At 48.6% G+C, this 121,251-nt stretch overlaps 12 protein-coding genes across 18 annotated transcripts in view; 6 read left to right on the top strand and 6 right to left on the bottom strand.

Annotated features, from left to right (window-relative positions):
* The first annotated feature begins 10,485 nt into the window (after positions 1 to 10,485).
* Pltp (phospholipid transfer protein) lies at positions 10,486 to 27,035 on the top strand. Its single transcript, XM_090352439.1, has 16 exons — positions 10,486 to 10,569; positions 11,079 to 11,192; positions 11,276 to 11,375; positions 14,243 to 14,371; positions 15,980 to 16,135; positions 16,987 to 17,050; positions 17,153 to 17,216; positions 18,172 to 18,263; positions 19,321 to 19,497; positions 19,584 to 19,643; positions 22,792 to 22,956; positions 23,044 to 23,111; positions 25,543 to 25,585; positions 25,677 to 25,740; positions 25,817 to 25,893; positions 26,589 to 27,035. Exons 2-16 carry the CDS (start codon positions 11,090 to 11,092, stop codon positions 26,718 to 26,720), a joined length of 1,494 nt encoding a protein of 497 aa, XP_090208565.1. The 5' UTR covers positions 10,486 to 10,569; positions 11,079 to 11,089; the 3' UTR covers positions 26,721 to 27,035.
* Positions 26,840 to 34,738, bottom strand: Ctsa (cathepsin A). Its single transcript, XM_090352438.1, has 15 exons — positions 34,584 to 34,738; positions 34,232 to 34,425; positions 34,022 to 34,133; positions 33,148 to 33,198; positions 32,972 to 33,058; positions 32,598 to 32,753; positions 32,208 to 32,299; positions 30,294 to 30,378; positions 29,860 to 29,951; positions 29,702 to 29,780; positions 29,464 to 29,606; positions 28,743 to 28,818; positions 27,736 to 27,825; positions 27,446 to 27,550; positions 26,840 to 27,265 (listed from the first exon to the last, which is right to left on the bottom strand). Exons 1-15 carry the CDS (start codon positions 34,635 to 34,637, stop codon positions 27,182 to 27,184), a joined length of 1,500 nt encoding a protein of 499 aa, XP_090208564.1. The 5' UTR covers positions 34,638 to 34,738; the 3' UTR covers positions 26,840 to 27,181.
* A 124-nt stretch (positions 34,739 to 34,862) lies between these two features.
* On the top strand, positions 34,863 to 37,035 carry Neurl2 (neuralized E3 ubiquitin protein ligase 2). The gene is made up of 2 exons (XM_090352440.1): positions 34,863 to 35,679; positions 36,283 to 37,035. The coding sequence occupies exons 1-2, from the start codon at positions 34,941 to 34,943 to the stop codon at positions 36,396 to 36,398; spliced, it is 855 nt and encodes a 284-aa protein (XP_090208566.1). The 5' UTR covers positions 34,863 to 34,940; the 3' UTR covers positions 36,399 to 37,035.
* Positions 37,036 to 38,176: 1,141 nt separating this feature from the next.
* Positions 38,177 to 39,720, top strand: Spata25 (spermatogenesis associated 25). Its single transcript, XM_090352437.1, has 2 exons — positions 38,177 to 38,295; positions 39,063 to 39,720. Exons 1-2 carry the CDS (start codon positions 38,241 to 38,243, stop codon positions 39,692 to 39,694), a joined length of 687 nt encoding a protein of 228 aa, XP_090208563.1. The 5' UTR covers positions 38,177 to 38,240; the 3' UTR covers positions 39,695 to 39,720.
* Positions 39,721 to 41,635: 1,915 nt separating this feature from the next.
* Positions 41,636 to 43,398, bottom strand: Zswim1 (zinc finger SWIM-type containing 1). The gene has a single exon (XM_090352436.1). The coding sequence runs from the start codon at positions 43,310 to 43,312 to the stop codon at positions 41,957 to 41,959; it is 1,356 nt and encodes a 451-aa protein (XP_090208562.1). The 5' UTR covers positions 43,313 to 43,398; the 3' UTR covers positions 41,636 to 41,956.
* A 4,645-nt stretch (positions 43,399 to 48,043) lies between these two features.
* Positions 48,044 to 58,073, bottom strand: Zswim3 (zinc finger SWIM-type containing 3). The gene is made up of 2 exons (XM_090352435.1): positions 57,817 to 58,073; positions 48,044 to 50,371 (listed from the first exon to the last, which is right to left on the bottom strand). Exons 1-2 carry the CDS (start codon positions 57,969 to 57,971, stop codon positions 48,469 to 48,471), a joined length of 2,058 nt encoding a protein of 685 aa, XP_090208561.1. The 5' UTR covers positions 57,972 to 58,073; the 3' UTR covers positions 48,044 to 48,468.
* A 302-nt stretch (positions 58,074 to 58,375) lies between these two features.
* Positions 58,376 to 72,938, top strand: Acot8 (acyl-CoA thioesterase 8). The gene is made up of 6 exons (XM_090352431.1): positions 58,376 to 58,603; positions 59,787 to 59,923; positions 64,552 to 64,777; positions 69,059 to 69,216; positions 70,500 to 70,694; positions 72,729 to 72,938. Exons 1-6 carry the CDS (start codon positions 58,479 to 58,481, stop codon positions 72,845 to 72,847), a joined length of 960 nt encoding a protein of 319 aa, XP_090208557.1. The 5' UTR covers positions 58,376 to 58,478; the 3' UTR covers positions 72,848 to 72,938.
* A 252-nt stretch (positions 72,939 to 73,190) lies between these two features.
* Positions 73,191 to 80,074, bottom strand: Snx21 (sorting nexin family member 21). Of its 3 annotated transcripts, none has more exons than XM_090352433.1 (3): positions 79,583 to 80,062; positions 79,013 to 79,170; positions 73,191 to 74,011 (listed from the first exon to the last, which is right to left on the bottom strand). In XM_090352433.1, exons 1-3 carry the CDS (start codon positions 79,863 to 79,865, stop codon positions 73,337 to 73,339), a joined length of 1,116 nt encoding a protein of 371 aa, XP_090208559.1. In that variant the 5' UTR covers positions 79,866 to 80,062; the 3' UTR covers positions 73,191 to 73,336. The 3 variants fall into 3 exon arrangements, with proteins under 3 accessions (XP_090208559.1, XP_090208558.1, XP_090208560.1); XM_090352434.1 differs by having other exon boundaries at positions 73,900 to 74,011; positions 79,020 to 79,170; positions 79,583 to 80,074; XM_090352432.1 differs by lacking the exon at positions 79,583 to 80,062 and having other exon boundaries at positions 79,020 to 79,104.
* A 4,272-nt stretch (positions 80,075 to 84,346) lies between these two features.
* Positions 84,347 to 87,816, top strand: Tnnc2 (troponin C2, fast skeletal type). The gene is made up of 6 exons (XM_090352869.1): positions 84,347 to 84,378; positions 86,594 to 86,645; positions 86,777 to 86,920; positions 87,041 to 87,155; positions 87,316 to 87,452; positions 87,699 to 87,816. Exons 1-6 carry the CDS (start codon positions 84,376 to 84,378, stop codon positions 87,728 to 87,730), a joined length of 483 nt encoding a protein of 160 aa, XP_090208995.1. The 5' UTR covers positions 84,347 to 84,375; the 3' UTR covers positions 87,731 to 87,816.
* Positions 87,817 to 89,599: 1,783 nt separating this feature from the next.
* Ube2c (ubiquitin conjugating enzyme E2 C) lies at positions 89,600 to 93,053 on the bottom strand. Its single transcript, XM_090352868.1, has 6 exons — positions 92,897 to 93,053; positions 92,510 to 92,537; positions 91,842 to 91,928; positions 90,312 to 90,516; positions 90,160 to 90,219; positions 89,600 to 89,854 (listed from the first exon to the last, which is right to left on the bottom strand). The coding sequence occupies exons 1-6, from the start codon at positions 92,995 to 92,997 to the stop codon at positions 89,796 to 89,798; spliced, it is 540 nt and encodes a 179-aa protein (XP_090208994.1). The 5' UTR covers positions 92,998 to 93,053; the 3' UTR covers positions 89,600 to 89,795.
* A 1,180-nt stretch (positions 93,054 to 94,233) lies between these two features.
* Positions 94,234 to 112,508, bottom strand: Dnttip1 (deoxynucleotidyltransferase terminal interacting protein 1). 3 transcript variants are annotated; one of them, XM_090352425.1, is made up of 13 exons: positions 112,347 to 112,508; positions 111,713 to 111,783; positions 109,728 to 109,824; positions 106,720 to 106,818; positions 101,305 to 101,373; positions 101,011 to 101,067; positions 100,691 to 100,749; positions 99,566 to 99,614; positions 97,123 to 97,181; positions 96,980 to 97,040; positions 96,356 to 96,427; positions 94,686 to 94,741; positions 94,234 to 94,576 (listed from the first exon to the last, which is right to left on the bottom strand). In XM_090352425.1, exons 1-13 carry the CDS (start codon positions 112,449 to 112,451, stop codon positions 94,438 to 94,440), a joined length of 993 nt encoding a protein of 330 aa, XP_090208551.1. In that variant the 5' UTR covers positions 112,452 to 112,508; the 3' UTR covers positions 94,234 to 94,437. The 3 variants fall into 3 exon arrangements, with proteins under 3 accessions (XP_090208551.1, XP_090208552.1, XP_090208553.1); XM_090352426.1 differs by having other exon boundaries at positions 99,566 to 99,611; XM_090352427.1 differs by lacking the exon at positions 112,347 to 112,508 and adding an exon at positions 111,864 to 112,182.
* Positions 112,509 to 112,606: 98 nt separating this feature from the next.
* The window catches only part of Wfdc3 (WAP four-disulfide core domain 3), a 13,621-nt gene continuing 4,976 nt past the window's right edge, over positions 112,607 to 121,251 (top strand). Inside the window, exons 1-4 of one of the 3 annotated variants that reach the window (XM_090352428.1) lie at positions 112,607 to 112,864; positions 115,675 to 115,816; positions 117,064 to 117,195; positions 118,190 to 118,336. In XM_090352428.1, coding sequence (XP_090208554.1) covers positions 115,741 to 115,816; positions 117,064 to 117,195; positions 118,190 to 118,336 — 355 coding nt within the window. In that variant the 5' untranslated portion in view covers positions 112,607 to 112,864; positions 115,675 to 115,740. Of the gene's footprint in view, positions 112,865 to 113,856; positions 113,945 to 115,674; positions 115,817 to 117,063; positions 117,196 to 118,189; positions 118,337 to 121,251 lie in introns of those variants that run through there. The other 2 variants (XM_090352429.1, XM_090352430.1) reach the window with 2 other exon arrangements.

Raw genomic sequence — 121,251 nt, 5'->3', positions numbered from 1 at the left:
GAAAACTGACCCAAAGAAGAGGGAGAGGACCTATTTAAGACTGGGTCCCAAGACTTCTAACACAGAGAGTTTAACCTTAGTTCAGAAGAATTTTTAGAAACTTTAATATATAACTTACCTACTGAAATCTACCTGTTTCAGATGTATCATCTTTTTTATATTTTACAGAGATGTGCAACCACAATCATCACAATTCAGCTGTTTTTGTTTTTCCCATTCCATTTATTTATTCCTTTTTCTGAGACAAGTTTTGAAGCTTGCTTCAAATTACTAGTCATCCTGCTTCCGCTACTTGAGTGCTGGGATTATAGGTTTGTACCAGCCACCATGACCAAATCCATAATGCTCCTGGAATTCATCTGTTGAAGCAAGCCTCAGTAATTATTTTTTATTGCTGAACATTACTTCATTGTTCAGATATCTTATTTTCTTTGTTATCCAATTTTTTGACTTGTGATTAATGCCATTATGGATATTCATATGCAAGTGCCTGTTGAACATATTTTGTTAGAGGTGAAACTGACTGATGCATGGTAAATATGTTTAAAATTTTTTTTTCTCTTTATCTTGATAGTACTGTAATTTAACTTTAGGCACTCACAATTGTGCTTGCTGATCAGACGTCCCACTCCCTAGTCCTTTTTTTTTTTTTTGGCCAGTCCTGGGCTTGAGCTCAGGGCCTGAGCACTGTCCATGGACTTTCTCAAGGCTAGAGCTCTACCACTTGAGCCTCAGCACCACTTCCAGCTTTTTTGTATGTATGTGGTACCAAGGAATCGAACCCGGGCCTTTGTGCATGCTAGGCAAGCACTCTACCACTAGGCCAAACTCCTGCCCCCCCCCCCCCAGTCCTTTTTTATTTTCCTTCAGCTCTCTCATGGATTATTCATTTATTTATTTTTATTTTATTAATTTTTTTGTTGTAGGGATTGAACTCTGGGCCTGACCATTGTCCCTAAGCTCTTCAGCTCAAGACTACCACTCTATCCCTTGAGCCACAGCACCACTTCCAATTTTCTAGTGGTTAATTAGAGGTAAGAGTCTCATGGTCTTTAGTGCCCAGGCTGGCTTTGAACTGTGATCTTCAGATCTCAGGATTATAGGTGTGAGCTACCAGGTCTAGCTAATTCAGAAGGTTTTGTTTGTTTATTTTGCCAGGCCTGGGGCTTGAACTCAGTGCCTGAGCACTGTCCTTGGGCACTTTTTACTCAAGGCTAGAACTCTGCCACTTGAACCACAGCACTACTTCTGGATTTTTCTGTGTGTGGTACCAAGGAATCAAACCCAGGCTTTGTGCATGCTAGGCAAGCACTCTACCACTAGGTTACACTCCCAGCCCTATGTTTAATGTTTTAAGAGCCTAGTGGTACAGTGCTTGCTTCACATGCATGAAGACCCAGGTTCAATCCCTCTGTACCACATGCACAGAAAAAGCCAGAAGTGGTACTGTGACTTAAGTGGTAGAGCTCTAGCCTTGAGAAAGCCCAAGGACAGTGCTCAGACCCTGAGTTTAAGCCCCAAGACTGGGAAAAAACAAAAACAAAAAACCTCCCGAGAGGCTGGGAATATGGCTGAGTGGTAGAGTGCTTGCCTGGCATGCATGATTCTTCAGTACCGTATCAACAGAGAAAGCCAGAAGTGGTGCTATGGCTCAAATGATAGAGGGCTAGAGCAAAAGAAGCTCAAGGACAGTGCCCAGGCCTGAGTTGAAGTCCCAGGACTGGAAGAAAGAAAGAAAGAGAGGGAGGGAGGGAGGGAGGGAAGGAGGGAGGAAAAGAAAGAATCCCAAAATGGCCATACCATACCATTTTACATTCCTATTAACAGTGAGTGAGGGTTCTAGTTTTCTCTGTGTCCTTTTCAATATTTTCGTCATGTTATCACTATTGTAATTTATTTATTTATTTTATCCTTCTGCCAAATGAATTATTTTTTTGGCCTGGGCATTGCCACTGAGCTCTTCAGCTCAAGGCTATCACTCTACCCCTTTAGCCACAGTGCCATTTCTGGTTTTCTGGTGATTAAATGGAGATTAGAGTCTCTTAGACTTCAGTGCCCAGGCTGGCTTTGAACCCCAGTTCTCAGATCTCAGCCTCCTGAGTAGCTAGGATTATAGGCATGAGCCACCATGCCTGGCTCAAACTAATTTTTTTTTTTTTTTTTTTTTGCCAGTCCTGGGCTTGAGCTCAGAGCAGGAACCCTGTCCTTGGACTTTCTCAAGGCTAGAGCTCTACCACTTGAGCCTCAGCACCACTTCCGGCTTTTTTCTATATATGGTACCGAGGAATCGAACCCGGGTCTTCATGCATGCTAGGCAAGCACTTTAACCACTAGGCCAAACTCCCGGCCCCTCAAACTAATTTTTTTTTAAATGATCAGTAACTGGGTTCTATCCCAAACTAATTGAACAGAATTTTTTTTTCCAGATTTGAGGACCAAACTCAGGGCTTTGCACTTGCCAGGCAAGGGCTCTTCCCCTGCAAAATTTTGTTTTGACATCCAGGCAGAAAAATTCAACTCAAAAGCCTACTTACATTTCACAGCTACGAGTATATCAAGGGATTTAGAATACCCCTTCATAAGGCAGTGAGGCAGTGAGAAGTGGAGCTCATGATAAGGAACAATCCCTCTCATCCAGAAAATATGTGGCCTTGGGGATAGGAGACAAATACCCATAGCTGGTCCCAGGCAATGCTAGAATATTGGAAGGGGAGGCAAAAGAGCCTGAGAGTGGATTGGATCAAGAAATCCTGATTTCTGCACAGCTAGCTGAGATCTCAAGGATACCTCCCACAACCTTAGGGATAGTTTGGGCCTCTAAAGAGATTAGAGAAATTATGACATTCTTGGTTACAGGCCAGCTCCAGATAATCTCAGAGGAATACAAGATGGATGGTGCGAGCAGGAGAAGAAAAAGTTTACAGGCTTAGGAATTAGTCCAGGGTCACATAGCCTACTATAAAAACCTCCTCCTTTGAGGTCTAATGATGATAACAGTCACTGTGGGTGAATCCATCAAGTGCTTAAGGAGCATTGTCTAGCTGCCAGACCCAGTCATGTGCACTGGACATCCTGCCGGGAATAAGTGTCAGGCTCTTGAGCCTGCCCCTGTGGCGCTTCAGTCTGCTGAAAAACTCGGGTAATAAAGAAGACAGATGACAGAATAACAGGTAATGATGGGCGGAGGCCTCTCTGGGGGGTGGGTAACACTGGCACAGAGATCTGAGTGCACACAGGAAACTAGACAAAACTGTGTTCCTAAGAGTAGTGGAAGATAGAGTCACAGAAAGAGGTTAGGTCACTTGGCGTGTATTGGAGGTTATAGGGGGTTTTGTATGAGGTGGGGAGCCAATGGCGAGCTTAGGAAAATGCTTTGGTTTCCACTTTTTTTTTTTTTTTTTGCCAGTTGTGGGGCTTGAACTCAAGGCCTGAGCATTGTCCTGGAACTTTTTTTTTTTCTCAAGATTAGGGCTCTACCCTTGAGCCACAGTACCACTTCCAGCTTTTTTTTTTTTTTCCTAGTATTTGGTGCCAAGGAACTGAACCTGGGTCTTTGTGCATGCTAGGCAAGCACTCTACCACTAGGCCACACTCCGGGCCCCTGGTTTCCACTTTTTAAAAGATGGCATTGGTTGATGCAAAGAGACTAGTACTGTAGGGGAGATGGTGAGACAGTGAAGCAAGGACCTGGCACTGGGGCTCACACCTGTAATCCTAGCTAGTTGGGAGGATGAGATCTGAGGATCATGATTTGAAGCCAGCCTGGGCAGAAAGGTCCCCATGGGACTTTTAACTCCAATTAACCACTCAAAACCAGAAGTGACACTGGCTCAAGTGGTAGAGTACTATTCTTGAGCCCAAAGAGGCTCAGGGACAGCACCCAGGCCCAGAGTTCAAACCGTACAAACGACCCCCCACGCAAAAATAAATTTAAAAAAAAAAAAAGAATGAGGTAGATCTGGGAATGTGGCTTGGTGGTAGAATGCTTGCCTAGCATGCATGAAGGCCGGGTCAATTCCTCAGTACCACATAAACAGGAAAGGCTGGAAGTGGAGCTAGGGCTCAAGTGGGAGGGCTAGCCATGAGCAAAAGCAGCCCAGGACCTGAGTTCAAGCCCTAGGACTGGCTAAATAAATAAATAAAGCAGCCAGGTACTGGTAGCTCACACCTGTAATCCTAGATCTGAGGATCATTGTTCAAAGCCAGCCTGGGCACTAAAGTCCATGAGACCCTTATCTCCAGTTAACCACCAGAAAACCAGAAGTGGTACTGTAGCTCAAGTGGTAGAGGCCTAGCTGAAGAGCTCAAGGACAGCCCCTGAGACCAGAGTTCAAGCTCCATGACAGGGGTGGGGGGGGGAGGAGTGAAATAAGTTGTTCAAGTACACAAGTAAAATACGAAGGTGGCTTAATTTTTTTTAATTGTAATTAGTAAAAGGGTTACATGATATTTGCCAGATAGAAGGTGCATTAATTCACATACATTGATACCCTTTCACATGTCTTGGTACCCATTTCCCTCCCCCCCCACACACCCCCCACCCGTCTTGGTTTTCTCCCCTTCCCTATCAGGATATTGAAACAAAAGGCATATAATGAATGATTGTTGTCCTTAATGTACTATGTTGTCTCTCATCTCCTTTGCTGTCCCTTGGTTATCTCATATTGGTATAGTATCTCACTTTGTTATCTGATATATTGAATTTATTTGTATTTGGATATTTGAAATTTGATTGGAAGGTGGCTTAATTTGCCAGTGCTACATATCAATGCTGGGTGAAGGATGCTGCTGTGATCTGAGACAAAAGACTGAAAGGAGTTGGGTACTGGCAGGAGGTGGGGGGGGGAGTAGGAGAGGAGCTACTAATCCTTTCTTCCTGCTAAGTAGAGAAGAGAGGAGGAGGGGTAGAGGCTGCGATGTCCTTGTTATTCCCAGGAGATGGTAGAATTAGGACGTTTTGGAAATATTAAGTGACTGGAATGAATTGATTGCTTTCTGTAGTCTTTAGGAAGGCCCTGAAAAAAGACAAGCTAGGGCTGAACTTGTTTGTCCACTTTTATTTAAAAAAAGATACAGGTGCCTGCCCTGGCTCATGCCTTTAATCCTAGCTACTCAGGTAGCTGAGACCTGAGGATCAAGGTTCAAAGACAGACCGATCAGGAAAGTTTATGAGACTCTTATCTCCAATTAACAGCAAAAAGCCAGAAATGGCACTGTGGCTCAAAGTGGTAGAAAGCTAGCCTTGAGCACAAAAACCTAGGGATAGTGTCCAGGCCTTGAGTTCAAGTCCCAGGACTGGCACACACACATACTAGAAAAGATAAAAAGTCCTTACTTTTTGTTGCTCCCCTTCCTTCAGTTATTAAGAAATATTATTAGTAGTTTATGAAATCTAAACATTTAGACAGCATCACTTTCTCCAAACAGTTTGAGACTGAAAAAGCTGTGCATAGCATGATGAAACTGGACAATTTGAAAGGTTCTAGACCCACCGAAAAAGGGAGGCTTTATGATTCATCATCAACAAGGCACCAAGAGAAGCCTGGAATAGAAAAGAGGGACACAGAAGAAGAAGGAAGTCAGAAAAGAAGGAACTGCTCACCATCAACATCTAAACCAAGACCAAGGGCCAGCCAGGAACGATGGAAATGACATCCTGGGGAGGCAGCAAGACCGAGCACAAACCATCTGAACGCTCCAGCTTCAAACTTGAAAAGGCTTCTAGTGTCTCTTTCCACAGAGAAGAAAACTAGTTTTCAAAGAGGAAGTGGCAAAGAAAGAGAAGATAGCAGGTCAGGTCACTTGAGGCTTCAGAAGCCACAGAAAATCCGTCTAATAGCTCTACCGAGGTTGGGCTCTGAAAGCCCCAGTCCTGTGTTTGCCTCTTCCCTATTTGGTCATTTTCCAAGCCCTATGGGGAAATGGTTTGTCCAGCTGTATTCGGGAAAGAGATGTTATCAAACTCTTCTCCCACCCATGGTCCTCCGCTCCTTCCAACTGGGTCCCCTGTCACGTGTTCCCACAATGACCAAAGTGGGCACATAAGGTGCACTGCAAGGCTCAGGCAGAGCGAGAAGCAGGGAAGGCAGTTCTTTCTTTGTGAGCACTACGGGTGAGGGTGGTCAAGAGGGAAGCTGGGGTAGGCAGGAGGGAAGGTGGGCTGATGCAGCTTAACCACGCTAGGCAGGAGTCCAAACAAAACACAGCTGGAGAGACAGGGACTAGAGGGACTCAGGCAAAGTGTGCTGACATCTTGGGCAGAAATCCAGCTTTGCCTCTGTGCTCAGTGAAGCTTGTGTTCACTTATTTGGATCAGATACTTACCCCTACTGCAACTTGGTTTCTCAATCTGAAAAACATGGAAAAATAAGCTTGGTCTGATGGTTCAATCCTATAGTCCTAGCTGCTTGGGAGATTGAGGGAGGAGAATGCTGAATTAGAGACCAACCTGATGAGATTATCTTTAAAAAAAAAAAAAAAAAGCCAGGCACTGGTGTCTCATGCCCATAACCCTGGCTACTAAGGAGACCAAGATCTGAGGATCAAGAGCCAGCTGGGGCAGCAACTAATCTGTGAGACCCTTATCTCTAATCAGTAAAAATCCAGAGAGAGAGCTGCAGCTCAAGTGGTAGAGCACCAGCCATGAGTATGATGACATACATAGGACCTTGAGTTCAAGCCCTAGGACTGGCACAAAAACAAAAAACCCTCACACCAAAGCAGGGAAAAGAATAACTATGTCAAAGGATTGTTATGAGGATTAACTAGAATAATAATAATAATAAATAATAGCTGAGATGGGGTTATTACTCAGAGAAGAACACTTGTCTAATATGCACAATGTCCTAGATTCTATCCCTCACACCTCAGAAAAAGGGAAAATAATAAAGTTCTGCTCTGGAGCTAATTAGTAAACCTTTCTGGCTTAGTTGCCTCATCTATAAATTGAGGATGAAGCTCCCTGCCTGACAAGAAGGCATGAGGTTTACATGAACTAACATTTGCAAAGCACTTTCTGTTTGTTAAGCAATGTGCTAATAAGTAGCTACTAGAACCATTTTTGGGAGCACTTTGGTTCTCCATGTACTACATTTAGCTGTGCGTGTACGTCGATTAATTAAATCCTTATGGCCAGGGAGGGAGGCAGCAACTAGATCATCCCATTTGACAGATGAGGAAACTGAGTTTAGAAACAGAGTGGAGTTTTTACTTTTCTCTAGGTCAGGAATTGACAAACCATAGTCCATGCACTAAATCTAGCAGGCAGCCTGTCTGTCTATATGTGTTCTCATGCTGAGCAGAGTCTAAAATCTGTGCTATGTGGCCCTTTCCCTGAATGATTTCCTGGTATCTGTTGTAGAAAAAGGCAGAAGCAGGACTTGAACTAGAACTGTCTGGATCCATAGCCCTAGACTGCTTTTATTGACCTTACTTTTGTGATGGCGCTGGGCTGTTGCACTAGAAAAAGCATTTCTTTGTTCCTTTGAGCACTAGAAACCCTCCCTTTCCAATTCAAAGCCAGGAGTAAAAGTGGAATTGATTTGAGGTTGCTCATCTCTCCATCCCTAAAGCTAGGTAGTGAGGAAGACTGTCAAAGTGTGCCTGTGCCTGCACTGTGCCCTGCTGCTGTCATTCTAAGGTATGAGGGTACAACATGTTTTGACAGGAAGGGGAAATTCATGTAATGGAGAAGGGAGGGAGAGTGGGCAAGTCCCGGAATTAAGGCCAGTGACTGTGATTCTCCGGGGCCAGGTCAGGGCTGTGTTTAGTCATGTGAGCTGGGCCAACAAAGTGAAGGAGTAAATTCAATATAGATAGAAAGGTAGTTTATATGTATATGAACTCCCTCACTGTCCCTTTCTGTCTGTTTCTCTTTCCAGGCACCAGTGGTAGCTATAGCTACGCAGGAGGCTGAGATCTAAGGACTGTGGTTCAAAGCCAGCCTAGACAGGAAAATACACAACTTTTTTTTTTTTTTTTTTTTTTTTTTTGTCGGTCAAGCCTGGGCTCTGTCCCTCAATGCTTCAACTTAAGGCTACTGCCTTAGCCCTTGATCGACAGTGCCACTTCCACTTTTCTGGTAATTAATTGGAGATAAAGAGTCTCTCCGTCCTTAGTGCCTGGGCTGACTTTGAACCGTGATCCTCAGGTCTCAGCCTCCTGAGTAGCTAGGATTACAGGCATGAGCCACCCTACCCGGCACACAAGATTCTTACCTTCAATTAACCACCAGAAAACCAGAAGTGACATTGTGGCACAAAGTGGTAGAGCAGCAGAAGAGCTCAGGATTTCACCCAGGCCCTGAATCCAAGCTCATGACCAAAAAAAAAGAGGAAGTGGAGCAGTGGCTCAAATAGACAGCACCCAGCACCCAGTCCCTTGAGTTCAATCCTCATGACCCACCAAAAAATTAAAATTAAAAATCCTCAGATGAAAGCTGGGTGCCAGTGTCTCACCTAGAATCCTAGCTACTTAGGAGGCTGAGATCCGATAATCTTGGTTTGGAGCCATTCTGGGCAGACAAATCTTGAGATTCTAATCTTCAATTGGCCAGCAAAAACAAAAACAAAAAAAAACCTGAAAGTGGAGGTACCGCTCAAGTTCCAAAGCACCAGCCAAAAAGCCAAGTGTGAGGCATCAAGTTCAAGTCCCCATACCAGCAAGGGGGGAGGGAGCAATCTTGAAGTGCTATAGAAACCACCTACTCCTCAGAGACATCTGAGGATTTTAAACTAGTTCTATCACCAAAAAAAGTATTCTGGGTGCCAAGCACTTGCCTAGGCACTAAGAATACAATGCTAAACAAAATTCACATCCTCATGGAGATAGACAGTTGAAAAATAAATAGGCAAGAAAATATCAAGTAGTAAAGTCAGTTCCAAAAACTCAAGCAAGCTGTGATCTACAGGACGTGATCAAAACAGTGGGAAGGCCCTCCTAAAGTGATGCCATTTGAGCTGAAACCACAGTGGCAAAGACAGATAAAGTATGTACTCCATCACTGAGCTGAACCCCCAGCCTGCAGCTTTGCTCCCTGAGTCAGACTCCAGGAAGGTTACTTGAGTTCACAGGAATATGCCCATGCCTCCCCTGCACATTCTCTCTCCCTCACACACACATCCCACTGGTGTACTTGTGGTGTGGGCCTCTAATAATAACCGCCAGCATTTCTTCGGTGTTAAAGGTGTGCCATATACCATGCCAAGCCCACTCAATTTATTATTTCAGTAACCTTAAATGTTGATTTGTGTGTGTGTGTGTGTGTGTGTGTGTGTGTGTGTGTGTCTGTACATGCTGGTACTGGAGCTTGAACTCAGGGCCAGAACACTGTTAATAAACTTACTTTTTTGGTGGTTAACTGGAAATCAGTATCTTCTGGTTTTTCTTGCCTAGGCTAACTTTGAATCCTAATCCTCAGATCTCAGCCTCCTAAGTAGCTAAAATTACAGATGTGAGCACAGATATTAATCAGGCTAATCATGTTTTTTCTGTTTTCGATTAGGGAAGGCAGCTAATAATAATAATAATAAATAATTTGCGGGTTGAGAGTGTGGCCTAGTGGTAGCATACTTGCCTAACACGCACGAAGCTCTGGGTTCAATTCCCCAGAACCACATACACAGAAAAAGCCAGAAGTGGCGTTGTGTGGCTCAAGTGGCAGAGTGCTATCCTTAAGCAAAAAAGTGTACAAGGACAGTGCCTGGGCCCTGAGTTCAAGCCCCAGAACTAGCAAAAAAAAAAAAATTAATGCCAGGGCGTTTTAGGCTGTGAGCTGTGGTCCCTCAGAAGAGTCTGTACTGGGCTGTAAAGCCCACTTTCCACTGCAGGGTCCCCAGTCTCTTCAACCCTCAGTTTCCTGCAAAAGAAGGTTAAGAGTGCCAACCACACAGGCCATTAAGTAAGCTGACCTAGATCTAGGGTGCTCTGCCATCCTGGTTTGCATGCATTGACGGGATTCCCAGGAACTTTAAACGTCAGGAAAGTCCTGGGAAAGTCAGAACGCGTTGGTCATCCTAGCTAGCGGAGTGCTTCGTGCTAAGTACAAGCTCGGTGGACACCATTATTGCTTCCTCTTGGACAGCAAAACGATAGCAGCTACTCTGTCCCTGTCCTAGGTACCTGGAACCCTGACGACCTCAAGGCCCCTCTTAGGCACATTTGCTGGACAAGGAACCGACCGGATGGCTGAGGGGAACTGACTTGCCCACGGTCGGTCCGGAAGAGATGGGTGGCTAGGCCGTGATGGTGGGGCGGAGGGGCAGGGGCAGGCTGGATCCTGCACTTCCCCCTCTCTGGAAAGGCCCAGTCCCCCACTTGCCCCGACAGAAGCCAGACTTGTCACGGGGCTCGGTTCAGCCCTCGCTGCCTGCCAGCGTCCCGCCCCGTCCCCTCCCAGGCCCTAGGGAGGAGGGGAGAGCGCGGAGCGAGGAGGGGGGTCCGGGAGGCTCGGCTTTATAAAGGCGGCCGGAGCCCCGCCGCGCGCCAGACCCTGCGGCCCGGATCCCCAGCTCTGCCCGCCGCGCTGCCGCCGCCGCCGCCCCCATCCCAGCCTCGGTCCACTGAACCCGGGTGAGGAGAGGAGCCGATGCCGGGGTGGGGAGGGACGCTGAGATGGGGGGTGCCGAGAAGAACCCCCACGTGGGGAGATGTAGGGCCCGGGAAGCCCCGGGCGCCCGGGGTCCGGCCGGCCGCCCCAGCGTGGAGCGCGCGCGCGCGGGGGCCCCGGAGACCGCTAGCTGCCCCTAGGAATGCGCGTGCCTTCGTTGCTATGGCAACGTGCAAGCCCGGGCCTCCAAAGGGAAGGTTATGGGGGGAGGGGGGCTCGATCCCGGGAGGTCCACGCTTGTCACGTGGCCATGGCATGAGGGGGCCGAGGATGTCCCCTCCCCGTGCCCTAAATCCTTCGGAGGCGCCGCGCAAGTGGCGTCGCCTTCCTGGGCCTCAGTCTCTGCGTCTGTCGAATGGAAGCAGGCGCCCCTGGGCGGGGGACAGCCCGGCCCGTCCGCTCGTCCCGCGGGGCGTCCGGCACGTGGGTCTCGGCGGTGCCGGTGACTCCTGCGCCGCCTCCTCACCCCCAGGCCGGCTGGCCATGGCGCTCTTCGGGGCCCTCTTCCTAGCGCTGCTGCTGGCAGGTGCCCACGCGGAGCTCCCGGGGTGCAAGATCCGCGTCACGTCCAAGGCGCTGGAGCTGGGTAAGGGGCGGGCGCGGGCGGAGGGGCTGGGATGGGGTCGCCCAGGCTCCGGCGCCCAGCTAAGGGTCTCCTCGCTGCTTCAGTGAAGCAGGAAGGGCTGCGCTTTCTGGAGCAGGAACTGGAGACCATCACTATCCCGGACCTGCGAGGAAGAGAGGGCCAGTTCTACTACAACATCTCGGAGTAAGCGGGGTTCAGGAGGAGCCTCGGGGCGGGCACGCCTTCCCGAGGGGCGTCCCGGGCTCCAGGAAGCCAGGTGGAAGGCCGGGGTACGTGAGGGGGGCGGGGAGGATGGAGCGGCCGGGGCGTGGCCAAGCCGCTGGGGCGGGGCTTAGGGAGCAGGGCAGGAGGGGTAAAAGCCAAGGTCACAGGATGACAGAGCTGGGGGAACTGGGTACTGGGAGCGAGGCCTGAGCAAGGCTAGCAAAGACTCTGAGGAAATTCAAGCGCATGGTGCACCACTGTAATTTCAGCATCAGGAGTCAGAGGATAGTCCAGGCTACATCCTGTTTTTCTTCTTCTTCTTCTTCTTCTTCTTCTTCTTCTTCTTCTTCTTCTTCTTCTTCTTCTTCTTCTTCTTCTTCTTCTTCTCCTTCTCCTTCTCCTTCTCCTTCTCCTCCTCCTTCTCCTCCTCCTCCTCCTCTTCCTCCTCCCTCTCCTCCTCCTCCTCCACTTCCTCCTCCTCCTTCTTCTTCCCAAGTGAGTAATCCTGTGTGTAAGAGAAGCAGGGTAACAAGACTTTCATAAGATTGATTACTGGATGTGGTATTGGCACATCATAATCCTAGCTACTTGTGAGGCTCAAGTAGCTCGATGCTGGGGCTCAAAAGTTTAAGATTACACTGGGCACTGGTGGTTTATGCCTGTAATCCTAGCTGCTCAGGAGGTTGAGAGCTGAGGATCACAACTCAAAGCCAGTCTGGGCAGATAAATCTCTTCCCCCACCCCCTCCATTGTGGGGCTTGAACTCTGGATCTGGGCACTGTCCCTCAGCTCCTCAGCTCAAGGCTACTGCTCTACCATAGAGCCACTTCCAGTTTTCTGATGGTTAATTGGAGATAAGAGTCTCTCGGACTTTATTGCCTGGGCTGGCTTTGAATGGTGAGCCTCAGATCTCAGCCTCCTGAGTAGCTAGGATTACAGGTATGAACCACCAGTGCGGCTTGGGCAGATAAATCTTGAAAGACTTATTTTCAGTTGGCCAGCAAAAATCTGGAAGTAGAGATATAGCTCAAGTGGTATAGCACCAACCTTAAGCAGAAAAGGCCAAGCAAGAGTACCAGTATCAGCATACGCACACACACACACACACACACACAGAGATAGGTGAAGCTCACTTTTAGTAACTGGCTCAGGAGAAGCTTAGTTTCTTTTTGTTCTTTTTTTCTTTTCTTTTTTTTGCCAGTCCTGGGCTTGCGCTCAGGGCCTGAGCACTGTCCTTGGACTTTCTCAAGGCTAGAGCTCTACCACTTGAGCCTCAGCAGCACTTCCAGCTTTTTTTTCTATGTATGTGGTACCGAGGAATCGAACCCGGGTCTTCATGCATGCTAGGCAAGCACTTTAACCACTAGGCCAAACTCCCGGCCCCCTTCTTCTTCTTCTTCTTGTTCTCCTTCTCCTTCTCCTTCTCCTTCTCCTTCTCCTTCTCCTCCTCCTCCTCCTCCTCCTCTTCCTCCTCCCTCTCCTCCTCCTCCTCCTCCACTTCCTCCTCCTCCTTCTTCTTCCCAAGTGAGTAATCCTGTGTGTAAGAGAAGCAGGGTAACAAGACTTTCATAAGATTGATTACTGGATGTGGTATTGGCACATCATAATCCTAGCTACTTGTGAGGCTCAAGTAGCTCGATGCTGGGGCTCAAAAGTTTAAGATTACACTGGGCACTGGTGGTTTATGCCTGTAATCCTAGCTGCTCAGGAGGTTGAGAGCTGAGGATCACAACTCAAAGCCAGTCTGGGCAGATAAATCTCTTCCCCCACCCCCTCCATTGTGGGGCTTGAACTCTGGATCTGGGCACTGTCCCTCAGCTCCTCAGCTCAAGGCTACTGCTCTACCATAGAGCCACTTCCAGTTTTCTGATGGTTAATTGGAGATAAGAGTCTCTCGGACTTTATTGCCTGGGCTGGCTTTGAATGGTGAGCCTCAGATCTCAGCCTCCTGAGTAGCTAGGATTACAGGTATGAACCACCAGTGCGGCTTGGGCAGATAAATCTTGAAAGACTTATTTTCAGTTGGCCAGCAAAAATCTGGAAGTAGAGATATAGCTCAAGTGGTATAGCACCAACCTTAAGCAGAAAAGGCCAAGCAAGAGTACCAGTATCAGCATACACACACACACACACACACACACACACACAGAGATAGGTGAAGCTCACTTTTAGTAACTGGCTCAGGAGAAGCTTAGTTTCTTTTTGTTCTTTTTTTCTTTTCTTTTTTTTGCCAGTCCTGGGCTTGCGCTCAGGGCCTGAGCACTGTCCTTGGACTTTCTCAAGGCTAAAGCTCTACCACTTGAGCCTCAGCAGCACTTCCAGCCTTTTTTTTCTGTGTATGTGGTACCAAGGAATCAGATCTAGATCTTCGTGCATGCTAGTCAAGCACTCTACCACTAGGCCAAACTCCCAGCCCCAGAAGCTGTTTCTTTTGTTGTTGTTGTTGGTCATGGGGCTTGAACTCATGGCCTGGGTGCTGTCCCTGACCTTTTTCACTCAAGGCTAGTACTCTACCACTTTGTGCCTCAGTGCCACTTCAAGTTTTCTGTGGCTAATTGGAGATGAGAGTCTCATGAACTTACCTGTCAGGGCTGGTTTTGAACCGTGTTCTTAGATCTCCTCAGCCTCCTTAGTAGCTTGGATTAGAGGTGAGGCACTGACGCCCAGCAGAAACTTAGTTTCTAAGCCATCCAAGTCTAAGTTGAGCACTGGAGAGCACTGGAAGAATCCATTCCACCCACCCCAGCTTCCTTGGCCTGGTCTGGAAGAGAAGGGAATGAGTTTCCTGTGGGTGGGGTGGGGCCCCCTCCTCTTGATCCTGGATCTGACCCAGAGGTTTTTCACAGGGTAAAAGTCACAGAGCTGCAACTGACATCCTCTGAGCTGCACTTCCAGCCTGAGCAGGAACTGATGCTACAAATCTCCAATGCAGCCTTGGGATTACGCTTCCGGAGACAGCTTCTCTACTGGTTCTTGTGAGGATGGGGCTTGGCAGGGGAGAGTAGGGTGGGACAAGGCGGAGCTGTGGGCAATTTTTTGCTTTTCTTCTTCTCTCTCTTTTTCTTTCTTTCCTTCCTTCTTGCTTGCTTGCTTGCTTTCCTTTTTTCTTTTTTGCCAGTCATGGAACTTGAACTTAGGGCCTGAGCACTGTCCACGGACTTTTCTCAAGGCCACAGCACCAATTCCAGCTTTTTTCTATATATGTGGTACCAAGGAATCGACCTCAGGTCTTCGTGCATGCTAGGCAGTCACTTTACCACTAGGTTAAACTCCCGGCTCGACTGTCTTTCTTTCTTTCTTTCTTTCTTTCTTTCTTTCTTTCTTTCTTTCTTTCTTCTTTCTTTCTTTCTTTCTTCTTTCTTTCTTTCGCCAGTCCTGGGCTTAGCTCAAGGCCTGAGCACTGTCTTTGGACTTTCTCAAAGCCAGAGCTCTACCACCACCTCAGCACCACTTCTGGATTTTTTTCTATGTATGTGGTACTGAGGAATCGAACCCAGGTCTTTATACATGCTAGGCAAGCACTCTACCACTAGGCCAAACTCCAGGCCCCTCTTTCTTTCTTTCTTTCTTTTGTGGTTGGTCATGGGACTTGAACTCTGTACCTGGGCATTGTCCTTTAGCTCAAGGCTACAGCCCTACCCCTTGAGGAACAGAACAGCACCACTTGCAGTTTTCTGGTCGTTAATTGGAGATAAGTGTCTCATGGACTTTTTTTTTTTTTTGCCAATCCTAGGCTTGAGCTCAGGGCCTGAGCACTGTCCTTGGACTTTCTCAAGGCTAGAGCTCTACCACTTGAGCCTCAGCACCACTTCCAGCTTTTTTCTATGTATGTGGTACCGAGGAATCGAACCCGGGTCTTCATGCATGCTAGGCATGCACTTTAACCACTAGGCCAAACTCCCAGCCCCTCTCATGGACTTTTTAGTGCCCGAGCTGGCTTTGAACTGCCATCCTTAGATCTCAGCCTCCTAAGTGATTATAGGCACTGTGCCTGGCTTCTCTTTGTTTTTCTGAGTTCAGTTTTCTTCATCCTTACACTAGGATCAATCATACCCACATTTTAAGGATTAGGAGTGTTTGGTATATATCCAGTAAACTTCAGAAAGGTAGCCTATTAAGAGGAATAACCTTTATCCTGATGTGCTGAAACATGCCCATCATCCCCACATTCTAGACGTGGAAACACAAGTAGCTCGTGTTCCAGGCCAGCTTGAGCTATATTGTGAGACTCTGTCTCTAAAATCAACAAGCCAGGTGCCAGTAATTCACTCCTATAATCCTAGCTTTGGAAGAGGCTGAGATCTGAGGATCACAGTTTGAAGCCGGCCCAGGCAGGAAAGTCCCTGAGATTCTTATCTCCAGTTAACCACTCAGAAGGGGAGCTGTTGCGCAAGAGACAGAATGCTAGCCTTGAGCACCAAAGCTCAGGAATAGTACCCAGGCCCTGACTTCAAGCCCCAGGACCAATACACACACACCCTCCACCACAACAAAGAGGTATGACGAAGTATCTGGAGAGAGGTGGTGAAGACTCAGCTCACTTCCTGGCTGGAATGGATTAGAGCAGTAACCTCCTTTGGCAGATATGATGGGGGTTACATCAATGCCTCAGCAGAGGGCGTGTCCATTCGCACTGGACTGGAGCTCTCCCAGGACCCCAGTGGCCGGATGAAAGTGTCCAATGTCTCCTGCCAGGCCTCCGTCTCCAAAATGCATGTGGCCTTCGGGGGAACGTTCAAGTAAGTCCTAGCCTCAATGCACCCTTTGAGCCCCACAGCACAACTACCTTGTATAACACAAAGTGCAAGGCTTGGGAGCTCAAGCAAGTCCGTTTCCTCCTTGGTAAAATGGGGAGGGGGATAGAACCTATTTTATATAAAGTTGTGAGAAAAGTAAAGACAAAATTTAAAAAAAACCCCTCAATATGAGGAGTGTGTTCATAAAACATTGACAATAGTACTGTATATGATAAATGCCTGTCTACATTATAGAATAAACTAGAGTAGCTGAGGATCAATGTACGTAGTAGGCCATGCGCCAGGAAAACTGCCTGCAAGATGAGGCATCTGAACCTAGCTGGGAGGACATAGGACAGAGGCGTTGATAGTGGCAGGGAGGGCATCAGTAAGGGTATGGATTGAAGCTGGGCATGGTGGTTCACACCTGTAATCCTAGCTACTCGGGAGGCTAAAATCTGAGCATCGTGGTTCGAAGCCAGCTCAGGCAAGAGAGTCCATAAACTACCAAAAATCTGGAAGTGGAGCTGTGGCTCAAATGGTAGAGTGCTAGACTGGAGCACGAAAGTTTTCAAGCTCCAGGACTGGTGTGTGTGTGTAAGCACACACACACACACACACACACACACACACACACACACACACACACGCAAGGAGTGAGGGTGGATTAATTTGGCTGAAGCAGGTGTGAGAGTGTTGAAAGTCAGGCCAGTGGAGGAGAAAGGAAGAGCTGGGAATTCAGGCTGGAGCTGGGAAGTCCTGGGACCATAGTTTCTCTGGTCACTGTCATTGCTTCTGGTACAGGGTGGGTTGGATGATAAGCTGGACTCATCCAGCCTCTCCTCTCCTCCCAGGAAAGTGTATGAGTTTCTCTCCACATTCATCACATCTGGGATGCGCTTTCTCCTGAACCAGCAGGTACAGAGTGTGTAGGGAGGAGGGGAGGGGAAGGGAGGGAGGAACGGTGGGGATGGCCCTTCCTGGCTTTGAGAAGGCCCTGATTCTAGCCTTACCTCTCAGATCTGCCCGGTGCTCTACCACTCAGGAATGGTTCTGCTCAACTCCCTCCTGGACACTGTGCCTGGTGAGTTGATGCTGGCTGGGCCAGGCTGGATTGGGGGTAGGGGTAAGAGGAGAGGCTGGGTTTGCAGCTGTCACAGCGTCCCAGAGTCAGGCCCTTCCTAATCCCAGCTGTGGGATGGTCCTGGATTCACATGTTGCTGACTTGCTGCGTGATCTCAGGTAAGTTCTCACTCATCTCTGATTTCCTTACTGGCTCTCAGTGCTTCACCCTAGAGGCAGTTAGGGTCCCATATATACCCAGCGATCGCTGGGCACATCCATTAGCACAGACTCATTTTTCCTAAGCTATCATCTCTGTCACTTGGGGGCAGAAATCTTGTCCCTTCAAAGACGTCAAGCATACAGGGCATTGGAAGGGAATAAAGAGCAAAGAAAGACCAAGAAGGGAAGGGATTCCGATTCTGTTGCTATCTTGTTTGATGATTCGATCAAACTCCGTAGAAGTAATACTACTACTAAAACAAAATAATACTGAAATAATGATAGCTTCTTTGTTGAATGCTTTCTGCATCCCAAGCATTGAGTGGTTTTTGTTTTTTGGTTTTTTTTGTGTGGGTCATGGGGCTTGAACTAGGCCGGGCATTGTCCCTGAGCAATTCAGCTCAAGGTCACCACCTTACCCCTGGGACTGGGTATTGTCCCTGAGCTCCTCAGCTCTAGGATACAGCCCTACCCTTGAGCCAAGCCCCACTTCCCGTTTTCTAGAGTTTATTTGGAGACAAGTGTTTCAGGTCCTTTTGTACCCCAGTTGGCTTTGAACCTTGATCCTCTGATCTCAGCCTCCTGAGTAGCTAGGATTATAGGTGTGAGCCACTGCACCCAGCTCACATTGAGTGTTTTTGACATAAAACCATTAATCCTCATAAGAACCCTCATTTTATGAATGAGAGACCCAGAGTGGCTAAGCAGCTTGCCTACACCACACAGCTTTGAGTGACCAGAGCCCCTCTCTGCAGTGCGCAGTTCTGTGGATGAGCTTGTTGGCATCGACTACTTTCTCCTGAAGGATCCTGTGGTTTCCACCAGTAACCTAGACATGGAATTCCGGGTGAGCTGCTGGGGTTGGGGTTTGACCTTCTAAACAGACTCACTAAATCTGTGTGATTGTTTCTTCTCTTTAGGACAGCTCTTACTGTTGGAATGCCATGGCTTTCCATTGCCACAGTCTGAGATTCAACCTCCTTGCTCATGGCTTATGGTTCTACCTTTTTTATTTATTTATTTATTTTTGGTCAGTCAATAGGGCTTGAACTCGGGGCCTGGGCACTATCCTTGAGCTCCTTTGCTTAAGGCTAGTCCTCTACCACTTTGAGCCACAACATTTCTTCCAGTTTACTGGTGGTTAATTGGAGATTAAAGTCTTATAGACTTCCCTGACCAGATTGGTTTTACATTGAGGTCTTCAGATCTCAGCCTCTCAAGTAGCTAGGATTACAGGTGAGCTCCTGCGCCCAACTACAAGTTACTTTTTTTTTTTTTTAAGATAATAGAAAAGTTCGACTCCTCAGTACCACATACACAGAAAAAGGTGGAAGTGGTGCTCTGGCTCGAGTGGTAGAGCTCTAGCCTTGAGAAAGCCCAAGGACAGTGATCAGGCCCTGAGTTCAGTCCCCAGGACTGGTTATTAAAAAAAAAAAAAAAAGAATAGCTGAGAATTTCAAAGCATGGACTCGAGAGCAGGAATGTCTGGTTCAAATCCAGCCAGCCCTGTCACCAATGCAATCATGCCCACCACCGTTCCATGCCATCTCTTGGTGAGGAGGCACTGTGTTCACTGGGCCCTCGGATAGACTAGAAGAGTTGGCCCAATCAATGACCTGAAAGTGCCTGTCCCAGGAAACTGCTAGCCCACATCAGCAGGCGCTGCCATTCCTGCCGTCCAGCCCCCAGGCCTGTTCAAACGCCCCATCACCTGCCTGCAACACCTTTCCTGGTCCTCTCTTTTCTAGGTGGACTCCCTACAACATCCCTGTCTCCTTGCAGAGCCTCCTCCCAGCCCCCAGAAACCACAGGCATCTGATTCCCCATAGTTCCCTATCATGCCTGGCTTAGCACAGGGAGACATGTCAGTCTGCTTTGACTCTAACCCTGCTCCCCGATCCCAGGGGTCATTCTTTCCCCTGGCTGAAGACAACTGGAGCAGCCCCAACCGGGCGGTGGAACCCCAGCTTCAGGAGACGGAGCGGATGGTGTATGTGGCCTTCTCGGAGTTCTTTTTTGACTCTGCCATGGAAAGCTACTTCCGGGCGGGAGCCCTGAAGCTCACGCTGGAAGGAGACAAGGTATGCCAGAGCCTGGTGTATGGAGGGCGCAGAGGGGGTGTGGCAGGGCTCTCAGTGATCCTGCTTTATTCTGGATCTCCCTCCAGGTGCCCCATGACCTGGACATTCTGCTGAGGGCCTCGTACTTCGGAAGCATTGTACTCCAGGTGAGCACTGGCCAGAGGTAGGGGTGTGGCTGGGGTTGGAGAAGGTCAAGCTACCTGTACATCAGGGAGGAAACATGTGGAGGGGCCCAGTGGCAGCCATGGAAGAGACAAAGACCCAGCTTCCTTGCCTGTGGTCAGGTCTCCTCACCTTGCCAAGCCTGGGAGAACACAAGCCTTGCAAGGATAGGAGACAGAGATAACTATATATTGTTTTATTTCTTCTTTGTTTGATGGGGAGGGGAGAGGTAGTTAAAAATTCTAAAAGCAGCCAGGCGCGGTGGCTCACACCTGTAATCCTAGCTATTCAGGAGGCTGAGATCTGAGGACCAAGAGTCAAAGCCAGTCCCGGCACAAGGACAGTGCCCAGGCCAAGTTCAAGCCCCATGACCACAAAAAAAAAATTCAAGGGGCCAGGAGTTTGGCCTAGTGGTAGAGTGCTTGCCTAGCATGTACAAAAACCTGGTTTCAATTCCTCGGTACCACAAACATAGAAAAAAGCCAGAAGTGGTGCTGAGGCTCAAGTGGTAGAGCTCTAGCCTTGAGAAAAGTCCAAGGTCAGTGCTCAGGCCCTGAGCTCAAGCCCCACAACTAGCAAAAAAAAAATTCTGAAAGCAGGGCCGGGAGTGTGTGTGGCCTAGCAGTACAGTGCTTGTCTAGTATGCATGAAGCTCTGGGTTCAATTCCTTGGTACCACATACACAGGAAAAAAAAAAAAAGGCCAGAAGTTGTGCTGTGGCTCAAGTGGTAGAGTGCTAGCCCTGAGAAAGTTCAAGGACAGTGCCCAGGCCTTGAGTTCAAGCCCCAGGACTGGCACATGCACAAAAAAACAAAACAACAACCACATTCTAAAGCAGATTGGGAATATATGCTACAGGTAGAAAGCTTGCCTAGCCCTCGCCAAGCGCATGCGTGGGTTCCAGCCTCATAAGCAATGTAAAGAAACGCTTGAAGCATAGCACTAGTAGCTCAATCCTAGCTACTCAAGAGGTTCAAATCCCAAGGATCATGGTTTGAAGCCAGCCTAGTTAGGAAGAATAACCAACAAAAAGCTGGGCTAGAGACATGGTTCAAGTCATAAGCGCCAGTTAAGCAAGCAAGCCAAGCAATTGTGAGACCCTAAGTTCAAGTCCCAGTTCGGGAATAGGATGGCAGGCATGGAGGGGAAAGAAAGAAAAATAAATTATTTGAGTTATCATTAACATACTCACCCTTGTTTCACTTTGGTGATGATAAAGCTGGGACTTGAACCTGTATTGGCATCTGTATGATTCCAGGTCACACTGGCCTTTACTATGTCACAAGGCTGTCATGAGGATTAAATGAATGAATAGGTGTAATTAGTGTGGCACCTGTTATGGAATAAGTGCTCAATAAACATTACAACTGTTATTACTGTCACGATCATCACCCAGCTTGTGGTCAAGCAGTTAAGAGTGTGATTTCTGCGACATAATACCTGGCTGCAACTCTCAGTCCTGCAACTGACTACATGGCCTGTCTTTGCCTCAACTTACCTACCTTCAAAATGAGGAAAATAACTGGGTACCAGTGGCGTATGCTTGTAATCCTAACTATTCATGGGGCTGAGATCTGAGAATTAGGATTCAAAGCCAATGCAGATGGGAAAATCCTAGACTCATATCTCCAATTAACCACTAGAAAACTGGAAAGATGCTGTGGCTAAAAGTGGTAGAACTCTAGCCTTGAGTGAAAAAAGTTCAGGGAATGTGCCGAAAGAGAGAGAGAAAGAGAGAGAGAAAGAGAGACAGACAGAGAGAGACAGACAGACAGAGACAGACAGAGACAGAAGAGAGAAGAGAGGGAAAGAGAGAGACAGACAGAGACAGAGACAGAGAGACAGAGACAGACAGAGAGAAAGAGGATAATAAATAGTGGTGGTAGTAACCATAACGATGGCTCACATGATTGTTGTGAGATTTCAATGAGCTAATACATAGGTAGTGTTGAGAATACTGTTTGGTGCTGAGTTAGCATTTAAATGCAATAGGATTCTACCTGGCTCTTAGAGGAAACCATCCTAGGGAAGAGAGGAGGTGGCAGGGAGCTGGGATATTTTTTTTTTCACATTATAAATCTCAAGCTTTATTTACCATCAGGATGTACTTGTTTGTGGGCACAAGAATGTCTTCAAATACAGCCTCAGTGTGTAAACAATGACAGAGAAACAGGGATTAAGTCTGGGTAAAGAGAGGCAAAGGCTAGCAGGGGGAAGGGATGGCAAGGACACTAAGCCACAGAACTCATCTGTTTTTTTCTGCCTGGCTTCTTTCCCTTCATATACAGCTCAATATGGCAGCAGTGGAAGCTGGGATATTAACATAGCAAAGTGTTGTGGCTGTGGAGGAGGGAGGAGGAACTATCAGGAAGGCAGGGAGGGACGGGGGCAGGAGAGGTTCTCTCTGCCTGCAGTCCCCGCACTTGGGAGACTTAGGTGAACAATCCTTTGAATCCAAGGATTCAAGACCAGCCTGGGCAACGTGGCCCGCCATCAGTCATTCTAGCTCCTCAGGAGGCTGAGATCTGAGAGCTGTGAGTTCAAGCCAGTCTGGGCAGAAATGTCTGGATTTTTTTGTTTTTGTTGATTGTGGGGCTTGAACTCTGGGCCTGGGCTCTGTCCCTGAGCTCTTCAGCTCAAGGCTAGCACCTTACCACTTTGAGGCACAGTGCCACTTCTGGTTTTCTGGTGGTTAATTGGAGATAAGAGTCTCAGGGGCAGGCTGGTAGTTTGGCCTAGTGGTTGAGTGCTTGCCTAGCATGCATGAAGACCCGGGTTCGATTCCTCGGTACCACATACATAGAAAAAGGCCGGAAGTGGTGCTGAGGCTCAAGTGGTAGAGCTCTAGCCTTGAGAGAAAGTCCAAGGACGGTGCTCAGGCCCTGAGCTCAAGCCCAGGACTGGCAAAAAAAAAAAAAAAAAGTCTCAGGGCCAGGTGGTGGCTCACACCTGTAATCCTAGCTAGGATCTGAGGATTGCAGTTCAAAGCCAGCCTGGGCACTAAAGTCAGTGAGACTCAAGCCCCATGACCACCACCACCACCAAGTCTGGATAGTTATAATCCATAGTCGTCCCGGGTGGCCCCAGGGGAGAGATTCTAGTTGTGACTCCTCCTTCTTGCTCTGTCCCCAGAGCCCTGCAGTGATAGACTCCCCACTGAAGTTGGAGCTGTGGGCCACGGTCCCCCCACGCTGCACCATCAAGCCCTCGGGCACCACCATCTCCGTCACTGCCAGTGTCACCATCGCCTTGGTTCCACCCAACCTGCCCGAAGTCCAGCTGTCCAGCATGATCATGGTGCCGTCCGGAATGATGGCAGCTGGGGGGGAGGGGCACTGAGAAGTGGTCGTGGGCCACAATGTTCCCCTCTTCACTTCCCTGCAGGAAGCCCGACTCAGCGCCAAGATGGCACTCCGGGGCAAAGCACTGCGCACGAAGCTGGACTTGCGCAAGTATGCAGAGGGGCTAGGCCCTGACCAGGCCCTTAGCTGCCCTTTGCCTTAAAGTGCTTAGATAATGAGCATACCTGCCCAACAGACTCGTGGAGTTCAATTTGAGGCAGACCTGCAAGTCCTAGGGAGCTAGGGTCTGTCTTCTTTGTGAACACATAGAAAAGCTTTTTTCTTCATGTGGAAGTACTGGGATTTGAGCTCAGGATCTTGTAATTGCTCTATCACTTGAGCCATGCCCCAAACCTCTTTGATTTAGAGATTTTGTGTGTGTGCCAGTCCTGAGGACTGAACTGTCCCAGAACATTTATGCTAAAGGCTGGCTCTGTCATTTGAGCCACGTCTGGCTTTTTGAATCTCGATCCTCAGATCTTAGTCTCCTGAGTAGCTAGGACTACAGGAGTGAGTTACTGGCTTCTGGCTTTGTTTTAGGGGAGTGTGTGTGTGTGCCAGGACAAGGCCTGGGCACTGCCAATTGGCTGGTGCTGTACCACTTGAGCCTGAGCCACAGCTCCACTTCCAGAATTTTGGTGATTAATTCAAGATAATTTGAGTCTCATACTTTCCTGCCTGGGCTGGCTTTTTTTTTTTTTTCTTCTATGTATGTGGAACCGAGGAATCGAACCCAGGCCTTCGTGCATGCTAGGCAAGCACTCTACCACTAGGCCAAACTCCCGGCCCCCTGGGCTAGCTTTTAACTTTGACCCTTAGCCTCCTGAGTAGTTAGGATTACAGGCTACTAGTGCCTGCCAAATATGTTCCTCATGTTTATTTCCAGACTCAGCTATTAGTCTTCTATTTATGCTTCCCCTAAAGCCGGGAGGGGAGGCCAGTCCCTTCATGTCAGCTTTTATTGGTTGAGATAGGATCTTGTGGATTTTTTTTTCTTTCTGTTTTTTTTAAGGGGGGAGGAGTTAGCCTTGAACCTTGACCCTTGGCTTCTACTGAGTAGATAGGATTAGAAGCTTGAGCCATAAAAAAAGGTGTTTTCTTAAAATAACTCCCTGACTGGGATGTGGCTCAAGGGAAGAGTAAGTCCCTGAGGTCAACCCCAGTGCTTTCAAAAACCAAAAAAGCAGGCTGGCCAAGTGGCTTAGTGGCAGAGTGCTTACCTAGCATGCATAAAACCCTGGATTTGATTCTTTGGTGCCACATACACAGAAAAAAAGCCAGAAGTGGCTCTGAGTTCTAGCCCAGGACTGCCCCCCCCCCAAAAAAAAAATGAAGAGAGAGAGAGAGAGAGAGAGAGAGAGAGAGAGAGTGTGTGCACTCATGGGCAGGGAGTTTGGCCTAGTGATAGAGTGCTTACCTAGCATACACGAAGATCAGGGTTTGCTTCCTCAATACCACATACAAAGAAAAGGCTGGTAGTGGTGCTGTGGCTCAAGTGGAAGAGTGCTAGCCTTGAGTTGAAGAGCACAGGGACAGTGCCCAGGCCCAGCTTTTTGCCAGTTATTTTGGAGTCCCTGAGCTGGCTCTGAATTGCAGTCCTGAAGATCTCAGTCTCCTGAGTTGGTAGGATTACAGGTTAGGCACTGATGCTTTTTAACTTTTTTTTTTTAAACCTGGAAGTCCATGTATATTGCTTTTACACAATAGCTAAGACATGGAATGATCGTGGATCAAGATTTAACTTTATGAATGACCTTGGACTCTGACAGAAGTGTTGTGAATTGTGTTAAATACACACTGTCAGAGCTAGCAGCTGAAAGCTCGGCATATAAAATTGTCTGGTGGGAGTGGCTCACAGCTATAATCCTAGCTACTCAGTCAGCCTGGGCGGGAAAGTCAATGAGACTTTCATCTCCAATTAACCACCAGAAAACTGGAAGTGATGCTGTGGCTCAAAGTGGTAAGAGTAGTAGCCTTGAGCTGAAGTGCTCAGGGACAGTGCCCAGTCCTAGAGTTCAAGTCCCACAAGTGCCAAAAACAAAAACAAAATAAACAAAAATACAGGGCACCATGGTTCCCGCCTGTTATCCTAGCTACTCAGGAGGCTGAGATCTGAGGATCGGAGTTCAAAGCCAGCCCGGGCACTAAGGCACTAAAGAAGTGAGGTTCTGATCTTGAATTAATCACTAGAAAATGGGAAGTGGGGCTTGGCTCAAGGGGTAGGGTGGTAGCCTTGAACTGAAGAGCTCAGGGACAGTGCCCAGGCCGAGTTCAAAACAACAAACACAAAAAAAGAATTTGGCCAGCACAGCCGTGGAGGAAGCGACTGGCTCAGGGCTGTGCACACTGGGGAGGTAGGAGGGGCCGCTTCCAGCACAGCCGTGGAGGAAGCGACTGGCTCAGGGCTGTGCACACTGGGGAGGTAGGAGGGGCCGCTTCCAGCACAGCCGTGGAGGAAGCGACTGGCTCAGGGCTGTGCACACTGGGGAGGTAGGAGGGGCCGCTTCCAGGCCTCCAGCCACGGGCTGTTTCTCTTCCACAGGTTCCAAATCTACTCGAACCAGTCTGCGCTGGAGTCACTGGCTGTGAGTTGAGTGGGGCGGGCCAGTCTGTGTGGGGGGATCACCTAAGCAAGCCCTGCCCACGAGTGCCCCGCGTGTCCATCTTCCCTTGCAGCTGATCCCCCTGCAGACGCCCCTGAAGACCCTGCTGCAGATCGGGGTGATGCCCATGATCAATGGTAGGGCTGCGAGGGTGAGCGGGAGGGGCAGGGGTGAGCCCGGGGCCCAGGCTGAGCCAGCGCCTCCCACCCGCAGAGCGGACGTGGCATGGGGTACAGATTCCTCTCCCAGATGGCATTGATTTCGTGCAGGAGGTGGTGACAAATCACGCGGTGAGTGGAACTGAGGATGGAAGTGGGGGGAGGGCAGGGGCTCCCCCTCCCAAAAGCTCTCCACAAGTTGCTCATGTGTGTGACACACACCTGGGGTTAGATAGGCTGGCCCTCTACCTCTTGAACCACAGCTCCACTTCTGGGTGTTTTGCTGGTTGATTGGAGGAGGTGAGTCTCAGGTACTCTTCGGCTGGAACTGGATTCAAAGCCTCCTATGACCCTCAAATGTCAGCTTCCTCAGTAGCTAGGGTTACAGGCCTGAGCCACCGGCGTCCTGTTCTGCCTTCTGAGACGCTCAGCTCGGATCCACTCACCAATTGTCCCTTCTGGCTTTTTTTTTTCTTTTTCTTCTTCTTTCCGGTGATACTGAGGACTGAACCCCAGGCTTTGCACGTGCAGCACGACTCTACCACTTTAACCGTGCTCCCTCAGTGTTTAATATTACACCAGCCTCCCCAGGCCTGTTCCTAGGGGAGCCTTCTAGAAACACTTCTCCATCTTCACTGCCAGGTCTGCCTCTCACTCCTGAGCACTCCTTGAAGCCCCGTTGGCTTCTGCAGCCTCCACATAATATCCTTTCCACGAAGCCATGGAAACTGCCTTTTCTGCTTTCTCTTGCACTAAGCACCCGAGGCCAAGGGCTCTGTCTTAATAAGAAATGGAGTGAGCAAGGCTACATCTGTTCCTTTATACAGGGCTTCATCACCATTGGGGCTGACCTCCACTTTGCCAAAGGACTGCGGGAAGTGATCAACAAGAACCGGCCTGCTAGCACCTGGGACTCTGGAGCCTCCAGGGCCCCTCTGCCTTCCACAGCGGCTGCCTGAGCCCTTGATCCCCACCCTGACAGCTGGCCTTAGAGGCTCCACTCCTTCCAGCCCTTCCACCTCCCCCTCTAGAGCCTGAAGTGCCCTCTCCATCCCCTAGTGCCACAGAGAAGATGAGGTTTGAAGCTGTACCCAATTTAATTCCATAATCAGTCAATCAATCCATCATTCAGAGTCCCTCCACCCCTCCCCTTGGGCTCTCTTGACAGCTCGGATGGGGTCCTGGGATGTGGTCAATATATTCAGAAGGGCATTCTGTAAGCAGGACAGGAGCTAGGCAGCAGCGCCTGGGAATAAAGTGCTAACTTGCCCCTAGTAGGCTATCTGAATGAAGTGGGGGGAGTTCTAGAGGAGCGCTCTGCCCACAGGGGCATTTTGCATAAGGAGGATCGCCATCCTGACAGGAGAGGCTGGGAGGGGTGGATCAGGCATCGCAGGGGCTTCCACTGGTCCCCTGACTCTCAGAATGGCTCCTTGTTCAGGAATCGGGAGAACATGGTGAAGGCAGCCCGGGGCTTGTCGGTGGGGACCATGTGTCCAGCACCCTGGGGAGCAAAGCTTGTGAGAAGCTGGTCCCCACCAGTCCCTTCCTCCATGGCCCAGGGAACCCCCGGGCCCTTCCCCAGGAATCTTGCCCTTAAGCCAGCATAAAAAGAGGGTAAGGATGGGTAGATCCTGTCCCCGCCCCTTCCCTTCCAACCCTTTTACCCCTCACCCTCTCCTACCTTGATGGTGAGAAAGACAATGTGAGAGAATTCCTTCACGAAGCCAGCAATCTGCTCCCCACTCTCCCCATAGTCCACTAGCCAGGGCCGGCGCTGCACCTCCATCTACCCCACCAAGAAAGATGTCAGCTCACAGCATGACCATCCCAGCTCACAACCACCCACAGGACCTCGCCTCAGGGACTGGGAACTCCTGCTCAGGTTTGTCCTTTGGACCAGAGTCACTCCCAAGGACAGCTACCCACATCTCTGCACCCAGTCCTCTCCCAGGGAACACAGCCCCGCCTTACCTTCTGGTTAAGGGAATCCACAAACCACTCATCCCCCAAGAAATTGCAGGCCATGTCCACATCTCCATTGTATAAGAGGATTTGGTATTTCTAGAGCAGGGTAAGGGAAAAGTGGCATGTCTGAAAGGACACCTAGGCCCCAGTTTTCAGAGAATTTAAGGGGCCCAGCTAAATAGCACAAACCAGGAAATTCTCCAAATTTCTTTCTTTCTTTTTCTTTTTCTTTTTGCCAGTCCTAGGCTTGAACTCAGGGCCTGAGCACTGTCCTTGGATTTTCTCAAGGCTAGAGCTCTACCACTTGAGCCTCAGCACCATTTCTGGCTTTTTTCTATGTATGTGGTACCAAGGAATCGAACCCGGGTCTTTGTGCATTCTAGGCAAGCACTTTTAACCACTAGGCCAAACTCCTGGCCCTCCAAATTTCTTTTTAATTCTTCTATTTTCCAACTGCTTATTACATATCCAGTGAACACTAAAAGATTTCCCCATTATCCCTACTTTTTTTTCTTTTTCCTTTTTCTTTTTTAATATTTGTGAGAGTCTGACTCTGTAAAGCCCAAGCTGCCCTGGAACTCTTAATCCTTCAGTGTCAGCCCTCTTGTGTACGATCACAGCCACACACTCTAGCTTAACATGCCCACTTTACACACAGGAAAACAGCAGCTGAAGCCATGTGACAAGTAGAGTAGAGGGACTTGTTCTAGGTCCTCCGTCACCTTGAACAATGCCTTTTCCAACCCTAGATTAGCTAATCTCATTCTAAAGGCCCTTGGCTGTGTGGGATCCCAGGACCTCTAATAGCAGAGTAGCATGTACTAGAGACAAATCCACGCTCTAATCTCCATCCTGCCAACCACAAACCGTAGGCAAAGAATTTGACCTCTAGAAGGTTCAGCATCACTGCTTTTTTTTGGGGGGGGGGTTAAAAGCTGTCATTTCCCTCTTCCCCACCCCCCTCATTGCTGCCATGGCTCTCTAGGTACTGGTGTATCCTGCTTCTCACACACCTGTGAGCTGAGCAGCTTCAGGTACTGGGAGTTCATGCTTTGGTAGAGTCGGCGGTACTGTAAATTCACCAGCAAGCTGCCAGGAACATGTGCACAGACCCAAGAAAAGGAGGAAAAAGAGTGAAGAGCTCAGACCCCTCTCTTCTCCCCAGTCCCCATCTCACCACAGAATGTAAATCTCCCTCTTTGGGCTATATCATCTCTCTAGGACTTACCTGTATCTCTGGCATTCAGATTCTCATTTAGAAACTTACAGAAACACATTTTGGTTGCTGTAATGACTAGGGTTGTAAGTGGGCATTTAGAGTCTAGGGTCAGTGGGTATCAAAATGACAGCATGTGGCATGGACATAGATGGGGGAGGGGGGCCCATGGGAGGAGGGCGGGGGAGAAAGAGTCTGCCTTAAAGCCAAGCTGGGGCAGAGAAGTCTATGAAACTCTTAGCTCTCATTAACCAGTAAAAAGCAAGAAGTAGAGCTATGGCTCCGATGGTAGAGGGCCAGCCGTGAGCAAAAAAGCTAAGGGATAGTTCCCAATCCTTGAGTTCAAGCACCAATACTAGAGCTTCCCCTCCCTCCACAAAAGGAGAAGGTCCTGTCTCATAACTAATTTTCATATTTTAACTACCCATATCACCCGTCCCTGACCTTAAGAGCCCCCTGGGATACCATGGCCCCAAGGGCCTGCCACGCCCTGAGCCCCGCGTGGCCTCGGAGCTCACTTGCACATGTCCCAGCGAGGCAGTTGCTCGGGGATGTGGAGGGCCTTGCGCACATACGGGTTGTTAAGGTAGGTGGAGGTGGCTGTGGTGTTGGTGCAGGGGGGATCCATGCGTGCCCGGGACCCTGACCGCTTCAGCAATGTCTGTAGACACAGAAAGACACGAGGTTGGGGTTCTGGCTTGCCTCCCTCCCCAACTCTTACCCCAGGGAAGAGGAAGTCCACACCATGGCACACACCTGATGCCAGATTCGCCTGAATGGCATGCGAGTGAAGAGGTTGCCCAAATCCTGGACCACGAGGGTGTTGTCCTCATACCTACAAGTGAAATGAGGGGACAGGAAGTGGGTTTCCACCCAGCTGGGGTTGGATTCGAGGGAAGCACAGAAACACCTACCTAAAAGAGCCAGGCACCCCCCCAGCACACGGGGCATAGAGGTTGTAGATGTTGAGGCCGGAGTTGCTCACGATGCGAGACACTTCCTGCAGCTGTGACAACACACCAACGTGCTTTACACACACACATCCCTGTGCACCTCACCCCGCAGCCAGTCTCCTTTCTCTCACACCCTTCTCCCGTTCGTTCACAGGTAAGGCGCTTGGGCTCAGTGGAATCCTAGCCCAGTCCTAGCACCACTGTCTACTATTATGGAGACTTATTAAACATTCATGGCCTCAGTTTCCTCATAGAGTGTTTCCACAGAACACTGCCTCACTGTTTTGGGACAGGACCGAAGGATAATGGAGTTGATGAAGGGGGGACCCCTCAAAGAGGCTCTTCCTCTTCAGGATTAGGGTGCAGGACTGACAGAGCAGGGGGAAGAAACTTACACTAGTTACACATTCTGGGTCTTTGTTGTCGTAGAAGTTACACTTCTTCTGAGAGCAGCAGTGGGTCTGCAGGGAAGACCAGAGCCTGCGAGAGATCAGAGCAGGCACTTACACATCTGTGGGCAGATGTGGAAAGCATCCTTCCTCTACCCACCCGCCCACTCGCCCTCCAGGGCCTAACCCCAGGGGCCTAGGAAAGCTTTTACAATTGTAGTTAACCAAATTTCTTACTTAAAAACTTTTGTGTTGGTCATGGAGAACTCAGGGCCTGCACTGTTGCAGTGCTTTTTTTTAACCCCCTCAAGGCTAGTGCTTAGTACCACTTTCTGTTTTCTGATGGATGGTTAATTGGATTTAAGAGTCTCACACAGAGGGGCCGGGAGTTTGGCCTAGTGGTTAAAGTGCTTGCCTAGCATGCACAAAGACCCGGGTTTGATTCCTCGGTACCACAAACATAGAAAAAAGCTGGAAGTGGTGCTGAGGCTCAAGTGGTAGAGCTCTAGCCTTGAGAAAGTCCAAGGACAGTGCTCAGGCCCTGAGCTCAAGCCCAGGACTGGCAAAAAAAAGAAAAGAAAGAAAGCGTCTCACAGACTTTCCTGGCTGGGCTGGCTCTGAGCTGCTGTCCTGAGATCTCAGCCTCCTGAGTAGCTAGGATTATAGGTATGGGCCACTGGCACCCAGCTTAAATGTAAACCTCTGAAGCACCTCTCCCACTTTCCCAGGCCACTCAGCTTACTCTCCTTAGCTCTCCCTGCCTCCTTTTCTCTTGCAGTCCTGGGGCTTGAACTCAGGGCCTGAGCACTGTCCTTGAGCTTCTTTTGCTCAAGGCTAGCACTCTACCACTTGAGCCACAGCACCATTTCTGGATTTTTTGTGTATGTGGGACCGAAGAATTGAACCCAGGACCTCATGCATGCTAGGTAAGCACTCTACCACTAACTCACATTCACAGCCCCTTTTCTTAGTCTTATTTCTTTTCTTTTTTTGGGGGGAGGGGGGGTGGAGGGGGGTTGTGGAGCTGGAATTCTGGGCCTGGGTGCTGTCCCTGAGTTCTTCAGCTCCAGACTACCACCCTACCCCTTGAGCCACAGCCCCACTTCTAGTTTTCTAGTGGTTAATAGGAGATAAGAGTCTCACAGACTTTAGTGCCCAGGCTGGCCTTGAACCTCGATCCTCAGATTTTAGCATCGTGAGTAGGTAGGATTACAGGCGTGAGACACCGCATCCAGCTGTTAGTCTCTCTCTCTCTCTCTCTCTCTCTCTCTCTCTCTCTTTTTTTTTTTGGCCAGTCCTGAGGCTTGAACTCAGGACCTAAGCATTGTCCTTGGGCTTTTTCTTCAAGGTTAGCACTGTACCACTTGAGCCACAGCACTGCTTCCGGCTTTTCTATGTATGTGGTACCGAGGAATGGAACCCGGATCTTTGTGCATGCTAGGCAAGCACTCAACCACTAGGCCAAACTCCCGGCTGTTAGTCTCATTTTTTTTTTTTTTTTGCCAGTCCTGGGCTTGAGCTCAGGGCCTGAGCACTGTCCTTGGACTTTCTCAAGGCTAGAGCTCTACCACTTGAGCCTCAGCACCACTTCCGGCTTTTTTTCTATGTATGTGGTACCGAGGAATTGAACCCGGGTCTTCATGCATGCTAGGCAAGCACTTTAACCACTAGGCCAAACTCCCGGCCCTGTTAGTCTCATTTTTATGTAGCATTCTACCACTAGAGCTACATTCCTGGTCCTCTAGCCTCTTTAAGGCTTGATTCTTTTCCTTGGCCTTTTAGCACCAAACTCCTGGCAACCTTAGTCCTTACCTGTTATTAACCAGGAGAGGATCTGGGATAGCATGAGCCTGGAGGATGAATGTAAGATCTTAAGACCTGACCCACCCTAGAGATTGCCCAACAGTCCCACTCCCATACCTGTTCCCCAGAAGGCCATGGTAGTAGGCAAAATAAACCAGCGAGTTGTCATTCTGCTCATAGGAGGAGAGTCCGTTGCCCACAGCCAGCCCCTGTGAAACACCCAGGGCCATCAGTTCAGCTGGAGAGTGGATAAGAAGGAACCACCCTTGACCTACATGTAGACCTTCTGCAATCTGGTGGCTGAAAGCCAGGGTAGTTTGTGGGGGTGGGTAAGCCTATTCCATGTGAAGAACCAAGCTGGTAGCTCCACAGGTGAGCCTCCTGTGGCTGGAGGCATGCAAACAAGAGACGGGGCAGCCATGAAGAAGGCTGGCTGATGAGGATGCGGACCACGTGACCTTGCTAAGCACAAAGCTACATCACAGGGTCCTCCCTTCCCTTCTGCACCTGAAGGTTCATGCTGGGGTCCTGCGAAACCAACTCAGCCAGCGTGGGAATGTAGATACCAGCATAACTCTCGCCAGTCAAGAAAAGTTTATTGTCCTTGTACTCTGGAAACAGGCGGAAGAAGTCTTTAAGGGCCTCGAAATTGCTCTGTGCCACCTGGGGATACCAAAAGGAGAGAATCAGGTTTAGTATTTGACCTCAGGTCCTCATAGATAATGAGACTAACACACCTAGTTTGTGCAAGAGGAAGTAGTTGGCTATGACCATACCATACAGCTTGGAATGGAGCCAAAGTAGACTCCAAGGCCCTGCTGTCTGCCCCCTCATCATGCCACTTTGGAGAACCAGGAAACTTGGACAGGCTTTGGACTTACCTCAGTGTCATTGGTGGAATAAACCTTGTCATCGGAGTAGGAGAAGCCCACCCCGGCGGGGGATTCAATGTATAACACATTGGCAATCTAGAGGGGAAGGAGAAATGCACTGAAGAGGGTTCCCCATTCCATGTGAGTGCCTAGACACCCCCCAGGCCCCACCACTCCCGCTATACCAGGTTCCAAGAATAGGGGTTGTACTGGAGAGTGACACCATCTGGCTGGATCTGAGGAAGAAAGATATGGCTGAGTGAGTCCAAAGGGCCAAAGAGATGAAGGGAAGGGGTATGCTAGGCCTCTTACAATGGGCGAAACCCTAAGAGGTAGGGATGAAAACAACACTAAGGCTTGCCAGGCACTGGTGGCTTACACTTGTACTCCTAGCTTCTCCAGAGGCTGAGATCTGAGGATGGGGTTCAAAGCCAGCCTCGGCAGGAAAGTCATGAGACTCTTACCTCTGATCAAAGACCAAAAAGCTGGAAGTGGAGCTGAGGCTCAAGTGGTAGAATGCTGGCCTTGAACCTTATAAAAACCTCAAGGAGCCCGAAGTGTGAGGCCAGGAGTTTGGCCTAGTGGTAGAGTGCTTGCCTAGCATGCACGAAGACCGGGGTTCAGTTCCTCAGTACCACATACATAGAAAAAAAGCTGGAAGTGGTACTGTGGATCAAGTGGTAGAGCAGTAGCCTTAAGCTGAAGACCTCAGGGACATTGCCAAGGCCCAGAGTTCAAGCCAAAAGACTTCATGGATGCAAGGCACGGGTGGCTCACATTTGAAATCCTAGCTACTCAGGAAGCTGAGATCTGAGGGTCAGGGTTCCACGCCAGCCTCGGCGGGAACGTCCCTGGGACTCAAATTTTCAGTACGCTACTCAGAAAAAGCCGGGAGTCGTGCTGCGAATCAAGCGGTAAAGAAGCTCGGAATAGCGTCCAGGCCATGAGTTCAAGCCCAAGAATTGGTGCACGCGCGCAGCGCACGCACACAGCTGTACGAGCTGTCCCTGCCTTCCTGGGCTGCAGGGCGCGGGAGCGGAGGCAGCAGCATCCACTCACCAGGAAAGGGCCGTGTTCGGTGAGAAGCCCGTCCAGGGAGCTGCAGCCGGGACCCCCGTTGAGCCAGAGGACCAGCGGGCTGCTCTTCGGATCTTTCTGGGACTCCACAAACCTGAGAAGGGTCAGGGCGGGGTTGGCGCAGCCGGCGGAGGACGCCCCTCCAGCCCGCCCAGCGCCCGCCCGCCCGGCCCCGGAGCCAGGGCCGCAGACCAGTAGTGGAAGTGCTTGGAGCCGGAGGCTTTGAGGTAGCCGGAGTACTGGCGGAAGGACGGCTGCTTGGCCAGCCCGGGGAGGCAGTCGATCTCGTCCTCCTTGGGGGCTGCCTGGCCTCGGGACGCCCAGGACAGCAGCAGCAGCAGCAGCAGCGGCGGCAGGCACGGCGGCGGCGGCGCGGCTCGGCTCATCTGCGGAGCAGAGCCGGCTGTTTACCGGTTCCCCGGCACTTCCGCGCCCGCCGCCGTCCCGGGGAGCCGCCCCCGGCGCCCGCTGGCCGGCTGGGCCTCCTGCGCCGACGCCCCCCGACCGCAGCACCCGGGACCCCCGCCAGCCCCGGGACCTTCACCTCTGCTCCCCTGCGTCCTTGCTGTGCGAGAGGCGCCGAGAGACTAGAAGTCATGTGCGCCGGGGTCACGTGGGTGTCGAGTCACATGACCGCCTCCTCGGCCTCCACCCCCCTTTTCTTTCTTTTTTTTTTTTCTTTGCTTCGGTAGACTTAGTCGCACGTAGGTGGTCATTGCCCGGTCAAGGTCCTCAGGCCTCGCGAGTCCCCAGAGTGGCAATCAATCAGGTGACCTGGGCGTGGCTAGCCAGGTGCCCGCCCCGCGTGATTGTGAGTGGCGGGAGGGCGGGGCCGAGCCCGGCGCTAGGACCCCCGGGCGGCGCGTCCGGGGCGCCCGCTGGCCCCTCTCGGGGAGGGGCGATGGCGGCGGCCTGGGACCCCGCGCCGCGGGGCGTCCCCGGGGACGCGCGTCCTGAGCCCCCTCCCACCCGTTTCCATCGGGTCCACGGAGCCAACATCCGCGTGGACCCCTCGGGGACGCGGGCCACGCGCGTGGAGAGCTTCGCCCACGGCCTGTGCTTCAGTCGCGAGCCGCTGGCCCCGGGCCAGGTGTTCCTGGTGGAGATCGAGGAGAAAGAGCGGGGCTGGTGCGGCCACCTGCGCCTCGGCCTGACCGCGCTGGACCCCGCCGGCCTGCCCACCGTGCCCGAGTTCTCTCTGCCCGACCTGGTCAGCCTGGGCCACACGTGGGTCTTCGCCATCACGCGCCACCATAACCGGGTGCCCCGGGACGGCCAGCCCGAGGCGGAGGTGGCGGCCCCGAGCCGGGCCCCCGCCCTCCCGGTGGAACCCTATCTGCGCGTCGGGCAGTTCCGGCTCCCCCGGGACCGCCTGGTGGGCCGCAGCCGGCCGGGCCGCTACAGCCACCTGCTGGACCAGCTCTACGAGCTGAACGTGCTGCCTCCCACCGCGCGCCGGAGCCGCCTGGGCGTTCTCTTCCGCCCGTGCGGGGACGGCACCGCCGACATGCACCTCATCCTCAATGGCGAGGACATGGGCCCCAGCGCCCGGGGCCTGCCAGCTTCCCGGCCCCTCTACGCGGTGGTGGACGTGTTTGCCTCCACCAAAAGTGTGCGCCTGGTCCAGCTTGAGTATGGATGTAGGTACCAACCACCCCCCATCCAGAGGGAGGAGACTCCCAGCAAGTTGTTAGCCTTGGTCTTGTCCAGCTCTCCCTAGGCTGGGAGGTCGCATAGGGCTCACGCCTCTAATGGTAGCTATCCAGGAGTCTGAGATGTGAGCATCACGGTTCACAAAGCCAACCCCAGGCAGAAAAGCCTGGAGAGACTCATCTCCAATAGACTACTCAGGAAAAGAAAGATGGGAAGTGGTGCCGTGGCTCAAGTGCCAGCCTTGTGCAGAAGCAGCTCAGGGTCAGCTGAGTTCAAGCTGGGGGGTGGGGGGAGGAAGAGACGCAGTGAACTGGAACTTGTTCTATGTTAAGGCTGTGGTTACATAGGCAAATCAGACACTGGCCTGAAGCTGCCAAGTGAAGGAGGCAAAGAATTATAGCAGAAACACAGCTGCAGGCTGGCAAAACTTCTCAAGAAGTGTTAAGTTTCCACCGCAGAAGTAGGCGGAACGGCACAGGAGAGAATTCCCACATTCATGGCAAAGTAGTAGAGACCCAAACCTAGATTTTTCTCAGCTCCAGGCAGTCAATCTCCGGTCCAACTTGCATTTGACATCCTTCTCTCCACAGTGCCATCTCTGCAGACTCTGTGCCGTCTGGCCATCCAGAGGAGTGTGGTTCACAGGCTGGCCATTGATGGGCTCCACCTACCCAACGGACTCAAAGACTTCTGCAAATATGAATGAAAGTATGTAGCTACCAGAGCAGCGCCTGGCCCCAGAGCTGTGGCTGATCTGAAGTGGACTGACTACACTGCTGCCAACCTGAACCAGAAATAAACACAGCCCATGCTGACATTCTAAGCACGGGAGGCCTCCTTGTCCCTGCAGCCTGTGAGAGGTCTTTCTAGAATACCCAGAGTCAGCAAGTCAGAGAAAGAGAAAACCTGAGACAACACCTAGATCAGGGACCCTCAGCCTGGCTACTCATTAAGGTTATCTCAGATACTGAGGTAATCAGTCTTGATATAGAGTCTGATATCTCAGATTTTCTCTCTAGAAATTGTCCTTTCTTGTAGAAGCATTAGGTCTAGATTTTTTTTTTTTTTTGGTGGGTCTTGGGGCTTGAACTCAGCCTGGGCGCTATCCCTGAGCTCCAATTAACCTCTAGAAAATGGGAAGTGGGGCTTAGCTCAAGGGCAGGGTGGTAGCCTTGAGCTGAAGAGCTCAAGGACAGCACCCATGACTGCGTCTCCCCCCCCCCCACAAAAGAATCAGTGCTTGAGAACAAATATTTAATTTTTGCAGGGGGGAAACTGAGGCTCCAGTGTCCAATAATGATTAAATGAAGTATGTTCTGTATCGCACACTACAGGGTGGAAAACACTAGCTTCCACATTTATCTTTTTGTTGTTGTGCTAATATTGGGGCTTGAACTCAAGGCCTCACACCCTACAAGAGTGGTACTATTTCTTGAGCTACACAGCCCCACTCCCGGCTTTGTGCTGATTAATTGCCCAGACTGGATTCAAAACTACAATCCTGAGATCTTAGCCTCCTGAGTAGCTAGGATGACAGGTGGAGAGCCAGCACCTGGCTGGATTCTTTTACTTGTATGTCTCATCATTAGCTTCTGTATGGATGATCTTATCTAACTGTTGAGTTCCAAACCCTGTCAGGGCTCACAGTTCGGCCCGAGAGAGGCTCTCATAGTTGATTCTCACAGTTTCTGGGGAGATAGGGGGCAGTAACCACCCCTATTAGGAATGAAGATATTGAGGAACAAGACAGTTGGGTGGACTGGGGATGCAGCTTTATGGTAGAGCCTATCATGCACAACACCATGGATCTGATCCCCAGCACTGCAAAAAATACCAAAAACAAATAAAAAAAAAAATCAAGCCTGGGCTGGGAGTTTGGCCTAGTAGTAGAGTGCTTGCCTAGCATACAAAAAGACTGGGTTCAATTCCTCAGTACCACATACACAGAAAAGAGCCGGAAGTGGTGCTGTGGCTCCAGTGGTAGAGCTCTAGCCTTGAGAAAGCCCAAGGACAGTGCTTAGCCCCTGAGTTCAAGCCCCAGGACTGGCAAAAAAAAAATAATAAAAAAAAATAAAGCCTGGTGCTAGTGCCTAGCTACTCAGGAAGCTGAGATCTATACATTGCTGTTCAAAGCCAGCTGGGGTAAGAAAGTCCATGAGACTCTCATCTCCAATTAACCACCAGAAAACTGGAAGTGGAGCTTTGGCTCAAAGTGGTAAAGTGCTAGCTTTGAGCAAAAAAGTTCAAGGAGAGAGCCTAGGCCCTGAATTCAAGCCCCATGATAAACCAAACAAACACACATACACACCACCCCAAACTGGAAGACTTGCCCATGATAAAGACAAAGGCCTAGAATACTCAGGTCTCCTCCAGTGATTTTAGTGTCCTTCTATTATCATATACAGGTTCTAGAATGAGCTGGTCAGTGCTGTGAGGTAGCTTGCCAGTGTAAAAGGGAGGGACTGTCAGATGACATTCTAGAAGGGTGGACAAAGTAGAGTAAGGGACCTAGGACTATTCTGTCACAAACAGGAGCTTTGGAGAAGCCATGTCCTACTTCATGTCTCCACAAACCCATCCAGGTCGTCTGCCTTCTGGCCCAGGTGAGATAGGGGCTTTAAGGAGGTGGAGATTTTGTCAGACATTTTTGGGCTGGCCTTGGCATCAAGTCATTTTGAAATTGCCAATTATTTGCCACCCACTTGTTTATTTATTCAATATCACCTATAGAGTGTAGGAGCTGGATATGAGTAACAGTCCTGTACCTCTAGACCCAAGTCCTTTTGGGGTGTGTGTGTGTATTGTGGCTTGACCTCAGGACATAGGCATTATCCCTTATCTCTGTGTGTGTGTGCGTGTGTGTGTATGCATGCATGCCACACCAGTCCTGAGAGCTATCCCTGAGTTTCTTGCTCAGACGTGGCCCTCTACCACTTGAGCCACAGCTCCATTTCTGGCTTTTTGGTGGTTCGTTGGAGATAAGAATCTCAGACTTTCCTACCTGGCCTGGCTTTGAACCGTGATCCTCAGATCTCAGCCTCCTGAGTAGGATTACAGGCATGAGCCACTGGTGTCCACCTCCCTAACGCCTTTTGCTTAATGCTGGCACGCTACTACTTGAGCCACAGCTCCATCTAACTCCAATCTGGGGGGATTACTTGAAAGCAGTTTCCTGCCAGAGTTGGCTTTGGAACTCCATCGACAGATCTCAGCATTCTGAGTAGTCAGGATTACTGGCAGAGCCACGAGTGCTTGGGTTGGTTTGAATGCTTGGGTTGGTTTTGGACAGTTCATGAGTCTCCACCCTGCCCCTCAGGGCCTGTTCCTCCAAGACCAAGAATAACATCCCATCTCATTCCTGTCTCTGCAGGTGGGGCTGCTTCTCCTGGTTCATCCCTTGGCCTCCCTGGTCCTGCAGAGCCAGTGGTGATGGCCTCTGGTGGACTAGGCCCACTGAGCCAAAAAACTGAGCAGGTGGTACCCACTGCCCAAGGCTGGAGCCCCACCCTGGCAGTGCCTGAAGCGAGGGGCTGCCCTGGGGGCCCCAGCTGGGAGACACTTCGGAGGAAGGAATACAGCAGATACTGCCCCCAATTCTCCCCAGGGAGGCAGCCCGAGAGCTTGGGCTGGGATGATGGCAGTTCCAGAAACAAAGCTTCCCGCCAGGGCGGTCCCAGCAGGCCTGGGCCCGTGCTGCTGTGGGGGCTGTCTCCTGGGGTTCTGCCCAGGCCCTCTGAGCCAGGGGGTAAGGAGGCTGGTGCCCAGCCAGACATCTGCATTCTCACCCTGGCTATGATGATTGCTGGCATTCCCACAGTACCCGTGCCAGGCCTTCGGGAAGAGGACTTGATCCGGGCGGCTCAAGCGTTCATGATGACCCATCCCGAGCCAGAGGGCACTGTGGAGGGGGCACAGTGGGAGCAGGCACATGCCCACACAGCTGCTGGGCAGATGCCCCTAGTGAGATCAAGAAGGGGCCAGCCTCCTGGCTCCTGCTTATAGCTGGATGAAATAGCACCACACAAATAGGGTGGTTTCTCCGTATGGTTTTTGGGCAGGCAGGGTTGGGGGTGGTGATGCTATGGCAGTGACGGGGACAGGGCGCGTGGTTGAGCCACTCTCACAAATTCCTGTCCTTCATCGGGGTCCAGACCCTGGAAAGTTTCTTTGGCTGGCACTAAGACAAAAGATAGGTCTGACCAGATCAATTCTGACCTAAGTATGGAGATCCACTCAAGAGAGTGGGGCTGGGGCCGGGAGTATGGCCTAGTGGTTAAAGTGCTTGCCTAGCATGCATGAAGACCCGGGTTCAATTCCTCGGTACCACATACATAGAAAAAAGCCGGAAGTGGTGCTGAGGCTCAAGTGGTAGAGCTCTAGCCTTGAGAAAGTCCAAGGACAGTGCTCAGGCCCTGAGTTCAAGCCCCAGGACTGGTAAAAAAAAAAAAAAAAGAGTGGGGCTGGCCTAGGCAATGCGAATTTCCCTCTTGCCTTTTCAAGGCAGATGCTAGGATGACAGGTGGAAGAAAATGAACAGCTGGCTGAGCCCTCAGCTAGGTGTGTAGACTAACTGGAGCCCCATTTTTTTCATCTGAGTGCACTGTGAGAAGCCCCTTTTTACAGACCAATAACTGAGGCTTAGAGAGTTGTCTTGTCCATAATCCCATAGCCAGTGAAGTTAGAACCAGGTCTCGAAAATAAGCTGTTACACAGCTGGGCATGGTGGCTCACGCCTGTAATCCTAGCTAATCAGGAAGCTGAGGAGATCTGAGGATCACAGATCACAGTTCAAAGCCAGCCCCCACACTAAAGAACATGAGACTTATCTCCAATTAACCTCTAGAAAATTGGTAGTGGGGCTGTGGCCCCAGGGGAAAGGTGGTACTCTTGAGCTGAAGAGCTAAGGCCAGTGCCCAGGACCAACCTCCCCTTCCCCCCCCCAAAAAAAAAGCTGTTATTTTAATCAGCTTTTACCCAGTGTCATACTCCAAATTCTATTCCTTTAACAACATACCCTAAATTGCCATCTACAAAAGACTATAGACATGTTTAAATATGTAACATTCAATTTTATTAGCCAGAGGATGGGGCTGGGATAAACATGCTGGGAGCCAGGCTGAGCCACCACCACCGTGGGAAGGCTCTCAAGCTAGCTTACACACAGGACCTGGGTCAGACGGTGTATCTTAAATTGGACCAGTGATTAGCACCCCCTCAACTTTACCACCCAATGTCGTCTCTCTTATCTTCCGACAGGGTTGCTTAGTTTCATAAAAATTCTTGAGCAGGGGCCGGGAGTTTGGCCTAGTGGTGGAGTGCTTGCCTAGCATGCAGGAAGACCCAGGTTCGATTCCTCAGTGTCACATATGTAGAAAAAAGCCGGAAATGGTGCTGAGGCTCAAGTGGTAGAGCGCTAGCCTTGAGAAAGTCCAAGGACAGTGCTCAGGCCCTGAGCCCACGCCCAGGATGGGCAAAACAACAACAACAACAACAAAAAACTCTTGAGCAGGCCGGGAGTTTGGCCTAGTGGAAGAATGCTTGCCTAGCGTGCACGAAGGCCCGGGTTTGATTGCTTGGTACCAAATACATAGAAAAAAGCCAGAAGTGGTGCGGTGGCTCAAGTGGTAGAGTTCTAGCCTTGAGAAAGCCCAAAGATAGTGCTCAGGTCCTGAGCTCAAGGCCCAGGTCTGGCCAAAAAAAAAAAAAAAAAAAAAAATCCTTGAGCAAAGAACACTTTAACCTTATGAAAAGGCTGTCCAAACCAAGAACATACAACAGACTATGGGGCACTCAGTCTAAACTACTCATGATTGAGCCTTTTACAGAAAAGATTGCTAACTCCTGTCTTAGGAGCTAGACATATTCTAGATTACGGGGCAGAGTAGAAGACTATTGTCTTTTTCTTTTTTCTTTTGGGGGGACGGCAGCCAGTCATAGGGCTTGAACTTTGGGCCTGGGAGCTGTCCTGAGCTCTTCAGCGCAAGGCTACTGCTCTACTACGTTGAGCCACAGCGCCACTTGGTTTTTTGGGTGGTTAATTGGAGATAAGAGTCTCACAGATTTTCATGCCCGGGCTGGCTTTGAACCATGATCCTCAGATCTCAGCCTCCTGGGTAGCTAGGACAGGTGTGAGCCACCGGCGCCCAGCTGAGTGTTGTCTTTTTTTTTTCTGGGAGGAAAGCTGTGAGGGCAAGGAGAGAGGGGTGTGTGTGAGTGAAGATGTAGTTGCGTGCAGGTGGAAGAGCGTCTCTGGGTATGATGTTATCACACCTGCACCTGCTCATAAGGGCCAATCCAGTCGTCGGCTAGTTTCCTCAGTGTGTTGTACCGGGACTGGAACTCCTCCTCGCTGCAGTGCTGTAAGAGCTGACCCACCTGTTCGGTGAGGAAAGTCACTGTCAGGTGCTTCTCCAGAGTCTCATCCCATCTGCTGCCCAGGATGCTGTCTAAGCCGGTGGTATAGCCTGCTCTCCACTTACTTGGCAGCATGTCAGGCTGGAGCACCTGGTGGCGGGCGCTGAGCATGCCAAGGATGTGGCGGCAGGGCAAGTGGTAGACCTGGTAGAAGTAACAGCTGCAGCTGGCAGGGGGCTGGGGCTGCATGACGTGGGTGTCCTCTAGGATCTGTACATTCGTCTTTTCTGAGCCAGTGCCAATGAGGTGCAAAGATTTCTGGACCACAGCAAGCTCAGCCAAGCAGAGTTGGGCTGCTGGCGCTGTGCAGATGGCATTGAGGGAGTACTGGATGCTGGCTTCTGCCAATTGCTCTGCTGTAGGGGTGGCATTTGAGGTGGTCGGGAGATTCAGGTCCGGGCCGAAACTTGCTTTGTTTCCAGGGTTCCGCTGCATGTAGTAAAAGAGAGAGGATATGCCTTGCTTCTCCGATAGGGCAGAGCCAAAACACTGACTGAGGATGCGGGTGGTGACCTCGAGGTTCTGGAAGTAGTGGTTGCTCTGGGCTTGGCTTCTGGAGCGGGGGCCCAGCCAGATGCGGTCATTGAGCAGCCAATGTGAGTGGAGCTCAGGCAGGAACGCCTGGGGGATGCAGCTGTTGAGGAGTGAGTGCAGCTGCTTTAGGTTGCCTGCTGTGGCACAGCACATGGTGTGCTGCAGAGAGGTCAGGAGCTTGGTTTTCAACTGCGGCTCGAGGGACAGCTGACAGAACTTGCTCTGGAGGAACTTACACACGTGGAAGGCTGAGAGCAAGATCTCAGCGACGGGGAACTCCATGGCCAGCGCGGGCACCTGGACAAAGTAGGGATCCACCAGGATGGTACAGATTTTCTCCCATGCTGGGTTAAACTTCTTGAACACCTGGAGCATCTGAGCCAAGCCATCTGCATTCTCTTTGGCAGGGATGGCAAAGTAGACTGCCTGAGCAAACGGCCCCTCGAGCTGTACCCGAGGCCCATCCACCAGGAAGGTATATAACACCTTGCCCCCTCGGTTATAGGTTCGGTGGATAAACAGGATCTCAGGGAAACTGGCAAAGATTCCTCGCATAAAGCAGCTCTGGTAGTTGAGCGAATCCAGCTTGGAAGTCTTGCTAACCAGGTGTAGTAGCAGTGTAGGTGGATTCAAGTCCTCAATCACAAGTCCATTCAGCATTGTGAGGGCCATAGTAAAGATGGGAGGCAGGGGGCCCAGGTCAAAATGCTTCCTCTGCAAGACTACTGTTAGGAATAATTTGAGTCTCAAACTCCAAGTATCAACATGAGGCTGGGCAGTGGTTTCCAGATATTCTTCCTCCAAAGATGGGTCTACAGAGAGAAACAGGCAAGGAAGCAGTGGGATCTTGGCTCTTCAATTTGTCATCTAGAACACTGTGAGTTCTAGGGGAGATACACAACAAACATGTATCAGACAATGATTACAAAGCTCACATAGCTGAGCAACAGGTCAGAGGGTAAGGTAGTCAGGTAGTCTTTAGGTGGGGTGAGGTCAAGGTGACCCTGGAGATAATACCTAAAGAAGCCAACCATAGGATAGTATGGTTCCACCTGGCGCTGGTGGTTCTCACCAGTAATCCTAGTTACTCAGGATGCTGAGGATGGTGGTGTGAAGCCATCCTGGACAAGAGAAGTCCCCAAGGCCAGGCAAGGTGGCTCACGCACCTGTAATCTGAGCTACTCAGGAGGCTGAGATCTGAGGATCAAGGTTCAAAGCCAGCCCGGGCACAAAAGGACCTGAGACTCTAATCTCCAATTAACCTCTAGAAAACAGGAAGTGGCTCAAGGGTGGGGTGGTAGCCTTGAGTAGAACAGCTCAGAAATAAGGCCCAGGCCCAGGGGTAGGGCGGTAGGTTTGAGCTAAAGAGCTCAGGGTCAGTACTCAGGCCGAGTTCAAGCCCCATGACCCACACACCCACAAAGAGAAGTCTCCATGAAGCTTTCATGTCAGTTGGGAAGCTTACACTCAAGGTCTGGGCGCTCTTCTCTGAGCTTTTTCGCTCAAGGCTAGTAACTCTACCACTTTGTGATTTTAATTTTTTTTTTCCAGTTATGGGGCTTGAACTCAGGGCCTGAGCACTATCCTTGGATTTTTTTTTTTCTCAAGGCTAGTGCTATACCACTAGAGCCACAACACCACTTCCAGCTTTTTTCTAAGTATGTGGTACTGAAGAATGGAGCTCAGGTCTTTGTGCATGCTAGGCAAACACTCTACCACTAGGCCAAACTCCCAGCCCTGAATCCTACCATTTGAACCACACTGCCCCTTGGTTTTTTTGGTGGTTAATTGGAGATGTGTCTCACAGACCTTCTTGCTTGAGTTGGCTTTGAAATAGGATCCTCAGATCTCAGCCTCCTGAGTAACTACGATTAAAGGCTTGAGCCACCAGCACCAGGCTGTCTCTGTATAATTCTTATCTCCAATTAGCCACTCAAAAACCAGAAAGGGAGCTGTGGTGCAAAGTGGTAGAATGTGAGCCTTGAGCAAAAGAGCTCAGGGACAGTGACCAAATCCTGAGTTCACAACCGTGGGGGGAGACATGGTTCCAGGGGATTTAAACAGTTGCGAAGAGCTGCATATGGCTTGCTTTTCCTGTGTGTGTACATGTGTCCCAATACTGGGGCTTGAACTCAGGGCCTCATACTCTCACTTGGCTTTTTCACTCAAGGCTGGCCCTCGATCAATTGAGCTATAGCTCCACTTCAGGCTTTTTGCCGGTTAATTGGAAATAAAGAATCTCAGGGACTTTCCTGACCCTGATGGGGCTGGCTTTGAACCTCAATCCTCAAATGCCACCCTCCTGAGTAGCTAGGATAACAAACATGTGCCATCTGGCCAAAGTATGACTTTTAGTAGTCTAAATAGTGTAGTCATTACTACTTACAATTTATTTTTTGACATTTACTCCTTGTGTCCTAGTATATACAAGAGAAGTGTAATTGCTTCCAATTCGCTGTAGGATCTTGAGCAAGTCAACAACCTCTTCAGCCTCAATTCCTTCCACCTTAAAACAGGGCTAACAAAATTACCTTCTCATGCCTCTATTTTACCTCCAAAAGAATTATTGTACCCATTTACCGGATGAGAAACGATTTATTTGCCCACCATTGCTGTCAGTAGCGGGAAGCCAGTCTTTGGCTGGGGATCCAGATGGCTTCCCAGAGAGACGAAATCCCAGGAACAGAAAAGAAATGTAGCCTTTGACCTCTCACCTCTAACCCGGGCGTGGGGGTGGGGTCCGGATTTCTGTCGCTCGCGCTTGAAGTCTGGAGGAATTGGCGAGGTTAACTTTCCACCCTTTGGGAGTGGTGTGATGGCTGACCGCGGAGACCACGTGTCTCACATCTACACTCCCCGCGAAAACGTCCCTGGCGGGGCTCTCTGGCCCTTTCTAGTTGACCCGGCCTCCGACTCTGAGTGGCCTCTAGGCTCGCCAATCGCAGCGCCAGCTTCACAGAGACTCAGGCCAATGGCCTAAGGAGTTCGAAGTAGGTCTTTGGTGCCACGGACCAATCGTAGCCCGCCAATTATAGGGCGGGCATTGTTACCAGAGTAACGAAAGGCTCAGCTGGCCCTGACTAAGGCAAAAGACCTTGTCTCTGAAATCCAGAATCTGGAACTCTAGAACTTTCTTCAAGCTAGACAACTGGAAGGATAACGATACTGTGGAAAACTCCCTCAAGCCTGGAAGTGAAAAATGAAAAATAAATAGTATTGTTTTACGGCTTTTTTTTTTTTTTTTTGGAGATGTGTCAAAGGCCAGGGGTTTGGGTACAAATTGTGCAGTGTATTCTACATTGTGGGGAAACTTGAGTCTCAGGTCTCAAATTCAACTTCTCCTTCAATTAACCTTTGAAGCTAAGGAAATTCAGAAGGGAGTGGGAAGCAGTGGGACCAAGACAGGAAGGAGATAGGAATAACAAGTTGGGGAGTGCTTCCCATCTTTTGTCCCCAATTACCTGACAGCAGTGGCCACAAGGCTTTCCACTAACATCAAAAAGATTACCAACTAACATCCAAAGTCAGTGTTGTAGCCGGGCACGGTGGCTCATGCCTGTAACCCTACTGCTCAGGAGGCCGAGATCTGAGGATCAAGCTTCTAAAGAACTTGAGACTCTTATCTTCAATTAACCTCTAGAAAACTGGAAGTGGGGCTTGGCTCAGGGGTAGCGTGGTAGCCTTGGGGTGTGTGTGTGTGTGGGGGGGGAAGAGCTCAGGGACAACGCCCAGGCCCAGGGATAGGGCAGTAACCTTGAGCTGAAGAGCTCAAGGACAGCGCCCAGGCCTAGTTAAAGCCCCATGACCCACCCGCACATAAAAAGTGTTGTAGGGGGCTGGGAGTTTGGCCTAGTGGTAGAGTGCTTGCCTGGCATGCACAAAGACCCGAGTTCGATTCCTTGGTACCACATACCTAGAAAAAAGCTGGAAATGGTGCTGAGGCTCAAGTGCTAGAGCTCTAGTCCAAGGACAGTGCTCAGGCCCTAAGCTCAAGCCCAGGACTGGCATAAAAAAAAAAAAAAAGTGTTGTAGGGAAATGGGAACAAAAACATGAGAAGGGGTTTCAACGTGTGAGAAGTAAATCACCTACTATCTGGCGAATGTAATTGTAACCCCTCTATACATTACCCCGACCAAAAAAAAAAAAGTGTTATTAAACGAATCAGTGTTTTTTGTTTTTTTTTTAACTGCAATAAACATGCTTATATAAGCGGGGTACAGGTGGGTCACATCTGTAATGCTGAGATGAGGATCTCAGTTCAAAGCCAACAAGGATGAAAGTCTGTTGAGACTCCAATAAACTCAAAAAAGGCCAGTGCTTGCCTAGCATACATCAAGCCCTGGGTCTGATTCTTCAGTATCACATAAACTGGAACAGCTGGAAGTGGTGCTGTTGCTCAAGTGTGCTAGTTTTGAGCACTTTTCAATGTCCATGAGGAAACATATAACATTAGGGACCTTCTGGCTGCACTAGCCCGTATTTATAACTTCTTCTATGGAGGGCAGGATAATGGAAAATTCCAAGACCACACAAACCTAGCAAGACCTGACTCAAAAAGTAAGGGTCACAGTGGTGCTGCGCCTAAAGTAGAGCAAAAGCACCTCAGGGGCAGTGCCCAGGCCTTGAGTTCAATCCCCAGGCAAAAAAAGAGAAAAAAGGAAATCCCAAGAGGGCTATAGCTATAGCTCAAGTGGTCGAGTGCTTAATGCGTAAGGCTGTAGCTGCACAGATGGATGACTGGTAGGTGAGAGATGATAGGAATGAATAAATGACTTGCCCACAGTTCCCCAGCCACCTATGCTGGTCAGGTCTAGGATTAGAGTTTCTTTCCCCAGTCTTGTTGGCTTATTCCTATTAGAATGAATATAAGTTGAAGGCATGGTTGGTAGGAAAAGGACAAGTAGGTGGACTCTTAACCCTTTTCTTTGGTCAGTTGTGGGACTTGAACTCTGGGCCTAGGCATTGTCCCTGAGCTCTTGAGCCACAGCGCCACTTCCAGTTTTCTGATGGTTAACAAGAGGTAAGAATCTCACTGACTTTAGTGCCCAGGCTGGATCTGAACCAACATCTTCAGATCTCAGCCTTCTGAGTAGCTAGGATTATAGGCATGAGCCACCATGCCTGCAACCCTGATTTGTACCTCATATGACAGCACCCCATATCCTTTTTTTTGCACTCTACCACTAGGCTAAACTCCTTAGGGCAGTGGATGTTATCTCAATGGTAGAGAGCTTGCCCATCATACACAAGGCCCTGGGTTCAATGCAGTAAATAAAAATAAATCCACTAAGGAGGAGCATACATTCCTAACAGTAAAATCAGGAGTCCTGCTCCGCCCATTCCCTTCTTTCCCTGATCAACAGGGAACATTTTCACTTAGTCCATCAAATTTATTATTTTTTTTAAAAGAACACAACTTTATTTAATATTAAAATAGGTAAAACAACAGACAGTTTATAAACAGTAGCAACATTTGAGGTCCCCTTCTCTTTGTCCCTGAAAGCCCTTTTAACCATTCTCATTCTGGTCAGGGGTTCATCCCTGTAGGGTTGATAAGGTCTGATCTCAGGGGTGAGCAGAAGAAGAGGGGTGACATTTCAGCACAGAGGTAACTTTGGCCTTGCACAACAAATGAGACACCTGTGGAATGTCAAGGTTGGGCCGGAAAGGGGCAGAGTTAAAAGGATTGTCATAAAATGTGGTCCCCTCCTCCCCATTTTATATTCTTCCTAGTCCACCCCAGGAAGACACTACTTAACTCTTAGCATAACCTGCTCACTTTGAATTTGTAAAACTCCAGCAAGAAATGGGACCCAATGCAAATGTTTCAGTTGTAAATTGTGGTTTCGGGGAAAGGGAGTCCCTCCCCTTCCTCCTCCTTTCCCCAGAGGAAAGGGAGGAGGCCTACATCTTTGAAGTTTCCAGGATACTGACTGGACTCAGGCGGCTCACGAGAATTACTCCAGTTGTTCACAATCTCTCGCAGGATATTGCAGCGCTCCTTCAGCTCTTGTCCCTCTGTTTGCATCAGCAGGTTAGCTAGCTCCCTGCTAAGGTCCCAAATCATGCCGTGCCGGCCTCGGTTTTCAGGCTGGTCTGTGGTTGGCATCATACTACGATCCCGGAGCTCGCCGTTCGGCCCAAGGAGGTATTGATACTTTTTCTGCCACCTGCAGCATACCATGGATTCCTTCACTAGCTTCTGGCTGGCGTGAAGTAGGGCCAGAATGTGCCGGCATGGCAGGTGATACCACTGTTGAAAGTTGCAGCTGCAACTGCAGCCATCTTTGCTCACCTGGTGAGAGTCCTCCAGTAGCTGAAGGGCTACTGTGGCATCTGTCACATACACCAGGCTGGTGGAATTCTGTACCACTTCCCACTCATTGCGGCACAGCTTGTAAGCCAGGTCAGAGCCTCTCTGGGGCAGGATGTCTAGCATGCCAGCATAGGTGGTCAGTAGCTGAGTCTTCTGCTGCCGGTGAACCTGTTCTGAGTCTGACTCTGCAGGGAGCCTGGTGAGGCTGGCTCTGGACATCTCCAAAGGCTTCTTGGTGCTTGGCTGTTGCACGCTTGAAGGCCGGGTTTTCTTTAACTCGGAAAGAGTTGTGGAGCTTTTGTTATTAAAGAAGTCTATGTAATCAACGAAATGAAGGATACAGTCCAACAAGGACTTCTGTTTCTGAAAGAACTTGGATACCTTGCTGGTGACCAAGTCTAGGCTGTCCATGTAGGTGTTACATGCATGCAGGCCCTTCCTGGCATGCATGTACAACAGCAGTTCAGAGGAAAACCAATGAGTGTCCAAGAAGCTGAGGAGGTCCTTATCTAGCAGGACCTGGCACATATGACAGAGACTTTCTAGACTGGTGTCAGAACCAACAAACACAGCCTCCCGTAGAACTCCCTTCATGACCTCTTTAAAGGCCATACTTGCTGAACTCTGCTGTAGCTTCCTTTCCAAGAACCGGGTTGTGTGGTAGATGGAAAGGAGGATGTAGGCTGTAGGGAAGGTCTCTTGCAGGAGGGCCCAGTAAGGGAACGACAGTTCCAGAAATATCGCCTTGATCTTGGACCAACTGGGGTTGAATCCTATGAAGATGTTCAACATCTTGGTCAGAGTGGTGAGGGTCTCATCCCTGAGCACTGAGAAATGAACCACTCGACTCTCACGCTCCTTGTTCTCCACCAAGAAAGCATAGAGGGTGTGGCCCTGGGAGTTCTCCTCCCTGTGCAACAAGACAGTCTCTGGGAAGCGGGTGAACAGGTCACTCATTTTGCTGCTCTGGAAGCTAAGCCTGTCCAGGTCTTGATTGGCACCCACACTGAATGAGGCCATGGAACCTGGATCTACCTTAAGAAAGTTCTTTACCATCTGTGCTATTTCGGCTAAGCTGGGAGAGTCGCTTCTCTGTTGAGGCTTCTGGGGTGCTTGTTCCCTATCTAGGCAAAATGAGATTTTTAGTGGGAACGTCTCAGCTTTATCAAGGTCTCTGTGCAGTGGTGGGAGCTTCTGCCTGTACTGTGGCTTTTCAGATTTGCCAGTGGCATCTTCTCCATGACCTTTAGGTTTGGAATCAACGTGTACATGCTGGGTATTTAGTTCAATGATACACAGTCTATCCAGTGTGTCACTGTACTGCAGGAGTACGTATGCTGGGCATATGTCTGCCTCGTGTGTTCTCTTCCTTTCTGACTGTGCTTGAATACAGACAAATTTCACCCACATGTATCTAGGAAAGGTAGAGGTAACAATGAGAAAGGTGATGACTGCCCTCCTCTCTTAGAAGGTAAGAGCCTAAGTGGGGTGCTGGTAGCTTGCATTTGTGATCCTAGCTACTCAGGAGACTAGATCTGAGGATCATCATTCAAAGCCAGCCTAGGCAGGAAAGTCTGTGAGACTCTTATTTCCAATTAACCACCAGAAATGCAAAGTGACAGTGTGGTTCAAAGTGGTAGAGCATTATAGTTGAGCAAAAGAGCTCAGGACAATGCCCAGGCCCTGAGCTCAAGCACCACAAATGACAAAACAAAGCAAAGGGCCTAGAGGGAGTCTATACTGGTGGAAATGTTTCTTGGAAATGACAGTAGAGTGTGAAACATAAACAACAAAGATTTCTAGTGGTTCTCCAACCCCAAAGTATTCAGTTTATTCTTTGAGATTCTGTCCAAGAATGCCTCCCCACTAGGGGATTCCTGACTCTTGTCATATTCTACTACCATTTAGGGCTGGTAGCAATTCAGTCTCCGTGTTTAGGGGAAGAAGAGGATACGAAAGGAAAAACAGGCTAGCAGTAGCTATATTGCTTCCTGTAGAAACTGTCCCCTCAACTTAGTTGGCATAGCAGTACATAGCTGTAATCCAGCATTTGGGAGGTAGAGGCAGGAGGACTGTGAGTTGGATAACAGCCTGAGCTACCTGGTTAGACCCTGTCTCCAAGAAAACAACAAACAAAAAACCCCCAAACTATTCTCCTTTAACTTCTTCCCGGGCAAAGATAAAAGGGAGATTCTAAGGATGCAGGACCAGATCAGGGCCATCAACTAAATCTTCAAGGCCTCTGGGAATATGTCCGTACTTCCTTTCAAAGAATAAAAATCTTTGATTCAGTCCCCTTTTAGTGAATGCCCACAGTCAGTTGTGTGCTAGTGGGATCTCTAACCGTAGCTACTCAGGAGGCTGAGATCTGAGGATCATAATTTGAAGCCAGCATGGTTAGTTCTTCAGACTTTATCGCAAATGACCACAGCCTATTTTTTTTTTTCATTATGGGGATTAAGCCCAAGCCCTCTTGAGTGTTAAGCATGCACTCTACTAAATATACTTTAAACCTCTAGGAAAGTTAGACAGCTACTGGGCTAGAGGATCTCTACAGACCCTTTTCATTTTGGCATTCTAGGCTGAAAATGACTCAAAGGAAAGAGGTAATGAAACCGACTACCTGTATTTATTTGTGGGGTATACACCTAAAATAATGATGATGACAGTAATAGGACACAGATGTAAAATGGGGACTGCCTACAGGAGGATCAGGAGTGTGTGTGTGTATCACTAAGGGGTGAAGAGGAATGAAGGACATTGTATACATGCATACATGCATACACAATGAAACCCACTAATCACTGTGGGAGAAAGCAGAGAGTGGGAGGGAAAGAATGGAATATGGATGAGGAGGAAGAGAATCTGTCCCAAGTGCACCGTGTTCATGTATGGAAATATCCTGGCAAAATTCCCTGATATCACAAGGTATGCTCATTCAAAAAGAAAATAAATGAATAGAATATTGGTTATTTTTCTTTTCCTATCCCTTTACCTAGCACGTCTTAATGCCAGTAGGCTCCACCCCTGCAAAGTTTTTATGGATGCTCTAAGCCACAGTAGTTGCTCCTGTCTCTGAATTTGTAACTTCAAAAGGCTTAAGAGATTCTCTGGGTGGCAGTATTAGTAGGGAGCCAAAGCACTGGAAGATGGGTGGCTTTGATTTAAATACTGCCACTTAAAAGCTGTGTGATCGGGACCAAGAGTTTGGCCTAGTGGTAGAGTGCTTACCTAGCATGCACCAACCAAGATCCAGGTTGGATTCCTCCGTATAATATACATAGAAAAAAAGTTGGAAGTAGTGCTGTGGCTCAAGTGGCAAAGTGCTAGCCTTGATTAAGAGGCCCAAGGAAAGTGCTCAGGCCCTGAGTTCAAGCCCCAGGACTGGCAAAAAACAAAAACAAAAAAAACGCTGCATGATCTTGGCCAGGTCACTTTCTTTGCTTATTCATCATAAGGAAAAAAAAAAAAACGAAACAAAAAAACACCTCAGGGAAGCTGGTTGCTGGTGGCTCCCAACTATAATCCTAGCTACTCAGGAGGATGAGATCTGAGGACAGCCATTCAAAGCTAGCCTGGATACCAAAGTCTGTGAGACTCTTATCTCTGATGAACTATCAGAAAACTGGAAGTGGTGCTATGGCTCAAGTAGTAGAACACTAGCCTTGAGCTGAAGAGCTCAGGGACAGTGCCCAAACCTAGATAGAGTTCAAGCCCCACAACCTGGACACACATGGATGGACAGACAGACACACACACACAGATACAATCTCAGGGCTGTCATGATTAAATAAACTATGGAGAAGAACATTTAGCCCAGTATTGCTCCAGCCTTTTATTTATGCTAAATTAAAGTTTCCTGATATTATTTTTATTTTGCCAGGCATGGGGCTTGAACTCATGGTCTGGGTACTGTCCCTAAGCTTCTTTTGCTGTAGTCTAGCTCTCTACCATTTGAGCCACAGCACCACTTCCAGCTTTTTCTGTTTATATGGTATTGAGGAATGGAACCCAGGGCTTCATGCATGCTAGGCAACCACTCTACCACTAAGCTACAGTCCTAGCCCCAAGTTTGTTGCTATTATTATGACAGTTCCCATTCCCTGTAGCCTTCTACTGGACATTTGGGAATGGCTTTTCCAATCAGAAGTGGATGGCTTCAAGGACCAGGACTGAGTTATTCTCCAGCATACCCCAAGCTCCTCAGTAGAGAAGTTTCTTCAGCAGATATTTATCAGTGAAGTCTTGAATGAATGAATCATGGGTCACCAGTAAGTGGGCCAGGTCACACCCTCACCTCCTGAGTCCAGCTGAAGAAAACCAAGGGAGAGGAAAGAAAAAAAGGGCTCAGCCCCTGGCATGGCAAGACACAGCTTGGGAGCCCCACCTACAGTCTCCCAAACACTAGAATCCAGCTGGTCTTGTTTGCCCACCTGTGGGGTGAGGTAAAGAAAACAGGATATGTCAGTTCTATGGGAGCAGGGTGGAGTGGCCTGGGGCTGAGAACTTATGCATCTGCTGTGAGCACAGGGCAGGGGTGGCACTGTCACTAGGTCTGAGTTTGGAAGGCCTGCATCAGTCTAGCCTAATGGCAAGGTCATCGAGAAGGTGTTGATGGGTAGTTTGCCATCTCTCTGGTTGTCTGTTCTATGTCTTAGAAAGACAAACTGCTCAGAACTTGCTGTGTTCCCTAGGAGATGTCTTGCTTCTGGCCCTTTGCTCATGTTTATGAGAATTGGACTGTGATCATCTTTTCTAGGAAGGCTTCCTCAATACTTAAGATTGTGACCTTTTTCTAGCTCAACATCTTTGTCTAAATTTCACATATCAAATAACTATATATAAATTAAGCAATTAACTATGAAGTTACTGCCAGAGAGAATGCCTGCCAACCATAAAAACCCATTTCACCATTCCTGCCTCCATAATGTCTATACCTCCCACAGGGACATTATTTGTTTGTATGCGTTGCTTCTGGGTCTTGAACTTAGAGTTTAGAGGCTGTCTCTTAGCTTTTTACACATCAAAGTCTGGTGTTCTACCACTCTGAGCCACAGATCCACTTCTGGCTTTTTGGGTAATTAACTGGAGATAAAAGAGTCTCACAGACTTTCCTGCCCAGGCTGGCTTTGAACCACAATCCTCACATCTCACAGCATCCTGAGCTAGGATTACAAAAATGAACCACCAGTGCCAGCTTCAGTGTGAAGTTTATATGCATATTGTAATATACTCTGATCACTGTCCTCATCTATTTTTTTTTTTTTTTTTTTTTTGCCAGTCTTGGGGCGTGAGCTCAGGGCCTGAGCACTGTCCTTGGACTTTCTCAAGGCTAGAGCTCTACCACTTGAGGTACAGCATCACTTCTGGCTCTTTTCTATGTATGTGGTATCGAGGAATTAAAACCAGATCTTCGTGCATGCTAGGCAAGCACTCTACCACTAGGCCACATACCTGGCCCACAATCTCATTAGACATCAGGTTAGCCCAGAACTCAAGATCATCCTGCCTCCCCAGTACATGTCATCATGCTCTGTTATGGATTTTTTTTTTTTTTTTGGCCTCTCATGAGGCTTCAAGTCAGGGCTTGAGCACTGTTCTGGAGCTTTCTCAAGACTAGACTTCTACCACTTGAGCCACAGTATCACTTCTGGCTTTTTCTGTGTATGTGTTACAGAGGAATCTAATCCAGGTCTTTGTGCATGCTAGGCAAGCACTCTACCACTAGGCTAAACTCCCAGCCCATGGATAAGATTTTTGTGTCATGACTTCTTTCCTATAAAGCCTTGTCTCTCTGGGTACAGGGGTAATGAAAATTTAGATGAAGCCAGGGACAGTGGCTCACGCCTGTAATCTTAGCTACTCAGGAGGCTGGGATCTGAGGATCAAGGTTCAAAGACAGCTGGGGCACAAAAGGGCCTGAGAATCTTATCTCCGATTAACCTCTAAAAATCGGGAAGTGGGGCTTGGCTCAAGGGTAGGGTGGTAGCCTTAGTTGAGAAGCTCAGGGATAGCGCCCAGGCCCAGGGGTAGGGCACCCAGGCCAAGTCCACACCCCACGACCCATAAACAAAAATAGAATAAAATTCAGATAAAACCATCACGTGTAAAGGGCATGGAAGGGCATGCAAAATACCCAACGGAGAACATGGGAGTTTTTAATTGGTTGCTACTGAACTGAATAGCAATGGAGATACCTATCATAAAATACCATGGACTCTGAAGTCCTAACAATCCAGGTGCCAGTAGCCACACAAAGGCTGAGAATCTACTGGATATAAAAGTCCTTAAGACCTGGCAGGCAGGTGTAGTGAGCTTGAGGTCCTAAATTCCAACTAATCATTAAGTACCTTCTCTTTGAACAAAGTCATATCAACAATAGCCACACCAAAATCCACACCAGTCAAACAAACATGAGAGAAGAAACTGAACATAAAACTATAGCAATGGCTCATGCCTGTAAGCCTAGCTTCTCAGGAGGGTAAGAACTGAGGGTTGTGGTTTGAAGCCAGCCTAGGCAGGAAAGTCCATGAGACTAGCTCTGATTAACCACCAGAAAACTGGAAGTTGAACGGTGGCTTGAAGCAGAAAAGGTCTGACCAATAAAGCACTTATGCTCCGAGTGTAAGCCCCACAACCAACAAAAATAAAACATTACGAAAAATTATAGATTGATAGAGATGTTGAAGAAAAAAAGTTGAAGAAAAAAAGCTGAAGAGAAAAAGTTTGGATGTATCGGTGATATTACAAAATATATACATTTGGCTTTTGTTCTGCTTCCTGGCATACAAGTCCTAATGACAAGTGACAAGTGTGTCTTTATATACCTTACCAAGGTAACTGAAGGGTGGCAGCTGAATGGGGGCCAAAAAAAAAAAAAAGAATCAAAAGGTAAGCCTTCACTCAGGCCAGGATTCGGCAAGCTCCCAGAGTATTTTATATGAAGGTACCTGGAAGATGGCATACTTACAGAGGGGGAAACTGCAGACTTTTCGGTATACAGCTTTGGCTGTATGCTTTGATATACATTATTTCCCATTTCTTTCCCCCATTTTCTTCTCTTTTTTAGATAGAGCCTTCAATTTTATAGGCTCTTACTTCACCCTCCCAAATGCTAGGATTACAAGCAGGAGCTACCACATACAGCTCTTTTATAATGTATACATACATACATACATACATACATATACACACACTTATATATAAAAGCACAGATTTGCTAGCATTGTGTTTTGAACTGTTTCCTGGGCACTGTCCTTTAGCTTTTTCACTAAAAGTCCAATGCTCTACCAACTTGAACTATAGCTCCAAATTGGGCTTCTTCTACCTGGGCTGATTTCAGCCTTCTGAGTACCTGGGATTACAGACATGCATCACCAGCTTCTAAGTATAATATTCTTTGTGTTTTGGTTGGTCGTGGGTCTTGAACTCTGGGCCCAGGCACTGTCCCTGAGCTCTTCGGCTCAATGATAACCTTCTACACTATGAGCCTGCCCAGCACCACTTCTAGTTTTCTGGTGGTTAACTGGAGATGAGAATCTTACTGACTTTCATTCCCGGGCTGACTTTGAACCACAATCCTCAGATCTCAGCCTCCTGAGTGGCTAGGATTACATGTGTGAGCCACTGGCGCCCAGCTATAATATTCTTTAAAATAAGTTGATAAACTAAGTACAGTGTTTCATTAATTGAACCTAAAGTGGGGGTAGAGGAGACAAGAAATTAGTCAATTGTCTGAAATTCTGAGGCCAAGACTTGGGACTGGTATGCAAAATGGGGGTGGTTTTGTAGGATTAGACTTCCTCTTAGGGGATCTGATGCTACCTGTAGGTAGCTAGTGTGACAACTGAATTGAATTAGGAGACCACTTGTTGGTCTCGGGGGCTGCAGTTATTGCTGGCTTGATGGACAGGAAATCCCTCCCCCTCTCACATCTGGTATCAGAAGCCTGGAGGAGAGAATTTGAGTTGTCTCGAGGTAGGTTATTTATAGGGAAAAAAAAAAAATGCTGAAAGCAAACTCTCTTCTAGCTATGCTAGGATCAACCACTGGACTAGAGAAACAAGAGAAGCTGTTTTTGTTTTGTTTTGTGTGTGTGTGTTGGTTGTGGCCTAGGCACTGTCCCTGAGCTCTTCAGCTCAAAGCTATCGCTGAACCACTTGAGCCACAGTGCCACTTTATTTCTGTTCTTTGGATTTCGGTACTGGGCTGGCTGTAAATCTTGATCCTCAGATCTCAGAAGGTTGAGATCTGAGTTGAGAAGCTGGGATTACAGACACGCATCACCAGCTTCTAGGTATAATGTTCTTTGTTTTTGGTTGGTCCTGGGGCTCGAACTCTGGGCCTGCGCGCTGCCCCTGAGCTCTTCAGCTCAAGAGCTATCGCTTGACCACTTGAGCCACGGTGCCACTTTATTTCTGTTCTTTGGGTTTCGGTACTGGGCTGGCTGTAAACCTTGATCCTTCTTAGATCTCGACTGAGCACCTAGGATTACAGGTGTGAGCCATCAGCGAGCGCCGAGTGGTGTTTTTGTCTTTTAAATGCAGTTGTGAGTCTGTGCTCGGTGCCTGGGAACTTCAGGTTGGCGGGGTGCGGAGTGTGCACGAGGGGGGCAGCGGAGGAAGAGAATTCCAGAAAACTTGTGAATGAGGGAATAAAACTTACAAGTGAAGCAGGGGGCCCCAAAGCCCAGACTCTGGCGGTTTTCCTCCAGGAGTGCACACACACAGCAGGCGCTCACCCCCGAGAACCTCCGGGGCGCGCGAGCCGCAGGCCACCCCTCCTCCGGCCGCCCTCCCCACCCTCCCCGCCCGGCCCGCCCGGCCCGCCCGGCCCCGCCCGGCCCCGCCCCGCCCTTACAGGATGTCCTCGCGGATGGAGGTGCCGTGGCCGAGATTGTGGGAGCGCACGGAGACGCAGTCCTTGAGGTCGAAGCGGCACTTGTTCTCCTTCTTGTAGGCGTCGAAGCACTCCTGGAAGTCCTCGTAGGTCTTGAAGCAGCTGCCCAGCTCCATGGCCGCCCCACGCCTCCGTCCGACCGCAGCCCCGGCACGAACTCACGCCCGGGGTCAGAGGTTACGCTGCATACTTATAGGCAGCGTGGGCGCGGTACGCCTCCAGGGGCGGCCCCGACCCGGCCCCGCAGAGCAGCGCGGGAGAAGGACGGGACCTGACTGGGTTACCTGCGGCGGGGGGGGGGGGGGGCGTTTACGCTCTGTGAGAGGTGAAGTAAGGATAACCTGGGCTCATGGTATCCTGAGGATCCGCCTCCTCACCGAGATATCCAATCATACACGGGATTCTAGGAGCGGCATTCATTTTCTCCAATCACTACTGGAAGAGCCACGCCCACGTTTCAATGGACAGGAGCACTAGCCAATCACAGCCCTAACCTCGCTCTCCGGCGTTTGAGGGCACTTCCGGCCACTAAGGTAATCTGCCGGAAGCGCCTGGGTTCGGAATTGGTCTCCGGTCGTCTGTCGGCCGGTCGTGTTGTCGGCCGGCTGCGGGGGTCAGTCAAGATGTCATCCCCGAAGTCCCGGGAGGAGAAGCAGGGCGGCGGCGGCGACGAGCCCTCCGAGGACCTCCGTAGTGTCCTGGTCACCAGCGTGCTCAACCTGGAGCCGCTGGACGAGGACCTGTTCAGGTAGCTGACCTCTCCGGCCCCACACCCTTGCTCTAGGACCGAGCCCTCCAGCCTGGGCCGACCCAGACCTCCAGCGCTGGGGAGAGGATGTGCCCCTGACAGCTGGCCTTGCTGTCCCGGGGGAGGTCCTGGAGATCTGGGCAAAGCGGGGACCAGAGACAGTCTAGTCCCAGCCTGTGGTAGAACGACCCAAGGGCACACAGCGGATCAGGCGTAAAACTGTTGGCACAACTGCTTGCAAACTCGGTTTCCTTTTCCTCTCTCTCACATTCTTCGCCCTCCTCACTAACCTCTCACACTATTTGGTGGCTTCTCATCCCGAGGCCTGTTTATTTCCCAGGGTCACTGAAATTGGGGACCACAGCAAGTATTTTTTGTTTCGTCGGTTTTGGGTGCCCAGCAAAGCAAGTGTTTTGTAACTGATCCCTGTGCTTCTTCCCTCTGATTTTATTGGAAGCATCTCTCTTCTTTCCACTTAGGAAATTTTAATTTCTTGGGATGTGTGGGAGATATGAGGGGTGGGGAAAGTTGCTATTTGCAGTGTGCCTATGAAAATGATAAGCTCTGGTTGGGTGTGGGATTCAGTGGGCATGTTCTTTGCACCTGCTGGCCCTAGGCAAACCTTTTCACTGTTGAGTCAGGACGGTTTCCTCATCTGTGCAAAAGTTCACAACTTTAGACTTGGTATCTGAGAGTACGTCTAACTCTGAAGTTAGTGCTTGGAACAGATGATATCATAATCAGATGCCAGTGATTGGTCTCATTATGGTCTACCCTCAGTCCAGCTCTTGGGGCTCATCTTAGTCTATTTAAGACATTGAAAGGCTTCTGTCTTACCTTGGTTTGGAGAATAAAAGAGACACTGGACTTGAGGTCAAAAGGTTCAGAAGCTACTCATGAATGGTAATGTTTAAGCTTATGAACTTGCTCAGCCACTTAGCATCTGATTCCAGCGCTCATAGGACAAAATAAGGGAATGATATTCTTATCCTCAGTTAAAGTCCACAGAAGGGTTTGAGTGCTCCCAAAGGCTCTTTGGGGACAGAGTCCAAGACTTTTCACCGATTCTCAAAAGGATTCCAAAGCCCAATTAGGTTAAAGTATCCTGTACTACAGGCTCATTGTGGTGCCTAGAATCTGGAGCAGCCCTCAAATTTTTTCCACTTTCCTCCTCTCCCCACAGAGGAAGGCATTACTGGGTACCCACCACCCAGCGGCTCTTTGGGGGTCAGATCGTGGGCCAGGCCCTGGTGGCTGCAGCCAAGTCTGTGTGTGAAGACGTCCACGTGCACTCCTTGCACTGCTACTTTGTTCGGGCAGGTAAACCCTGGCACCCTGGCCGCTTGTCTCCAACCCAGCCCTGGTGGCCTAGCAGTCACTGGCTTTGGGGCTGACTAAAGACAAAGGAGAAAAGAGAAGAATCAGAGGAGGGAGGGTGGAGGAGGGCAGAGAGACAATTTCCTAAGAGGTGCCTAGGGGTGGGCGAGATCTGGAATCCACCAAGAGCCTTACACTTCACAACCATTGAGGCTCACTCGATACTTGTTCTCTGGCTCTTAATGACATGGGACTGTTGTTTCTCTGCTCCTGATGAGCCTTTTGTTCTTGCTGTTTTGGAAGTCAGAGTCTGTGTATCCCAGACTGTCCTCAAACTCCAGATCCTCCTGCCTCTGCCTCCCAAAGGCTGAATTGTAATGCAAGGGTGCACCATCACACTGGCTTGTTCTTTCTCTTTTGAGCTCTCTCATTATCTTTTTTTCTCTCCCACTCACTATCTCTGTGCTCAAAGCTAGTACTCTAATACTCTATCCCCTGAGCCACATCTCCATTTCTGCCCTTTTTTTTTTTTTCTTTTGGTCTTGGGGCTTGAATTCTGGGCCTGGGTGCTGTCCCTGGGCTCTTCAGCTCAAGGCAACTGCCCTACACCTGGAGTCACAGCCCCATTTCCTGTTTTCTAGTGGTTAGCTGGAGATAAGAGTCTCTCATTCTTGGGGGGTGTGGGGGTGGGGAAATGGGTACCAAGACATGTGAAAGGGTATCAATGTATGTGAATTAATGCACCTTCTATCTGGCAAATATCATGTAACCCTTTTACTAATTACAATAAAAAACAAAAAAGGAAAAAAAAATCAAAAAAAAAAAAAAGAGTCTCTCATTCTTTAGTGCCCTGGCTGCCTTGGAACCATGATCCTCAAATCATAGCCTCCTGAGTAGCTAGGATTACAGGCGCGAGCTGCTGAGTTTTTTTGGTTTTTTTTTTTTGCCAGTCCTGGGGCTTGAACCCAGGGCTTCATGCATGCTAGGCAAGTACTCTGCCATTAGGCCACACTCCTGGCCCCAGCTTTTTTCTTTTTTTTTGAGTTTATTGGAGATAAACTTGCCTGCTTAGGCTAGCTTTGAACTAAGATTTCCAAATCTAGCTTCTTGAGTAGCTAGACTTATAGATGTGAGCCATTGTCACCTGACTGTTCACTTTATTATTATTATTTAGCCAGTCCTGGGGCTTGAAGTCAAGGCCTGAGCACTGTTCTTGAGCCTTCTCAAGGCTAACAGTCTACCACGTAAGCCACAGCACCACTTCCAGCTTTTTCTGTGTATGTGGTATCAAGGAATCAAACCCAAGGCTTCATGTGTGCTAGGCAAGCATTCTACCATTAGGCCACACTCCTGGCCCTCATATGTATGTATGTGTATATATATATATATATATGTATGTATATAATTTTTTCTGATGCAACCTTCTTTCTTTTTTGTTCTTTTTAAAAAAAATTATAATTAATAGAAGGGTTATATTATATTTGCCAAATAGAAGGTACATTACTTCACAGTCATTGATACCCATTCTCAGCCCTCATTTTTTAATATACCTTGTAGTACCAAGTATGAATTTTATAGAATTGTACAAAGACACTAGCACCCCAGAGGACTGTTGCAGACTCTGCATTTGGGCTTTGAAGTAGACTGTATGAGCATACAAATCTGGAAGAACAATCAAGACTGCTACAGAAATTATTTTAGTGGGATGATCTCTTTCTCTCTCTCTTTGCACTGATGATTATGCAAGTGTTCTACTACCTGAGCCACATCCCCCTCACTCCATGCTCAGACCTTGCTCTACTTGGGCATTTTACTGGTTAAGGTGTCTTGGATTTGACTGCTTGGTCTGAATTTGAGTATAACCCTCAGATCTTAACCTCCTGAGTAGCTGGGATTACAAGCATGAACTATTGGTACCTGGCAATTCTACTATTTTTTGGGGGGGGGGTTGGTCATGGGGCTTGAACTCTAGGCCTGGGGGCTATCCCTGAGTTCTTCAGCTCAAGGCTACCGCCTTATTCCTGAGCCACAACCCCACTTCCCATTTTCTAGTGATTAACTGGAGATGAAAGTCTCACATTCTTTAGTGTCTGGACTGGCTTTGAACCAAGATCCTCAGATCTCAACCTCCTGAATAGCTAGGATTACAGTCATGAGCCATGGCACCCAGCTAATTCTATGATTTTTTTCAAAATTACTCAAATAATGTACTTAGTATAAGGCATGGAAAGTTATTGATTTTCTTCTTTTCTTTCCTTCCTTCCTTCCTTCCTTCCTTCCTTCCTTCCTTCCTTCCTTCCTTCCTTCCTTCCTTCCTTCCTTCCTTCCTTCCTTCCTTTGCCAGTCCTGGGTCCTGAATTTAGGGCCTGAGCATTGTCCTTGGGCTTTCTTAAGGCCAGAGCTCTACCACTTGAGCCACAGCACCACTTCTGGCTTTCTATGTATGTGATACTGAGGGATCGAACTCCTTGCCCCTATTGTTGGTTTTCTATAGATGACAACTATCATTGTTTTTGCGAAACAGTGGTGCATGGTGGTCCATGCCTATAATTCCAGTACTTGGGAGGCAGAAGCAAGAAGATCTTACATTTGAGGCTAGCCTGGGCTACACAGGGCAACCCTGACTCAAAAATCCAAAAACAAACAAGACCTCCCACCTCTTTTGGAGATAACATTTCCCTATATTCCCCAGGTCGTCCTGGAACTCCTCTCACCTCCAGAAGGTCCTGTTCTGATTATATCCCCCCTTTGGCAATGTCCAGTAGCGGTTACCTGAGCAAACAAATCTTTATTCCTGCCAAGTGAGCCCAGGGCTTGGTGTGTTCCCAATTTGGATCTAAACAGAGGTATCGCTTTCCTAGATGTTTCTTTTACATGAAAGTTAAAAATCATCTACAAGGGGCTAGGAGTTTGGCCTAGTGGTAGAGTGCTTGCTTAGCATGCAGGAAGACCCAGGTTTGATTCCTCAGTGCCACATACTTAGAGAAAAGCCAGAAGTGGGGGCCGGGAGTTTGGCCTAGTGGTAGAGTGCTTGCCTAGCATGCACAAAGACCCGGGTTCAATTCCTCGGTACCACATACATAGAAAAAAGCCAGAAATGGTGCTGAGGCTCAAGTGGTAGAGCTCTAACCTTGAGAAAGTCCAAGGACAGTGCTCAGGCCCTGAGCTCAAGCCCAGGACTGGCAAAAAAAAGAAAAAAGAAAAAAGCTGGAAGTGGTGCTGAAGTTCAAGTGGTAGAGTTCTATCCTTGAAAAAGTCCAAGGATAGTGCTCAGGCCCTGAACTCAAGCCCAGGACTGGCAAATAATAATAATAATAATAATAATAGTAATAATAATAATCTACAAGATGTATTTTGGAGCCTGATATTGGTGGCTTGCACCTATGATCCTAGCTACTCAGGAGGCAGAGATCTGATAATTGTAAAGCTAGCACAGGCAGGAAAGCCTGTGAGCCTCTTATCTCCAACTAAGAGATAAGACTGAGGGACTATGGCTCCAGTGGAGGTCACCAGCCTTGAATAGAAAAAGCCAAGCAAGAGTGCCAGTACCAGCACACACACACACACACACACACACACACACACACACACTCACACACTCATTACCCTCCCCCCACAACATACAAAGATTGTAGGCATGAAAGGAACAAGACAAAAGCTTGGAGTGGGACGGGGAATGTAGCCTAGTGGTAGAGTGCTCGCCTAACCTGCATGAAGCCCTGGGTTCGATTCTTCAGTACCGCATACTAAAAAAAAAAAAGCCGGAAGTGGCGCTATGGCGCAAGTGGCAGAGTGCTAGTGCTGAGCAAAATGTGTCCAAGGACAGGGCCCAGGCCCTGAGTTCAAGTCCCAGGACTGGCAAAAAAAAAAAAAAAAAAAAAACTTGGTGTAAGTGGGCATGGGAGGCGGAGGCAGGACTGCTTGAGCAATCCTGAGTTGAGCAATTGCTGGAGTTTGAGACCAACCCAGACAACACTGTCTCAAAAAAAAAAAAAAAAAGGGCAAGAGTATTAACAATTTTGAGCACCTATGTGTCACCTATTGTTCTAAATACCTTTTTTTGTGTGTGGCTTAAACTCGACCTGGGCGTTGTCCCTGAGCTCTTCAGCTCAAGGCTATAGGTTTTTGTTTTTGTCTTTTCTTTTTTGGTACTGGGGATCAAACCCAGGATGCTGCACTTGGTAGGCAAGCACATTGCCACTGAGCTACATCCAGCCCTATTGTTTTAAATACTTTGTAATTATGAACTCACTTAATCTTCATTAAGACCCTTTAGTAGGCACCACCCTTTACAAATGCCTGTGAAGCTCAGAGAAGTTAAGTGACTTTCCCAGGCTCCCAGAGCTGTTTAAGTGGTAGAACCAGAATCTGAATGCTGGGAATTTGGCAAGGTCCCTACTGCTCTGCACTGCTGACAGAGCAGAGTGCCTCTGGTGCTAGGAGCAGTCTGATGACAAGATCTGATGTTCTCTTTGTATCCACAGATTCTGTATCTTAGCTTGCTAAGACATAGGTCCTTAGCTGGCAAGAAGAAATGGAGTGGACAAGTAGAGCCAAGGTGCTGTCTGGCCATTATAAGAATGATAAGACCTGTGGGTCTTAGCCTCAGCATTTCACTATACCCACTGCAGGGGACCCAAAGGTGCCAGTGCTATACCAGGTGGAGCGGACACGCTCAGGGGCCAGCTTCTCAGTGCGTTCTGTGAAGGCTATACAGCATGGGAAACCTATCTTCATCTGCCAGGCTTCTTTCCAGAGAATCCAGCCCAGTCCCCTAAAGCACCAGTTCTCCATGCCCACTGTGTCTCCACCAGAAGAGCTGCTAGATCACGAAGCCCTCATTAACAAGTATTTAAGGTAAGAAACCTGGAGGCTCCAGGCCAGTGGCTGTGTGTGTGTTGGTTGGTTGGTCGGTCCAAGGGCTTGAACCCGGGGACTGTATGCCCTGAGTTGTTTTTTGTTGTTGTTTTTGTCAGTCGGTTTGAACTCTCTCCGCCTGGGTACTGTCCTTAATCTCTTATTTTAATGGTTCATGGGGCTTGAACTCTGGACCTGGGCCCTGTCCCTGAGCTTTTCATTTCAAGGCTACAGCCCTACTCCTGGGCTTGGGCATTGTCCTTGAGCTCTTCAGCTCAAGGCTACTGCCCTACCCCTGAGCCAAAGCCCCACTTCCTGTTTTCTAGTGATTAATTGGAGATGAGTCTCACAGTCTTTAGTGCCCATGCTGGCCCTGAACCTCATCCTCAGATTTTAGCCTCCTGAGTAGCTAGGATTGCAGGCGTAAGCCACTATGCCTGGCTGCTGTCCCTAATCTTTTCAACTCAAGGCTAGAGCTCTACCACTTTGAGCCACTTTCAGCCACTTTCGGTTTTCTGGTGGTTAACTGGAGTTAAGAGTTTTACGGATTTTATGCCTGGGCTGGCTCCCAATCTCGGTGCTCAGATCTCCGCCTCCTAAGTAGCTAGGATTACAGGCGTGAGCTACTGGTGCTTCGCTCAGGCCATTGTTTTCAAATTCTATACTTACTAGTGAATCTTAAAGACCCTAGTGATCTTTTCTGTATGTATGTCAGTACAGGGCTTGGCTCTTTGACTTAGCTTAGTGGTGCTTTACCACTTAAGCCATACTTCCAGTTTTGGCTTTTTGCTGGCTAATTGGAGATAAATGTCTCACCAACTTTTTTTTTTTTTGCTGTTCCTGGGACTTGAACTCAGGACCTGAGCACTGTCCTTGGGCCTTTTCCTCAAGGCTAGCACTCTGCCACTTGAGCCACAGTTCCAGTTCTGACTTTTCTATGTATGTGGTACTGAGGACTCGAACCTGGGTCTTTATACATGCTAGGCAAGCAAGCACTCTACCACTAGGCCAAACTCCTAGCCCCTTTTTTTTTCTTAATCAGTTGTAGGACTTGAGATATTCAGCTTAAAGCTACTACCCTACCCTTTAAGCCACATACAGCACCAGTTCTGATCTTCTGGAGTTTATTTGGAGATAAGCGTCTCATAGACTTTTTAGTGCCCGAGCTGGCTTTGAACTGTGATCCTTAGATCTCAGCCTCCTGAGTAGCTAGGATTACAGACATGAGCCACTTTGCCTAGCTTCTCACCAACTTTTCTACATTGGCTGGCTTTGAACTTTAATGCTCAAGTCTCAGCCTCCTGAGTAGCTAGGTTAGCCTCTTGAGCCACTGGTGCTGAGCCTTTTGTGAGTCTTGACTATACATTAAAAAAAATAATAAAAAAACTGAAGCTAGGGTAACACTGGTAAAGCATGAGGAGAGGGGTGACATTGTCCAGAGAAATGTACTTGTCACCTGACTTATGTAACCGTAATCCCTCTGTATATCACCCTATAATGACAATTTAATTTTTTTTTAATAGTTGGAATAGCTAGGCGTGGTGGCTACACGCCTGAGTACAGGAGGCTGAGATCTGAAGATTGAAGTTCAAAGCCAGCCTGGGCACAAAAGGACTTGAGACTCTTATCTCCAATTAACCTCTGGAAGATAGGAAATGGGACTTGGCTCAAGGGTAGAGTGGTAGCCTAGAGCTGAAGAGCTCAGGGACAGCGCCCAGGCCAAGTACAAGCTTCATGACTCACCAAAACCAACCAAACAACAACAACAACTTCCCCCCCACCCCACACACACACAGACTAGAAGCTGGGTGCCAGTGGCTCAAGAATGTAATCCTAGATACTAAGGAGAGTTTAAGATCTGAGGATGATGGTTTGAAGGCAGCCCAGACAAGAAAGGCCGTGAGACTTATCTCCAATTAACCAGCAAAAAGCCACGAGTGGAGCTGTGGTTCAAGTGGTACAGCTTTAGCTTTGCACATAAAAACTCAGGGATGGGGGCCAGGAGTTTGGCCTAGTGGTGGAGTGCTTGCCTAGCATGCATGAAGGCCTCGGTATCCCATACAAAGAAGCCGGAAGTGGTGCTGATGCTCAAGGGGTAGAGCTCTGGCCTTGAGAAAGTCCAAGGACAGTGCTCAGGCCCTGAGCTCAAGCACAGGACTGGCAGAACAACAACAACAAGGGCCGGGAGTTTGGCCTAGTGGTAGTGTGCTTGCCTAGCATGCACGAAGACCTGGGTCCGATTCCTCGGTACCACATACATAAAAAAAAGCCGGAAATGGTGCTGAGGCTCAAGTGGTAGAGCTCTGGCCTTGAGAAAGTCCAAGGACAGTGCTCAGGCCCTGAGCTCAAGCCCAGGACTGGCAAAAAACAACAACAACAAAAACCCCTCAGGGCTGGCCAGCAGCATGGCCTAGTGGTAGAGAGTTTGTCTAGCATGGATAAAGCCCCTGGTTGGATTCCTGTTGGATTCCTTGATACCTCATTCACAGATAAAAGCTGGAAGTGATGCTGTGGCTCAAGTAGTAGTGCTAGCCTTGAGAAAAAATGCAAGTACAGTGCCCGGTCTTGAGTTCAAGACCCAAGATCAGCACAAAAAAGAGGTATTTATGTGATGAGAGTAGAATATATTATGTATGACAAAGATTCCCTTTGTGAAAACTGTTGTGTTTCCTGATTGTGTGTGTGTGTGTGTGTGTGTGTGTGTGTGTGTATGTGTGTGTGTGTGTGTGTGTGTTGGATTTTGATATAAAATGTAGCACATATTTAGCCAGTACAAGCACACTGGGTTTTTGTTGTATTTTCCCCTGTCTGTGGTGGCCTGATCTTAGGGCCTCGGTTTTATCCCTGACTTCTTTTTTGCTCAAGGCTCTACCACTTTGAGCCACAGCCCCACTTCTGGTTTTCTAGTGGCTAATCAGAGCTAAGAGACTTTCCTGTCCAGGCTGGCTTTAAACTTCAATCCTGAGATCTCAGCCTTCTGAGTAGCTATGATTACAAGCGTGAGCCACTAGCACCCTGCTACACTGGTTGTTAAAACACTGAACCACTTCTGTAATCATTTGGGACTTTTCCCAGTCCCCTGAGTGAGCAAACTGAGAAAGTATAAGACCTGGACTTCAAACCATATACCACCCAAAACAAAGCAACCGAAACAACAACAACAAAAAAAACCCAAACTAGAAAGTCATTTCTGCCATACTTCCCAGCCATACCCTAAGAAGAGAAGTTTTCCTTTTTTGTGCTGGACACAATAAAATGATGTTCATCCATAATTCTTAGAACTTAAGGCTCTTAGAAGAATTAAATAAAGAGGTATCAGGCTCTCAGTAGATGCTCTGTAAATTGTAGTTATACCACTAATAGACAGGAATATGCATGGGAAGCCTGTTGTATGCTACAAGTCAACAAATGGTTGCTGAAAGACATTGTTAAATTTGAAATTTAGAGCTGTGGTGTTCAGTAAGGTAGCCACTAGCTACATGTAGCTACATTAATTTTTTTTTTTGCCAGTCCTGGGGTTTGAACTTAGGGCCTGAACACTGTCCTTGATCTTTATTAAGGCTAGGGCTCTACCACTTGAGCCACAGTGCCACTTCTGGCTTTTCTATGTGTGTGGTACCGAGGAATCAAACCTGGGTCTTCATGCATGCTAGGCAAGCACTCTACCTTCAGGCCAAACTCTGGCCACTACATTAATTCAACTAACATTGAACAATAAGTTTCTCAGTAACCTTTCAAGCACTCAGACCACTGTGAATAGCACCCCAGGGCCACCATTTCCAAATTGAAAGAATTCCTTTGTAGACACACTCCTACTTAGGTTAGGCATCTTGGGTAGCCTATTCCAGTAATCATTATTCCAGTGATTAAGTATATGAAGTGTGGGACCAGACTGCCTGAACCAATACCTTGCCTGCTTTACCTTCTGAGCAAGCTGTCTGGATTCTGCATGCTTCCTTTATCAAGCAGGGTGCTTTTAGTACCCATCTCCTAAGGCTGTGAGGAGTGACACTGCACATGACCCTGGATAGATGTGATCTTTTTCCATCCATGCTATGACATAGGTTACTGTTATGCATGCGGATGGAAAAATAAGCTCAGAGATGATTAACTTCCACAAAGCCACATGGCTGAAGAAATGCATGCCACATAAGGGATCCGTTTTGAGCGTCAGTCAGAAGTACTTATGGGAGAAAGAATAAGGGGGCTTGGAAGGGACAACATAGAGGAGAAGCTCTCCCTTTCCCAGTGTCCTCTTGTCTCTCTCCCTTTTACTTTCAGGAACCCTAACCTTGGAGAGAAGTACCGAGTGGGGCTGAACCGAATTGCCGCCCTGGATGTGCCCATTGAGATCAAGCCAGTGAACCCACCTACTGTGGGCCAGATGCAGAAATCTGAGCCCAAACAGATGTTCTGGGTGCGAGCCCGGGGCTACATTGGTAAGAGAACTCATTCTCTGGAGGTCTGGGCCTGCCACTAGTTTACCCTCTGTGGTCCTGGGTATATTACTTACCATCTCTGGGCCTGTTTCCTAATTTGCACCAGAAACAAGTTAGCTCAGTCTCACTAAGGCTTATAACCCTTTGCATGGGAAGAATGGTATGTGACTCTGATCTCAGTGTGGAATCTTTCTAGAAGGCAAAACACCCCACTGAGGTTCTTATTCAAGTCTGCTGTTAACTATACGGTACCTTTGGGCAAGCTGAAGATGTGCCTTCCAGGACTCAGGTAGGGGCTTGGAAAAATTGGATTTTTTTCCCCACTTTGGTCATGGGGCTTGAACTCAGGGCCTACGCACTGTCCCTACACTCTTTTGATCAAGGCTAGCGCTCTACCATTTTGAGCCACTGGTCCACCTCTGGTTTTCTGTGCTTAATTAGAGATAAAAGTCTCAAGGTCTTCCTGCTAAGGCTGGATTTGAACCATGATCCTCTGATCTCAGTCTTCTAAGGTAGAATTACAGTTTTGAGCCACCAGCACCAGGAGGAAAATTGGGTTTTAGTCCTCACTCTTTCCTTCTGTCCTGCCTTCTTAATCTTTTTTTTTTTTTATTTTTAAATATTTTTTGGTCATAGGGCTTGAACTCTGGGCGTGGGTGCTGTCCCATCCCTGAGCTCTTCAGCTCAAGGCTGCCACCCTACCCATGAGTCTGGGCGTTGTCCCTGAGCTCTTCAGCTCAAGGTTATCAACCTACCCTTGAGCCACAGCACCACTTACCATTTTCTAGTGGCTAATTGGAGATTTGAGTCTCATGACTTTGTAGTGCCTTGGCTGGCTTTGAACCTCAGATCTTAGCCTCCTGAGTAGCTAGGATTATAGGCATGAGTCGCCTATGGCCTCTTTAATGTTTTTTATTTTTTTTGCCACTTTTGGGGCTTGAACTCAGGGCCTGGATGCTGTCCCTGAACTTTTTTGCTCAAGGCTGGTTACTACTTTTGAGTCAAAGTGCCACTTACAGCTTTTTGGTGGTTAATTGAGATAAGAGTCTCATGATGTTTCCTGTATGTACTGGCTTCAAACTACAACATCAGGTCTTAGCCTCCTGAGTTGCTAAGATTACAGGTGTAAGCCACAGTGCCTAGCTTTCATTTTTATACACATGGGCACACCTTGGGCCTAAGCCCCCCATGCAGTGACCAATTTGCTCATCTATGCATTTCCCCAGTCTCTTACCCCTCCTGTGAACGAAGCCCCCTGGACTGATGGGGTGGACCTGTTACAGGGGAAGGTGACATCAAGATGCACTGCTGTGTGGCTGCCTATATCTCCGACTATGCCTTCTTGGGCACTGCACTGCTGCCCCACCAGTGGAAGTATAAAGTGAACTTCATGGTCTCGCTAGATCACTCTATGTGGTTCCATGCCCCCTTCCGAGCTGACCACTGGATGCTCTATGAGTGTGAGAGCCCTTGGGCAGGTAAGTATGGGGTTGTCTTGGACACTGGCATTGGTGGTAGTGGGGGGAAGAGAGCCTGCTTTCCTAGGTGATATTGTTCCAGTCACTTCCTTCCTGCCCTGATAAAGGTCAAGGCTCAAGGACAGATGTGGGAGGCTTATGCTTCATGCTTTTTATAAATGATGGAAATTTATTCACTTTGTATCAGAGATCCAATGCTAGTTCCAAACAACTTCACATTTTCTATATGAAATCAGACAAATCCTTTTCCCCCTCTGAGCCTCAGTTTCCCTATCTAAACAAGTCATTAAATTAGGGCAGTGGAATCTATCAGACTGTGACTTGAAGGAGCTTTTAAAAAAGATTAAAGACTCAGTTTCATCCCTAAGATTATTTTTTGCTGTTGTTCTGGTACTGAGGCTTGAACTCAGGGCCTTTGCACTGTCACTTAGAGCTTTCACTGAAATCTAATGCTCTACCACTTAAGCCATAGCTCTCATATACTGGCTTTTTGCTGGTTCTTTGGAGATAAACAGTTTCATAGACTTTCCTTGCCTGGTTGGTATCAAACTGTAATAATCAGATCTCAGCCTCCTAAGTAGCTAGGGAGGATTCCAGGTGTTTGCCACCATTATCCACTTTCCATTCCCAATTCTGACTAGCAAGTTTTGGGCAAGGCCCAAGAAATTCCCTAAACGATTCTGCTGATTACATGACTAGGTGCTAAGGAACTCAACATTTTCTAAGGGCCTTTCTCCCTGAATAGTTTCTTTGTGCGTGCAAACTGGTTCCAGAGCTCATTAGCTCTGTGCCTTGCTCTTTTTTTTCTTTTTTTTGGGGGGGAGGGGTCATGGAGTTCTTCAGTTCAAGGCTACTGCCCTACCCCTGGGCCTGGGTGTTGTCCCTGAGCTCTTCAGCTCAAGGCTACCACTTGAGCCAAACCCCACTTCCTGTTTTCTACTGGTTAGTTGGACATGAGTTTCAGGTCCTTTTGTGCCCGGCTTTGAACCTTGATCCTCAGAGCTCAGCCTCCTGAGTAGCTGGGATTACAGGCGTGAGCCACCATACTCAGCTTTTTTTTTTTTTTTTTGCTAGTCTTGGGGCTTGAACTCAGGGCCTGGATGCTTGTCCCTGAGCCTGTTTGTGTTCAAGGCTAGTGTAGCACCACTTCTGACCTTTTCCGAGTAGTTTATTGGGGATAAGAGTCTCATGGACTTTTCTTAGATCTCAGCCTCTGGAGTAGCTAGGATTATAGGTGTGAGCTACTAGCATCTGGCTTTGGGTATTATAGAATTATAGAGGATAAAAACTCACTTATTGATCAACATCTAGCTTCAGAGCCCCAACTTTCTAAAACAGGGACAGAACTTAAAGAACTCTTCATTCTCAGGGCGAGAGTGCTCTGAAGCATCAATAACAATACAGTACAACCTTGAAGTCAGGACACCTGGGATCAGGTTGGGCTTGATCCTTGGGTCCAAATTGCTGAGACTCTGGACTTTGGTGCCATTGTTGGGAAAATACGACAACAAATGGAGTCAACTTAATTCAGCTCCTGTCTGAACTTTAGTGAAGGAGAGCTAGCAATTCTCATGAACTTCAAACTCAGGCCCAAAGCCAACAAAGGTGAAAAAGCCTATACGTGGAGAGACCAGAGAGACCTCATGGTCAGGTCCTCCCCAGAGCCCCTCCTCTGCCTTGGTGGAACAGGGGATGGCAGCACTCATGATCTAATGTAAAGAAATGTATGGGGTTTCTAACACAAGTGCTCAGAAGTGCAGCATCCCGCTGCATAGTGCAGCCGAACTATGGAGACTATACTTAGAGCTCTGACTTCTGCAGTCCTTTTGAGAAAGTCAGCAGACAGGTGAAAGTGCTTTTAAACTGTCACTGGGGTTCTCATAGGAGGAGTGCCCCTGTGGCTGGTCGTAAAAGGTTCATATAGGGACACTTGGTACATTCAGTGTGTCCATGTGTGGGGACAAAATGTTTGCAGAAAGCACATTGGGCTGTGCTGAAGCAAAGTACCATTCTCACCCTCTTCCTTGCCCACAGATGGCAGTCGGGGGCTGGTCCATGGACGGCTGTGGCGTCGGGATGGAGTCCTGGCTGTGTCCTGTGCCCAGGAGGGTGTGATCCGAGTGAAGCCCCGGGTCTCAGAGAGCAAACTGTAACGGGGCACCAGCTTGACCTGGGGCTTCAAAGACCTCCTTCTGCTCGGGGGCTGGACCTCTACCCTCACATTCAATAAAGAGACTGATCCCACTGGCGTGGGTAGCCATTCATTCTCTGGGCCACAACCACAACAACTCTCAATTCCATGATGCCTATAGCAGCCCCTAGCTGTTCAGCGTGGTTGCTTTGCTGGCTTGGAGGCCCATGGATGAGGAAACACTGGTCCTAGTTGACCTGGGCTGTAGCCCGGGCTGAAGAAGCTTTGCCAGACTTCTTCCTTACACCACTGGGGCAGCTCTACCTAAAGCTCATCCCGAGCATGGTAAACAGAAGAAAATGTCCTTGTTTCCTGCAAATTCTCTTTATAAAGGCTTTAGGGGCTCCCCAGCACCTCTGCGTCCTCCTTAACTGCTCCCTCTGTCTTCACCAATGCCTCCTCCTTTGATTCTGGGGTAGCCTCTCACTCTGCAGTAAAAACGATGTGAGGCTTAGTCCAGTACCTCCTTGATGAGCAATTCTTTGAGGCTTGGGGGTGGTATAGGGGTGATGCCTGCCTCCTGCAGGGCCTGGAGCTGAGCCTCTGATTGGCGCTTGTCCAGGCCCAGGCGCCAGGAGAGCCTGATATGGGCTTCTAGAAAGGGTGCCAGAAAAGGATGGGGTGTCTTGTCCCCCAGCAGCTGCAGGGCCTTCTCACAGAAAGCCCGTGCCTCTGCAGGGTCCTCCAGCTCCTGGTAGCACACAGCCAGCCCAGCCAGGGTCAACAGGGGGCGATCTGGGCCAAAAGGAGTGTCTAGGTGGGCCTGAAGCTGCCAAGCATTGGCCCAGAGAGCCAGAGCCTCCCGATAGAGGCCGGTACAGGTGAGGCTCTGTGCCCGCCGCAGCTCAGGCAACACAAAGAAGTCTTGCAGGTCAGGGGCATGGCGTAACTCAGGCACTGCCTGCAGGTGGCCTAAAAACTGCTCAAAGGCCCGGCTGCGGCGGGCAATGGTCTCTGCAGTAAAATTCCGACGCAGGCGCTTACGGGGGAAGGAGACGGCAGCCATGGGACCCCGGAACTGCCGCTGTAGGTTTCGATGCAGTCGCTCAAAGTCTGAGTAGCGGCGAGATATCTGGGCTGGCTGGCGATCTGACTGCCCTGGGCCCATCACGGCGAGGGTGTAGAGCTGTAGGGAAGGGTGGGTGTCAGTGACACATTGTCCACAGGCCCCTCTCCTCCCCTCCTCCCCTTCCCAGCTCTGCCCCCCCCCACTCCTTCCCCTCCCCTGGGACTGGGCCCTGGCGGACAGGAGTTGTTGAAGCAGTGATCTTGGGGTTCACTCCCATCTTACCTGAGGCTTGTCTGAATTGACCCAGGCCAAAGGCAAGCAGAGGGGAAAGAAAGACAGAGGTGAGCTTCAGTGCTGGGGACTGCTGCCCCTAGTGGCCCTTCTGAGATGGTCTCCCTTCCCATAGGGTAGTTAGTTCTGACAATCAAGGAAAGCCAGGGGTGAACTGAAGGCCTGCCTGACCCACCTCCTGGATCTCTGCCAATCTGAGGACCAGCATGGAGCTGTGCTTCACCCTAGACTCATTGCTCTCTGACGTGCTGGTGAGATTAGACCAGACTAGAGCGTCGGTCTTCAGATAACCCCACCTGTAGTGACCGTGACTTCACTCGGCCTCCCAATCTGCCCGTCTTTAATGAATGAAATAGTGGATCAAGTCAGTGTACTCAAGCATTGGACGAGTACAAGAGGCACCCGAGGCATTTTAGGTGGTACACTCTGGAGTACACTGCATCAGGGACAGGAGATGATGTTCCTATTTATTTATTTATTTACTTTCGCCAGCCCTGGACTTGAGCTCAAATTCTTCCCCTCTGTCACTCTCTCCTGCCTAACCACCTCACACTTTTTTATTATTAGTTTGTCATTATGGTGAGGTTTACCACATTACAGCACCACCACAAAGTTGGCTTTTAATTTTACTTTAGAAAAAAAGGGTTCATTTAAAGAAACAAATTGGAGAATGGTACCACTAGCATATTATTTATTTGAGACAGTCTTGATATACAGCCTGTGCTGGCCTCAAACCTGCCACTTGCCTCAAGAGCTGGACTCACCGGACTGTATTACCACACCAGTACTGCAAGTATTTCTAGATAGGAAAGGAATTGTGAAGGTGCTTCTGGAATGACTGGTTTGGGAAACACTGAACCAGCCGACCCGCTAAGCTCCCCTCCAGGTCTGAGAACCTCACTCAGGGTTAATTAGGACTAATGAGGATTAGGGTTGAGCAGCATGTTGAAAAGGGAAGCAGGCAGGAGCTACATGTTAAAGGAATCCTACCACTAACCCAGATTTCCTCCTCCCCTTGAATTTGTCCTGTGGACTTGCCAAACTGCCCATTTCCTAGCCATTTCTGGTTCCATAGAGGACCTATTTCTCCTTTTGAATCTTCACTGTACATTCTGTGTGTGTGTGTGTGTGTGTGTGTGTGTTTAAGACAGAATTTCATTACATAGCTGAGGCTTTGAACTTGCAATCTCCTGCCTTAGCCTCTCTAGGGCTGGGATTACAGGCATATGCCACCATACCTGTTTTCACTGTATACATTTTGTTAAATTTGGTTATTTACTTATGTATTATATTGACTGTAAGCCTTTTCTTTCTTTTGGATATTTATTAATATCCAGTGGAGCAATTTTCTGCAGGGCATACCAAGGTACTGGTCTAGAATAACCACCTAGATATTTAAGTTTTTAATTTCTTTTCTTTTCTTTTTTTTTTTTTTGCCAGTCCTGGGCTTGAGCTCAGGGCCTGAGCACTGTCCTTGGACTCTCTCAAGGCTAGAGCTCTACCACTTGAGCCTCAGCACCACTTCCGGCTTTTTTCTATGTATGTGGTACCGAGGAATCGAACCCGGGTCTTCATGCATGCTAGGCAAGCACTTTAACCACTAGGCCAAACTCCCGGCCCCAGTTTTTAATTTGTTTTCTTTTCTTTTTTTTCTTTTTTTTTGTGCCAGTCCTGGGCCTCAACTCAAGGCCTGACCACTGACCTTGGACACTTTTTGCTCAAGGCTAGTGCTCTGCCACTTGAGCCACACCACCACTTTTTTTTTATTGCTAGTCCTGGGGCTTCATCTCAGGGCCTGAGCACTGTCCTTGGACTTTCTCAAGGCTAGAGCTCTACCACTTGAGCCACAGCACCATTTTTGGCTTTTTCTATGTGCTTGCTAGGCAGGCACTCTGCCACTAGGCCAAACTCCCAGACCCTGCATAGTGTCACTTCTGGCTTCTTCTGTGTATGTGGTACTGAGGAATCAAACCCAGGGCTTTGTGCATGCTAGGTGAACACTCTATCACTAGGCTATGCTCCTGGCCCTTTTTTTTTTTTGGTGGGTCATGGGGCTTGAACTCGGCCTGGGCATTGTCCCTGAGCTCTTCAGCTCAAGGCTACCATCCTACCCTTGAGACACACCCCACTTCCTGTTTTCTAGAGGTTAATTAGAAATAAGAATCTCAGGTCCTTTTGTGCCCAGGCTGGCTTTGAACCTTGATCCTCAGATCTCAGCCTCCTGAGTAGCTAGGATGACAGGCGTGAGCCACTTCGCCCAGTCAGGATCTCATTCTTAGCCCAGGCTTGCCATACTTGACTTACAAAGACCATTTTATATCAGTTATTTCACTTGATCCTTGTACTCTAACCCCAAAATAGTAATTATGACTACTGTTACTTTACTTGAGCACATATTCTGTGCTTCATGAAGAACCAAGCACACTTCTGTTATTTACTTGTTACAACAGGACTACAAGAAAACTGTCCTTAGACCTGTTTATCAGCTAAGGAAGCAGGTTCAAAGACAGGGAAGCAGTGTAAAGACTTGCCTAAGATGAATCTAAACTGTGCTCAGAAGTGTCAGTGTGGTCAAGTGGTAGAGTACCAGCCTTAAAGTTAAAAAGCCAAGTGTAAGCATGAGGCCCTGAATTCAAGCCCTAAGACCAAGACAGAAATACAAAATAGTAATTTATTTATTTATTATTTTTTTTAATTTATTTTTTTGCCAGTCCTGGGCTTGGGTTCAGGGCTTGAGCACTGTCCTTGGACTTTTCTCAAGTCTAGCACTCTACCACTTGAGCCTCAGCACCACTTCCGGCTTTTTGTTGTGTATGTGGTACCGAGGAATCGAACCCAGGTCTTTGTGCATGCTAGGCAAGCACTCTACCACTAGGCCAAACTCCCGGCCCCACAAAATAGTAATAATAATAAACAAACCCCATGGCCCCTCCTAAGAAATTACATGGAGTTACAGGGTGCCCAATGATTGGAGGAGGTGACTTCTCCAGACACAGGCCAGGGCATATTGGTTATCTTGCTCTTCCTTGTTGTTCCTTTCCCATCTGGGTCTCCAGAACCACGTCCATTCCTTCCTTCCATTGAAACATTGTTTGGTGACTGACCCCTGGTGTCCTTCTCCTTTCCTACCCCAGATCTGGGACCTTTGTCACTTAAGGCTGAATCATTACAGGCTGGAGTGTAGTTCAGTGGTAGAGCATGCACTTAGCATGAATGAGGACCTGGGTTTGTTATAGAGCACATATGTGCGTGTGTGTGCACACACACGCACACACAGAGGCCTGGATCCTGCTCAGATTGGAGCAGTCACTCCATGGGTGTGGCCTTTCTTAGTAATAGTACCAGAAAGGAATGGAGAGGCCTGAATTTGGGACAGGGCTCCAGGTCCCCTTTGTGCTGAGTCAGAAGAGGAAGAGGAGGATATGATGAGGATAGGAAAGAGGAGCAGGGAGCTGCCATAGCCAGGACCAGCCAAATCTGCTAAGTTTCAGGCCTGGAGAGGAGCAGGTCCTGGCAGATGTTATTTTCTATACCAATCTCTCTCCTCCATGACAAGGAAGAGTGGGACTTCAAGGCCCTTCCCACACGGGTTTTCACCCTTACCATCTACTCCTACTAAACCCCCTAGGTCTAGTCCTTAGGACATATGGAGGTTGTCTGCTAAGAATTTATTTACCTGGGTTACAAGGAGGCCACCTAGAGATGACATTTCCAATCTAAAGTTAAATAATAATAGGGCTGGAAGTAGGACTCAAGTGGTAGAGGACTGCTTAGCAAGCTTGAGGCCCTGAGTTCAAACTTCAGTACCTCCGACTGGAATATGACTGAATATATTGTTAATTTTTAATAAATATTAATGTTAAGTACGAAAGTCAGCATCCCTTATCCAAAATGCTACTATTATAAGTCTTTCAGATTTTGAAATTTTGCATGTGTGCATGTGTGTGTATGTGTATGTATGTGTGTGTGTGTGGAGAGAGAGAAAGAGAGAAAGAAATTTTAGCAATGGGAGCCAAGTCTCTATTTATATGCCACAGTACCTTATACACAAAGCCTAAAGGTAGTTTGTGTGTGTGTGTATGTGTGTGTGTGTGTGTGTGTGTGTGTGTGTGCTGTTTAACTTTGAGAATTCTAGGCAAGTACTGAAGTATTGTACCCCTGAAGAACACCAAGCTTTCATGCATAGGTTCAGTGTGCCAGCACAGTGCTGTCATCACACGAGATTAGGTATGTAATTTTCCACTTGTGGCATCCTGTTGACACTCATAAAGTTTTGGATTTTGGAGTGCTTTAGATTAGGGATGCTGAACCTGTCCAGGTACCATAGTATTGAACTCTAAGGCTCTCATTTAACTCCCGCTGTGATCCTCTGCTTGACCCCGGTTGCTCCAATGAAGAAACTGGGGAGAGGAGGGTAGCAGTTACAAAACCTGCCCAAAGGAGGGTGAAAGTGAAACAAAGAAGGATGTGAATCAAGGTGGACCAGAATCCAAAGTGTGTTTCCTTATCCACTAATCCAGGCAACTGGGTCTCAAGTCTAGCCTCCGGCTACAATCTACAAAGTCACTGGGGAGGGGGGAGGGGGATAGCACACATACCAGGCAGGCAGTGCCTTAATCTCCACTTGACTGAGTCACAGGGACACTATAAGCCACTTTGCTGAGGACTAGCTCAAGTTACATTCCCTTTCTAGCCTCAAGTTTTCCCATCTTTTAAACAGGCGACCTGTTATAACAGCACTGCCAGAACGTCCCCCAAAAAGTTGGTGTCTTACTCTTAGCCAGACTTCTTGACTCACAGCCCAGGGGTTCCTAGAACCTCACTCACCACGTACTTGGAGGGAGGGTCCTTGATCACGTTAGCACTGGTCACCTCGAAGAGCAGCCTCTGGGGTACCAGGGTATTGCGGGATTTCTTCCAGAAATCTTGCAGCTGCCGGGCCAGGAGCTGACCGCCCCGCTGCCCATCAGGTGGGGGGCTCCGTTCTGCACAGGGAAGCACATGACCAGGTCAGCCCAAGGGGCCTGGGAGGGTGGGGTACAGGGTCAATGCCATGACCTCATTCATCCAAGTGAGGTAGGCGTTGTCCCTGTTTTACAGGATAGGGAATGTGCGGATCACCGTGCCCGGCAGACACTAGATTTCTCCACCCTGCAAAACATCCCCAGTATATTCTTGTCATTTGCACCCTACAGAAACTCTGCAAGATCAAGTGACTTCTCCCATTTGATGTCAGGGGTGTAGTGACCACCTCAAGGTCACACGGCCAAGACTGGCTGAGAAGGCACTGAAAGTCGCGCCAGAATCTCAGCTGGATCCCCTCCGAGCGCCCCAGATGCTCTCGGGGCGGAGGCCCAGTCGAGCCCCGGGACTCCCGTCTCCACCTCCCGCACTCGCCTGCGTCCTCTCCCGACGCCGCGTCCCCGGGGCTCAGCGAGCTGGGGCTGGCTTCGCTGTCGTCGTCGTCGTCGTCGTCGCTGTCGCCGGCGCCGTCGTCGTCGTCGTCCTCGGCGCTGGTGAAGCTGAGGGTGCCGCTGAGGCGGGAGGACAGGCCCTCGGCGTCGTCGTCCTCCAGCTCGGAGCTCTCGGGGAACGGCTCGGCCTCGGGGCCCGCCGCCGCCTCCCCGGGGCCGTCGCTGGCCAGGGCGTGCCGCAGTCGGTGCAGGAGCCGCGAGGCCATGGCACCCCTCCGGGAGCGCGCAGCCCCCGGCCTGCGGAGCCCCGGAGGCGGGGCCTGGAGGGCGTGGGCGGGGCTCGGCGAGGCCACGCCCCCACCCTCGGGGAGGGGGTGCGAGCGAGTCCCGGGCGACCTGGCGGGCGGCGGTTCCCGGCGGTCACTCCACCTCCGGCCACGTCCAGCCCGCGAGGGTCCTGAGCCCCACCCTGGGCTCCCCGGAGCCCTCACGCGCCTCTACCTAGAGCGTCCCGGGGTGCACGCAGAGGTGCCTCGGCCCCCGGGGTCCCGCTGCGGATCCCGCGGTTCACAGAGGCCAGCGACCCAGGACACCAGGAGCGCCGCTCAGGCCGCTTCCTGCCGCCGCCCCGCCCCGGCCCCGCCCCCGGCGCAGGCCACGCCCCCACCCCGGAGCCGCCCTGAATCCCGGGATCCTCGCTCCTGCAGAAAACTGGGAACCGAGGGCTCGCCTGCGGGGCCCGGCCTCCTGCTGACGAGCCTCGGATCCGGCTGGGCGTGCATCCTCCGTGGATCCTTCCACCCTTCCCGGAGCCACAGCACAGCCTCGGTCTGTCCCCCACAGTTTCCATCTTGCGCAGTAACTCTACAATGTAATTACGTGACAGCCGAGGCCTGGTTCTTTTATGAAACATCAAGCCCAGAGAAGGCGGCTGGAATCTGACCTGGAATCTGGCCTCGTTGAGCCTAGGATTTCTCAAGTAAAACTGGAAAAACAGCAATTCTTCAGCTCTCCTCAGAACCTGGTCCAGTGACTGGCAGAGCCAGAGGCTGAGCAAATAAATTGTCAGTTACAGAATGATTATTGCTTTTGCAATGTAGTGTTGACAGTTTTCCTTCCATAAGTCACTTAAGCCACTAATACACGGGAAGGAGGAGCCAGGGAAAACTGAGACCCAAAGAGGCTGAACTACTCCTCCAAGGTCATACAGCTTGCCAGACGTTTCTGAGACTGGACTCTTGAAGCCCAAGTCTACTAAATTCTATACACTGTTCTTTCCCCGCACATCTGGCAGTAGAATCTCAGCAGTTCCACTGAAGGTTTAACTGATGGGTCAAACCAGGCATTGATGACTCAAGCCTGTAATCCTAGCTACTAAGTAGGCTGGTATATGTGGATCCCCGCATATATCCTTTGGTATATGTCTCACAAGTCTGGATGAAAAGCCCATGTTAATAAAACCATAGGCATCCAGCAGGAGGGTCCTTCAGAAATCTGGTGTATCAGTCTGGATGTGCACTAAGAGGCAGAAACAGGACAGTATATTCTAGGCCAGCTGGGACTATACAATGCAATATTATCTCAAAACAAAAATCTGGGGGCTGGGAATGTGGCTTAGTGGTAGAGTGCTTGCCTAGCATGCATGAAGGCCTGGGTTCCATTCCTCAGTACCACATAAACAGGAAAGGCCAGAAGTGGCACTGTGGCTCAAGTGGTAGAATCCTAGCCTTGGACAAAAGAGTTCAGGGACAGTGCCCAGGCCATGAATTCAAGCCCCAGGATGGGCAAAAAAATAGAAATAGACTAATGCTTAGTGAAGGGAAAGGTTTGAAATTTTGTTTTATGTGCTGATCCTAGAGTTTGAACTCAGGGCCTGGATTTCCCTGGGCTTTCAGGCTACTGTTCTACCATTTGAGCCACAGCTCTACTTCTGGCTTTCATGGTGCTTAATTGGAGATAAGAGTCTCAAGGACATTTCTTGCCCTGGCTGGCTTGGAGCCATGATCCTCATATCTCAGCTTCCTGAGTAGTTAGGATGACAGGTTTGAGCCACTGATACCCAGCCTTCCACATCTCCACAACGTTCTTAGACGCACGCATTCTTAGACATGGGCCTTTCCCACGGCCTCATCAAGGGATGGTGGCAGTCTCCTGTTTGGACACAGGAAGTTCATTACTGTACCTTTGGAGCCTTCCCGGTCCCATTATTGTTCAGTGAGTTGTTAGGAAATTTCTCCTTTCATTGGTTGGAACTAAGTGCAGTCTTTACTACATACTTGCTTAATGGTCACGTGCTGATTTCAGGGAAGTTTGATGTTGAACAAGAAACTGACTCTGGTTGGAGGAGGGAGGGTGACAACAAATTGTAAAGCATGCTCCATGATTTAAAAAAAAAAAAAAGAGGAACTATCAGAACTATGAGTGTTAGAGACTGCTGTGGAACCCCTAGCCTGGGTAGAGGGGAGGAGGGGTCTTAGAGGAAGTGATCTGAAACCAAGGTGACAGGGAAGTAGCCTGGGGAAGAGAGGGAAGATAAAGCCCTGGGCTGGGGGTTCATCGTGGGAAGCATCACCAGTAGGGGGCAGAATTTAAGGACTGAAGGCTGACCAGAGAAAAGTAGCACTTGAGGTAGGGAGACAACAGGTGTGAGATTGGAAGGTGTGGGTACACTAAGAAGATGGCTCTTATTTACTTCTCTAAACAATCATAAGGAAAAATGCATAAATGGTGATTGCTGAGAGGTCCATACTTTCTGTTCCAGAAGGATCAAGTGGCTCTGGTGTTTGCTGTCCAAATTGGACTTTCCTGACTATCACCCTTTGGGCCTGTGCCTGGCTAGGAGAAGCCTTATTTAGCCCGGCCTGGCTCCACTGAACTTGCCTCGGGAATGTCTATATATAGGGAAGGGAGCAGTCCAGTTGTCTCTGTCCATCTTCCCTCTTCCATGTTGAGCCCCCTTTCCCCGGCCCCAGTCCCTGCCATCCATTGTCAGTACTCTTTCTGTTGACTTAGCCACTATCCATGAGCTTGCCTGCTTCCTGCTGCCCAGCCTAGACCTGATGGATTCTCCAGATGGGCCTCTTCCTTTGGACTAGATCTGTTCCCTAGCTTTGTCCTCTAGAGGACCGGCTCAGATCTGCTGGATTTCTTTACTGAGCTCTAGGAAGGGGCCAGTTATTCCTTTGCTACTTAAAGTATTTTCTCCTGAACCCTTGTCCCACATGAATCCTTTTTCTGGGGCCAGGGAACTTGAGAGAATCTTTATTTGCAATATGTACTTCTCTTCCAAATGCACACCCTACTTTGTGGTATGGAGGTTTAAACTGAAGGTCTCATGCTTGCTTCCTGGGATTCTACCATTTGAAACCACACTTCCAGCCCCAATTTTGCTGGTTATTTTCATGATCACAGTATCATGAAGTTTTTTTTTTGCCTGGAGTGGATTTGAACTACAATCCTGTTCTGAGCCTTTCAAGTAGTTAGGAGGATAGTGTGAGCCACTGGCGCCTGCTCGCCCCACACTTCTTGATGTTTCTGTGCACTTCTCCGTCTGATAGCTCCCACGATGACTGTCTATCCTCCTCAGTGAAGGGGACTAGAATCAACGAAAGCCAGGCATGATGATGTGTGTCTGTAGTCCCAGTTGTTTAGGAGGTTAAAGCAGGAAGATTGCTGGAACCAAGAAGTTCAAGGCCAGCAAGGTGCTGGTGATTATGCCTGTAATCCTAGCTACTCAGGAGGCTGAAGCCAGCCCAGACAGACACAACGGAGAGACTCTATCTCCAATTAACCAGATATGGGAAAGTCAGAAGTGGAAGTGTGACTCAAATGATAAGGTGACAGCCTTGAGAGGAAAAAGCCAAGTCAGAGCTTAAGGCCATAAGTTCAAGCTCCAGTACTGGCACTAAAAAGATGTGGGTGATGTAGCAAGACTCAAACTAACTGACTAGAACCACCAGAACCACTAGCATTCCTATAGACGTTTATGATTCACCAAGCTATCCAGACAAATGGGGGTAATAATAGTTGCCATCTCCTAGGTTGTCTCCTACATGTGGTCATGTGGCTAGCATACTGCACAGCATGCATGTTTAAAAGTTCAATAAAACATGCTAAGCTGTCACTACCACCTCTGTCCCCTTACCATGTGTGAAGATAAGACATTCCACTTACCATGTACCAGCCCTATCCACCTGGCACAGGCTAGGTGATTTACGCCTGGGCTCCCATTTATTGTGGTCTCTCTGTAGGGGAATGACTATTTTCATCTCACAGAATGAAAAATGGAGGCTCAGAGCCGATTCACTTGTCTGCAGTCAAACAGCTCACAGAGGCAGGACTCCATCTTTGAATTGTGAACTCTGATCTCTGTGGTCTTCCTATTCCATCACGCTAGCGCTCTTGTCACACTATTCTGATCCATCTTTGGAGCAAGTGTACTCTCCAAGGAGGGCGGGGGAGACTCTCCAAGGAGGTGCATCAGGACAGGCCCTGCTCATAAGAACTAGGACGTCATGCCTAGCCACCTGCTCAGAGGTTTGAATTTCTCTGCAAGGGCCCTTGGCTAAATTAGGTAATGGGCTAGGACCCTGTGAGGGGTGGGGCTTGCTGACCCCAGGATCTGATTGGCTAGAATATCCTGCCCTGGGGAGCAGGGGAGTGGGAGGAGAAGATGCCCCTACAAATCCCTGGGGCTGGAGTGGGCCAGGGCATCTTTGGGGTGGTGGAGTGCAGAGAAGGTGAACTACAGAAGAGGAGACCCAGCGACCTGCCACCATGGTAAGGACACGAAGGGACGTCAGTCCTGGGCTTGTAGGAGTACTTCAGGGCCTCTCTCAGGACAGATCTGGGCCTCTCAGATATTTGGAATTTGAACATGAGGGTTCCTGAAACTTAGGTCTTGTGGAGAAATGGGGAAAAGCTGGTCATGACTTCTCTTGGATTGGGAGAACTGGGATATTCCAGGGGTGGAACCTGGTTGCCTTCTGAGATATAGAGCAACGTTATTCAGAGGCACAGTATGTGTGAGTCCTGGTCTTGTCTCCTTCATCATGGAGATGAGAGCTGTAGGAGCTAGAGTCACCGGGCAAGCAGTGGGCTTAGTGAGGCCAGCAACCCTCCTGTCGTCAGACAGAAGCAAAGCACCCTGGCACTCAAGAATGAGCTCAGCTTCAGGAATCCAGGAGTCCTGATGAAAACAGGACGGAATAGTGGTGGCAGGGAGTTAGAAAGGCCCCCGCTGCCTCAGAAGGGTCCTCATTTGGGTCCTCATTTGTCATTTTCTTCCAATACCCATTTCCCCACTTGATTTCAAGGAGTAACTAGACCCAGGAGACCAGCTGTTCTTGCCCATGCCCTACTAAAAATAACCTACCCTCCTGGCACTGGGTATGGGAGGGGGAGGGGCAAGGATGAAGGCCAGGGCCAACTGGCTCAAACTCCTTGGACATCTCACTCCTTCCTCACCACCAGCCTCAGTGTCAGGCCCCCACCGAGATGGAGGTGAGCTGGAAACCCCCCTAGAAATCTATTTTTTCACACCAAGGTCCCATGATATTCTGCCCAGTATGAGAGCTATTTACTCTATTGATTGAATGAGAAGAAGAAAGAGCATAAAATCCCCATCTTGGCAAACTCTGATGGGGGTGGTGGTTGAGGTATCCATCTCTTAGTGTTAACAGGGTCTGCTCTATGGCCTGACATCTAGTGGTTGCTACATAATTATTACTTACTTGAGATGAGACATGTATTGATCAACTATTATGGTCCTAGGCACCATTAACACCTAGAGAAAGGCCAAGCACCAAGTGGCTCATGTCTGTCATGAAACCCAGGAGGCTGAGATCTGAGGTTCCCAGTTTATTTCCATCCACCTCTGGTTGTGGAGCTGGAACTCTGGGCTGGACGCTGTCTGTCCTTGAACTCTTCAGCTCAAGGCCTAGTGCTTTACCACTTTGAGCCACAGCACCACTTCTGGTTTTCTGGTGGTTCCTTGGAGATAAGAGTCTCACAGTCTTTAGTGCCAAGCTGGCTTTGAATCACAGTTCTCAGATTTCAGCTTTTTTTTTTTTTTTTTTCCAGTCCTGGGCTTGGGCTCAGGGCCTGAGCACTGTCCTTGGACTTTCTCAAGGCTAGAGCTCTACCACTTGAGCCTCAGCACCACTTCCGGCTTTTTTCTATATGTGGTACCGAGGAATTGAACCCGGGTCTTCATGCATGCTAGGCAAGCACTTTAACCACTAGGCCAAACTCCTGGCCCATGATTTCAGCTTCTTGAGTAGCTAGGATTCCATGTATGAGCCACTGGTGCCTAGTTTGAAGCTAGCCTGGGCAGATAAATCTGTGAGACTTTTTTGTTTGCTTGTTTGTTTGTTTTCCCAGTCTTGGAGCTTGAACTCAGGGCCTGGCACTGTCCCTGAGATGCTTTTGCTCAAGGATAGCACTCTCACACTGCAGCCACAGTGCCACTTCTGCGTTTTTCTGTGTATCTGGTACTGAGGAATTGAATCCAGGGCTTCATGCATGCTAAGCAAGCACTCTACCACTAAGCCACATTCTCAGCCCCCAAAAGCATGAGGTTTTAAGCTCTAGTGCAAGCACAAAACCACACCAAAACAAAAAACTCAAACAAAAAAAGAGCTAAGGAAAATTGGAAAATCACACTGCAGTAGTGCTGATACGTTACATGCCCAATCCCATCTTTCCCCTGAGGAGATGAACTATGCTAAGGGACTGCTCCGAAGTCACTGGGGCTGGTCCTGAGGTGGCCTCCAGTACATAAGTGAGACCCTGGGCATGATGTGTCTCTTTTCTTGTCTTCAGCCTGGGATCGTGTGCAGTGGATGCACTTTGATAGTGTGCCAAGTATAGAGTTGTTCTTTGGAACAACGCAGGCCTCCTCCTAGTGCGGCTGGTTGGTGAGAATGGTAGTAGGACACGAGTGCCTGTGCTAGGACTGTCCTTTCTGCTCACTGACTGTCTCTGTCTTCTGCAGACGGACCAGCAGGCCGAGGCCCGGTCCTACCTCAGCGAGGAGATGATCGCTGGTGAGAGATGAGGGTGGGCTGGAACCTTTTGGCTGGGTATGGGTAGAGAGGTCCTGGGGAACCTTCTGGTACCTGAGCAGGCCGGGGAACCCAGTGGGCCTCACCTCAGCTCTGTCTCTCCTTCCTGGCAGAGTTCAAGGCGGCCTTTGACATGTTTGATGCTGATGGTGGTGGGGACATCAGCGTCAAGGAGTTGGGCACTGTGATGAGGATGCTGGGCCAGACACCCACCAAAGAAGAGCTGGACGCCATCATTGAGGAGGTGGACGAAGATGGTGAGCGGGCAGCACTCAAGGCAGCGGGTGGTGGGTGGTCTGGGCCTGGGGGTCTGTGGGCTCATGGTGGGGGACCCGGCATGGGGGTCCCCTCGGATCATCATCTGTCCCCCACCCCAGGCAGCGGCACCATCGACTTTGAGGAGTTCTTGGTCATGATGGTGCGGCAGATGAAAGAGGACGCGAAGGGCAAGAGCGAGGAGGAGCTGGCTGAGTGTTTCCGCATCTTCGACAGGTGTGCCTGGGGACAGGAGGCCCAGGCGGGGCGGAGGGCGGGCACACGGAGCCGGACTGCGGGGAGCAGAGGGGTTCCCGGGCTTCGGGGGTTCGAGAGCAGGGCGGGGCGAGGCCACTCATCTGGCCGCTGTGCTCTGCTCCGTCCCTCGGACCCAAAGGAACGCAGATGGCTATATCGACGCCGAGGAGCTGGCTGAGATTTTCAGGGCATCTGGGGAGCACGTGACGGACGAGGAGATCGAATCCCTGATGAAAGACGGAGACAAGAACAACGACGGCCGCATTGACTTTGACGGTGAGCGCTGGGGGCGGGGCAGCGGCGTGGGGGCGGAGCCTGAGGGGGCGTGGTCTGGTTGAACCCAATGACTGTCTGGTAAGGGCCTGTGTGGGCGGGGCCGTGGACTTGGGGGCCTAGTAAACTTGTAATCAATGCACTCATTGACAAGGCCCTCCCTTGGCGTGTTGGGATCCCTGGCTGGGGGTCTCGGGGGTCTTGACGTCACGCGTGGACCACTGACCCCGCCCCTCTCCTTTCCTGCAGAGTTCCTGAAGATGATGGAGGGCGTGCAGTAAAACACACAGGCTGACTGAGGTCCCGAGGTCCTGGACAGCTCCGTCCCTACCCCAAGGGGAAGTCCAGGCCCCTTAGGCCCTGGGTATGAAAGGAATAAAAGCCAACATTGCAAAGCTCGTGGCCTGAGTGATGTGAGGACTGACCGTGGCCTTGCGGCCTCCCAGGGTCTGGGGAGAGGTGGCCTGGAGCAGCAGGATGCAGAGGGGAGCCCAGCGGGGAGCCCAGGGAGGCGCTCCATGAGCTTTGCAGGTTCTTGGCAGCCTGCACTGGGCATGGGCAGCTTGGCAGATGCCGGGAGATTGCAGCTGGCACTGGCTGGGGCTTAGATCTGAGTCTGGGTGAGCCGGTACCTCCCGAGGCTGCCTGGGGCTGTGGGTGGGGTGAGGATGCCCTCTTGGCTCTGAGCTCATCATCTCCTCCCTAGATTGCTGCCTCATCAGCCCTCCCTGCCTCTGGCCCCTTCCCCCGCTGCAGAGGGCCCAGAATAGGATGATCTCACTAAAATGAAATCTGCAATCTGATCTGGCCACCGCCCTGTTGAAAGTCCTTCAAGGCTGTCCCTTACCTCTAGAATATCCCAAAGCCAATTTCCTTCCACTCCTCTCACTCTTCCTACACAGCCTCCTCCTGATATGGATGTTGAGTGCATTTACAAGCCTGTGGGTCTTTGCACATCCATTTCTCTCTCCCTAGAATGCCCTTCCCTTTTTCTAGGCTTGGTAAATTTTTTAACTGACGAGAAAGGCAATGTGGCCTCCATCCCACATCAGAAACATCTCCTGGGACGTCTAGCTTTTGTGACTTTTTTACTTTCAAATAAACTTTACTCCGCTTGCTTTAAACAGAAGAAATTACAGCAAGATCTCAGGTGGGTCTAGTATAGGTACATTAAGATTGAGAAACAGGCTATGCCCAAGAGAAAACGGAGTCTACTTTAGACAGAAACACCCACGTTCCAATCCCAGACCTGACATCTCCCAATCCTTTTCACATGTTGATTGCTTAGGACAAAGGTGAGGGGTGTGGGCTAACAGGAGTGGAAGGGGCTTATGAGAACTGTGACAGACCAGCCACCTGCCCCTCTTCCTTCTGAGGTTTATACAACCAGCTGCTGGCAGAGCTGATCAGGTTGTGCCCAGGCAGAGATGCAAGTGGGTATTGGAGCACATTTGGGTGGCATGCTTCTTACAGAATCTGGGTGGAGCCCACCACCTCATCCTGCTCTTTCCAGTACACCCCCGGCCCACCATGCACAGGCCAGGGAAAACCTGGTCCAAGGGGCTGGGTCAGTGGGGGGCTGCAGCTAGAGGAGCCAATTTTGAAGCAAGGGTGGGCTCAGAGTTCAGTTTTGAGGGTTCTGACAGAGGAGGGGCTTTCCCCCAAGTCTGGGCCTCATCTTTCTGTCAGAAAGTGGGTAGCTAGCCCTCCCCCGACTCACACATGCTTCCCCATCCTTGGGTCTAGTTCACCCCATCTGAAACACAGTAGCGGCTATGCCACCATTCACTAACATTCCTGCTACATGTCCTAACTGTAGAAATAGGCATTATTTCTGGTGCTGGGGATTGTACCCAGGGTTCCACACAAGCTAAGCTTGTGTTGTGCAACTGACCTATGTCCCCAAGCCAAATAGGCATTGTTATGGTGAAAAAACTGATAAATGACCAGCTAGCACTTGGCCTCATTGCCAATTGGGCATTTATACCCCTTTAGAGACCAGCACCAAGCTCTGGCAAAGGATTTGCCCAGGAAGCACTATGCCCGCAGGTCCACCCTCAGTACCACAAACAGAACAAACTAACACAGAACCTCACCTCTCCCTACCACCAACACCTCTGACCTGTGAACAATGGCTAGGCAGCAACAGGTACAAAAACAACCAAAATGTTATTTATTTAATATACATTGCAAGGACTTAAGAGATTTAATTTAAAAAACAGAAACATAACAAAAACAATACCACAGCTCAAGATAACAAGAGTCCTATAGAGAGGTCAAGAAAGGAAAAGGACAGGCAGACTAAGGAAAACACAAGACAACAAAGGAGAGGCTAGACAGCTCCTGTCAGGGATCTTGGCTGGAGACTTGCTTTGAGTAGGTTTCTTGCAGGTACTTCTTGAAAGCTGGAAGGGAACAACAGGTGGGTGTCAGGTGAGTGACAGAGTCAGTTCATGAGGGTGGGTAAAGGGCGTCCTGAATAGGGGTGCGAGGCTAGGAAGGGAGGTGTGTGTAATTCCCCAGCTTAGCTTAGGATTTTCCTTGTGCTGTCAAGGATTCCCCAGAGCTTTGCTTCTAATGAGTTGGGGGCCAGACATTCTACCCAAAGCCCCCTCATAAAGATGGAAGGAGCACCAAGGCAGAGAAGGAGGCTGGCCATTGGCCACTGAGCTCAAGGAGAGGGATCACCTGGGGCTGGAGAGGGACGCACCTGTGGGGTTTTTCCAGAGCTCGGCAGCATGTGTGTTCAAAGGGCTTTCAATGTTGGGCTCTGTGGGCAGAAAGACGCAAGAGTCAAGGGGATGGAGGCAGTGAAACTAGATCCCTGACAAGTTTCCATGTTGGAGAGGCCTCTCAAGTCACCTCCTAGCAGGCTCTGGATGGAGAGCAGGATGGTCCTGACGTCATACAGGGCAGACCACTTGTCTTTGAGGATGTCCAGGCAGATGTTTCCCTGGGTGTCCACGTTGGGGTGGTAGCAAGGTGTGAGGAACTTCACCGTGGGGGCGTTGTAAGGGTAGCCACTGGGGAACTCCAGGGAGAGCTTATACCGCAGGTCTTCATATACCTGGCATTTAGAGAGAGGTGGGGTGTTGTCCCTCCCCTCAGTCCCATGTCCCCACCCAAGCCCCCACAAGTGAGCATTACAGTTGTTTATATAGAATGCACTTTGGTGCCAGTACTGGAACTTGATTCAGGGCCTTATTTTCTTTTTTTAAATTTTTGTCGGTTGTAGGGCTAAAATTCAGGGTTTGGTCACTGTTCTTGAGCTTTTTTGTCTAACTCTCTACACTTTGAGTTATAGCTTCGCTTCTGGTTTTCTGCTGGTTAACTGGAGATATGATTTTCAGATCTCGGCCTCACCAGTAGCTAGGATTATAGGCAAGAGCCACAGGCTGTGTGCGGCCTTGAGCTCTTACCTTTTTTGCACCAGGATAGTGCTCTATACATTAAGCCTATACACCTCCAGTTCCAGTAGTTTAATTTTTGCAAGTTAATAGGAGATAAGACTCTTACGGACTTTCCTGCCAAGACTGGCTTCCAAACTTGATCCATTTGATCTGGTGTAGTTAGGATTAAAGGTGTGAACCCACCAGTGGCTAGTGGGTTGGAACTTTTGAATTGGTCTGAGATTAAATAGTGGACTGGCTGATTCCCTCCTATCTGGTAGAGATACCAGTAACTCTTTGCTCTAATGACTATAAATTGGCACCCACAGAGCTACTAGACTGTGCTTTATTTTTATTCTTTAGTCCATTGTGGGGCTTCAACTCAGGGGCTGGGAGCTGTCCCTGAGCTTTTTGAGTTTTTTTGTGTATGTGGCACAGACAATCAAACCCAGGGCTTTGTGTATGCTAGGCAAGTATTCTACCAGTAGGCCACACTCCCTGAAGCTCTTATTCTGTTTACCTACTGTGGTCTGGTCCTGTAGTCAGCTTTAAATCTACCTTTGTGGCGTGTGTGTGTGTGTGTTCGTGCAAATGTACACATACCAGTCTTGGGCACTTGAACTCAGAGCCTGGGTGATGTCTCTTAGCTTCTCTGCTCAAGGCTAGTGCTCTACTACTCTAACCACAGTTCTACTTCAGGCTTTTTGGTGGTTAATTGGAGGCTCAGAGTTTCCCAGACTTTGTTGTCCTGGCTGGCTTTGAGCTGCAGTCCTCAAATCTCAGCATCTTGAATAGCTAGGATTATAATAGGCTTGATGCACTCAGTCTGAAACCCACCCTTTCACTGCACAAGAGGAGAGGAGGAGGAGGCAAGGTACGTGTGCAGGCTGGGGGTTGTTTTACGCAGCCCAAAGTGAAATGAAGCAGTTCTGGTAACTTGGATCTCATCCCGCCACTCCTAATCTCAGCACAGCTACACCCTCCCACCCCACCCTTCACTTACTGTGCCAGCTGCTCCATGGATAGTGCCTATCCATTTGAAAAGGTTGTCTGATTCAGGGAAGGCAGAAATCCCTTTGTCACCAGACATCTGGAGGAAGAAACACAACACTGTGGAGTAGACTTCTGGAGACACTCAAGGGGATGGGCATGCGAGCCGTGGTGTCATCACAGTCGGACCCCAAATAAAGCAGCCTGACCCACCGACAGAGGAAGGGGTTGTGGGAGATACAGGCACTCCAGGCAGCTATCATCTTATCACATGCCAGGAATTCAAATATACCTTATGTCACTGAAGGATTTGGATTTAATTTAGGTCTAATACAGCACAAGATTATTAGGAAGCAAAGATTTCAACAACATATCTAGAAACATCAGGTAGCAAATTGGTCAAGGATAAAACTTAGGGTTGGTTAGGAAGCCGGGATGGACAGGGTGGGGTAGACTTTGAACTGAGACAGCGTCACTGGGGATAGGGGACAGAACTGGGGGTCGAGACCGTTTAGGAAAAGGTGTGGGTGGGAGGAGGAGTGAGTTCTCAGAATGGAGTCACTTACATTGATCTCCCCACCCCTGTGTCTAGCGAGGAGCCTGATGTAGGAAGAGTTCAGATAATTGGGAGGGAGGTGGGAGGGTGGATCAATGGAGAAGTGAGAAGACTCGGCCACTCACCATGAGAGTCATCAGCTCCTGCTGTAGCCTGCAAGGAGAACTGAGGGTCACCTGGGAGGCTGGGTGGTGACCAGGTGGGGCACCTCGGCTCCCCAGTCTCTCCCGGGGACCCGTCTCGGAGGCGCCCCTTTCCCAGGGCCACTCTCACCTTCCGCGCGGAGCCTGGGCGCGCTGTCCCCCTGCCCAGATCCGGGCTCCTTCCCCCGCCCCGCCCCCGCCCGTGTTCCCCCGCGTCCTCGGGAGGTCCCCGGCAGCGTCCCCTCCGCCCTCCCGCCTCCCTTCAGGACATTTCCAGGAGCGGCGCGGGGTCGCCGAGGGTCCCTTGGTCCCTCAACTCGCACATGCTGCGGCAGCGGGGGTCCCCCGTGTGACGTCCGCATCACTTACCGCTTGCCCACAGGGCCCCGGGCGGCGCCCCCGCTCGGCTCGGCTCCTTTGCGGGAGGCGGCGACGCTGGCGGCGGCTGGGTCACGGTTTTGGGAGGCCATCGGGGCGGCGCTGGCAGGGAGACAGAAACTCCACACAGGGCAACTGCGGCGCTGCGGCCGCCCGCCCGCGTTTGAATCGTAACCCTCCGGCCGCGCCAGCCAATCGGCGGCTCGCTTAGTTTGATCCAACCAATGAGAGGGCTCCGTCGCCGCGCAGCTGCCGGGGCCACTCATCGGCGCGTCGCTATTGGGCGGTACGGGCCGCTGCAGGCCTCCGATTGGAAGGAGCGGCTGCCATTAATTAGCGAGGTGCAGCGGATAGGTGGCCTACGGAAGACGCCGACCATTAAAGGGCCTAGAAACCGTCCACGTGCTTCTGAAGGCCAAAGGCTGAGCTATCTCCGGGCTCCCAGCCCGCCCCACCTAGATCCCTTCTTCCTGGAAAGGGAGTGTCCCTTATTTGGCCGCACCAGTGTCCCAAACCGGAAGCTTTGCTAGCCTTCCCCTATTCCAATGGCTCTGGTATTGGGGTCCCTAGTATCTGGACGGGCAGGGGGAATTGGGAGACCCGAGGTTGATGATCCTTATCATCCCTCTCCAACCGCTTTGCTTTGTTACCGATCAGGTCAGTTAGTGCTTTAACCTGTAAAATGGGTAATAAAAGCAAAAGGGGCCAAGCACTGGGTAGTTCACACCTGTAATAATCCTTGCTACTCAGGGTGAAATCTGAGATCATGGTTTAAAGTGAGCCAGGGCAGGAAAGTCCCTTTGACCCTTACCTCCAATTAACCAATAGAAAACTGGAAGTGGAGCAATGGCTCACAGTGGTAGCTTGAGCAAAATAGGTCAGGGTCAGTGCCCAGGCTGAGTTCAAGCCCTATGACTGCTAAAAAAAAAAAAAAGAAAGAAAGAAAGAAAAAGAAAAAAAAAAAAAAAGCAGGGCTGGGAGTTTGGCCCACTGGTAAGAGTGCTTGCCTAGCATGCATGCAGGAAGACGCAGGTTCCAGGTTTGATTCCTTGGTCCTACACACAAAAAAAACAAAAAAAACCCCACCAAACCCCCCCCCCAAAAAACCCCAAACAGTGATTTTCCTTTGGTCTGTCATCATATCCCCAGGGGACTAGCTATCACATTCCACGACATCTTTACATTAGAGGAACAGGAGAGAAATGGTGTTCCCAGCTTGGACCCCTAAAACCTAGTCTGTGAGACAGGACAGGGGCACCTACTTCTAGAGTCCTTGGTATTTTGACAGCCCCCACAAGGTAAGCAGTAGAGCAGGCTCACCATGGGCATTTATTAAAAACTGTTTAATTGCTTCTTATTCCAAGAACTTTACAAATATCGAACCAATGTGCCAGTCCTGGGATGCTCTACAAACTCGCCCATGCACAGTTCAATGCTGCTGAGATGCGTCGAGAAGCAGTCTCAGGAAGGGCCTCAGCCATGCTGGGTGAAGAGGGTCTCGGAGGTACTGCCCAGTGTAGACAGGAGATGCCTCAGGTCTGTGGAGGTGCTTCAACAGCACGATGCTCATTCTCTGTCCGTAGTGTCTCCATGTACTTCCGCATCTTCTCAACCATCCAGGAGGGTAGGACAAAAGATTTCAGCTCCTCTAACTTCAGGTCCAGGCACCCTCTAGAACAGGCATTAGAAAGGAAGTTAAGAGCAAGGGAGGAAGTAGGCCCATCCTCACCTCAGGGCCGAGAGTGGTTGGTGTAGGGGATGGAGGGTTCGCTGGATTTACCTGTAGTCATCACTGGCAGCAAGATCACGGATGTCCTCCTCAATGAGAAGGTAGGCCTGCAGTGGGAGCGAGGGAGAGTGGTCACTGCCCCTGATGCATGGCAGTTCAGGCCCGTAATGCAGGCCTGTAATGCTTTCTTAAAGATCTGTCTAAAGTGGGGCTACTTGGGGCCGGGAGTTTGGCCAAGTAGTAGAGTGCTTGCCTAGCATGCATGAAGACTCAGGTTCGATTCCTCGGTACCACATACATAGAAAAAAAAAGCCGGAAGTGGTGCTGAGGCTCAAGTGGTAGAGCTCTAGCCTTGAGAAAGTCCAAGGACAGTACTCAGGCCCTGAGCTCAAGCCCAGGACTGGCAAAATAAATAAATAAATTGGAGCTATTTATTTTAGGTGTAAGAGGAGAGATGTTTAGTAGGAGAGAAAGTAGGAGTAAAGTAGGGAGAAACTGGGGAGTATTTCCTTGAGAAAATCTTTCATTTAAATAGCAACTATAGGAGGGAGAGCAAGACTGCCCCTGAATCTTGATTCTCAAATCCCAGCCTGCTGAATAGCTAGGATTACAGGGCTCCTAGCTAACCTCCCATATCAGGGCCTGCACAGAAGGCCTCAAACTGGCTGGGCTTGCTTTTGTTTGATCAAGACTGACAATCTTACCACGGAGCCACACCTCTAGCCACAATTTTCTAATTTATGTATTTTTCATATTATCAATGGTAAGCTCTCTAAAATATTTTGTGAAATAAAGCACGGGCATAGAGTAATAATTAAGAGGTAGCTTTCATTGCTGGTTTGCAAGGCCATTAGGTGACGTGCAGAGCAGTTACAGAAACAGGACTGAGTCCTCAGATGGGAGATGCGGCCATATGAAGGGCAGAGGCCTCCATGGCAATTTTAGGACACATACCTTAGAAAACATGTGTTTCCCAAGGTTGCTGCTGCAATAGGCTGGGAGCTCCAAGAAGAAGTGAGTATGGGAGGTGCTGCCAGGTGTGGCAAACACACGCCACTGCACATGCTAACTCCTACTGACAAGTGTTGTCTGCAGAACTGTGCTGAGAAAAGATTCTACAGCTGTGTCAGAAGAAAGGCGTTGCAATCAATGGGTAAACTCTACCCATGTACGTGAAGGAAAATTAGCATTACATGTAGCTGCCATTCCTATGCACAACTAATACAATGCAAAGCTGTGGTTTTGGGGAAATGAGGGAGGGGAAGGAGATAGCCTAAGCTGTAGATATGAGGAAGGGGATCTGTGTATTTCAACTTGCTCTATGGAATCTATGGAATATAGCAATGGCTTCCACAAGATTCCCTTCTTCCTTTTTTTGTCAGTCATGGGGCTTGAACCCTGGGCCTGGGGTGCTGTCCCTGAGCTCTTCAGCTCAAGACTAGTGCTCTACTACTTTCAGCCACAGCGCCACTTCTGGTTTTCTGGTAGTTAATTGGGGATAAGAGTCTCATGGACTTTCATGTCCGGGTTGGTTTTGAATCTCGATCCTCAGATCTCAGCCTCCTGAGTAGCTAGGATTACAGGCTTGAGCCACCGTGCTCCACCCTTCTCACATTCTTTGGGCTTAGAGCCTCCCAGTTTTGAAAGTGAACTGTCATTAACAGCCAGAATCCTGTTTATGGGGTGGGCCCCTAGCAGTGGTACATACAAACAGTCCTTACCATCTTCCCACCGGTTGCCCGCATATGATGCTGCTCAGCCAGCCAGTGCTTGTCCTGGGGGTCAGCTGCATACTGGGAGGAATGAAGTCAGGAGCAAACATTAAGCCTGGTGGGAGGGGCTTTTCTCTTGGTAAGAACCAAATCTTGTCTACCCTGTTAGATGCAGAGGGCTCACTAATCTCCTCAGAGATTAGGGAATGGGATTCTAACACAATTCCCAGAGACACAATGTACTTCTATTCCCAACTCCTTTCTTCCTTAAAACATACTATTGCTGGCGACTGGTTAATCACTTCAGTTCTCCCTCCCTCTGTTTGGAAGCACTTGGGAACCTGCACAGCATGTAGCAGATCTAGCCTGGGATACTGGAACCACAAAACTGGCTGTGAGGTTCTGGCAAGGGGCAATAAGCCTTATGCACAGATGCAAAACACATATCTAAGTGCATTACTGTTTTGATAGAGCTAGACCATTTAGATACTTTTCTTATTTTCAAACAGCAGCTCTTTCAACTGTGTTCGGGACACAATGTGTGGGAAACAGCTGGTCATAGTAAGTGGTGAGTACATCATGAAAGGAAAAAACGTGAGGTACAGGAGTGATCAGAACCCATCACTCACCTACCTTAAAGAGGTGTGGGTGCTTGATGTAGATTCTTCCTCTGGTGCCTCCCATCCCTAGGGCCCTACAAAATAAAAACTAGGTGGTAAGGGTCTAGTGGACCCTTGACCTGACCCCTCCATCAGCACTGAAGCTCACTGACTTACTTGTTGGCTCGGGATCCCAATACAAAGGTTGTAGATTCATTTAGCCGAGCTGGGTCCCACTGCACAAAAACAGAGGCTGGTGAGGCTGAGGTTTAATGGTGGAGGCTAGAACCACTCCTGCCCCTCTCCCATCACCATCTGTATACATTAGTCATCAGTTTATCCAGGACAGAGTATTTTCAACATGCCAGGCTGTGGGTTAGATGCTGAGGATAAAGATAAGATACAGTCTGTGTTCTCCAGGAGCCCAGACACAGATACAGCCAGCGTACTGTGCCAGGGGGCAATGACAAGGCAGAGGGCAGGGTGGGAGGACTGCCAAGTGGGCTGGCACAGCCAGGAAGTCTCCCCTGAAGAGATAATCCTGGAGTTCATTCTGATCGGGGAGCACAGGCGGAAGTGTGGAGAGGAGGAAGGAAGATATTCCGGAGAGGGCAGCTAGACGAGTACAGAAACTACAAGGCATTCTGTGTTACTAAAGAAGAGCAAGTACTAGAAGGCTGAATGAAGTGACAAAGGCTGAATGACATTCCAGACAGTGGACTTGGTGGGACAAGCTACCAGGCTGGGAAAGCTGCTCAGAGGTTGCTTGTAACAAGGCAGAACTGAAGATGATGAAAGCAGCAGTGAGGAAGAAGAGGGGAGAACTGCAATGCATTTGGAAGGTGGAGTAACTCAGGACTTGCTTGGATACAGGGATGTAGGGACAGGAACTGGCAAAGAAAATCAAATAAGGAGTGAAAAGATCTCTAAGGAAAGATTCTGACTTTAATTTTGGACCCTATTGTGTTTGAAATGCCTGTGGGACTTCCAGGCAGAGAGGAGGATATATAAAGTTTAGAGCACACAAGGGTGTGATAAAGACTAAGGAGTTGTCGCATGTAGCGGTCCTCAAAACCATAAAGTGGATCGTGGCACTCACTCAGAGAAGCTTTAAGAGAAGTGGACGGAGGAGAGAATTCTGGTGAGCACCTATTATAGGAGTCATTGCTGAGGAAGAAAACCGCACAAGACAGAGAAGGAAAGGTTAGAGAGAACAGAAGAATTCAGGAAAGCGGTCACCACCTTAAAGGCTACAGTGTTTTACAAGAAAAGCAGGATGACCAGAGAAAGCGGGAAGGCACAGGGTGGCCCCAACATCTCCAGGATGTAATTCCAATGAGAATGGGATACTTTTATTTACTTTACTGGGCATCACACTGGGCAGTTATTTGAACTATTGTTCTGCATGCAACAGAGTTTAATGGTGTCAAGAAACTTTGGACCTGAGACTGGGCTCTGTCACTTCCTACCTATGGATAGCATGAGTCTCAAGTGTGTTAACATGTAAGATAACTACAGAAAATGAGCTAATTTTTGAAGCCGGGCGTGGTGGCTCACGCCTGTCATCCTAGCTACCCAGGAGGCTGAAATCTGAGGATCAAGGTTCAAAGCCAGCCTGGGCACAAAAGGATCTGAGACTTTTTTTTTTTGCCAGTCCTGTGGCTTGAGCTCAGGGCCTGAGCGTTGTCCTTGGGCTTTCTCAAGGCTAGCACTCTACCACTTGAGCCACAGCACCACTTCTGGCTTTTTCTATGTATGTGGAGTGCTGAGGAATCGATCCCTGGTCTTCGTGCATGCTAGGCAAGCACTCTTACCACTAGGCCAAACTCCCAGCCCCTCTGAGACCTTTTTTTGGGGGGGCTAGTCGTGGGGCTTAAACTCAGGACCTGAGCACAGTCCTTGAGCTTTTCTTAAGGTTAGCATTCTGCCACGTGAGCCACAGCACCTCTTCCAGCTTTTTCTATGTATGTGGTACCAAGGAATTGAACTCAGGTCTTCATGCATGCTAGGCAAGCACTCTTACCACTAGGCCAAACTCTTGGCTCAACCTGAGACTCTTATCTCCATCTAACCTCCAGAAAAACAGGAAGTGAGGCTTGGCTCAAGGGTAAGGTGGTAGCCTTGAGCCGAAGAGCTCAGGGACAGCGCCCATGCCCAGAGTTCAAGCCCCCTGACCCACCAAAAAAAAAAAAAGAAAAAGGAAAAAAAAAAAGAAGAAATAATTTTTGCCCATAGGAGAAATTGTCTCAAAGGTTAGGAATAGAATTAACTTTGTTACAAAGATTAAGTGAGAAAAATCCACATGGGAAAGAGCCATATTAAGTCCCATATTAAGTAATGAGTAAAATATTAGTGAAGGCCTCAACTCTCTGTAGACATAGTATTAGGAAAGCACTATGTCCCCGGGCTACATGCCCAGCTGGGTTCCTAGTTTTGCCTCTCCTTGAAATTCTTACATACTGTCCTCTCTGGAGGCTAGGGGAGCAGGGGAGGACAGGGAAAATGGCTCTGGAATAGTGACCTCACTCGATATCCTCCCACTGTTCTCCCTGGTGGGGAGGCCCCAGGGCCTTGGCTATCAATTTGGGATGGTGGTTACTGCCACGCTCATAGAACGTACCTTGGGGCCTTCTCGGCGAATTGGTTCACAGGATTTTGGCTTCCATCTGCTTAGGAAGGGAAGACGACATGTGAATTTTCCAAGGGTGAAGGAAGTGCCTAAGATGGGGAGCAAGTGGTAGCTGTGGTGGAAGCCCCTCAAATACTCTCACTTTAGTCTCTGGTAACTCATTAGAAGGAAAGGGTTTTTAAAAGCACTGCTCCACAAGTCACTCTAGTACTGGCTCTGATATGACCTTGGTTTGCCCCAAGGCTGGCTGGGTTCAGCTTATCATGTGTCCAAAGGAGGTGGCAGCTGCATAGGATAACAGCCCTTCCCATCCTCTATCTGTGAGGAACCAAAGTGTTTCAGGAAGGAGATGAATCTAAGGGGTGATGGGTAATATAACTTCATCTGAGCCAGTCATTCAAAACCATCTGCAGGCCCCTTAGCTAGCCCCACGTAGCTTTCTGTACTGGTCTTCTATATATACAGTTTTCTTTGAAAAGGATTCTGCTGCTGCAACCCTGTAAATCACGGTCAAAGAGAAGGGATGGAGAGGTAGACACAGATGATGTTTGGTACAATGTAAGTTTTCTGTGTGACACTGTAGTAGTTTAGATACATGTCATAGTAAGTTTGTCCAAACTCAGCCTGTGCTGAACCATAGTGAACCATCGTGGCCTCTGGATGCTGCCGGATGCCGCTAGTCGGAGCTATGCATATGTAATGGCAGCGAGTAGGACCATCAGAAGTCTGAAAATGACCAGTTATTTGTTTTGCCCCTTCATCTTATGGTCTTTGGGAAATAATTCTGAGAGTGTTCTTTTACCTGCCAAATGAGTATCTTTTTTAGAGGGTGGCTATTAGGATTAGGAGGTAGTCTATACAGTATTTAGGTCAGCTATTGTGTTCAATATACACTATAAATGAAACAAGTCTGGTGTTTAGTCAAACTGGACTCAGTTGTTCTGGGGCAAGACCAGATAAAACGATTTCCTTCTCAATGCCCCCTTCAGCTAAGGTCTTCGAAGGTGATGTAAGCAGATGGACTAATTTCGCTGGATACAATGGGGGCTCTTCCCTTGGGGCCTCTCTTTTCCTCTGTTACCTTCAGCTCTTACCACACTGGGGGCCTCTACTCACACCATGCCAGACGCTGCCCGGTCATTTGACAGGATGTGTCCAGGAGGCCGTCCTTTCCTCTGCCACCAAGAAGAGCTGTCAGTGCACTGTGAAAACACTTCCCTACCCCTCACCCCACACTGGCAGGCTCAGGGTCCCTTGGTGAAGATGGTTTGCCAAAGAGACCAAATAATGTGTGGGGCGGGACCAGCAGGGAGAGTATGACTTTTCTGGGGCTCCTGCTTCTCTGTGTGGGAAGGCTCAAGGCCAAGGACACAAGGAAGCCCACCTCCTTTCTCTTTCCTGGTTAGAAAAACTCAACAGAGAAATGAGTTACTTACCTTTTTGGGAATGGGGCTCCCTCGGTGGGCACACTCCTCTTCTGTTTGCCGCCCACGCTGGAGGGAGAAGGCAGGGGAATTGGTGGAAGGCTGGAACCTGGGAGCAGCAGGTCTTTGGGGGTTGTAGGAGACAAAGCTGCAGGCCCAGGCCATGGAAGCCCATCCACCACGACGCTATTTGGAACTGGTCTCACCAATGGGTGGTACATGAAATGCCTTGGGCCCCTGAATTCCAGCTGTGTCCCGGCCTGACTGCTCTCCCCCTCCTATACCCTGGCCCACAGTGACTCTAACCTTTATCCCTGGAAGTTCGTGGGCCAATCTAGGTATTACTTTTTCTCCATCTGAAAAGAGCAACTTGGCCTGAAAAGGAGAGAGAGAGAGAGAGAGAGAGAGAGAGAGAGAGAGAGAGAGAGAGAGAGAGAGAGAGAGAGGAGAGTTAGCACTCATTTTGGTGGGTAAATATAAATATACCCTTACCTCCATTTTTGTAAACACAATTCCAAAGGTTACAACCTGTCTACAGTTAATACAAAAGAATGGGTGCATATCCTTTTCTTTCAAGGAGCAAAATCAAAAGCATAGAACATGTACTTCTTTACAAAAAGTAGATATGGGGCTTCCTTGGTGGACACATTCCTCTTCTGCCTGCTGATCATGGTGGAAGAAAAGAGAGGGAATCAGTGTAAGGCAGGCAGCCATCCATCCATCCATTATCCATCCATCTTAAAAAAAATGAATGATTATTGTTGAAAAGCTAGTAAGTAAACAAAATTAAGAAATTAAACTTGAGGGGCCGGGAGTTTGGCCTAGTGGTTAAAGTGCTTGCCTAGCATGCATGAAGACCCGGGTTCGATTCCTCGGTACCACATACATAGAAAAAAGCCGGAAATGGTGCTGAGGCTCAAGTGGTAGAGCTCTAGCCTTGAGAAAGCCCAAGGACAGTGCTCAGGCCCTGAGCTCAAGCCCAGGACTGGCAAAAAAAAAAAAAAAAAAAAAAAAGTAGCTAGGATTACAGGTGTGAGCCATGGCGCTGGGCTGGACGCACATTTTTCCACAGACCTTCCCTGGCCACTTTTTGTCCCCTTTGCTGGCTTCTCCTCCTTAGTGTGGTTCTTTCTACTCCCTCCTTTCTCAGTAGACATTTTTTTCCCCTCCCTTTTTTGTCAGTCATGGGTCTTGAATTCTGGGCTTGGGCGTTGTCCCTGAACTCTTCAGCTCAAAACTGGCACTCTACCATTTGTGCCACAGAGCCACTTCCAGTTTTTCGTGGTTAATTGGAGATGAATCTCATGAACTTTCGTGCCTGGCCTGGCTTTGAATCATGATCCTCAGATCTCAGCCTCCTGAGTAGCTAGGGCTACAGATGTGAGCCACTGGTGCTCAGCCTCATTAGACATTTTATCTGTTTCCATCTTTGTTCAGTTTCAATGAACGTTTATAAACTGATTATGTATGTATGTACCTTAGATTTTTCTCAGTCTCCTGAGTGTTGGGATTAATAATGTACCACCATATCTAGCCTTCATAATTTTTTTCTATTCAATCTTATTTGTTAGTTTATGCTTGTACTGGGGCCTGAACTCAGGACCTCATGCTCTTACTTCGCTTTTTCTGCTAAGGCTGACATCCTACCACTTGTGTCAACTATCACTTCCCGCATTTTGCTGGATCTAAGAGCCCCACGGACTTTCCTGCCTTGGCTGGTTCTGATTGTGATCTTCAGATCTCAGCCTCCTGAATAGCTAGGATTATAGTTGTGGCTCTTCAGGAAGCTGGGATCTGAGGATCTCAGTTCAAAGATAGCCAGGGGAGAAAAGTCCCACCATTTACCTCCCTGGACTTCTTTTTTTCTGGTTCTGGGGATTGAACTCAGGGCCTAGGTGCTGTCCCTGAGCTTCTTTTTGCTCAAGGTTTGTGCTCTACCACTTGAGCTACAGATCTACTTCCAGCCTTTTCTGTGTATGTGGTACTAAGGAATGGAACAGAGGGCTTCATGAATGATAGGCAAGCATTTTACCACTAAGCCATATTCCTAGCCCCTCAAACTCTTATCTCTAATTAACCACCAGAAAACTAGAAAGAGAACTGTGGTTCAAAGTGGTAGAGAGCTAGCCTGAATAAAAAAGCTCTGAGATAGTGCCCAGGCCCTGAGTTCAAGACCTATGAAAAATAAGACAAGGCCAAAAAGATTTGCTCTAGAATTTTTGTTTTATCTGGTTTCATAATAGATGAGGATGAAACTCTTTGGGCTTTTACTGGCCCTGTGCTCTGATTCCGAGCATCAACCTTCTGTGTTCCATACTCTGGCTTCTTAGTTACATCAATATTGCTAAGGGGCCAATACTAGTGGACACAGGGTGGGAGGACCAGGATTTGGAAAGGTACAACCACTGACTGAGCAAGTTACCTCCCTTAGCTTCAGCTTCTTCATCTCTACCTTTTATTCCACTTCCTCAGTAATCTTCTAAGTACCCTTTCAAATCTCATGGTAGATAGAGAAATATATATATATATATATATATATATATATATATATATATATATATATTTGCCAGTCTTGGAGCTTGAATTCACGACCTAAGCGCTGTCCTTGGGCTTTCCTTAAATCTAGTGCTCTACCACTTGAGCCACAGCACCACTTCCGGTTTTTCTATGCATGTGGTTTTTCTTTTCTTTTTTTTTTTTTGCCAGTCCTGGGCTTGAACTCAAGGCCTGAGCACTGTCCTTGAAGCCTCAGCACCACTTCTGGCTCTTTTGTTCTATGTATGTGGTACTTGGGAATCGAACCCGGGTCTTCGTGCATGCTAGGCAAGCACTCTACCACTAGGCCAAACTCCCAGCACCCTGCATGTGGTTTTTCTATGCATGCTAGGCAAGCACTCTACCACTAGGTCAAACTCCCAATCCCCCCCCCCCCCCCCCCGCCCCGCCCCTGATGCCAACAATCCCTATTAATAACAGCAGCTGACACATCAAGCAGGTTCTCTGCTGTTTCAGGAACAGTCATTTATAGACTTGATGTCATGCCTGCTGACCACACCTGACTGGCAGGGACTCAGCAAGGGTGCTGATCCCCATGACATCAAAGGAGCTGTGACTAATTGAAGGTGATACTGAGCAGAGGTGAGACAGAGCTCAGCTTCTGAGTCAAAAAAAAAACTCCCTCCTTTTTTGGTCTGCCTCATTAATTTCATTTTTTCTAGTTTTATTGAGGTTGACAAACTGAAGTCGTATAATTTAAGGCAAACAATGGGATAATTTGACATATATACGTAGCTATACATATATTTTGATGTATCTAACCAGTACATCCACACTATATAGTTGCCTCTGTGAGTGTGTGTGTGTGTGTGTGTGCACACGCACTTATGATTATGAACATCTTTTTTTTGCATTTGTTTGGCCCTGTGTGCTTGAACCTGGGTCTGAGCACTGTTCCTTAGCTTTTTTGCTCAAGGCTAGTATCAGCCAGGGCAAAAAGTTCATGAGAATTTTTTTTTTTTTTTTGCCAGTCCTGGGCTTGAGCTCAGGGCTTGAGCACTGTCCTTGGACTTTCTCAAGGCTAGAGCTCTACCCCTTGAGCCTCAGCACCACTTCTGGCTTTTTTTCTATGTATGTGGCACCAAGGAATTGAACCCGGATCTTCGTGCATGCTAGGCAGGCACTCTACCACTAGGCCAAACTCCCGGCCCGTTCATGGTTCATGAGAATTTTATAGCCTGAAGTGGCTCAAGTGGTTTGGCCTTGGCTTTGACTGAAAAAGCTCAGCGTGCAGGCCCTGAGTTCAAGTCCTAGTTCTAGCAGACAAACACACATACAAAAAGTCTCACAAGCCAGGCACAGGTGGCTCACACCTATAATCCTAGCTACTCAGGAGACTGAGATTTGAGGATTGCATTTTGAAGCCAGCCTTGGCATGAAAGTCAGTGAGACTCTTTATTTGCAATAAATTACAGAAAAAGCCAGAATGGGTGCTTTGGCTCAAGTGGTAGAGCACTAGCCTTAAGCACAGAGAGGCTCAGGAATAGCACCCAGTCCCCAAGTTCAAGCCCTAGGATTGGCAGAAAAGAAAAGTTCCACAGACTTTCTTGCCCCAGCTGGTTTACAACTGATTTCTCAGGTTTGTCTCTCCTCAGTAGGTAGGATTATAGGTGTGGGCCTCTTAACAGAGCCAAGCTGAATTATCTTTTCCTTAAATGTTTTGTTTGTTTTACTCATTTATTTTTTGCCAGTCCTGAGGCTTGATCTCAGGCTAGCACCCTGGGCAATATCCTTGAGTTTTCTCAGGGCTACCATTGTACCCTTGAGCCACAGCACCACTTCTGGCCTTTTTCTTTGTATGTGGTACTAAGGAACCGAACATAGGGCTCTGTGAATGCTAGGCAAGCACAACATCACTTGGCCACACTCTGGCTCTGTTTTTTGTTTTTCTTTCTTTCTCTCCTCTCCGTTGGTAGAGATACACACACACACACACACACACACACACACACACACACACACACACACACGTATGTATTTGTCCATTGTTGGGCTTGAACTTGGGGCTTGGGCGCTATCCCTGAGTTCTTTTGCTCAAGGCTTGCACTCTACCATTGTGAGCCATAGTGACACTTTCAGTTTTCTGATTTCAGAATTTTTTTTTTTTTCCGGGTTGTGGGGCTTGAACTCTGGGCCTGGGCACTGTCCCTGGGCTCTTCAGCTCAAGGCTACTGCCCTACCCCTGGAGCCACAGCACCACTTCTGACATTTTCAGTTTTCTGGTGGTTAACTGGAGATAAGAGTTTCATGCGCTTTCCTGCCTGGGCTGGCTATGAACTGTGATCCTCAGATCTCAGCCTTATGATTACATGTGTGAGCCACCAGTGGCTGTGTGTGTGTGTGTATGTGTGTGTGTGTGTGTGTGTGTGTGGTATAAAATGGTTTTTTGTTTTTTTGGCTGGTTGTGGGGCTTGAACTCTGGGCCTGGGCGCTATCTCTGAGCTCTTCAGCTCAAGGAGACTGCCATACCCCTGGAGCCATAGTACCACTTTCCGGTTTTCTAGTGGTTAATTGGAAATAAGAGCCTGGAGAACTTTACTCCCTGGGCTGGCTTTGAACTGTGATCCTTAGATCTTAGCCTCCTGAGTAGTTAGGATGACAGGCGTGAGCTATCACACCTGCTTTTTTTTTTTTTGGTGGTATACATAATGTGTCTATCATCATTCCTGGCTCATACTATTTTTCTTTCCTTCTCTGTTGGCAAGCAGTCCAAGCCTCATCTGGATATAAGCGACTTGCCGGGCAGTTTTTTAAATTACAATGATGATAAGATCACATTTCTTTCTCTTCCTCCTCTTCTTCTTTGTCAATATGGACTGCTTCATGAATTCATTTGCCTTCCAATCTTAGTGTATGTACTGCTAGATCACATTTCTTTTCTTTTTTCTATTTGTGGGTCATGGGCTTGAACTCGACTTGGGCGCTATCCTTGAGCTCTTAAGCTCAAGGCTACCACCCTACCCTTGAGCCAAGCCCCACTTCCTGTATTATAGAGATTAATTGGAGATAAGTCTCAGGTCCTTTTGTGCCCGGGCTGCTGGCTTTGAACCTTGATCCTTAGATCTCAGCCTCCTGAGTAGCTAGGATTACAGATGTGAGCTACCACCTGGCTCCTGGATCACATTTCTTAGTAGAGGCCCAAGTCTGCGATCCTGTTGGTCTTACCTGCTCCAGGCAGCTCCGACAGGCTTCCTGGATCAGCTGCTCTGTGTCAACCTCTTCTCCAACATTGTCCCGTACATTGAGTGCCGCCTTCTGGAAGAACTAGGGAAGTAAATGAAAGGTCATTTGCATCAACCAGAAGAAAAAAAAATAATACAACAAAAGCTTTTATCCTACCCTATACTGAGGGAAAAAGTAATTATGAAGAGGGTTGGAGATCAGACAGATTTAGATTCCTATGGCAGGCTCTAGCTCCCTCCTCTACTCCCCCTCTTAAGAACTTGATCACAGAAGTACTCAAGGGAATAATATACATGCAGAGCAAAATCCAAAAATAACCTAAATGTTCAAACACAATATATCTATACAACTAAATATCATGAAAACATTAAAAATCACATAAAGCAGCTGGGTGCCACTGGCTCATGCCTTTAATCTTAGCTACTCAGGAGGCTGAGCTTTAAGGGTTATAGGTTGAAGCCAGCTGGCATAGGGAAGTCCATGAGACACTTATTTCCAGTTAACCACAAAAAAGCTAGAAGTGATGGGGCCAGGAGTTTGTCCTAGTGATAGAGTGCTTGCCTAGCATGCACAAAGACCTGAGTTGAAGTCCTTCGTATCACATACATAGAAAAAAAAGCCAGAAGTGGTGCTGTGGTTCAAGTGGTAGAGCTCTAGCCTTGAGAAAATCCAAGGACAGTGCTCAGGCCCTGAACCCAAGCCCAGGGCTGGCAAAAAAATAAAAAAATAAAAAAGCTAGAAGTGGCGTTATGTTTCAAATAGTAGAGCTCTAGCCTTGAGCAAAAAAGCCAAGAGCACAAGATCTTAAATTTAAACCCTAGTATCAGCACCTGTGCTCATACATGCATACATATACATGCACACTGCATAAAAACATACACATAGACCATAGTAAGAATAGCATAGGAAGTATGGCAACAGAGTGAGCTATTAGATTTGAGAATGAGGTAAAATCATGAATAAAGCATTTCCAAACACTGTCGTAGATATGCAGACCAACACAACCTTCTTGCAGAATATTTCATTTTCCTGTTATCCTCTAACCCCATCTCTAGGAATTATCGTCCAGCAATATCTGCACATGTGAACAAAGTCACACATTTTCAGTATTCACTATAGAACTGTCTGTAATGGAGAAAAACTCAAAATAGTTTGAATGTCCCAGGTACTAGGTAATTAAATTGTGGAGCACCCATAAAACATACTATTCTATAACTACTACCAATGAGTCAGGATGAGCTATTGTGATGTGAACTAGCAATGTGACTAAAATATATTATGTAAAATAAATTAAGTTGCAGAACAGTATGTGTAAATAATCTTTTTTTTTTTTTCCCCTCACAGTCCTGGGACTTGAACTCAGGGCCCTGGACATTGTTCCTGAGCCTTTTTTGCTCAAGTCTAGCAATCTACCACTTGAGCCACAGTGCCACTTTGGGTTTTTTCTGTTTATGTGGTACTGAGGAATCAAACTCAGGGCTTCATGCATGTTAGCAAGCATTCTACCACTAAGCCACTTTCCCAGCCCCAAAATAACCTTAAAACAACAAATACATGCACACATACAATTCTGATGGACTAACAGATATCCTTGTTAACAGTGGTATCTCTGAAAAATGAATTTTACTGACTTTTAGCTGACTTTTGAAATTTGTTATTGTAAAGGTGATGTATTGAGGGGTTCGTTACATAAATCAGAGTACATTTCTTTTTGAATGTCATCCAATCTGTATGAATGTATGTATGTATGTATGTATGTATGTATGTATGTATTTATTTTTGTCAGTTGTGGGGCTTGAGCTTGGAGCATGGGTGCTGTCCCCGAGCACTTCTGTTCAAGGCTAGCCACTCTAGCACTTTGTGTCCTAGAGCCACTTTTGGTTTTCTGGTTTTCACTGAAGATTAACAGCCCTATAGACTTTCCTTTGAACCGTGATCCTCAGATCTCATCATCCTGAGTAGCTAGGATTATAGATGTAAGCCATCAGCACCCAGCTCCAATCCTATTTTTTTTTTTAAATAAATATATTTGGACCCAGAAGTGTGGCCTAGTGGTAGAATGCTTGTCTAGCATGCATGAAGCCCTGGGTTTAATTCCTCGGTACCATCTACACAGAAAAAGGCACAAAGTAGTGCTGTGGCTCAAGAGTGCTAGCCTAGTCCTGAGTTCAAGTCCCAGGACTGGCAAAAGAAAAAAAGTGTGTGTGTGTGTGTGTGTGTATGTATATGTATATATGTACAGACATACACACACACACACACACACTTTTCTTCAGTGGTACTAGGGTTTGAATTCAGGGCCTCATGCTTACTATGCAAGTGACACTAACACTTGAGTCATGGCCTTAGCCCCCTTTTTTAGCTTTGCTTTGCAGATATGGCCTTATGCTAGCTTTGCCAGGGCTACCTCCAATTGCAAATTTCAGTCCTGCGATCTTTACCTCTTGAGTAGCTAGAACTATAGGTGTACTCTCATACCAAGCATTAAAAAAAAATTAGCTTATATCAGTTATACAGAAGAGGATTTCATTGTTATATTTCTATATGTTTATAATACATTCTAGTCAATCTCATCCTCTGTATCACTCTCCCTTCCCTGTTTCCCAAAAAGATTTTCTTTTATTAAAGAATTTATTAAAGTTGATTGTTACATCATATTTTAAATGACAAGTTCAAGAAGGGAGTCTCTATTTACAATCACTAGGACTTAGTATTTAGAACTTAATCAAAATTAGGCTAAGGGTTTGTATGTCATAGAAACATATTAATTTATGAAATAAAACATTATGTCTATAGAGTCATAGGTTCCAAAAAGATTTTTAACAAGTTTCATTGCTGGCTTGCATTAAAAAAAATTTTTTTGTGTGTGTGTGACAGTCCTGGGGCTTGAACCCAGGGCCTGGGAGCTGTCCCTTAGCTTTTTCTTCCCCTCCCAGTGCTGGGGATCAAATCTCAAATCCATGCTGATTTTAGTCCTATGGCCCTCTTACCTTCATGTACTTGTTGAAGACAGTCTGGATCTCTTCGTTGATACTAGGCTGCAAGACAGCTCGGAGGAGATCCATGGAGATGGCAGGATCTGTGAAACTGTTCAACAGGGAGACAGAATCAGGGAATGTGTTCCAAACATATCCTTTTCCAATTTGCTCAGTCAATTATTGACACAGGACTTTTTTTTTTTTGTGGGTCATGGGACTTGAACTCAGCCTGGGCGCTGTCCCTGAGCTCCTTTGTTTGTTTGTTTTGCCAGTCCTGGGCTTGAATGTCCTTGTACTTTCTCAGGGATAGAGCTCTACCACTTGAGCCTCAGCACCACTTCCCGCTTTTTTCTATGTATGTGGTATAGAGGAATCGAACCCGGATCTTCGTGCATGCTAGGCAAGCACGCAACCACTAGGCCAAATTTCCAGACTGTCCCTGAGCTCTTCAGCTCAAGGCTACCACCCTACTCTTGAGCCAAGCTCCACTTTCAATTTTGTAGGGGTTAATTGGAGATAAGAGTCTCAGGTCCTTTTGTGCCCAGGCTGGCTTTGAACCTTGATCCTCAGATCTCGGCCTCTTGAGTAGCTAAGATTACAGGTGTGAGCCACCGTGCCCGACTGACACAGGACTCTTTTAACAGCAATACCAGACTGAAAATCAGCTATGTGCTAAGATTCTATGCACGTCACTTGCTCTCATACTTATGAAGTAGCTATTATTTTTAGTTTTATGAAATAGTTATACGGAAAAGTATATTTTAACAAATATTTACAGTGAACATTCATTTAATTATTATTCTGATTTAATATAACCAGCCAATATTGGGGCTCGAACTCAGGGCCTTGTATAATTGCTTGGATTTTTTTCACTTAAAGCAGTTGCTCTACTACTTGAGTCATACCTCCACTTCTGGCTTTTTGCTGGTTAACGTGAGATAAATATCTCTTGGATTTTTCTGCCTGGGCTGGTTTCAGACTGTGATCTCAGCATTTTGATGACAGGAATGAGCCATCAGCACCCTGACCAAAGACTCCAAAGACCTATTTTATGCTCTCTCCCCTCCTTGAGCTGGTTACTATTATTAGTCCCATTTTGCAGCTGAGAAAACAGAGGCTCAGAGATGTTAAGGAACTTTCCCAAGGTTAGCCAATTAGTAAATGTGAGTGTCTACATTGGAATAAAGCTGTGTGAGGGCTGGAAACGTGTCTCAAGTGGGAAAGGCCCTACCTAGTAAGCCATGAGTTGAAATACCAGTATCACAATACCAAACCAAACAACACTGCAGTTGTCTGATTCCAATGTCTATACCCTTAATCTCCACACTATAGAGCCAGTCAATGTTAGGTGTGGGAGCTCTATAAGGAATGAATGACTCAGAATTACGGATATGTGAATGGCCCTGCAGGACTGCTTTGCTGAGAAAGTCCCAAGCATTACATAGCCACCTTGCTTTTATTAGCCTTGGCTAACAAGCCAAGGGTAACAATGAAGTAAGGAGTTAGGAGTAGGGTCACACAATGTTTTCTTCCTAATTAAGACCTAATCCTCCTTATTTTTTTGAAGAATGGTTAAGGGGGGAGGAGAGTAAGCATAACCTCATGAACTCTGGCACCCCCTTATGCTTGGTATGTTCAGTATATGCAGTCCATGAGGATGTGCAGATCTGAACTTTTCCAAGTCTATTTGTTCAGAGGGCTTTTGTTCCACCCTAGCTAATGATTACTAGCTCTCCCACAATTGGGGATTTTCAATATTGTTAAATTTATCACTACCCCAATTTTGTAGATTAGTTCCTAAGAGTAAGTAAGTGACTTGTCTAAGGTCACATCACCTTTTCTTCTCTCTCTGTCTCTCCCTCTCTCTCTCTTTCTTTTTTTTTCCAGTTCAAAGCTTCAGCCGCTGGGCTGTTGATCTGAGCCTTGCATTGCGGGCCTCCAAAGCTCTAATCCAAGTCAGTGTCTCATATAGAAGTCCCACCCAGGGCCAGCCTTACCTGGTCGTCATCTGTGAGCGGCGGCCCCTTCGCTGCACCTGTCGGTGCTTTATCATTATGTTCCAAGGGTTCTGTGGGGATCAAGACAGCAAAGGTCACCGAGGCCCGGGACTCTGGGGTGGGAGGGAGAGGCGTGGGTGTGGGGTCAAACCTCGGCATCCCTACTTCTCAGATTTGTTTATTTATTTTTGCCACCTCTCCTACTTTGGGATAACCGGGAAGGAAGTGGTTTGAAGGTCTTGACGGAAATGAGGACGTTTCCCGACTCTTCTGGAAGGGTAGTAGGAAGAGAAGCAGTGATTAGCGGTGGTCTACTCTGTGGCAGGTGACGTGCCGAGTGCTTCACCGACGTGTATCGTCCCGTCCCTACAATTCTGTGAGGCGGGTGACAATCATCTCCATTTTATGGAAAAGAAACTTGACGTTCAGGGCGGGCCGGGACAGGCCCGCCCAAATCACTCAGCCAGGAATTCGGCACCAGAATTTGCACCCAGGTCGTCGGATTGCGAAAACCGCAATCCTTGGGCGGCAGCAGCCGCAGCAGCCGCCGCGTTCTTTCGCCCGCGGGCCAGGGTCCCGGGAGCCCCGAGGCCCTGCCCGGCCCGAGCCCAGGTCTCACCGGGGGCGCCCTCACCGTGAGAACCAGCTGCCCGGCTGCGCCCGCATCTCCCAGCTCGAGGCTGCCCCGCTCGGTCCCGCCGGGTCCCCGCGGCTGCTCAGCGTCGCCCGTGGCCCCCATGGCGTCCTCGACCCCACAACTTCAGCTCGGCTCTGCCACCGGCCGGAAAGTGGCGCCGTGACGTCACCGGGGCGCGCCGCTCTTGGGTCCGGAAGCGCGACGCGAGGCGCGGCGGCGTTACCATGGGACCCGAACCGCCGCCTCCGGCCGGGTGTGTGTGTAGGTGGTCCGGGCTTCTTGGCCGGAGGGCGGCGCCTTGGGGGCGGAGCTTGGAGAGCGGCCTGCTGGAGTTCCGGGCCGCTGTTCCCAGCAAGGCGTCAAGCCCGGCTCTAGGTTCTCGTGGGGAGGAGGAGCGGCAGGTTTCCTTGTGCGCCTTTTTGGGACCAGATGGGAATGTCTGCAGTTCAGTCTTTGAAAAATGCTCCTAATATATAAACTGCTACTATACAGGAGGTCCAACAAGGGGAGATCTGGTCTGTACCATCCCAAGGCACCAGGTCTTTCAAGGCCTTGTGTTTGTGCGTGCGTGTGTGTTTCCTGGGGCTTGAAATCAGGGCTTGGACGCTCAGGTTTGTACCATCCCAAGGCACCAAGTCTTTCAAGGCCTTGTGTGTGTGTGTGTTTCCTGGGGCTTGAAATCAGGGCCTGGGCGCTCTCGCTTGGCTTTTTGCTCCAGGCTAGCACCTTAACACTTGAGTCACAGTTCCACCTTGGGCCTTTTTGGCAATTCATTTGGCAGTTTTCCTGCTCAAGTCCTGTTCTCCCTGGCTTGGACTGTGACCCTGAGATCTCACCCTGTTGAGTAGCTACGATTACAGGTGTGAACCACCTATGCCTGGCCTCTCAAGGTTTTGACTGAGGTGCTGCCTCTTGTCTCTGAAGACAGCAGAATGATATTTGAGTTTTGGCTCGAGTTTCTTGCCCTGCTCCTAGGAGTTAGGGTTACTTACCCAGATGTGTGATTGTGGCTGGGCTGGAGCCGAAGGATTAACGACTATCGTTTCCCTTTACTGTCTCTTCTCTCAGAGCTAAGATGTCCTCGAATATAGTTGAAATCATTTATGGGTAGCAGGTCAAAATATCTAAGAGTAGGAAGTTCTGCAGTTGGAAAGGTATTGGTTCAAATATGATGTGATATAGCAGCTAAGAACACTGGCCAGGTGGTACTGACAGCACTAGAGAAGAGGATGCAGGGGGGATGGAAAGTTCAAAGTCAGCTTGAGCTACATAAACACGACACTCTCAAAGCTAAGTGTGGCTTAGTGCAGGGTACTTGCCCAGCATCCACCAGGTCCTGGGTTAGATTCCCAGCACTGCAAAAATAAAATACATGGTGTATAGAATTGGGTCATCTGCATCTGTTTTAACTACTTACTAGCTGTGTGACAACTCAATTTTCTTAGACTGTGTTTCAGTTTCCATTCTCGTTGATACATACTTCTAGATAATTGTGTGGATCCAGGAGTTGTGGCTCATGCCTATGCTGCCCACATTTAGAAAGCTGAGGCAGGAGTATTGCCAAGTTCAAGTCTTGGCTACCTAGTGAATATGAGGTGAGCCTGGGCTACAGTGGTGAGATTTTATCTCAACAAATGCTATGGCTCAAGTAGTAGTGCACCAGTCTTGAGCTTTTGAAAAAAAAGCTAAGGGAAAGTGTGAAATCACAACCCACGGGCACAAAAAGAAAAAAAAAGATTATTGTTGGGCTCTGGTGGCTTATGCCTATAATCCTAGCTGCTTAGGAGGCCAAGAGCTAAGAATCGAGATTCAAAGAAAAGTCCCCACTCTTAACTCCAGTTAACCATTCAAAAACCAGAAGTGGAGCTGTGGCTTAAAGTGGTAGAGCACTAGCCTTGAGCAAAAGATCTCAGCATCTGATCTTGCCCTACATCTGAGAGAGAGAGAGAGAGAGAGAGAGAGAGAGAGAGAGAGAGAGAGAGAGAGAGAGAGAGAGAGAGATGAGAAGAGAGTGGAGAGGGAGAGAGAGGGAAGGAGAGGGAAGGAGAGGAAGCCCTGGGTTCGATTCCTCAGTACCATATACTTAGGAAAAGCCAGAAGTGGTGCTGTGGCTCAAGTGGCAGAGCACTAGCCTTGAGCAAAAAAGTGTTCAAGGACAGTGCCCAGGCCCCGTGTTCAAGCCCCAGGACTGGCAACAGAGAGAGGGAGGGAGGGATGGAGAGAGATTATGATTTTTTTTATGGATTTCTTTTTTTTTTTTTGCCAGTCCTGGGGCTTGGGCTCAAGGATTGAGTACTGTCCTTGGGCTTTCTTAAATCTAGAGCTCTACCACTTGAGCCACAGCACCACTTCCAGGTTTTTCTATGTATGTGGTACCGAGGAATTGAACCCAAGTCTTCGTGTATGCTAGGCAAACACTCTTATCACTAGGCCAAATTCCCGGCACCAGAGATTGTTGTATGTGTTAGATTGTTTATAAGACATGTATTGGACAATAAGTGTTATCCCAGTGGTCTCCATTAGCCTTATGACATTGCAGTCAACTTTCTAGCACCAAACTCTTTGCTATATTAAGGAGATTTTTTTTGCCTTATGTGTTGACTATCACCTGGTTCTTTAACCTTATAGTGCCAGTGGACACCATTAACCAACCAAGGACTTGAGCATTAAAGATAAATAAAAAATAGAGGAAAAAGAGATAAAGTATGATAGAAATGGACAAGACTGTTGGAGTCATAGCTCTCTTAAATTTTGCTAGCTAGCTTCATTTGGTCCAAGAATGGCTTTTGTAATCTAAAAGGGACAAGATGTAGGTTTTTGGTGCATTGATTCTGAAAAACCCCAACAGTGCTTTGTGTGTATTTAATAGTCTCTAAGTGATCCCTTGTATCTTTTCTAAGTTGCCAGGTTGAGCAGAGGTTACAATGTCATACTTCAGTTATTTTATTAGCTTGTCTTTTTCTTATAAAGTTGTATGACTAGCTTTTCCCATTGTCATTTTGGCTGCAGCTAAATCCTTTCAAAGGCCTTTAGCACTCTCCCTCCCCCCCTCTTCCCTCCCCCTTCTCTCTCACCGATCCTGTGTCCAATGGCTATCTTAATTTTTCCATTCTCTCACAAAGTTTCTTTTCATCATCCAACAGTGTTGTGATACATTAGAGTTTGACCACTCCCATCATGCAGGCCCTTTGGTAGTGCCAGGAATTTTCCCCCATATCAGCAACCAATTACTCTCCTTGTTTGGAAAGAAGACTGGGGACAGTAGTGTAAGGGAAGCCTGTGGGGAGTGGTTTAAGATAATCTCTAGTCCTGCCTTTTCCTCAAGTGATACTGTGGATAATCTGTCCATCTCTGGCCTGACCTGAGCTCCCATCTCAACTCTGTCATCAGGATGTTAAGCTGCCTCTTCCTTCTGAAGGCTCTGGCTCTTGGGTCCCTGGCATCCTGGGTAGCTGCAGGAGAGCATGGTGAGCTATCATTTGCCATCTCTGGGTAACAGCAGCAGAAAGTTACTAGGGAAGGAGTTATGAGGAGTTGGTCATCTGTACGGGCGGTCTGTGGGAATGGATTCTCAGCGGAACCAGAGTCCTAGAGGCCCAGGGTCTCAACATGGAGCTTCATCATTTGCCCCAATAGACCAACTTGAGATAAGTCCTGGGGAAAGTGTTCTGACTGGCTGTCTGTGGGAGGAGCAGAGGTAAAAAAATGTTAGCCCATTTTCAGGGTACTGACATGGGCTTCAGGTTTAAACAGAAGAAGAACTGGGCCAGAGCGCCAGGGGTATGTATAATTAAACAGTCTTGAACCAAGATGGTCACGTCAAGCATTAGCTCACCTTTGAGTCTGTAAAGGGGGTTTCCACAGAACTTGCCATGGTTAGCATTTGAGGGGAGCCTTCTGGTGCTGCTGAGAGGACTATCCTTGCTCTAAGATTCAGCCTCATTATGATAGGTAATTGTTCCTGGAGTGATCTGTCACGCAGGACTCTGCCGGTTTTGTGTGTGGGGGGGTAGTTTTGGTCCCTGTCTAAAGATGGTATTGATTAGTCCTGGGACTCAAGGTGACAGTAGAAAAGAGACTCAGAATAAAGGAGACAAATATAAAAGTAAGGCAGGGAGGTCTCCTGCTTTTAGTTAACTTCTGAGTCTAAATGAGGAGTTGGTTTTGTTTTTTGGTGTAGGCACTAAAGTTTGAACTCAGGGCTTCTTCTTTTTTTTTTTTTTTTGCTGTACCAATTGAGCCTCAACTCTGCTTCTGGCTTTTTAGTGGTTAAGGGGACATAAGCGTTTCACAGACTTTTCTGCCAGGTCTAGCTTTGAACCTCAACCCTCAGCTACTTAGTCTCCTAAGCAGTTAGGATTACAGGTATTAGCCATTGACGCCTAGCTGTTCTAATGCTCTTTACAGGAGTTTCTAAGTCAATGCTGCCTGGGTTATCTTGGCTCCAGCTACCCTCTCTGGATCAGGAGACAGGGACTTGCTAGAGATGGCAACTATTCTCTGGAGCTCATTAAATGAGAATAGGATCCCCCTAGGCCTTCTCTCTGCATTGGAAGCACACTGGTCCTGAGGTAGAGTTGATGAGTTCGTATTTGTGTGGTAGGAGGAGAAGGTGGTTGTAGGATATTTGGAGGTCCTTGAAGCTCACCATCTTCCAGTGCCCATTTCTTGATGTCTAGCCAATCATGCTAACCTTCTGTGACCTCTTTTGCAGAGAAAAAGGGAGACTGTCCTCCTGATAGGCATCCATGCAAAAACCTGTGCCGTGATGATAACGGGTGTCCTGCTGGGCAGAAGTGCTGCGACACAGGCTGTGGTTGGAAATGCCTAGGAGATATTCCCAAGGGTATGTTGGCATGAGAAGCAGAACCTCAACATGCACTCCATCCTTGTCTTTGGATAGAATCAGAGAGCTCCTTACCTCCTAGCTTGGCTCTTGAAGTCCAGCGGTTATTCTTTTCCCCTTTTGGGGGTTCTTTTCTTTTGGTTGCTGGTGGGGCTTGAACTTGGGGCCTGGGACCTTTCCCTGAGCTCTTTTGCTCAAGGCTAGCACTCTAGGTCTTTGAGCCATAGCACCATTTCTGATTTTCTGGTGGTTAACTGGAGATCAGACTCTCATAGAATTTCCTGCCTAGACTGGCTTTGAACTGTGATAATCAGATCTCACCCTGCTGAGTAGTTAGAATTGTAGGCATGAACCACCAATGCTTAGCCTTTTGGGGTTCTTGTCCTGTAACCTTGGCATTCCTGTTTTTCGCTTTCTATCAGGACAGAGAGTACCACTGATTATTGATAGCTTTTGTTTTTTTTTCCTGTGAATTCAAAGAAGGATGAGCTGTGAACAGAAACCTGTTTAAGTTAACAGGCTGGATATGTGCTTTAGTAGAGTGCTTTCCTAGCATGTGTGAACCTCAGTGCTCAACCCCAGCTCAGGGGGGAGTAGAAAGGAAGGGAAATAGTTTAGACCCTAGGACTAGGTAAAAATTTTCAAACTTGAGCATCTCTGTTTATGTGTGTGTATGTGTGTGTGCATGTATGTGTGTGTACACGTACATGTGCATGTGTGTGTGTGGCTCTACTACTGAGCTATATCTAGTTCAAATCTTAGTTTTTTTGTGCTCCAATGTTCTCATATGTAAAATACAGATCAAATTGAGATGTTCCTACAAGAAGATAAACATTGTAAATGTTATGAAAAATGTTGAGTATTACTGTTACCATGGCTTCTACTTTTGTCTCAGGTTGAAGGCTCAGAGACATTCTGAGCTTTTGTTCCTGATTCTCTGTCTGTGGATACACTGGCACTGGGTACTTTCTGTTGCTGTCTGTTTTTGTAATAGGGAAGAAAGGCAAGTGTCCCAGGGTTGTTGAAAAACGACGTTGTTTAAAGAGGTGTACCACTGATGAAACATGCCCAGGTAGAAAAAAATGCTGCACGTTTGGCTGCAGTCAGATCTGTGTAGACCCAGTCTTCAACCCGAAACCAGGTAAGAAGCATCATCCTTATACCCCACAGTCTAACTTGTTTGTGTATTTGAGAAAGAAAAAGCGAGCTGTTTTGTGCCAGCTCAGCAAATCATGTCTGTGGGTTGGTTTTCTTTTATTTTGAGAAGCAATAGTCAAGTGCCTGTTATCATCTGAGAAAAAAATATACAAGTTGAGTGCAGTGGCTCAGGCTTATAATCCTAGTGACATGGAAAACTCTGAGGAGAAGCAAAATTCAAAGGTAGGCTGGGCATAAGTTTTCAGGACCCCATCTCAACCAATAAAAAGCTGGGCACAGTTGTATGTGCCTGGCATTCCAGCTATGACAGGATACATTAAGAGGAGGATTATGGTCCAGGCCTGCCCAGGAAAGAAAACAAGATCCTATTTAAAGGAGCTGGCTGCTGGTGGACCTTTAGTCCTAGCTACTCAGGAGGATCGAGGTTCAAAGCCATCCTGGGCACTAAAGTCCGTGAGACTCTTATCTCCAATTAATCACCAGAAAACTTGGAGTAGGGCTGTGGGTAGGGCTGTGGCTCAAGTGGTAGAGCACCATCCTTGAGCTGAAGAGCTCAAGGACAGTGCCCAAGCCCAAAGTTCTACCCTGTAACCAGAAGAAGAAGAAGAAGAAGACGACGACGACGACGATGACAACGACGAAGAAGCAGCAGCAGAGGCAGCAGAAGAAGCAGAAGCAAAAGAGTAGGATTCTGGCCTAGTGATAGAGTGCTGGCCTAACATGCATCCTGGTTCAATTCCTCAGTACAACATACACAGAAAAAGCTGGAAGTGGTGCTGTGGCTCAAGTGGAAGAGTGATAGCCTTGAGAAAGCCCAAGGACAGTGTTTAGGCCCTCAGTTCAAGCCCCAGGACTGGCTAAAGAAAAAGAATACATTAGGTCAGGATGATTTATGGGATGTGTCAGAGGAGAAGGAAGGCAGGTTTGAAAGTTGGTCGGCTATTTCCGGTATCCTTTATTGAATTCCCTCTGTTAAAATCATAGCCCAATAACATGCAAAGAGCTGGGAAAATAGAATTTGATGTCTATGGACAACCCCATTCATCAGTATCCAAGATACTGGAGGCCACAGGATGACCACTTGTGGGGTGGAAATGAATTGGTAGAGAGGCATTTGAAAGACATTACCACCCCCACCCCGAGTCCCCATGACCAGATTGTTCATTTCAATGTTTCTTTTTCCGACACGCATCTACTGAGTGCTTCTTGTTTGTCAGATGCAGTGATGAACCATGAGCACGCTGTGGTGACAAAATAGTTCCTGTCCCTACTCATTGTCTAGAGAGAGAAATAGAATTTTTGTGTGTGCTGTTGCTCTACCACTTGAACCATACCTTCACTTTCAGCTTTTTGATAGTTGATTGGAGATGAGTATTGAGGACTTTCCTGTCCCAGATGTTTTTGAACCATAATCCTCAGACCTTAAGCCTCTTGAGTAGCCAGAATGACAGGTGTGTGTCACCAGCGCTCAGCTTCCATTTTGTTTTCTGAAGGAATTGGAGCTGTTCTTTTATCTCAGGGTGTCAGAGTGCTAAAGCATGGATTTAGGGTGTCTGAGATCTGGGTTCAAGCCTGAGATTCTAGAAGGCTCATTGGTATGGCTCTTCTGCTCCTCTGAGTCTCAGTTCCCATCCTGTGAGGTGGAAAGATAACCCCAGAAGTGCTTACTATGATTTAAAGTGTCAATACACATTCGTTTCTTCCCTCTTTCTAAGAAGGATGGGTCAAGAGTATACTTTCGTTCTCTTCTATTTGAGACCAGGACTGGCTTTGATAATCTAAGCCGGGTCTTCATTCCTCAATTTCCAGAGTGCTGAGATTACTACAACTGGCTCAGTCCTTTTAATTCAGAACCGGGATTCTTTTCTCCTCATTGATCACCTAATTTCTGAAATTCCACAGCCCACGACAGCCACCTTCCTTCCCACTAGGCCTCCACAGATGGCAGGCCTCTTCCCAGTACCCACAGGGGCAGCCTGTGCTCAGAGAGACTAGCAGGTTGTACTTCTGCCAGGTCTCTTGAGGCTGGGTTCTGGAGCCAAAGCCTGAGAATCTGTTTCAGGCAGTCATTGCACAACGTGTTTGTGCCTAGTACAATCTTCTCACTGTTTGAAGAAGATGGCTGAATTGTGGAGGCTGAGGGTGAGGCTGGCACAGAATCGTTGTAAGCTGCTCTGGCTCCAGCTCAGATGGAACTTTGCTGGGAGATGAGTAGACAGCAGGGTTAGTGATATCCTGTAGATCTCCTGGAGCCTACTGGTGGAGCAGGATCCCTAGCCTGGTGGGAGGTGAAACTGGCTAATAGCAATTAGACAGGAGTTAGCTACTTCTGTGGTTTCTATAGCTCCAGTCCTAAGGAAGGACCGGCAGCTCACTCAAGGGGACTGATTGCTTGGAATCTCTCCGTCCTGGGTATGAAAAGTTCCTACTCTCTGTCACCTCTGATGCTGCCAGAGGTTTGCCAGAGGTAATGCCGGAGTGGTTGGCAAGGTGGAGGGCTAGTCAGGTTGCCTGAAGCACAGGCAGACACTGGGACCTGGCTCAGATGGAAGCGCTGATCTGAGTGCTAGTGTGAGTCCTGGCTTTTCTGTGTGTTGACTGTGTGGTTTCAGGCTCATCTGTTCATCTCTCTGAACCTGTTGGGGTGGCACTTGGTGCTGGGAGGGACTTTCTGCCTCCACTCTGCCTTTTGTCATTCATGGGGCTTGAACTCAGCGCCTGCATACTGAGCTTTTTTGCTCAAGGCTAGTGGTCCACTACTTTTTTATTTTTTGGTCAGTCGTGGAGCTTGAACTCCGGGGCACTGTCTCCAGCACTTCAGCTCAAGGCTCCCACCCTAACCCTTGAGTCACAGTGCCACTTCTGGTTTTCTAGTGGTTAATTGGAGATAAGAGTCTC

Source organism: Megascapheus bottae, chromosome 18 (genome assembly GCF_031878675.1).
Source record: "Megascapheus bottae isolate mThoBot1 chromosome 18, mThoBot2.hap1, whole genome shotgun sequence".
Classification (NCBI taxonomy): Eukaryota; Metazoa; Chordata; class Mammalia; order Rodentia; family Geomyidae; genus Megascapheus; species Megascapheus bottae.
This window is presented reverse-complemented; position numbering and strand designations above follow the sequence as displayed.

Excerpts from the sequence above, each read along its gene's own strand:
- Ube2c (XM_090352868.1), bottom strand. The coding sequence starts at position 92,997 with ATGGCCTCCCAAAACCGTGACCCAGCCGCCGCCAGCGTCGCCGCCTCC. Across the intron at positions 92,538-92,896 it reads CGGGGCCCTGTGGGCAAGCG|GCTACAGCAGGAGCTGATGA; the intron begins GTAAGTGATGCG and ends TTCTCCTTGCAG. Across the intron at positions 90,517-91,841 it reads TCCATGGAGCAGCTGGCACA|GTATATGAAGACCTGCGGTA; the intron begins GTAAGTGAAGGG and ends TCTAAATGCCAG.
- Acot8 (XM_090352431.1), top strand. The coding sequence starts at position 58,479 with ATGTCATCCCCGAAGTCCCGGGAGGAGAAGCAGGGCGGCGGCGGCGAC. Across the intron at positions 59,924-64,551 it reads CTGCTACTTTGTTCGGGCAG|GGGACCCAAAGGTGCCAGTG; the intron begins GTAAACCCTGGC and ends TACCCACTGCAG. Across the intron at positions 70,695-72,728 it reads GTGTGAGAGCCCTTGGGCAG|ATGGCAGTCGGGGGCTGGTC; the intron begins GTAAGTATGGGG and ends CCTTGCCCACAG.
- Spata25 (XM_090352437.1), top strand. The coding sequence starts at position 38,241 with ATGTCCTACTTCATGTCTCCACAAACCCATCCAGGTCGTCTGCCTTCT. Across the intron at positions 38,296-39,062 it reads TCGTCTGCCTTCTGGCCCAG|GTGGGGCTGCTTCTCCTGGT; the intron begins GTGAGATAGGGG and ends CTGTCTCTGCAG.
- Pltp (XM_090352439.1), top strand. The coding sequence starts at position 11,090 with ATGGCGCTCTTCGGGGCCCTCTTCCTAGCGCTGCTGCTGGCAGGTGCC. Across the intron at positions 16,136-16,986 it reads GCCTTCGGGGGAACGTTCAA|GAAAGTGTATGAGTTTCTCT; the intron begins GTAAGTCCTAGC and ends CTCTCCTCCCAG. Across the intron at positions 19,644-22,791 it reads TCGGAAGCATTGTACTCCAG|AGCCCTGCAGTGATAGACTC; the intron begins GTGAGCACTGGC and ends CTCTGTCCCCAG.
- Snx21 (XM_090352433.1), bottom strand. The coding sequence starts at position 79,865 with ATGGCCTCGCGGCTCCTGCACCGACTGCGGCACGCCCTGGCCAGCGAC. Across the intron at positions 79,171-79,582 it reads GGCGTCGGGAGAGGACGCAG|AACGGAGCCCCCCACCTGAT; the intron begins GCGAGTGCGGGA and ends TTCCCTGTGCAG. Across the intron at positions 74,012-79,012 it reads ACCCTCCCTCCAAGTACGTG|CTCTACACCCTCGCCGTGAT; the intron begins GTGAGTGAGGTT and ends CCTTCCCTACAG.
- Ctsa (XM_090352438.1), bottom strand. The coding sequence starts at position 34,637 with ATGACTTCTAGTCTCTCGGCGCCTCTCGCACAGCAAGGACGCAGGGGA. Across the intron at positions 32,754-32,971 it reads ATTCCACCAATGACACTGAG|GTGGCACAGAGCAATTTCGA; the intron begins GTAAGTCCAAAG and ends TGGTATCCCCAG. Across the intron at positions 30,379-32,207 it reads CATGGCCTTCTGGGGAACAG|GCTCTGGTCTTCCCTGCAGA; the intron begins GTATGGGAGTGG and ends GATCTCTCGCAG.
- Neurl2 (XM_090352440.1), top strand. The coding sequence starts at position 34,941 with ATGGCGGCGGCCTGGGACCCCGCGCCGCGGGGCGTCCCCGGGGACGCG. Across the intron at positions 35,680-36,282 it reads GGTCCAGCTTGAGTATGGAT|TGCCATCTCTGCAGACTCTG; the intron begins GTAGGTACCAAC and ends TTCTCTCCACAG.
- Zswim3 (XM_090352435.1), bottom strand. The coding sequence starts at position 57,971 with ATGGAGCTGGGCAGCTGCTTCAAGACCTACGAGGACTTCCAGGAGTGC. Across the intron at positions 50,372-57,816 it reads TCCATCCGCGAGGACATCCT|ATACATGTGGGTGAAATTTG; the intron begins GTAAGGGCGGGG and ends TACCTTTCCTAG.
- Zswim1 (XM_090352436.1), bottom strand. The coding sequence starts at position 43,312 with ATGGCCCTCACAATGCTGAATGGACTTGTGATTGAGGACTTGAATCCA.
- Tnnc2 (XM_090352869.1), top strand. Across the intron at positions 86,646-86,776 it reads CAGCGAGGAGATGATCGCTG|AGTTCAAGGCGGCCTTTGAC; the intron begins GTGAGAGATGAG and ends CCTTCCTGGCAG. Across the intron at positions 86,921-87,040 it reads TGAGGAGGTGGACGAAGATG|GCAGCGGCACCATCGACTTT; the intron begins GTGAGCGGGCAG and ends CCCCCACCCCAG.
- Dnttip1 (XM_090352425.1), bottom strand. The coding sequence starts at position 112,451 with ATGGGGGCCACGGGCGACGCTGAGCAGCCGCGGGGACCCGGCGGGACC. Across the intron at positions 101,374-106,719 it reads GTCGGAGCTGCCTGGAGCAG|GCCAAGTTGCTCTTTTCAGA; the intron begins GTAAGACCAACA and ends TCTCCTTTTCAG. Across the intron at positions 97,182-99,565 it reads TTCGCCGAGAAGGCCCCAAG|TGGGACCCAGCTCGGCTAAA; the intron begins GTACGTTCTATG and ends GTTTTTGTGCAG.